Here is a 144,179-nt window from a genome sequence, read left to right as displayed (position 1 = left end):
GTTAGAATGGCAATCATTAAAAAGTGAGTAAATAACAGGTGCTGGAGAGGATGTGGAGAAATAGGAACACTTTTACACTGTTGGTGGGACTGTAAATTAGTTCAACCATTGTGGAAGTCAGTGTGGTGATTCTTCAGGGTTCTAGAACTGGAAATACCATTTGACCCAGCCATTCCATTACTGGGTATATACCCAAAGGAATATAAATCATGCTGCTATAAAGACACAGGCACATGTATGTTTATTGTGGCACTACTCACAATAGCAAAGACTTGGAACCAAGCCAAGTGTCCAACAATGATAGACTAGATTAAGAAAATGTGGCACATATACACCATGGAATATTATGCAGCCATAAAAAATGATGAGTTCATGTCTTTGTAGGGACATGGATGAAGCTGGAAACCATCATTCTCAGCAAACTATCGCAAGGACAAAAAACCAAACACCGCATGTTCTCACTCATAGGTGGGAATTGAACAAAGAGAACACTTGGACACAGGAAGGAGAACATCACACACCAGGGCCTGTTGTGGGGTGGCGGTCGAGGGGAGTGGGGAGGGATAGCATTGGGAGATACACCTAATTTATATGATGAGTTAATGGGTGCAGCACACCAACATGGCACAAGTATACATATGTAACAACCCTGCACATTATGCACATGTACCCTAGAACTTAAAGTATAATAAATATATATATATAAATAATAAAATCTATTAAGACTTAATCTGTGACCTAACATATGGTCCATCCCAGAAAATGTCCCCTGTCCACTTGAGGAGAATGTGTATTTTGTTGTTGGGTAGAATACTCTATATACATCTACTAGATCTAGTTGTTTTATTGTGTAGTTTAAGTCTTCTATTTCCTTACTTATCTTTTGTCTAGTTGCTCTGTTATTGAGAGTGGGATATTGAAGTCTCAATTTCTTCTTTCAATTCTGTACATTTTTGATTCATAAATTTTGATAGTCTGTTATTAGGTGCACAGACATTTATAATTGTTATATCATTTTGCTGTATTGGCCTTTTTATGTATATATAATGTAAGTTTTGTCTCCGGTAATCTTTTTGATATGTCTATTTTCTCCAATATTAGTTATAGTCATCCCAGCTCTCTTCTGGTTACTATTTGCATGAAGGAGCTTTTTCCATCTTTTCATTTTCAATCTGTTTGTCTGGATATAAGGTTAGTTTCTTTAGTCAGCATATATTTGGATCATGTTTCTTTTTTAATCCATTTTGCCTATCTCTGTGTTTTGACTGGAGAATTTCATCCATTTATATTTAAAGTAATTATTGATAAGGAGGGACTTACTTCTGTCACTTTGCTGTTTGTTTCTTATGTGCCTTACAGCTTTTTTATCCCTCATTTTCTGCATTACATCTTCTTTTATGTTTAATCAATTTTTTTGTTGTAAAATATTTAAATTTCTTTTTCATTTCTTTTTGTGTATATTCTATAGCTAATTCTATGTGGTTACCATGGGGATTGCATTTAACACACTAAAGTTATAACACTCTAATTTGAATTTATAACTTTGATGACATACAAATATTATCCTTTATATCTCCATCCACACCCTTCAGTTATTGATGTGACACATCTTTATACATCGTGTGTTCCAAAACATAAACTAATATTTTTCAAATGCACTAGTCTCTTAAATTATGTACCTTTAATTTCAACCTACAAGATTTACTTTAGTATTTCTTGTAGAGCAGGTTTTGTGGGAGCAAAGTCCCTCAGCTTTATTTATCTGTGAATGTCATAATTTCTCCCTCACTTCTGAAGGATAATTTTGACAGGTATAGGATTTTTCATTGACAGGTTTTTTTCTGTTTAGCACTTTGAATATATCAGTCCACTCCCTTCTGGCTTCCAAGGTTTCTGATAAGAAATCTTCTAATATTCTTATGGAGGATCTTTTGTATGTGATTAGTTGCTTCTCTCTCACTGCTTTCAATGTTTTCTTTTTATATTTGTATTTCAATGTTTAATTACAGTATGTATTGGTGTGGGTGTCTGTATTAGTCCATTCTTGCATTGCTATAAAGAAATACCTGAGACTGAGTAATTTATAAAGAAAAGAAGTTTAGACTTCAGCAGGCGGCACAGGAATCATTATGCTGGCATCTGCTTGGCTTCTGGGGAGGCCTCAGGAAACTTACAATCATTGTGGAAGGTGAAGGGGATGCAAGCACAGAGCAGCATGAGAGAGAGTGAGTGGGGAGGTGCAACATGCTTTTAAACAACAAGATCTCACGATAACTCACTCACTATCAGGAGAACAGCACCAAGGGGGTGATGCTAAACAATTCATGAGAAATCTGATCCCATGCTCCAATCACCTCCCACCAGGCCTCACCCCCAACATTGGGGATTACAATTGAACATGAGATTTGGGTGGGGACACAGATTCAAACCATATCAGTGTCTTTGAGTTTATCTTATTCAAAGTTCATTGAGCTTTCGGATGTTTATAATCATGTCTCTCATTAAATTTAGAATGCTTTGGCCACTATTTCTTCAAATATTCTTTCTGTTTTTTATCTTTTTTCTTCTTGGACTCTCACAGTGCATGGATCAGTCCATTTGATGGTGTTTCACAGGTCCCTTACATTCTGTTCACTTTTCTTCAATTTGTTTTATTTCTGTTTCTCAGAGTAGATAACTTCTTTTGTCCTATCTTCAAGATCACAAGCTCCAGAATTTTTTTATGGTTTCTCTTTAGGTTTTCTGTCTCTTTACTGATATTTCCATTTTTGCATACATTGTTTTCTTGACTTTCCTCATGTCTTCCTTTAAATCTTTGAGCATCTTTAAGATGGTTGTTTAAAGTTTTTGGTCCATTCAGAATTAGGTGTTTTTCAGGAACAGTTTCTCTTGGTTCATTGTTTATTTTTTGCTTTTGAATGAGTCTTTCTTTCTTGTTTCTTTGTATGCCTGGTGATTTTTTTGTTGAAAACTGGACATTTGAAAAATGTGGTGACTCTGGATATCAGATTCTCCCCCTTCTCCAAGGTTTTTGGTTTTTGGTTTTGTTTGTCTATTGATTACTGTAGGCTATCTCTGTGCTGAGGATCAGCCTGAGGCATAAACCTAAAATCCTCTCAGGCCTTTTCTGAGCCTCTGCCTTTCCCTGGGCAGGCACTATGACTTTCTGATTTCTCTGTATATGTAGTCACTTTTGGATGTTCTAGTTTTTAATGTATTGTCCCCAAAGAGGAAAAAGACAAAATGAAGGGGAAAAAATGTGCCAGCCACTTAAATGCTCTGGAAATCACTTCAGCTAGAGAAAGAGGGACTTCCAATAATAGAGAGAGGTGCAACAATAGGGGCTTCCTGCCCCCTTTGTTTACATGTCCGTAATCAGAAGCAGCAATCAGCAAACAGGTCCCAAACATTAGGAGGACAGGGCCCTTTTTGCCCCCTCTAGCTCCCTCAAGCTGTGTGCAATCTGCTCCAGGAATATGTGTACAGCTGCCTGCCAGAGGGTTGAGGTAGCTGTTACTGTGCCAAGAACAGAAATGGACCAAAAGAAACTGTAATTTACTTTCTGAGCCTTTCCCTGGAAGTTGCAAGCCTTGAAGATACTCCAGAGTTCCAAAATAGTTACATTAGCCAGATTCTGCCATTGTGATTGTTGTGTAGGTGGGGAGACAGACTCCTGGTGCTTCCTATTCTGCCATTTTCCCAGAATCCTCCTTTCAGGGAACTTTTATTGTTATTTTACATACAATTCTGACAAGATTAAGTATCTGGTATCCAAGCCTATAGTAGATCAGAAGTAGCAATTCAGAAGGAGGAAAGTAAGCTTTAATGAGCAGGCCCACTGCCTCACATATACTTAGTGGTGCCTAAAGCAATGCTCTCCCTGCCTCAGTGTCTGCTGCTTGAGCCATCCCTGCTCCACCGATGGCTACTGCTCTGCTACCCACATACCCCTGCCTGTCCTATTCACTCTAGATCTTTTCTCACTTTGTAGCTGGTTAGAGACATCTGCTTTTCCTAGTTGGTGACCAGCCGTTTCAGAAAAAGGTAACCACAGCAGAGATGTGCTGCAAATGATACAATTCTTCTCCTTCCTCTACTCGTTAATCACCATCTTCTCTTTCTAAACCCGCAGAACACCAACTCTTTCCAGCAGCCCAGGCCCTGCAGTTAAGCCTGAACCACTCTGTCCAATATATATCTTTATACTAAGATAATTTTTCCTTAAAGGCTCAATTGCCTCTTCCTGAAGTTTAATGATTTTTGTTTTGGGGGGAGGTTCTCTCTTTTACATTAAAACTTTCTACACATCGTAAGCCCCATTTGTGAGCTGAATTCTATCTAGTTCATTTACCCTGAGTTTCCGGATCACTGTAAGTTGAGAGAGAAAACTGAACATCTAGCGACAACATTCTAAGGGAGTAAAATTTCTGGAACTTTCTAACACAGTTAGGAAGTCAGTCAGCCAGGATCATGCAGATGACCTCTAGGGGGCAGTACTTCCTAGTTCCACAGGCCAGCCTATCAGAGACTTTGCTCTGGCTTAGCAAAAAATAATCTTACATCATCATTAGCTTCCCACCAAATTAGTGAACATACACAAACACAGGCATGTGTGTACATGCATGCACACATGCACACACACAAATTAACTTTCATATTCAATCCTGGCAATGGTACAGTAAAACTATTGCTTTCAAATATTGATGATGATAGTGGAACGTATTTGAAAAGCAATATAGTATAATGTATCAAAAATTCTAAAAAATATTTGCTGACATAGTAATTCTGTTAACCTATATGTGGTCTCAAAAGATCATCTAAAATGTGGAGACAGATATGTCCTGCATTATTTATAATGTTAAAAATTATAAGAAAATTGGCTGGGTGCAGTGGCTCAAGCCTGTAATCCCAGCACTTTGGGAGGCAGAGGCGGGCAGATCACAAGGTCAGGAGATCGAGACCATCCTGCCTAACACGGTGAAACCCTGTCTCTACTAAAAATACAAAAAAATTAGCTGGGTGTGGTGGTGGGCACCTGTAGTCCCAGCTACTCAGGAGGCTGAGGCAGGAGAATGGCGTGAACCCGGGAGGCAGAGCTTGCAGTGAGCCAAGATTGTGCCACTGCACTCCAGGCTGGGCGACAGAGCGAGACTCTGTCTCAAAAAAAAAAAAAAAACAAAGAAAGAAAATTAAAAGCCAATAATAAAGATATTATACTACCTTTATCCAATGGAATTCTATGTTGATATTAAAATAATTTACATAAAGTCTATGTTACAATATATGCATGGTACAATAGCTACCATTTATTAAATGCTTACTATGTTCCAAGCTGTATGTTAGATATGTATGGATATTACTTCCTTTCTGTCTCACAATAACCCTAGGAAGCAGGGTTTAAGGCTCTCTCTCTCATTTTGTTGTTGCTGGGTTTTTTTGTTGTTGTTTTTTGTTTTTTTTTGAGACAGAGTCTTGCTCTGTCGCCCAGGCTAGAGTGCAGTGGCATAATCTTGGCTCACTGCAACCTCTGCCTCCCCGGTTCAAGCAATTCTCCTGCCTCAGCCTCCTGAGTAGCTGGGATTACAGGTACATGCCACCATGCCTGGCTAATTTTTGTATTTTTTTAGTAGAGACAGGGTCTCACCATGTTGGCCAGGCTGATCTTGAGCTCCTGACCATGTGATCCTCCCTCCTTAGCCTTCCAAAGTGCTGGGATTACAGGATTACAGGCATAAGCCACCACTCCCAGCCTATTTAAGGCTCCCTTAAAGATTCTTCCTTCATGCTCACTTCTCTCTTCCTATCTAGCTAGTCTCATTTTCCACTTGATGAAAAGAGAACTCCTTTTAGAAGCTCATAGCTGACTCCAGAGCCTGGGAGTTTAACCAGTATCCTAAACTGTCTCCTATCTAATATGATATTAAACGGAAAAGCAAAAAGGAATTAGATTACAAAATTATTATACCCACTACAATTTAAACTTGACAGATGTTGCCTTTAGAAAAAATCTTGGAAATGAATACACAGGATTGATGACAGTTGTTTTAGGGTAATGGGATGCTAATTTTTTCAAAATTTTTTTGTAATATAGTTTATTCTTATAAGCTTAAATATTTTAAGCCTCCAAAATGAAAATTTTTGGGTTCTCAAATGATGGATCATTCTTTCCTTGCTCTAAAACATTCATCATGGTCATTGTAATGTTTTCACATTTTAAAAATATGCTAAGCAATTAAAAATGTTTTCCACAACATATATGAAAGTAATGGTGATTAAGCATTGAAGCTTTAGAGCTTAAGGGGAAAAATATTGATAATCTCACAGGAATTAATCAATATAGTGCTGTGTAGGTTTTTATTTTATGTACATTGGCTCACTTGATCTTTCCAATGCCTGAAAGTTAGAACTTCAACCTTCTGAAAGTTGTCCAGAAAGCTAATTCCCTAAAGGCTCAATGAAGTCCCAGCTCTACCATATTTACTGTATTTACTAGCTAGTCTACATGTCCCAGAAAAAAGCCACTGGGGCGCTTTGCCCAACCCCACTTAGCACAGCTGGAAACACAGCTGCAGGATGCAGCTGGCCAAATCTCTCAAATAATCATCACTGAAAAATGCTGAAGAGGAAGGCCCTTTTGAAGATTCCTCCTTTATCACCCCCCCCTTCTGCCTGTTCCTGCAGGCTGGCTTCCCTTTCCCACTTAATAGGAAGAACACTTCTGCTTACTGTTGTTAAACAACTAACAGCTGGTGAAAGAGGAGGCACCTGACTTCTTCCCCGCACTTAAGGCTCTCACAAACGTAAATGCAACTGCAGAAATTTGGGGGACAAATATTGCCCCCACTGGGTAAAATCTCAGCAGAAACTGCAGCTTTTTTTTAAATTTTTGAGACAGAGTTTCACTCTTGTTGCCAAGGCTGGAGTGCAATGGTGCGATCTTGGCTCACTTCAACCTCTGCTTCCAGGGTTCAAGTGATTCTCTGCCTCAGCCTCCTGAGTAGCTGAGACTACCGGTGCATGCCACCATGCCCAGCTAATTTTTTGTATTTTTAGTAGAGATGGGGTTTCACCATGTTAGGATGGTCTCGATCTCCTGACCTCGTGATCCATCAGCCTTGGCCTCCCGAAGTGCTGGGATTACAGGAGTGAGCCACCATGCCTGGCCAAAACAGCAGCTTTAATTCAGACTTAAAACACCTAACAGGGAAAACAAACTCTAAATGCCACTCCTCTTTTTTAAAAGTATGATTTTCTTCTGATTATAAAATTAATGCCTCATGTAGAAAAATGCAAAAATGAAAATGAGTTTAAAGAAACAAAATCACCCTAAGTGCTTTCACCCAGAAATAGCCTCTAATAATATACATATTTTTAAGAATCCTGACCTTTAAAAACTATGTGATTATATGTATTTTTCAAAAACGTACATTTACATGCACTTTTAAATTCTGCCATTTGAGAATCATACTGCATATACCAGTTTCCTAATTTATTTTCAGTTAACATTACTTGGATCTTCCCATTTTATTAACTAAGCTGAAAAATTACATTTTTAATGTGTTATGCATAATATCATAACTTTAGAAACCATTCCCCCTACAGTTTTGTTGTAATATTAGCACCATCTGACTCCTCTTCCTGTATTCCTTAACTCCACTGTATCCTCATGGGCATTTAACACTCTCTGGCTTCGGTGAGAATTAAGCACAGGAAAAGGAAAAGCAGGCCATCTGTGCAGGAAGGTAAAACAAGTGTAAATTAAATGGGGTGTGAAAAAAAGGCACTTATGCTCTTTAAATATGTGCTACTTGAAAGAAATGCTTACCTATGTACAGAACTAATCACTGGACACACAAGCTTCAGGTGAATGATGGGTTCTAAGTGTTCTTTGTTCACAAAGCAAAAGCAATCCTATTTTTCAAAATAAGCTTTATAGCTCCAAAATGAACCAAAGAGATTTTGATCAAATCTTAAACATTTCAAGGACGTTAAGCCAAACACAAAACAAACCTCCACCTCTGGTGATAGTGCCATTCTCCTCCTGGCCGCACTTATCAGCTCAGTTATTTTTGACTCTTTCTATTCATCCAGAGCTGTTTGCTCACACATTGCCATCTCCTTCTCACTGAAGAGTTTTTGTTCTTCCATTTTTTTTTTCTACTTCTCCCACCACTCATCTCCTCCTTGTCTTCATTGGAACACTTGCAGTGGAATAGCATGGTGATAAAGAATGCGGGGTTTGAAGTCATGCTGAGCTTTTGAATTCTGTCTGTGGCAACTTATGCAAATAATTTATCCTCTCTGTCCCTCAGCCTCCAATTTGACAAATGGGGATGATGGTACCTACTTCATAGGACTGTTGTGAGGAGTACATGTGTTACTTTCTGTAATGCACTATTAAAATAGTGCCCAGCACACAGTGAGCACTTGACCAAGATTGCTATTGTTCTTACTGCTGCAGGAGCTCCCTCAATGTTTTCTCTGCTTTCAGGTTCTCAACTCACACACAAGAATAACTATAGTGACCTCTGTTGCCAGCTAATTGCCTCCTGTGTGCCTAAGCTCAATACATGTTTTATTTTTATTCCTTACAACATTCTGTCCACCAGATATTATGCTCCTTTTTACAGATGGGAAAACAGACTTGAAAAAAATTACAATCCATCTTTTACAATTTCATTAAAAAACTGCAACATCCATTTTAGTCACATGATTTCTTTGCTCAAATGTCCCTAAGATATTCTATTAACTGTGCACACCACTCTCACCCACCTTACTTCAGCTTTCCTATCACAGATATTAGGTTAGTGTCTGTTAACTCACTCGCACTGCAACACAACGTAGCCATTCCAAATCTATCTCTCTGCCTTCTCTCCAGTCCTGAGGTTCCTTTTTATTTTGCTCATGCTCCTTCCTTTCCTTATGACCATTTTCTGTCATAAGAAAAGATTTAAATTTTCACCTTCTTCTAGAAGTGCAGTGAAATACTCTGTTCTTGTACTTCTTGGAGTACTTCACTCACATTTAAGTCCCTAATTTAACTATGGATACCTTTTTTAAAAAATCAATGCATGTGGGCAAAGATAAAATGATTGGTATATGTTGGTGGAATTTTCGAACAAGACATTGTGATTTTAAGATTTTTCCAGCCACTGACAGAGAAGCATAGTTTAGATGGCTGAGGTGGTCAAGCTGGCAGTGATGGTTTAAAGCTTCTCAGACTTCAGTGTGCAAAGCAATCACTTAGGGAACTGGCTAAAGTCACTTAGGGAACTGGTTAAAATCGCTTATGGAACTGCTCAAAACATGATTCTGATTCTGCAGGCCTAGAGTGGAGCCTGATGTTCTGCATATCTGATAAAGTCTCAGGTGATGCTGATGCTGTTGATTCTTGAGTAGCAAGGGTTGAGGAGACATTCTCAAGGAAAAAATGGAAAAACTCTAATCGAGAATCATAGAAAAACACTAGCTAATAAAGAGATAAAAAGCAAAAGTAACCTACAAATGACAAATATTTGTCAAGGAATAGAAAGACCCAAAGTTTTAATGGATTTCAGGAATAAATTTGACTGGATGTGCTTTTCATCTTTTATATTAACTTTAGATCCAAATTCTGCACGCCTCTATGCACCTCTCCGTCACATAGGATTTATTATCTGCACCATCTCCTAGCACTTTCTGGTCACTCCTGCATTCCATGTCCACCAGCGCTTTAGAATAATGTTTAAAGGCCTCTAGACATCAGCACTTTTTATACGTAAAAGTGCAAAGAATTTAGGAAGTTGTAATGGGTTGAAGCGGGAGGAAAAGAACAAGATCAGGAGTTAGAATTAGAGATTCTTGGAAGTAAGGTGATGGTCCAGAGAAACATCTTCAAACAAAACCTGGGACCAATGATCTAACAATAGAACAGCCAAAGTGAGCACAGATCATATATTTGAAAATTTAAAGCATGGGACACATCGTCAACACACATATAGAAAATAGTTGAGGAGACTAGAAGTACTTATGCTGAGGAAGAGGGAAAAAAGACAGATTGGCAGGGAAGGAGAGGGGAAGGGCATTGCAGAGAGAATACATGAGAAGCTACCACAAATATGTGGAGTATGTGTCATCTCATGAAATAACTGTTTATTTCCAGCCCAAGGAGCTGGAAGACCATTTATCAGGAAGTGATTATAGGAAATTATCATATGGAGGAATATATTATGAAGAAAACTCCAGCATCCCAGCTTGGATTGCTGTCTTTCTATGATGGTTTCAAGATCTGGCCACTTATTCAGTTGACACCTGCATTGCCACTGGTAAGTCTAGTCTTTTCAGGGACTTTGCAAGCTTCTTGAGAGGTTCAACCCCATAAGTAAATCTCTTTCTCTTTCTTTTTTTTTTTTTAGACAGAGTCTCACTCTGTCACCCAGGCTGGAGTACAGTGGCCTAATCTCGGCTCACTGCAACCTCTGCCTCAAGCGATTCTCATGCCTCAGCCTTCTGAGTAGCTGAGATTACAGGTGCCTGCCACCATGCCCGGCTAATTTTTGTATTTTTATTAGAGACAGGGTTTTGCCGTGTTGACCAGGCTGGTCTGGAACTCCTGACCTCAAGTGATCTGCCTGCCTCAGCCTCAAAATGCTGGGATTACAGGTGTGAGCCACCGCACCCCACCCTCCTTCCTCTTTTTAGTGTGCCCTCTGGCCCATTTCTCCTTTTCTCCACCTAAAAATGTGAAAGTTTCTTGTGGAACAGAAGTCACAGAGACTGACTAGATGTCTGGTGATAACATTTTCTAAGCCAAATATAAGAATCCCTGCTTTGATTTATAATCTGGTAACAGAGTCCACAGCTGATGTGGGCTGTGTCTCCCTAACCCAGCATATGTAACACCAGCCCCTCCAGAGGAGTTGCAGGTAGAGTCGGAATGGTTCCCCTGTTCCGCTTGTTGGAGGCTCTCACCACAATGGGGACAGGAATTGAGGAAAAGCAGAAGGACTGGAGGCAGGGAAGCCATGAAGCAAGCATTGCCCTTCCTCCTCTAAAAAAGGAAAAGTTCCCCTGTGAGTTTTCCTAGTTGAATTGATCAGCAAATACCTTAATCAAAGTTCATACTTTAGCAAGGACTCTTCTGAAATTCACTGAATCCGGGGACTGGACATAGGGGAGGCCCTGGGGTGGCAGTGGCGGGTAGGAGTGGCACAACGAAGGAAATAGGCTGATAAGGGGGGTAAGGAGGGCACCAGGATACTCTGTCCAGAGTTGGCTGTGCCACAGGTTGCCCTTTCCTCTTGTGTTATCTTGCCCATAGATTCTGTTACAGGAGTTATCTCCCTTTCCCTGAGGAAGAGCTGAGGTGGAGAGGATTTTAGTAGGAGAGTAGTGCATTGATGGTCCCCCCAGAGAAGGAACTGTAGCCAATTGGACTATGTGTAGCATGTGTGTGTTTGTGTGTGTGTGTGTGTACATACCAATGTGTGCATGTGTGCCTGAGAGCTTGTGTGTTCTGCAACTTCAACTGATCAGAGGAGCACTTATCTTTAACTACCCACGTGGTAATGATGATGGCTAAGATTCACTTGGCTGTTTCTATATGGTGCTATTCTAGAGGCTTTACATACATTAACTCACTTAATTTTCACAAGGACATTTTGAGCAGGATCCTCTTATAATCCCCACTTTGCAGACAAGAAAACTGATCGACAACGTGGTAAAGTAACTTCCCCAAGATCATGCAGGCAGCATGGGGCAGAGCCTGGGTTTGAACCCAGACTGCCTGATTCGAGTCTGCTTTCTTTATTTAAAAAAATTTTAATTGATATATAATAATTGTACATATTATGGGGTACAAGTGATATTTGGATACATCCATACAATGTGTAATGTTCAAATCAGAGTATTCAGGATATTCATCATCTCCAACATTTATCATTGCTTTGTATAGGGAACATAGAAAATCTCTTCTAGCTATTTTGAAATATACAATAAATTGTTAATTATAGGCACCCTACTGTACTATTGATCAAACTAATGTTGATTACCCATTAATCAATCTCTCTTCATCCCCCTACCCTGACCCTTCCCAACCTGTGGTAACTATCATTCTACTCTCTATCTCCATGAGATCAACTGTTTTAGCTCCCACATATGAGTAAGAACATCTGTTATTTGTCTTTCTGTGCCTGGCTTATTTCAGTTAACATAATGACTCCCAGTTCCATTTATGTTGCCGCAAATAGCAGGATTTCTTTTTTTATGTCTGAATAGTATTCCATTATGTTTATATACCACATTTTCCTTATTTATTCATCTGTTGATCACTTAGGTTGATTCCATATCTTAAGTACTGTGAATAGTGCTGCAGTCAACATAGTGTGCAGGTGTGCTTTTGATATTTCCTTTCTTTTGAATAAATACCCATTAGTGGGCTCGCTGGATCATATGATAGCTCTATTTTCAGTTTTCTGAGAAACTGCCATACTATTTTCCATAATGGCTGTACTAATTTACATTCCCACCAACAGTGGGTAAGTTCTCTTTTCTACATCCTTGCCAGAATTTGTTGATTTTTTTTATAATAGCCATTCTAACTGGGGTGGGATGATATATCATTGTAGTTTAATTTGTATTTCCTTGACGATTAGTTATGTTGATTTTTTTTTTTTTTTTTTTTTTTGGAGATGGAGTCTCGCTCTGTCACCAGGCTGGAGTGCAGTGGCACGACCTCGGCTCACTGCAACCTCTGCCCCCCAGGTTCAAGCGATTCTTCTGCCTCAGCCTCCCAAGTAGCTGGGATTACAGGTGCACACCACCACACCCAGCTAATTTTTGTATTTTTAGTAGAGACAGAGTTTCACCATGTTGGCTAGGATGGTCTAAATCTCCTGACCTCGTGATCCACCTGCCTTGGCCTCCCAGAGTGCTGGGATTACACGCGTGAGCTACTGGTATGTCTTTTTTTGAGAAATATCTATTTATATCCTTTGCTCATGTTTTGATATTGTTTTTTTTCACTGTTAAATTGAATTCCTGTATATTCTGGATATTAGTCCCTTGTCAGATAAATACATTGCAACTATTTTCCCTCATTCTGCAGGTGTCTCTTCACCTGTTAATTGTTGCCTTTGCTTTGCAGAACTTTTTAGTTTAATATAGTCCCATTTGTCTAGTTTTGTTTTTGTTGTCTGTGCTTTTGAGGTCTTAGCCACAACGTCTTTGCTTATACCAATGTCCTAAAACATTTCCCCTATGTTTTCTTCTAGTAGTGTTATAGTTTTGAATCATACACTCAAGTCTATAATTCATTTTGATTTTTTATATGGTAAGAGACAGGAAATTCATTTCCTTTTTTGGCATATCATTGTCCAGTTTTCCCATCACCTTTTATTGAAGAGGGTGTCCTTTCTCCAATGTATGTTCTTGCCTTTGTCAAAAATCAGTTGGAACCTGATCAACAAAGGGAGACTCCATCTATGCAAATAATTTAAAAAATTAGCTGGGCATAGTGGTCCATGCCTGTGGTCCCAGCTAATTGGGAGTCTGAGGCAGAAGTATAAGCTGAGCCTGGAAAGTCAAGGCTGCAGTAAGCCGTGGTCGTGCCACTGCACTTCAGCCTGGACAAGACAGTGAGACCTGGTCTCAAAAATAAATAAATAAATAAGTTGGCTGTTGATATAGTTTAGCTGTGTCCCCATCCAACTCTCATCTTGAATTGTAGCTCCCACATTCCCATGGGAGGGACCCGGTGGGAGGTAACTGAATCATGGGGGCAGATCTTTCCCCACCCTTCATGATTCAATTTGGAGGGAGAAGTTTGGAGGGCTCAGAAGAAACAGGAAAATGTGGAAAAATTTGGAACTTTCTAGAGACTTGTTGAATGGCTTTGCCCAAAATGCTGGTAGTGATATGGACAATAAAGTCCAGGCTGAGGTGGTCTCAGATGGAAATGAGGAACTTTTTGGGAACTGGAGCAAAGGTGACCCTTGTTATGTTTTAGCAAAAAGACTGGTGGCATTTTGCTCCTGCCCTAGAGATTTGTGGAACTTTCATGTTGACAGAGGTGATTTAGGATATCTGGCAGAAAAATTTCTAAGCAGCAAAGCACTCAAGGTGACTTGGGTGCTGTTAAAGGCATTCAGTTTAATAAGGAAAAGAGTGCATAAAAATTCAGAAAATTTGCAGCTTGACAATGTGATAAGAAAGAAAATCCCATTTTCTGAGGAGAAATTCAAGCTGCTGTAGAAATGTGCATAAGTAATGAGAAGCCAAATGTTAATCCCCAAGACAATGGGGAAAATATCTCCAGTGCATGTCAGAGGTCTTCACAGCAGCCCCTCCCATCACAGGCCTGGAGGCCTAGGAGAAAAAAGTGGTTTCATGGGCTGGGAAGGGATCCCATGCTGTGTACAGTCTAGGGACTTGATGCCCCATGTCCCAGCTGCTCCAGCCATGACTAAAAGGGTCAAATACACCTCAGGCCATGGCTTCAGAGGATGTAAGCCCCAGGCCTTGGTAGGTTCCATGTGGTGTTTAGCCACAGAATGTCAATGCACAGAAGTCAAGAATTGGGGTTTGGGAACCTCTGCCCAGATTTCAGAGGATGTATGGAAATGCCTGGATGCCCAGGTAGAAGTTTGCTGCAGGGGCAGGGCCATCATGGAGAACCTCTGCAAGAGCAGTGCAGAAAGGAAATGTTGGATCCACTCCACAGAGTCCCTACTGGGGCACCATCTAGTGGAGCTGTGAGAAGAGGGCCACTTTCCTCCAGAACCCAGAATGGTAGATCCACCAACAGCTTGCACTGTTCACCTGGAAAAGCTGCAGACACTCAATGCTAGCTTGTGATAGCAGCCGGGAGGGAGGCTGTACCCTGCAAAGCCACAGGGGCGGAGCTGCCCAAGACGATGGGAGCCCACCTCTTGCATCAGTGTGACCTGGATGTGAGATATGGAGTCAAAGGAGATCATTTTGGAGCTGTAAGATTTGACTGCCCTGCTGGATTTCAGACTTGCATGGGGCCTGTAGCCCCTTTGTTTTAGCCAATTTCTCCCATTTGGAATGGCTATATTTACCTAATACTTGTACCTCCACTGTTTCTAGAAGATAACCACCTTGCTTTTGATTTTATAGGATTATAGGTGGGAAGGGACTTGCTTTGTCTCAGATGAGACTTTGGATTGTGGGCTTTTGGGTTAATGCTGAAATCAGTTAAGATTTTGGGAGACTGTTGGGAAGGCATGATTGGTTTTGAAATGTGAGGACATGAGATTTGGGAGGGGCCTGGGGCAGAATCATATGATTTGGTTGTGTCCCTACCCACCTCACATCTTGAATTGTAGCTCCCACAATTCCCATGTGTTGTTGGAGGGACCTGGTGGGAGATAATTGAATCATGGGGGTGGGTCTTTCCCCTGTTGTTTTTGTGATAGTGAATAAGTCTCACAAGATTTGATGGTTTCATAAGGGGGAGTTTCCCTGCACAAGCTCTCTCTTTGCCTGCTGCCATCCATGTAAGATGTGACTTGCTCCTCCTTGTTTTCTCCCATGATTGTGAGGCTTCCCCAGCCATGTGGAACTGTAAGTTCATTAAACCTCTTTTTCTTCCCAGTCTCACGCATGTCTTTATCAGCAGCACGAAAACTAATAGAGCTGTCAAAAACATGTGGATTTACATCTGGGTTCTCTACTCTGGGTTCACACATTTATTGATTTGTGTATGTTGAGTCATCTTTGCATCCATGAGATGAATCCTACTTGATCATGGTATATTATCCTTTTGTTGTGCTGTTGGAGTTGGTTTGCTAGTATTCTGTCAAGGATGTTTGCATCTATGCTCATTAGGAATGTTAGCCTGTAGTTTTCTTTTTTTTATTGTATCCTTGTATGGTTTTGGTATCAGAGTAATGCTGGCCCTTAGAATGAGTAAAGAAGAACTCCCTCTTTAGTTTTTTTGTAATGCTTTGAGAAGAATTGGTATTAATTCTTCTTTAAAAGTTCTGCAGGATTCATCAGTGGAGTCATCAGTATTGGGCTTTTATTTATTAGAAGACTTATTACTGATTCAATCTCATTACTCATCATTGTTCTGTTCGTATTCTCTATTTCTTCCTGATTCACCCTTGTTAAATTATATGTATTCAGTAATATATCCATTTCCTCTGAGTTTTCAAGTTTGTTAGCATATAGTTGTTCATAATAGTCTCTGATAATACTTTGTATTTCTCTGGTATCAGTTGTAATGTCTCTTCTTTCATTTCTGATTTTGTTTATTGGTGTTCTCTCCTTTCTTGGTTAGCATAGCTATCAGTTTATCAATTTTGTTTATCTTTTCAGAAAATCAACGTCAAGTTTTCTTAATCTTTTTATCATTGTTTTTTAGTCTCTATTTCATTAAGTTCTCTCTGACTTTTATTATTTATTTTCTTCTACTAATTCTAAGTTTGGATGTTCTTGCTTTTCTGGTTCCTTGGTGTGGATTGTTAGGTTTTTTATTTAAATCTTTCTACATTTTTGATGTAGGCATTTATTGCCATAAAATTATAGCAATAAGCTCTTAGCTGTGCTTTCAGTGGTTATTCAGGAACATGTTGTTTAATTTCTATGTATATGCACAGTTTTCAAAGTTCCTCTTGTTCTTGATTTTTAGCTCTATCCCATTGTAGTCTGAGGAGACACGACATAATTTTTATTTTTAAAAATTTGTTGAGACTTGTTTCATGTTCTAACATATGGTCTATCCTGGAGAATGCTTTATGCACTGATGAGAAGATATGTATTCCGCAACTGTTGGATAAAATGTTCTATAAATGTTTGTTAGGTCCATTTTTTTTTAACTTCAGTGGTACACATGCAGGATGTGCAGGTTTGTTACATAGGTAAATGTTGCCATGGTGGTTTGCTGCACAGATCATCCCATCACCTAGGTATTAAGCCCAATGTCCATTAGCTATTCTTAATGATGCTCTCCCTTCCCCCACCCACCCATCCAACAGGGCCCAGTGTGTGTTTTTCCCCACAATGTGCCCATGTGCTCTCATCATTCAGCTCTCACTTATAAGTGAGAACATGTGGTGTCCGGTTTTCTGTTCCTGTGTTAGTTTGCTGAGGATAATGGCTTCCAGCTCCATTCATGGGCCCATTTGGTTTAAAGTGCAGTTTAAATCCAAAGTTGCTTTGTTGATTTCCTGTCTAAATGAGCTGTCAAATGCTAACAGTGGGATATTGAAGTCCTCAACTATTATTGTATTGGAGCCTATCTCCCTTTTGAACTAATAATATTTTCTTTATATATCATGGTGCTCTAGTGTTGGGTGCATATATATTTAGAATTTTTGTATCCTTTTGCTAATTGATCTATTTAATGCAATATTATGATTCTCTTTGTCACTTTTTATTGTTTTATACTTAAAACCTGTTTTATCTGATGTAAATATATCTACTGCTTGCTTTTGGTTTCCCTTTGTGTGAAGTATTTTTATCCATTCCCTTTACATTCAGTCTATATATGTCTTTACACCTGAAGTAAGTTTCTTGTAAGCAGCATGTAGTCATTTTTTTTTAATCCATTCAGCTGATTTATCTCTTTTAAGTGGGAATTTAATTCATTTTCATTCAAGGTTATTATTTATAGCTGAGGACTTATTTCTGTCATTTTATTAATTGTTTTCTGGTTGTTTTGTGTATCTTTTTTCCCTTTATTTCTCTTGTGTTGTTTATCATTGAAGTTTGGTGATTTTCTGTAGTGGTAACATTTGAATTCTTTCTCTGTCTCATTTGTGTCTCTGTGAGTTTTACACTGCTAGCGAGTTTTATATTTTTGTGTGTTTTCATGAATGTAGATATTGTCCTTCTGCTTCCAGATGTCAGACTCCCTTAACCATTTCTTGTAGGATCGTTCTAGTGGTGATAAATTCCCTCAGTTTTTGCTTATCTGGGAAAGATTTTATTTCACCTTCATTTTTGAAGGACAGCTTTGTTGTCATCACTGACAGCTTTTTTTTCCTTTTGGCACTTATCTTTATTTATTTATTATTATTACACTTTAAGTTCTAGGGTACATGTGCACAACGTGCAGGTTTGTTACACAGGTATACATGAGACATGTTGGTTTGCTGCACCCATTAACTCATGATTTACATTAGGTATTTCTCCTAATGCTGTCCCTCCCCCAGTCCCCCACCCTATGACAAGTCATGTTGTGTGATGTTCCCCACCCTGTGTCCAAGTGTTCTCATTGTTCAGTTCCCACTTATGAGTGAGAACATGTAGTGTTTGGTTTTCTGTCCTTGTGATAGTTAGCTCAGAATGATGGTTTCCAGCTTCATCCATGTCCCTTCAAAGGACATGAACTCATCATTTTTTATGGCTGCATAGTATTCCATGGTGTATATGTGCCACATTTTCTTAATCCAGTCTATCATTGATGGACATTTCAGTTGATTCCAAGTCTTTGCTATTGTGAATAGTGCCTCCATAAACATACGTGTGCATATACCTTTATAGTAGTATGATTTATAATCCTTTAGGTATATACCCAGTAATGGGATTGCTCAGTCAAATGGTACTTCTAGTTCTAGATCCTTGAGGAATCACCACACTGTCTTGCACAATGGTTGAGCTAATCTATACTCCCACCAACAGTGTGAAAGTGTTCCTATTTCTCCACATCCTCTCCAGCACCTGTTGTTTCCTGACTTTTTAATGATCACCATTCTAACTGGCATGAGATGGTATCTCATTGTGGTTTTGATTTGCATTTCTCTGATGGCCAGTGATGATGAGCATTTTTTCATGTGTCTGTTGGCTGCATAAATGTCTTCTTTCAAGAAGTGTCTATTCATATCCTTTGCCCACTTTTTGAAGGGGTTGTTTCTTTCTTGTAAATTTGTTTAAGTTCTTTGTAGATTCTGGATATTAGCCCTTCATCAGATGTGTAGATTGCAAAAGTTTTCTACCATTCTGTAGGTTGCCTGTTCACTCTGATGGCAGTTTCTTTTGCTGTGCAGAAGTTCTTTAGTTTAATTAGATCCCATTTGTCTATTTTGGCTTTTGTTGCCATTGCTTTTGGTGTTTTAGTCATGAAGTCTTTGCTCACGCCTATGTCCTGAATGGTATTGCCTAGGTTTTCTTCTAGGGATTTTATGGTTTTAGGTCTAACATTTAAGTCTTCAATCCATCTTGAATTAATTTTTGTGTAAGGTGTAAGGAAGGGATCCAGATTCAGCTTTCTACAAATGGCTAGACAGTTTTCCCAGCATCATTTATTAAATAGGGAATTCTTTCCCCATTTCTTGTTTTTTTCTGGTTTGTCAAAGATCAGATGGTTGCAAATGTGTGGTGTTATTTCTGAGGCATCTGTTCTGTTCCATTAGTCTATATCTCTTTTGGTACCAGTACCATGCTGTTTTGGTTACTGTAGCCTTGTAGTATAGTTTGAAGTCAGGTAGCATGATGCCTCCAGCTTTGTTCTTTTTGTTTAGGATTGTCTTGGCAATGCGGGCTCTGTTTTGGTTCCATATGAACTTTAAAGCCATTTTTTTCCAATTCTGTGATGAAAGTCATTGGTAGCTTGATGGGGATGGTATTGAATCTATACATTACCTTGGGCACTATGGCCATTTTCACAATATTGATTCTTCTTATCCATGAGCATGGAATGTTCTTCCATTTGTTTGTGTCCTCTTTTATTTCGTTGAGCAGTGGTTTGTAGTTCTCCTTGAAGAGGTCCTTCACATCCCTTGTAAGTTGGATTCCTAGGTATTTTATTCTCTTTGTAGCAATTATGAATGGGAGTTCACTCATGATTTGGCTCTCTGTTTGTCTGTTATTGGTGTATAGGAATGCTTGTGATTTTTGCACATTGATTTTGTATCCTGATACTTTGCTGAAGTTGCTTATCAGCTTAAGGAGATTTTGGGCTGAGATGATAGAGTTTTCTAAATATACAATTATGTCATCTGCAGACAAGGACAATTTTACTTCATCATTTCCTAATTGAATACCCTTTATTCCTTTCTCTTGCCTGATTGCCCTAGCCAGAACTTCCAACATTATGTTGAATAGGAGTGGTAAGAGAGGGCATCCCTATCTTGTGCCAGTTTTCAAAGGGAATGCTTCCAGTTTTTGCCCATTCAGTATGATATTGGCTGTGTGTTTGTCATAAATAGCTCTTATTATTTTGAGATGCGTTCCATCAATACCTAGTTTATTGAAACGTTTTAGCATGCAGGGTTGTTGAATTTTGTCAAATGCCTTTTCTGTGTCTATTGAGATAATCACGCGGTTTTTGTCTTTGGTTCTGTTTATATGCTAGATTACATTTATTGATTTGCATATGTTGAACCAGGCTTGCATCCCAGAGATGTAGTCAATTTGATTGTGGTGGATAAGCTTTGTGATGTGCTGCTGGATTTGGTTTGCCAGTATTTTATTGAGGAATTTTGCATCAGTGTTCATCAGGGATATTGGTCTAAAATTCTCCTTGTTTGTTGTGTCTCTGCCAGGCTTTGGTATCACGATGATGCTGGCCTCATAAAATTCATTAGAGAGGATTTCCTCTTTTTCTATTGATTGGACTATTTTCAGAAGGAATGGTACCAGCTCCTCTTTGTATCTCTGGTAGAATTCAGCTGTGAATCCATCTGGTCTTGGACTTTTTTTGGTTGGTAGGCTACTGGTTATTGACTCAATTTCAGAGCCTGTTATTGGTCTATTCAGAGATTCAACTTCTTCCTGGTTTAGTCTTGTGAGGCTGTATGTGTCCAGGAATTTATTCATTTCTTCTAGATTTTCTAGTTTATTTGTGTAGGGATGTTTATAGTATTCTCTGATGGTAGTTTGTATTTCTGTGGGATTGGTGATGATATCCCCTTTATCATTTTTTATTGCATCTATTTGATTCTTCTCTCTTTTCTTCTTTATTAATCTTGCTAGTGGTTTTACATTTGCTGAGGAGTGCTTTACTTCCAACTATGTGGTCAATTTTAGAATAAGTGCAGTGTGGTGCTGAGAAGAATGTATATTCTGTTGATTTGGGGTGGAGAGTTCTGTAGATGTGTATTAGGTCAGCTTGGTCCAGAGCTGAGTATAAGTCCTGGATATCCTTGTCAATCTTCTGTCTCATTGATTTGTCTAATATTGATAGTGGTGTGTTAAAGTCTCCCATTATTATTGTGTGGGAGTCTAAGTCTCTTTGTAGGTCTCTAAGGACTTGCTCTATGAATCTGGGTGCTCCTGTATTGGGTACATATATATTTAGGATAGTTAGCCCTTCTTGTTTAATTGATCCCTTTACCATTACATAATGGCCTTCTTTGTCTCTTTTGATCTTTGTTCATTTAAAGTCTGTTTTATCAGAGACTAGGATGGCAACCCTTGCTTTTTTTTGCTTTCCATTTGCTTGTTAGATCTTCCTCCATCCCTTTATTTTGAAGTTATGAGATGGGTCTCTTGAATACAGCACACTGATGGGTCTTGAGTCTTTGTCCCAATTGCCAGTCTGTCTTTTAGTCGGGGCATTTAGCCCATTTACATTTAAGGTTAATATTTTTATGTGTGAATTTGATCCTGTCACTATGTTAGCTGGTTATTTTGCTCGTTAGTTGATGCAGTTTCTTCCTAGCATTGATGGTCTTTATAATTTGGCATGTTTTTGCAGTGGGTGTTACTGGTTGTTCCTTTCCATGTTCACAGCTTCCTTCAGGAGCTCTTTTAGGGCAGGCCTGGTGGTGACAAAATCTCTCAGCATTTGCTTATCTGTAAAGGATTTTATTTCTCCTTCACTTATGAAGCTTAGTTTGGCTGGATATAAAATTCTGGGTTGAAAATTCTTTTTTTAAGAATGTTGAATGTTGGCCCCCACTCTCTTCTGGCCTGTAGAGTTTCTGCCAAGAGATCTGCTGTTAGTCTGATGGCCTTCCCATCGTGGGAAACCCAACCTTTCTCTCTGGCCATGCTTAACATTTTTTCTGGGGGGAGGAGCCAAGATGGCCGAATAGGAACAGCTCCGGTCTACAGCTCCCAGCATGAGCGATGCAGAAGACGGGTGATTTCTGCATTTCCATCTGAGGTACCATGTTCATCTCACTAGGGAGTGCCAGACAGTGGGCGCAGGTCAGTGGGTGAGCGCACCGTGTGCCAGCTGAAGCAGGGGCGAGGCATTGCCTCACTCGGGAAGCCCAAAGGGTCAGGGAGTTCCCTTTCCAGGGGTGACAGATGGCACCTGGAAAATCAGGCCACTCCCACCCGAATACTGTGCTTTTCTGATGCGCTTAGGAAACGGTGCACCAGGAGATTATAGCCTGCACCTGGCTCAGGGGGTCCTATGCCCATGGAGTCTTGCTGATTGCTAGCACAGCAGTCTGAGATCAAACAGCAAGGCGGCAGCAAGGCTGGGGGAGGGGTGCCCACCATTGCCCAGGCTCGCTTAGGTAAACAAAGCAGCCAGGAAGCTTGAACTGGGTGAAGGCCACCACAGCTCAAGGAGGCCTGCCTGCCTCTGTAGGCTCCACCTCTGGGGGCAGGGCACAGACAAACAAAAAGACAGCAGTAACCACTGCAGACTTAAGTGTCCCTGTCTGACAGCTTTGAAGAGAGCAGTGGTTCTCCCAGCACGCAGCTGGAGATCTGAGAACGGGCAAATTGCCTCCTCAAGTGGGTCCCTGACCCCTGACCCCTGAGCAGCCTAACTGGGAGGCAACCCCCAGCAGGGGCAGACTGACACTCCACATGGCCGGCCGGGTACTCCAACAGACCTGTAGCTGAGGGTCCTGTCTGTTAGAAGGAAAACTAACAGAAAGGACATCCACACCAAAAACCCATCTGTATATCACCATCATCAAAGACCAAAAGTAGATAAAACCACAAAGATGGGAAAAAGCAGAGCAGAAAAACTGGAAACTCTAAGAAGCAGAGTGCCTCTCCTCCTCCAAAGGAACGCAGTTCCTCACCAGCAACGGAACAAAGCTGGACGGAGAATGACTTTGACGAGCGAGAGAAGAAGGCTTCAGACGATCAAATTACTCCGAGCTATGGGAGGATATTCAAACCAAAGGCAAAGAAGTTGAAAACTTTGAAAAAAAATTAGAGGAATGTATAACTAGAATAACCAATGAAAAGAAGTGCTTAAAGGAGCTGATGGAGCTGAAAACCAAGGCTCAAGAACTACGTGAAGAATGCAGAAGCCTCAGGGGCTGATGCGATCAAATGGAAGAAAGGGTATCAGCCCTGGAAGATGAAATGAATGAAATGAAGTGAGAAGGGAATTTTAGAGAAAAAAGAATAAGAAGAAATGAGCAAAGCCTCCAAGAAATGTGGGACTATGTGAAAAGACCGAATCTACGTCTGATTGCTGTACCTGAAAGTGACAGGGAGAATGGAAACAAGTTGGAAAACACTCTGCAGGATATTATCCAGGAGAACTTCCCCAATCTAGCAAGGCAGGCCAACATTCAAATTCAGAAAATACAGAGAACACCACAAAGATACTCCTCGAGAAGAGCAACTCCAAGACACATAATTGTGAGATTCACCAAAGTTGAAATGAAAGAAAAAATGTTAAGGGCAGCCAGAGAGAAAGGTCAGGTTACCCTCAAAGGGAAGCCCATCAGACTAACAGCGGATCTCTCGGCAGAAACTCCACAAGCCAGAAGAGAGTGGGGGCCAATATTCAACATTCTTAAAGAAAAGAATTTTCAACCCAGAATTTCATATCCAGCCAAACTAAGCTTCATAAGTGAAGGAGAAATAAAATACTTTACAGACAAGCAAATGCTGAGAGATTTTGTCACCACCAGGCCTGCCCTAAAAGAGCTCCTGAAGGAAGCGCTAAACATGGAAAGGCACAACCGGTACCAGCCACTGCAAAATCATGCCACAATGTAAAGACCATAGAGACTAGGAAGAGACTGCATCAACTAACGAGCAAAATAACCAGCTAACATCATAATGACAGGATCAGATTCACACAAAACAATATTAACTTTAAATGTAAATGGACTTAAATGCTCCAGTTAAAAGACACAGACTGGCAAATGGGATAAAGAGTCAAGACCCATCAGTGTGCTGTATTCAGGAAACCCATCTCACGTGCAGAGACACACATAGGCTCAAAATAAAAGGATGGAGGAAGATCTACCAAGCAAACAGAAAACAAAAAAAGGCAGGGGTTGCAATCCTAGTCTCTGATAAAACAGACTTTAAACCAACAAAAATCAAAAGAGACAAAGAAGGCCATTATATAATGGTAAAGGGATTAATTCAACAAGAAGAGCTAACTATCCTAAATATATATGCACCCAATACAGGAGCACCCAGATTCATAAAGCAAGTCCTGAGTGACCTACAAAGAGACTTAGACTCCCACACATTAATACTGGGAGACTTTAACACCCCACTGTCAACATTAGACAGATCAACGAGACAGAAAGTCAACAAGGATACCCAGGAATTGAACTCACCTCTGCACCAAGCAGACCTAATACACATCTACAGAACTCTCCACCCCAAATCAACAGAATATACATTTTTTTCAGCACCACACCACACCTATTCCAAAATTGACCACATACTTGGAAGTAAAGCTCTCCTCAGTAAATGTAAAAGAACAGAAATTATAACAAACTATCTCTCAGATCACAGTGCAATCAAGCTAGAACTCAGGATTCAGAATCTCACTCAAAACCGCTCAACTACATGGAAACTGAACAACCTGCTCCTGAATGACTACTGGGTACATAATGAAATGAAGGCAGAAATAAAGAGGTTCTTTGAAACCAACGAGAACCAAGGCACAACATACCAGAATCTCTGGGATGCATTCAAAGCAGTGTGTAGAGGGAAATTTATAGCACTAAATGCCCATAAGAGAAAGCAGGAAAGATCAAAAATTGACACCCTAACATCACAATTAAAAGAACTAGAAAAGCAAGAGCAAACACATTCAAAAGCTAGCAGAAGGCAAGAAATAACTAAAATCAGAGAAGAACTGAAGGAAATAGAGACACAAAAAACCCTTCAAAAAATTAATGAATCCAGGAGCTGGTTTTTTGAAAGGATCAACAAAATTGATAGACCGCTAGCAAGATTAATAAAGAAGAAAAGAGAGAAGAATCAAATAGATGCAATAAAAAATGATAAAGGGGATATCACCACCGATCCCACAGAAATACAAACTACCATCAGAGAATACTACAAACACCTCTACGCAAATAAACTAGAAAATCTAGAAGAAATGTATCAATTCCTGGGCACATACACCCTCCCAAGACTAAACCAGGAAGAAGTTGAATCTCTGAATAGACCAATAACAGGAGCTGAAATTGTGGCAATAATCAATAGCTTACCAACCAAAAAAATCCAGGACCGGAGGGGTTCACAGCCGAATTCTACCAGAGGTACAAGGAGGAACTGGTACCATTCCTTCTGAAACTATTCCAATTAATAGAAAAAGAGGCCAGCATCATCCTGATACCAAAGCCTGGCAGAGACACAACCAAAAAAGAGAATTTTAGACCAATATCCTTGATGAACACTGATGCAAAAATCCTCAATAAAATACTGGCAAACCGAATCCAGCAGCACATCAAAAAGCTTATCCACCATGATCAAGTGGGCTTCACCCCTGGGATGCAAGGCTGGTTCAATATATGCAAATCAATAAATGTAATCCAGCATATAAACAGAACCAAAAACAAAAACCACATGATTATCTCAATAGATGCAGAAAAGGCCTTTGACAAAATTCAACAACGCTTCATGCTAAAAACTCTCAATAAATTAGGTACTGTTGGGACGTATCTCAAAATAATAAGAGCTATCTATGACAAACCCACAGCCAATATCATACTGAATGGGCAAAAACTGGAAGCATTCCCTTTGAAAACTGGCACAAGACAGGGATGCCCTCTCTCACCACTCCTATTCAACATACTGTTGGAAGTTCTGGCCAGGGCAATTAGGCAGCAGAAGGAAATAAAGGGTATTCAATTTGGAAAAGAGGAAGTCAAATTGTCCCTGTTTGCAGATGACATGATTGTATATCTAGAAAACCCCATTGTCTCAGCCCAAAATCTCCTTAAGCTGATAAGCAACTTCAGCAAAGTCTCAGGATACAAAATCAATGTACAAAAATCACAAGCATTCTTATACACCAATAACAGACAAACAGAGAGCCAAATCATGAGTGAACTCCCATTCACAATTGCTTCAAAGAGAATAAAATACCTAGGAATCCAACTTACAAGGGATGTGAAGGACCTCTTCAAGGAGAACTACAAACCACTGCTCAAGGAAATAAAAGAGGATACAAACAAATGGAAGAACATTCCATCCATGCTCATGGGTAGGAAGAGTCAATATCATGAAAATGGCCATACTGCCCAAGGTAATTTATAGATTCAATGCCATCCCCATCAAGCTACCAATGACTTTCTTCACAGAATTGGAAAAAACTACTTTAAAGTTCATATGGAACCAAAAAAGAGCCCGCATCGCCAAGTCAATCCTAAGCCAAAAGAACAAAGCTGGAGGCATCACACTACCTGACTTCAAACTATACTGCAAGGCTACAGTAACCAAAACAGCATGGTACTGGTACCAAAACAGAGATATAGATCAATGGAACAGAACAGAGCCCTCAGAAATAACGCCACATATCTACAACTATCTGAACTTTGATAAACCTGAGAAAAACAAGAAATGGGGAAAGGATTCCCTATTTAATAAATGGTGCTGGGAAAACTGGCTAGCCATATGTAGAAAGTTGAAACCAGATCCCTTCCTTGCACCTTATACAAAAATCAATTCAAGATGAATTAAAGACTTAAACGTTAGACCTGAAACCATAAAATCCCTAGAAGGAAACCTAGGCATTACCATTCAGGACATAGGCATGGGCAAGGACTTCATGTCTAAAACACCAAAAGCAATGGCAACAAAAGCCAAAATTGACAAATGGGATCTAATTCAACTAAAGAGCTTCTGCACAGCAAAAGAAACTACCATCAGAGTGAACAGGCAACCTACAAAATGGGAGAAAATTTTCGCAACCTATTCATCTGACAAAGGGCTAATATCCAGAATCTACAATGAACTCCAACAAATTTACAAGAAAAAAACAAACAACCCCATCAAAAAGTGGGCGAAGGACATGAACAGACACTTCTCAAAAGAAGACATTTATGCAGCCAAAAAACACATGAAAAAATGCTCACCATCACTGGCCATCAGAGAAATGCAAATCAAAACCACAATGAGATACCATCTCACACCAGTTAGAATGGCAATCATTAAAAAGTCAGGAAACTACAGGTGCTGGAGAGGATGTGGAGAAATAGGAACACTTTTACACTGTTGGTGGGACTGTAAACTGGTTCAACCACTGTGGAAGTCAGTGTGGTGATTCCTCAGGGATCTAGAACTAGAAATTCCATTCGACCCAGCCATCCCATTACTGGATATATACCCAAAGGACTATAAATCATGCTGCTATAAAGACACATGCACAAGTATGTTTATTGCAGCATTATTCACAATAGCAAAGACTTGGAACGAACCCAAATGTCCAACAATGATAGACTGGATTAAGAAAATGTGGCACATATACACCATGGAATACTATGCAGCGATAAAAAATGATGAGTTCATGTGCTTTGTAGGGACATGGATGAATTTGAAAATCATCATTCTCAGTAAACTATCGCAAGAACAAAAAACCAAACACCGCATGTTCTCACTCAGGTGGGAATTGAACAATGAGAACACATGGACACAGGAAGGGGAACATCACACTTTGGGGACTGTTGTGGGGTGGGGGGAGGGGGGAGGGACAGCATTGGGAGATATACCTAATGCTAGATGACGAGTTAGTGGGTGCAGCGCACCAGCATGGCACATGTATACATATGTAACTAACCTGCACATTGCGCACATGTACTATAAAACCTAAAGTATAAAAAAAAAAAAAAAAGAAACACATAGGGAAAATATGTTTGAGACACATTAGACTTTAGTACAGACCAGAGAGGCCTGTCAGTGCAGGCTTCATCTCTTACCAGCTTCTTGCACCCTCTGTTGCTTCCTCCATTCTCCTCTGTATTTCTCCTCCCACTTACCCTTCTTTATTGCCTCTGTGCCTTGCTCTTCCAGCTCCTGAATTATCCTTGTAAGGGCCCTCCCAACCCCCAGGTAAATGAAGAAGGTCAGGCCAGCAGGGGCCAGGACTTTTTGCCTCATGGGTTAGCATATTACTCAGGAAGGTGTTCAATAAACCACAAAATTTATTTTCGAGTTCCGAATTTCAAAACACAATGTGAAATAATTCTTACTGGCACAAATGTCCAAGTGTGATTATTTCACCAGAACAGGTTTTTGTGTTTCATATTGGCATGATTACTTTTAAATATAACTTTCTAAATTTGTTTGCAAATAAAATTGTATGGTTTGTCAAAACAAATAATATTTGATCACCAATTTAAAAGACTTTTGTGATGCATCTGGTGATATGATGGGGGCACATTAAGCCATTAAACTTTGCATTATATTTAAAAAAACAATTTTTTTCCTTCATTTCAACCTTGGTGAATCTGACAATTTTGTGTCTTGTGGTTGCTGTTCTTGAGGACTATCTTTGTGGTGTTCTCTATATTTCCTGAATTTGAATGTTGACCTGCCTTGCTAGTTTGGGGAAGTTCTCCTGAATAATATCCTGAGGAGTGTTTTCCAACTTGGTTCCATTTTCCCTGTCACTTTCAGGTACACCAATCAGACGTAGATTTGGTCTTTTCACATAGTCCATTGTTTCTTGGAGACTTTATTCATTTCTTTTTACTCCTTTTTCTCTAAACATCTCTTCTCACTTTATTTTATTGATTTGATCTTCAATCACTGATACCTTTTCTTCCACTTGATCGAATTGGCTATTGAAGGTTGTGCATGTGTCAAGTAGTTCTTTTGCCATGGTTTTCAGCTCCATCAGCTCATTTAAGGTCTTCTCTACACTGTTTATTCTAGTTAGCCATTCATCTAATGTTTTTTCAAGGTTTTTAGCTTCCTTGCAATGGGTTTGAACTACCTCCTTTAGCTCAGAGAGGTTTGTTATTACCAACTTTCTGAGTCCTACTTCTGTCACCTCATCAAACTCATTCTCTGTCCAGCTTTGTTCCATTGCTGGTGAAGAGCTGCCATCCTTTGGAGGAGAAGAGGAGCTCTGGGTTTTAGACTTTTTAGCTTTTCTGCTCTGGTTTCTCCCCATCTTTGTGGTTTGATCTACCTTTGGTCTTTGATGTTGGTGACCTACAGATGGGGTTTTGGTGTGGATGTCCTTTTTGTTGATGTTGATGCTATTCCTTTCTGTTTGTTAGTTCTCCTTCTAACAGTCAGGTCCCTCAGCTGCAGGCCTGTTGGAGTTTGCTGGAGGTTCTTTCCAGACCGTTTGCCCAGGTGTCACCAGTGGAGGCTGCAGAACAACAAATATTGCAGAACAGAAAATATTGCTTCCTGATCCTTCCTCTGGAAGCTTTGTCCCAGAGGGGCACCCACCTGTATGAAGTGACAGTCGGCCTCTACTGGGAGGTGTCTCCCAGTTAGGCTACACAGAGATCAGGGACCCACTTGAGGAGGCAGTCTGTCTGTTCTCAGAGCTCAAACACCATGCTGGGAGAATCCCTGCTCTCTTCAGAGCTGTCAGACAGGGACGTTTAAGTCTGCAGAAGTTTCTGCTGCCTTTTGTTCAGCTATGCCCTGTCCTCAGATGTGGAATCAACAGAGGCAGCAGGCCTTGCTGAGCTGCGGTGGGCTCCGCCCAGTTTGAGCTTCCCTGGCTGCTTTGTTTACTTACTCAAGCCTCAGCAATGGCAGACACCCCTACCCCTCCCTCCAGGCTGCTGCCTCACAGGTCAATCTCAGACTGCTGTGTTAGCAGTGAGCAAGGCTCCATATGTGTGGGACCTGCCGAGCCAGGTGTGGCATATAATCTCCTGGTGTGCCTTTTGCTAAGACCATTAGAAAAAGCTCAGTATTTGGTGGGAATGTCCCATTTTTCCATGTACAGTCTGTCACAGCTTCCTTTGACTAGGAAAGGGAAATTTCCCGACCCCTTGTGCTTCCCAGGTGAGGTGATGCCCCACCCTGCTTTGGCTTGCTCTCTGTGAGCTGCACCTACTGTCCAAACAGTCCCAATGAGATGAATCAGGTACCTTGAATGGAAACGCAGAAATCACCCTTCTTCTCCGTCAATCACGCTGAGAGCTGCAGACTGGAGCTGTTCCTATTCGGCCATCTTGGAATGGCCTTTCCTTGGCACTTTAATATATCATTCCATTCTCTCCTGGCCTGTGAAGTTTCTGCTGAGAATTTGCTGTTAGTCTGATTGGTATTCCCTTTTCTGTGATTTGACACTTTTTTCTTGCTGTTTTTAAGAGTTCTTTCTTTGTCTTTGACTTTCAACAGTTTGACTATAATGTGCATTTAAAAAGACCTTTTTGAGTTCAATCTGTTTGAGGTTCTTTGACTTTGTTGTGTCTAGATATTTATATCTCTGCAGGACTTGAGAATTTTTCACCTATGATTTTGTTAAATAGGTTTCTGTGCCTTTGTCCATCTCTTTTCTTATGGAACATTACAGTTTGATTATTTGGTCACTTTATGGTGTCCACATGTCACATAGGGTGTCTATGATTTTCCACTCTTTTTCTTTCTTCCTTTCTTCATTTTTTTTGTCTGACTGAGTTATTTCAAAAGATTCGTCTTCAAGTTCAGAAAGTCTTTCTTCAGCTTAATCTAGTCTATTGTTGAGGTTATCCATTGTATTTTTTATTCTATTTATTGAATTCTTTAATTCTAGGATTTCTGTTTTTGTTTTTCTTTTTTTAATGACATCTATCTCTTTGGTGAATTGCTTATTCACATAATGAATTGTTTTTCTGCTTTCTTCATATTATTTATCTGTGTTCTCTGGTATCTCACTGAGCTTCTTTATTATTTAAATTCTGTTTCAGGCATTTCATAAATTTTTGATGGAACCTGCTACTGGAGAATTATTGTGTTTCTCTGAATTTATCATGTTTTGTGGCTTTTCGGGTTGTTTTTTTTTTTTGTACTTACATTGATATCTACTCAATCTGTTATAAGAGTCACCTCTTCTAATTTTTTGGTCTGGCTTTCATAGGTAAATATTTTTTCCTGTAGATGTATCTATAGTGTTGGCTGGGTAGGGCACTTTAGCTTTGATTCTGGGTGGATGCAGCAGTGTAATCTCTGTATGATTTATTTGGCTGTAGACAGCATCATGTGATTTCCTCAGTGGCTTAGGCTACAATTGTTAGTGGAGGCTGTAATGAGGCTTTGCCGGAGATGGGGATACCAAATGGACCTGTCCTAAGACCCCAGTAGTGGTGGAAGTAGGCCAACGTGCCTTTCCTTGAGCTCTCGGGTACAGTTTTAGCTGGTTCTGGGTACAGTTTTAGCTGGTACAGTTTATTGGGCCTCAAGGTTGCTTTTTTGTGTACCAGCAATGACAGGGTTAAGTTGGGTGGGTGGGCAGGTTCTTGGGCCCCTGGACAGTGTGCATGGCATCAGCAATTGCAGTAGTGGTGGCAGGCCAACCCTTAGGCTCCCAGTCAGCATACATTAGCTTCAATGGTGGCAGCAATGGGCTGAGTAGGCCAGTTCTCAGCCCTTGTGGGATGGTGCAGGTGGGTGCAGGTGGTGGTGGTGGCAACATGCTGGGCAGGCCCATCCTCAGGCCCCTGGGATGTGTGTGTGTGTGTGTGTGTGTGTGTGTGTGTGTCTATGTAGTGGTAGTATGCAGGATGTGACAATCCCCATCCCTCTGGACAACATGCTTGTGCAGGTGAGGGTTTGAGTAGTACATGTGGGGTGGGCTTGTCCTCAGGCCCCTGATAATGTGCTCAGGCACGGGCTGTGGTGGGTAGGGTGGAGTGATTTCTAAGCCCCTCAGATAGCATGCTTGGGTGCTGGCAGCAGGCAGTCTGGGCCTGTTATGAGGCCCATTGATGGTGTAGGCACATATCAGAAGTAGCAGGCGGGGTAGGTTGATCCCCGGGCCCCCAGATGCTACACTCAGGGAATGCAGGGAGGTATGTCAGACAGAATCAGCCTGTCCTCAGGCCCCTCAATGGTGCACACAGGGTCAACTGTGGTGGCTGGGTTTGGGCATTCTTCAGGCTCCTCTATGGCATTGCATGCTTGGATGCTGGCAGCAGGCAATCTGGGCCTGTGTTAGGCCCCCAGATGCATGTGTCAGATATGACAGGCAGGGACAGGTTGATCCCTAGGGCCCTGAACACTTAGGCACTGTAGAGGGTAGCACAGAGCAGGGTAAGCCTGTTCTCAGGTATCCCAATGGTGCACATGGGCCTGGCTGTGGTGGACAGAGCAAGGCAATCCCTGGTCACCTAGTGGTGGTGGCAGTGAGCAAGGTAAGCCTGTCTTCAGGCTCCAGGATGGCATTTGGGCAGGTCAGTCCTCAGGCCCACTGCAGGCATGTGCAGGTGCATGGCAGGCCCACTACTGGGGGTGTGGGAGAGCAGAGTTGCTGTCAGTGGCCATGGCCTTAAGCTCTGGGGAGTGCATACTTCAGCTCTTTTTGTCCTGGTGGCAACTTCTGTGGTGTGCTATACTGCCCATTTCTTGGGTGTAGGACACTGTGGGCTAGAGTGCTAGGGACCTGGCCACACTGCTGGGTCCAGCCAGCATTGTGCCACTGCAGCCTTCCAGGCAGACTTGGGAGCAGGTCAGTAGGGCTCCATGAATGCGGAGATGCAGGGATTGTTGGAACCCAGGGCAGGATGCAGTCTTATGGGGGCTGGGCTCTCAAAATGGCATGGTGCTGCAGCTGCTTGGGTTTTTTTTTGTTTGTTTGTTTTTGTTTTTGAGACGAAGTCTAACTCTGTTGTTAAGGCTGGAGTGCAGTGGTGCAATCATGGCTCACTGCAGCCTCGACCCCCCGGGCTCAAGCAATCCTCCCACCTCAGCTTTCCAAATAGCTGGGATTACAGGTGCACACCACCACATCTGGCTAATTTTTGTATTTTTTGTAGAGATGGGGTTTCTCCGTGTTACCCACGCTATTCTCAAACTCCTGGGGTCAACAATCTGCCCACCTCAGCCTCTCAAAGTGCTGGAATTACAGGCATGAGCCACTGCACCTGGCCAGCTGCTTGGGTTTTGAGGGATGTGTGGGACCCAGCACAAACTGTGTCTGGAACAGTGCTGTGGTATGGACGTCAGGCAGTTTCCTACACTAGTCTCAGGGCCTCTGAGGGCTGAGGGGCTTTCCTATGGCTAGCACTGTAGTAGTCCATGGTGGGAATATGGACCACTGGGAGTCTCTCACTTACCCTTTTGCTGCACCGAGGAGCATCTCCTGGCTCCCAGCTGATGCCAGCCGGGCCAGCTGCCTTGCTTCTCTTTCCTTCCATGCCCCAGATGTTCCCTGTCACTTTCCTGATGAATTCCAGTGTTCTCTCATAGACACGCTGTTTGATGTCTGATTATCTACTTGTTGTTTAGGTCCTCCCTTTAGGAGGAGGTGAGTACCTGGTACTTCTATCAGCTATCTAGAAGCTACTCCTCTGTATCAGGTATTTTTAAATGTTGCTCTTTTAACCCTGTAATTCTACTTCCAGAAATTTATCTTATGGACGTAATCAGAGATAGGGACAAAGTATTATACATACTTACACAAAATGAAAATCTGAAATTAATAATTATTATAAAACTGTATGGTAGAATATTTTGTAGTTATTAAAATTTATGTTTTTGAAAAATTTTAATGATATAATAAAATGATCATAATGTAATGTCATATACAAATATGAAATTGGACATGATTCTGAATGTAAAAAAGACATGCATATAAACAAAGTGAACTAAAAATCAACAATGGTAACTGTGGTATATAAATTTATAGATGGTTTTGATTTTCTTCTTTACATTTTGCTGCATATTCCAAGTTTTCTACAGTGAGAATAAATTAATTTTGCGAGTTGGTGTGGGTACTTAAAGACTGAATGGGAAATAAAATTTTGAAACTTATATTATTAACTATTCTTTGGAAAATCTTGGCTCTTAAATAGAAGAAATATAAGAGCCATAGAGAAAAATGTAAAATCAAGGGATATTTCCTCTCTTTCTTTTCTTGTCTCCCCTTTCCTCTCTTCTCCCCATTTCTTTCTTTCCTTTTTAATGAGAGAGGTTTGACTACTTTACAATCAATAGAAACGAGGATGAACAATAAAAGCAAAAAATAAATTAAGGAGGAAGTTTTCAGAGGAGACCTGAATCAGATAAAGAATGTTGCAAAAGGAATTAGCTTGGAATACATTCATTGAATAAATGAACAAATAAACAAATGAAAAAATGCCAAGCTGTAAGATGGTTTTCTAGCATTCTATTCCTTTTCATCACTGAAAAGGAAAGATCAGTGCAGTTCTTTTTTGAGCTAAGTGACAAGATTGAATAAAGAGAAATAATTGTTGACTTCATTATTAAGTTGATTTTGTGAAATGGTTCATTTCTGAACCACAGTGTTATTCCTTAATACTAATTGTTATAAAAATAGCAAGGAGAAACAACAGAACAAATTAACTTGTAACTCTTCTTTTAAAGTACAAAATTTAATTAGACTCCATTTACAAATATTCTTTTCTTTTTTTTTTTTTTGAGACGGAGTCCCGTTTTGTTGCCAGGCTGCAGTGCAGTCGTGCGATTTCAGCTCACTGCAACCTCTGCCTCCCAGGCTCAAACAATTCTCCTGCCTCAGCCTCCCAAGTAGCTGGGATTACAGGCACACGTCACCACACCTGGCTAATTTTTGCATTTTTAGTAGAGACGGGGTTTCACCATGTTGGCCAGGATGGTGTTGATCTCTTGACCTCATGATCTGCCCACCTAGGCCCCCCGAAGAGCTGGGATTACAGGCTTGAGCCACTGCACCTGGCCACAAATGTTCATTTCATACCAAGAAAGTGACTTGGAGAATGCTGGCACTTATCCAGATGATTCTGGAAGCAAAAACCACACTTACTCTTAAGGAAGGTAATCTTTAGGTGATTGGCGTTCTGAATTTTCCAGATAATTTGCATAAATTAGAAAACCGTTAAATGAGGCATGTTACTTTTTAAATACAGACTGAGGTTTCTTTTTTCCTTTAAAAATGACGTTCAATAGGCACTTACTCTTGATGTTTTAAAATTGTAATTTATTCACACGAGATTCCAAAAATAGTTATATTTCCAAATATTGCTATTCACTTGATTTGTGCATATAGCCTACTAAACTTTAAAAATTTAACTAAATGTATATTTGATATTTCATATTTTTTCAATTCTTCCTCCTCTAAGGACTTGAAATTTAAAAAAATATAAAAAAATTAAAGGTATTTAACTGTAAAAATATTCTATTTACTCATTTATTCATTCGACAAATATTTATTGAGCTTCTGTTATGTGCTATGTGCTGGGAAACCATTAAGAACATGGCATCTACCCTTGTGAAACTTGCAGATTAGCGGGGAAGACAGCCTCTGAATAATTTCAATGTAGGGTAACACATAAGCTAGTTTGGGTTTCAGAAATGGCCTTCTGTGAAAGTAATTTCTCATCTGTAGTACAGACATTAGGTGCCCAGAAGTGGATGGAGGGAGTCCATTTAGGAGACTCTTGTGGAAGGCTAAGAAAGGGTTACAAAGTGGACTGCAGGGTGAAAATATTGGAATTTCTGTTTGGGTTACTAGGTTGATGGTGGCCCCCTTCAGCCCATACATCAGATGGCACCCTGTCATTTACAGTAGTCAAGGTGTCTTGAAGAAGACACAAAGGAATACAGTGTTGCCCGCACTGATTTGTTCTCTTTGGCAGATTTCAGTGTATTACAGTTCTGTGTGCTTAGTTGAGGGAATTTATAAATTATATTATGTAGTTTAGTTTGTCTTCCCAAATAGACGAGTAGAGTTAAAAGACTCCTCTAAACTTCAGATTTAAAAAATAATAATAACATGAGCATAAAGAAAGAAGAAAAAGTAGGGCTGACACTTCCAGTCCTATTAAGAGCTCTTTTGTCAGCCATAATGTCAGGTATAGCAATGGCCCTCTAACTGACTGTGGAAAAGAAACTGTCAAAACAAATTCAGAATTATGAAGTAGGTTTCATGGGTTCGCATTCATAATTATTAAGGATGACCCTCATTTAAGTGTACATTTGCAGACTAACAATGAAAAATAAGTAAATCTTTGTAAATTAGTGAACGGGTTTGAGAAATGAATGTCTTGATTTGGGAAGTATAGCCAATAGGGCACTGCCACCACTGGGTCTCTGTGAGGTACCTTTTCAGCTATGACAGCCATTACATGAAAGAATCAAAATAAGCCAGATTTGGAAGTAGACTTGTGAATTGCTGTATCAGAGAGTATTAAACTAAGATTTAAAAAAAGGTATAGTATAGTGAAGCAAATTTCTCTAACATGATAATATCTTAATGACAATTAGGAATATATGTTTAGTAATATGATAAAGTATTGTTATCAAATAAATCAAAAATGTAAAATCTTACCATTTGGATTTTTAATTTTTTGTGAATGCTTTTAATGTATATAATAAATAGGACAGTAATACATATATATTATTGTCAAATACATACATGTACATATTATGTTGGGGAGGTATAATGATGTGGTATAGTTTTAATAAGATGTGTTATCAGTGCCCTTTGAGGGAAACTTCCCCCACAGTGAGCAGTTGGAGGCCCATGCCAGTGAAGGTCGCGAGGATGGAGGAAAGGGAACAGATGTCAGAAATATTTAGGAGATGAAGTGATAGGACTCGTGATATTCCTCTAAAAATGTACACTGGATCATGTCCATCACCTGCTCCTTATTAAAATCCTTAGCATAAACAGAATAGAGTCCAAACAAGGGTCATGTCCTCAGGGAAGTCTTCCTTGATTCTTAGGTCAGAACATGGTCTTCTGTTTCTCTCACAAGAGTCATGCTCCTTTCTGCAGAGCACTTATCCCCACCTGTAACTTGTACATTCACTGGCAAGATCATTTGAGTAATGTCAGTCTCTCACTCTAACTCCAAGCTTCATGAAAGACTAGCAGAAGGCCTGGCACTTAGTAAATGTTACTCAAAAGAGGGAATTAATTAGATGTGAAGAGTGAAGGGGATGAGCCAAAATACCCCCATCCTTCTAGCTTGAGCAACTATGCCCGTGGTAGTGCCATTTCCCAATATGGTGTTTATCGGAAGAGAAGAGGCTTTGAGTTGTGAAAAAAAAAACAAAAACAACAAAAAAAACCAATGATTTCAATTTTAGACATGTTACATTTGAATAAAAAACTTTGAACATTTTATTTTAGGAACACATAAATATGTGTATAAATAACTATAAATATATATCAACAGAAGACTATCAATTCTAAATCTCATTAAATACCCCTTTTGGGATTATGAAATAGCTTCATATGCCTAAAATATAACCAAATAAAGAGTCCTTCAAAATAAGGAACACTGAATATTATGTGGTGTTTCTTATTTTAAGAACAATCATGGACCAGGCGCAGTGGCTCATGCCTGTAATCCCAGCACTTTGGGAGGCCAAAGCGGGTGGATCACCCGAGGTCAGGAGTTCGAGACCAGCCTGACCAATATGGTGAAATCCCCGTCTCTACTAAAATTACAAAAATTAGCCGGGTGTGGTGGTGTACTCCTGTAGTCCCAGCTACTCGGGAGGCTGAGGCAGGAGAATCACTCGAACCCAGGAGACAGAGGTTGCAGTGAGCCGAGATCACGCCACTGCACTCCAGCCTTGGCAACAGAGCAAGACTCTCTCAAAAAAAAAAAAAAAAAAAAAGAACAACCATGTAGAATGCAAGCTTATTTTAGTAAAGCATGTTACTCTACTGAAGTAATAAATAGAATTCTTCCTCCTAAATACTGCCAGCAGAAAAAAAAAATTTTTTTTAATGCTTCTTCCCAAAAGGTACCTTTTCTTTTCTTTTTATTTTTCTTTCTTTCTTTTTTTTTTTTTTTTTTTTTTTTTTTGAGACGGAATTCTGCTCTTGTTGCTCAGGCTGGAGTGCAATGGCATGATCTCGGCTCACCACCACCTCCACCTCCTGAGTTTAAGCGATTCTCCTGCCTCAGCCTCCCAAGTAGCTGGGATTACAGGCATGTGCCACCACACCTGGCTAATTTTGTATTTTTAGTAGAGAAGGGGTTTCTCCATGTTGGTCAGGCTGGTCTTGAACTCCCTACCTCAGGTGATCCGCCCGCCTCAGCCTCCCAAAGTGCTGTGATTACAGGAGTGAGCCACCACGCCTGGCCTCCCAAAAGGTACCTTTTCAACAGAAAAGACAAAAACCATGTTTTTGCCTAGCAAGATCTCAGTATAACACAGTGCGCCCTGAGAGTATGCCTTGAACATCCTGGGATGATCCAGACCTGGTCCTTACCTGAGAGCTCATACTATGCATTTGTGACTTGTTTCAGATATTCCTGTCTTCTGATCTTGTTTTCTCATTTCCAACCTCACTTTGCTTGATGCCTTTCATCACTCTCCTGCTATCGACTTTGTTTCTCTTTGTCTTGGATGAAGATCCTTTTTCCAGCTATATCACCTTTGGATGTCCATTTATAAATGAGAAAGTAAGGATTATCACACAGGATCAGAACTAAGGAACAGTCAGCCCTGTATCCTGTTTCTCAAAGTATCTCTAAGGGCTTATGGAAGTGTTACAGCTGCCCTCAAGTCTAGTCAAATGCATATTTAATTTGGACTGTAAATTTATGGATTTATGTTATACTTGCTTTGGAGAAACATTTTAAACATGCTTTTTACCTTTACTTGACTTATGCCAACGCCTGTGCTTGTAGATCCTGTGTTATTAGGAAACTACTTTGTGCATAATTTTTAGGGTGTAGAGTCCCAGAAGTGACACCAATGGTATCTAAGTTCTTCCTACTTATTGCCAAACTGATTTCCAGTAATAATAATTATTAATGACTGAATACTTAAGATACATTGTTAATTATTTTTAATGCTTTACATGTATTAACATATATTTCACAAAGCCTTATGAAGTAGGTATTATTGTCTATTTCCATTTTAAATATGAAGAAACTGAGGCACAGAGAAGTTAAGTAACTTGACCAAGGTCACAAAGCTAACAGGCTGTAGGAGCCAAGATTAGAACTCAGCAAATCTGGCCCCAGAGCCCACATTCTTAACCCCTAAATTTGCTACCTCACAAAAAGTGGTACCAATTTATATTGCCACCATTAGTAAATACAAATGCTATACTCCATTTTGGAACACTTCTACTTTTTTTTTTTTTTGAGACAGAGTTTCGCTTTTGTTGGCCAGGCTGGAGTGCAATGGCGTGATCTCGGCTCATCGCAACCTCTGCCTCCTGGGTTCAAGCAATTCTCCTGCCTCAGCCTCCTGAGTAGCTGGGATTATAGGCATGCACCCTACATCCAGCTAATTTTGTATTTTTTTAGTAGAGACAGGGTTTCTCCATGTTGGTCAGGCTGGTCTCAAACTCCAGACCTCAGGTGATGCGCCCGCCTCGGCCTCCCAAAGTGCTGGGATTACGGAGATGAGCCACTGCGCCTGGCCCACTTCTACTTCTTAATTAACACATTCTTATAGGTTCAAAACTTATCTTTCTCACCTTAAAGTTAAGATTGAGAGTTGAATTGGAGGCCTAACTCTTCTTTAATACCTTCTCTCTCCTCATTCCCACTGTAGGAGAAATGGGAGTGGAGGTGTGGGCTTAACAGCTGTTTCAGCACGAAGTGAACATAATAGAATACTTTGTGCCTACAAACTTGGACTTTGAAACTTAATTGCCCCATTTTTATTTCTGCAAAGTGTGCAAAATAATAACAGGTACCATTTATTGGACATTTATTATATACTAAGCATTGTGCTTAGGTACTCTGTAGGCATTGAGTCATTTGATCACCAGATGGGTATCTGTATTAGTCCATTCTTGCATTGCTTTATAAATCACCCAGTCTCAGAAACACCTGAGACTGGGTGATTTATAAAGAAAAGAGGTTTAATTGGCTCACAGATCTGCAGGCTGTACAGGAAACATGGGAGCATCTGCTTCTGGGGAGGCCTCAGGGAGCTTTTACTCGTAGCAGAAGCCAAAGCAGGAGCAGGCACTTAACATGGTGAAAGCAGGAGCCGGAGAGTGAAAACAACCAGATCTCCGGAGAACTCACTCACTATCATGAGGAAAGCACACAAAGGGATGGTGCTAAACCATACATCAGAAATCTGCCCCCATGATCCAGTCACCTCCCACCAGGCCCTACTCCAACATTAAGAATTACATTTCGATATGAGATTTGGGTGGGGACACACGTCCAAACTATATCCATATCATTTCCCCCATTTTGCAGCAAGCTAGGGAGTTGCACTCACAGTTGACCTGCAGAATGTTGCATATCAAACAAGTTAGACATTAAACTTCCAGGACTGATTATGTGGTCCTGGGTCTTTAGTTAACTTGAATAAATGTCACAGTATTGCCATACAGTTGCAATTCCTAATAAACTCCACTCCCAGCTCCCCTAACAGATAAAAAATAAATAAGTGACCTTACAAATATGACTCAGGCCAAAATCAGAGACAGTAGACATTTTTAAAGCATCTTGGGTCAGGTATGGTGGTTCAGGCCTGTAATCCTAGCATTTTTGGGAGGCCAAGGCAGGAGGATGGCTTGAGGCCAGGAGGTTGAGACCAGACTAGACAACAAAGTGAGAATCTGTTTCTACAGTAATAATAATAAAGAATAACCAGGCATAGTGGCACGCACCTGTAGTCCCAGCTACTCAGGAAGCTGAGGCAGGAGGATCCCCTGATTCCATTTGAGGCTGCAGTGAGCTATTATGATTGAACCACTGAACTCCAACCTGGGCAACAGAATGAGACCTTGTCTCTAAAATTAATTGACTAATAAGATAATAAAAGATAGTTTTGTTCTGGGATTTTAATTTAACTTCAGTTTAGAATCAGTGGGGGTATTTGACCTCTTGCAAGAACCAATTATCAATCTGGTGAGGTAGAATGTTCATTTCAATGATGGAAGAGGTAACAATTGCCCCTGACACAGTGCTACCCACCAAGGAATGTTAGGGCACACAGTGCCATGTATCTGCAGAAGGCTGACCAACACAATTTGCGAGCTCTTTTAATTGCAAATGTGCTTTTTCTTATGGCTGCTTTACTAACTTCTAGTGTCAAAATATTGTCATCTATGGATGAGATTCAAAGAACATCAAGGATGATAAAAAGGGTTAATCAGGCAAAGAAATGTGAAAGTCAAGGAAAACCAATAATCTTAAAGACCATTTGTTGTTTAGGGTAGACCCTATAAATAGGAATAAAAGACTGCAGAATAAACAATTTATTTTCTAGTGAGATTGGATTTGTTCATCTAACAGCTGCAGTGTTTTCTGTTACAAGTAGGAGATATGCAGGACACTTGTTCTGAGATAATCTTACCAGCTGACTTTCCTACTTTTTCATCATTGTTAAAAATCAGATTTTCCACTGATAGTCCTTCACAGATTTTTAAAAAGCACTATATTCAGAAAATAGTTTTGATCTTATTACCCAAAAATTATTATACAAGAAGACTGCTGGTATCAAACCAGATGTATTTGGAAAGCTTTGAAAACCGGTGCAGGGAAACACACATTCTCTGTAAGCGCACAGCTGGTGGTGGCCCCTTCTGCAGCTGTCCTACTGGGCAACCCAGGTAGGGAGCAAGTGCAACCCGGGTGAGTACAGGGTGAAGCTGGGATGAGAGCAGATGTGGCTTAAGCTCAGGCTGAATCCTCTTTTGGGTATAATTGATTTTTCTTCACAAAGCTGCCCCACCTTCCTGGAACCATACAAAAAAGAGCTATGGGGGCTACAAGAAAACTCTCAGGTGACCTAAAGTTACCCAATTCTACTTTCATAGTACAAATTCCTTCCCTAGTGTCACTTTCAGAGCAAATACAGAATTTTCTCAGTTCCATAGGGCAGCCTGCAATCAAACCTGGTAATGTGTCCTGAATACCTTAATAATATTGGAAATCTGTTCAAATGGGAAAGGTCCACAAATAACATTAGATATTATCAACAAGGCTCTTGGACCTCACAACCCTATTACTGAAAAAACTAACTCCCTGGACTCTACTGAAATAGGGCAGTGGTTCCTATTCAGAGGCAGAGTGGCCCGAGACCCCTTCCACCCACTAACCCTCCAAAGATGGTTATTCCAGAATCAGGGAACATTTTAGATCCAGCCACAGAAAACTGGCTTAGCAGTCAGCTCTGGATGTGCCACTTAGGGCTGTGTGGACTTGGGATAAGTTCCCTAACCTTTGAGTCAGGGATTAGGATAGGCTTCCCTATCAGGAATGTCATGAGAATTAAACAAGAGACCATCTGTGAAGTGTTTAACCTGCTGTTTATCTCTCAGTAAGCACACAGTGAATAGAGGAATCATCTAGACATCCCTGGCCTCAATTTGAGACCACAGCAGCCTCCATGTTGATGTTTACTCTGGTTCTAGTTTGTCAACTAAAATCCAGAGAAGGGCTGAAGATCCTTCTAACTCTAGGCCTAAGAATGTCTGATTGCAAATGGTTGTAGCACCACTGTGAAGACTGAGCACGGATTTTGAATTCAGACCTGAAAGGGAATCACTTCCTCTTCACTAATTACTGTCTTAGGTGAACATGGCCAATTCAACTTTGTACTTGTTTTCTTAAAGAGGATAATACCCAACTGAGGGATTGAAAGCTTTAAATGAGATATTTACATGTAAAGTCCTTAGCACAATAGCTGCCATATCATAGGAGCTCAATTCATAACTATTGAATCCAATTCAAAAAGTGCTAAATAACTGCAATCGTTTTGATATATAGAAACTAGCAAGTAAGTTAAAATTGGAACCAAAAGATAAGCTTGGTTCAGATAATCTTCAAACACCGATGAATACACATTCTGCCTTTAATAAGGTAAATATTCCAACAGGCCTATTAAGCTATGGCTCACAGTCCATCTACTTTACCTATTCAGATTTCTTACCTTATTGATAAGAATTATTTGAGCCAGGCAAGGTGCACACTACTTAAAATCATTAATTTCACACTAAATTAGCTTCCTCTAGTAAGGTAGAAAGAACCAACTTTTTGATGACCTACAGAATATTGCTATGTTGTGTGTACTCTTCTCCCCATTTTGCAAATTTAGAAAACAGGATTAGGACAAAAGTAAAGCAGATGAGGGAAGCAGTAAGTGTCAGAGGAAGAAATTGAATGCAGGTCTGTCTGAGCTAGGCTGCCCATGTGTTTGCCCTTTCTGCTTGCTCTGAAATTTCTGTTTCTCAGTATTTCTCAAGAGCATGCCTTCTAAATAGGATTCTCAGGAAGCCACTGTTGAACTAATAAAGGCCATTTACTGCCATTCGAAGGGAGTAAGAAGTTTAGTCCGTGATGAGTTTCAAATTTGGTTATCATCTTGCTTTTCCAGTGGTGATGAAAAAGCAAAATTCACCCAAATACAATGACTGCTGTCTGCTTGAAACGCTCCAGGTAGTTAATTTTTGAATTATGATTCACCTTCCCTTTCCTGTTTTGATGAACCATGAACAGGAGACTGAACCATCCCTATCAATAAAAAGCTCGCGTTTCCACCCTGCAAAATCGCGCTATAATGACAGTCTAATTGGCTGAGGCGCAGGTGGGATTTCCTGTCGCCATTTTAAGACACAACTCTGCAAGCAAGTGCCCAGCCAGCGGAAGGGGGCTGTGTCTGAAACAAAGAGTAAGCGGGAAAAAAGGGAACCAGGCCCAGTTGCCCCTGCTCCCCTCCATCCCGCTCCCTCGTCCCTCGGACTTGGAGCGTCCCAGCTACGTTAACCTGGACGCGCCAGGTCCTTCAGTCGGAACCACGTGGGGTCTCCAGGCCCTCCAAGAGCTGGCCCCCGCCTCTTTGCGCCTAGGCAGGTGCTTTCTCGGCGCTCAGCAAATCCTTCTGGTTCACCTCACACCCAGTCCCCAAAGCAGACCTCCACAGGGCAGATCTCAGGAAGGGCTGACCAGGTCTGCGGGTGCTGGATCCGGAAGAGGGGAGGTGCCTCCCGCTTCAGGTTAGGGACAAAGGGTTTCTAAAGGTGCCCGAGCTCCCCGCCGCCCCTGCCACTTCGGTCCCCTTCCCGCCAACCGGGGCCATCTGCAGGCTGTGCCCAGGGCCAGCCCTCCGCTCCAACGCTGCCCGTAGTCCCAGGCGCTGCCCGCGGCTCTCCGGGCTGCGCTCGGACCTGCCACTCCCGCGGCCATCCTCATGCTTCGCCCTTCCCACAATGCAACTCCCTCGCTCCTTCGGCCCCGGCGGGGCTCTGGCGTACCCAAAATGCAGGCCCCAGAGGAACGCACAGCCCTCCTGTCCTCCGCCAGTGCCCCTTTAGCCGCCCCACCCCCATCCCTAAGGGCTCTCATTCTCCAGCTGCAGCCGCAGCTGGGTTCCGAACACGCCGCCGGGCCCCGGGAGGGAGAGGGGCAGGTGCCAGAGCGGCGCGCAGCCTCTGCTCCCGGTGCCACCTTCAGTGCGCCGGGCACACGCGCGCCCCTCAACCCCTCCCTCACCCTTTCCCCGTTGCTCAATCTCCGCCAGCCGCGGTCGCTGCATCGTCAGAGAGTTGCAAGAGGGAGGCAGCAAGGCGCGGCCGCCAGCAGTGACACCATGTGACCGGCACGGCTCATTGACACGCAGCTTTGGTTAAAGAGCGGGCGCACAGGAGGGGAGGAGACGGCGCGCGGGACGGGGAGGAATGGCCTGTCCCCGTTAAACCATCACAAGCCATGGTTGCGGAAGGGCCACGCGCCCCCTAGTAGGAGAATGACTCCGATTCGTGACCCTCAGCGCCGGTGCATGTTGATGTAAGTGCGAGGCCGGCGAGCAGAGTGTGAGTGGGGGTTGGTGGTGAGGGGAGATTCTGATGCAATCGGCCCGGAAAGGAGGAGAGCCAGGCGAGCGCGGACTGGGGCAGCCACGCCACTCCGCCTGAAGGTCGCCAGGAGCCTCCGCCCTTCACCTTCCTCGGAAATCCGCCAGGCCACGCCAAGCTCCTTGCCCAGCCCTCACTAACGGGGGCCACCTTTTCCCGGCCTCCGCAGCCAGACCTTGACACAAAGGACACCAAACTGCCGAGAGTAAAAACCCCGGAAGGGCGGACACCTCCACATCGCCTTTTGCCACCTTTCCCTTTATTTCCGGAGGTAAGGTGATTATCCGTTCCCGGGGAGGGCTGGGCGAGCGGCAAGGGGATGTTTAGATGTCGGAGGAGGAGGTAACGTAGAAATCATCTCTGCGGGCGTGAAAGCAGAGAGAGCTCGGCTGTGCCTGATGCTTTCGGATGTTGCTTTTAGGAGAGGAAAAGTCCAGGTCTCCTGTGCTTCCCGAACGCACGCGGCAGCGCGAGGAAGCGCCAGGGCCCCCGAGTTCACCTTTGCGTGGGCTGTGGGTTACTTTTTGGTTTGTTTTCCTGTGGCTTTGGTGTGTTTTCCTGTGGCTGTGGCAGAGTGTGGTACCAGATCTGGTTCCATTTTTACGAGGGCCAGGAACCACGCACGTCTGGAGGGAGAGCGCAGCTGACCCGAGGGCGCGACCGTGTTCTAGGAGTGTTTGAAACCCCGGCCTTTGGGGAAATTTTCCTGTGTCCGCAAGGCCCAGAGGAGATCGTGTGATGTCCCGGGGGTGCTGCGTGCGGCCGGCTGGGTAGCCGCCGGGGACCACCAGTAAACCGGGGCATGTTTGCTGTCCTTCCTGGTGCTCTGCCCCTCTGTAACGCGGGGAAGTAGGAGGGCGCGGGGAGAAATTACTAAAGGATGCTTGCAGTGACTCACTGTCCTTTCCTGCCCTGAAGAGGATTTTCTAAAATGCAGAGGGTGGCAGGGGACAGGGGTAGTGTTTTTTCGAGAGCCGGGATGTGCTGGAGCCAGCGAACAAAAGGCCACCTCTTGCGCGGTCTTGGGCGCAGACTGCTCTCGCTTCCAGTCCCACCTCCTCCCCAACCCCCGGCACCTAGTTCGCGTCCCTAAACATTGCCACAGAGGCCTTTAAACGCGTGGGTCGGTGCCGGGTGGAGAGCGCATCTTCGCCCTTGTGCGAGCCCCTTGCCCCCTAAATTATCCACCTCCCGGCGCGTGGGGTTCCCCAGCACCCACTGGGACCCTGTAGGTTACCCGGCTGCCTGGGCACCGTTTCCCTGCCAAATCGCCTGCCCGAGGTTTGTGCTGAACTGTTGTCAGAGAAGGCACAAGTGCATATGGCAGCAAAAGGAATTTCGCGGTACCCGCGTCACGCCGCTCCCAGTGCCTTTCACAGGCTGCCTTGGGCTGGGGAAGGTGGTGCTACAATTCAGAGTCCTTTGTCTTGCTCTGCGGCGCGGACCCGGGGTTTGTACAAACCCTCGTTCTCTGTTAGAAACCTAACTGCCGCCAGGATCACGTACTTTCTCGGACGAATCCACGGTGATGTGTGTAGCAAAAGTGAAAAAAGACGCCTCTGCTAGAAAACGGTATTCATTTGCGTTTGGAAGGGGTTTTGACCTCTCTGCAGTGGGTTTTTACATTTTTCAATATAAGGGGGAGGAGGAAAATAAATTTATGGTTTGCAGAATGCAGGGCCCAGCGAGGGTGTAATTTGTCACCTTGATAAAAGAAACTGTGCAGCAACTCGTGCTTTTTCTGACGTCAGAAGGACAACGGAAATAAAACCTGAGCTCGGTGCATGGTTGGCCTCATTGTCAAATATCTCATGCCAATTTGGTACTCCCGAAATCTTGCAAAACAGCCAATTCCGGGGTACTGACCTGGTGTGGACCCCCTGGATTTTGGTTCGACCCCAGCCTCAAAATGGCCTTTCTCTTGAGAGTCTCTCGAGTTCTCAGTATGTCGCTGTAAGCAATTGGAAACTGGAATAGTTTGGTTTGAGGTCTTAATCCTGAGGTTTATTCGCTTTTTAAAAAAATGTGGCCAATAAACATTTTCTACAGAGGGCTTACTGTGCGACTGGCAGCAACTAACAAGATTTGTTTCACCTTCTATGAAGCTTCCGTTCTCAGGGGGAAATAGACTATATAAATGTAGGCATATACATTTCAGGTATTCTTTGTGCAATGAAGAAATAAAACAGGATCATGTGATGGGGGAGGATGCTTGAAATAGAGTGACTCACCGAGAGGCCCAGCATGAGGGTATAACATTTGTCCTCAGACCCAAATGATGAAAAGGTATCAGCTATTTCCATAATTGAGGGAAGAAGGCCAGCAGAAGGAACAGGAAGAAGGAACAGCAAGTACTTACTGCACTCTTCTTTGACTGTAATATAATTGAATAGATAGATGAATAGATTTTAAAGGTGTTTTGGATCTTTAAACCTATATGTATGTTGTTTATGTATATTTTTTATGATGCTTCATGAATTAAGGTCATTTAATGAAAGGAGCACCATGTTTCTGACATCTGACTATTGCTACTCTTTTCTTTACTCTGGGTGATGCTTGTGGACAAAAACCGATTTTGCTCATTGTTCCTCTAATGTCCAGCACATAGTACCTGCTTAATAAATACTTGTTGGATTGAGACCTTGATCAGGCCATCTTGTTCATCGCTTTGTGATATTACTGACCATCCTTTCCTTTCTATATCTCATCTGTTCCCCTTCTCCTAAGTTTGAAAATGAGAGGCTTTTTCTTCTCTGCTTCTCCTTCTCTTACTGCCCTTCTCACTTTGAGCAGTGACCAGGCCCTTGAAAATACCCCTCACACTTGTCCTCTTGTCTCCATTTCCACTGCCCTAGTTCAGGTCCCTGTCACCTTACCTAGACTTGGAGACATATGAAACAGATGTAGAGGTGCCTTGAACAATCGAGGGGCAATGGGAGTGGGCGGTGGAGAAAAATGCAAGCACAACATATGGTTAAGAGTGAAACAGCCAGTTACTGAGGTGGAACAGCTTTCCTGTTGGTCTCCTCCATACCAGGTTATGCTCCCCTAATTAAATCTCCATTCTCTCATGAGATTTATATTTCTAAAATTCAGTTCACATTTTGTTAAAGGACCTTGCTTTTAAAAACCTCTGAGGGTTTCCAGTGCACACAAATACAGTCTAAATTCCTTAGCCATACACTTAAGACCCTTCACAATCTGCCTCCTCATCTCTTTCCAATTTTCTTGATATTTTCTTTCTCACAGTTCACCCTATTCCCTCCCTATCGCTTTTCTGCTTCAATATCTGTGTGGATTGGATTCCAGTCCAGAATGCCTACTGAAATCCTGTGTACTTGTGATGGCCTATCCCTGATGCCACTTTTCCACCTCTTGGGAGAAGTGTTCACTGATCACCTCACTGGCATTTTCATAAGTATTTGTTTATCCTTCACGTTTTGGACTGTTGTTACTCCAGATGATGGAAGGTGGTGAATAGGGGCTTAGGCTCTGAGTCAAATATAAATATCAGGCCTCAGCTTACTCACCCAGGAACCTTGGGCAAGGTGTTTGGCATCTCTAAGCCTCAGTTTTTTTCTTTTGCTAAATAGGAATGATGATGCTGGTGGTAGTGTTGGTGGTACCCATTTTATTGAGTTATGGTAAGGATTTAATTAAGATAATGAATGTGAAGTATTTGGTTTAGTGTTGGCATTCCATATGTATTGAATTAAACCAGACTGTCATCTATCAGAGGAGGGAGAGAAAGTTGATCAGTAAAGTTCCCTTTACCTCTGAAATTCTATGACTATGTAGTCTTTTAAAAATATTTTTCTGAAAATATCTTAATGGAAACTACCTGGATCTTTTTAGTCTCTGGCAGAATATACATCTATGAAAGGTGGTGAGGAGGTAGGAGAAGTATGTGCGCATAAGTACTTTGAAGAACGTGTGACAGACTTCGAAAAAGACATCTTGTATGCAAAGGCACACAGAGTAATATAATGGACTGTGGAGACTCAGAAGCCAGAGGCTGGAAGGGAGGATGCAAGATAAAAAGCTACATATTGGGTACAGTGTATACTACTCAGATGACAAGTGCACTAAAGTCTCAGATTTCATCACTTTCAATTCATTTGTATAACCACCAAAAATCACTGATACTCCAAAATCTATTGAAATAAAAAAATTTTAAGTAAAATTAAAAGATTAACTTCAATAACCTAAAAAAGGACACTGACCCTAGATTTAAAATAAGATTTTAAATTTAAAAATATTGTTGTACTTATTTCTGAAAATTGATCACATTTGTTTTCTAGCGATAACCTTACTAATAACAGAGGAGTTCCCCTAACCATGTTACCTTCCCAATCACTGAATTCCTCTACTATTAGTAAGTAACTCTGTTTCAAGTGAGGTTACAGTGTGCCTTGGCAATAACTAGCTGGGTACCCTTGAGCAATTCATTTCACATTTTTATGCCTCATTTTCTCATCTGTCCAATGCTAATAATAGTATCAGTGCTGTGTGCCTCAGAGTTGTGAAGATACAATGAGAGCAGAGCTGAGAAAGTCCTTGAACAAGTTTAAAAAGACTATTCAAGATGATAGTCATCTGGCATTAAGCATGCTGCTAATCTTCAGGGTCAGGTGATGGTTTTAGATTAGTGAGGCTCAGAGCCGACTTCACATTAGACTCATCTAGAGTGTTTTAAAAGCTGTCAGTGCCAAGACTTCATCTCCAGAGATTCAGATTTAGTTGGCCTGGGATGGAGCCCAAATATGGGAACTTAGAAAATATCAGGGGTGATTTTGATATGCATTGGTTTAGATTTAAAGCAAGGAAAACAAAACAAATATCAGAAATTAAATGAGGACCTCCATATGTTGCTTGACAAAGTCTTAGTCTTAGTAGTGTGAAATTATGAGCTTGACTGACTTTTCCCCCTGATTTTACTAAACCAACCATTTGTTGACATCATGGAGCCACAGCCTCAGGTTACAGTTTATAACCTGAATTTTCCCAAGCATAGAAGCCTGTCCAGTGATAAAGCCAGAGCCACATGAAGATTTAATGTGTAGATCTCAGTTTCCTTCTCCTAGGAATGGCGAAGGTTGGAAAAGAAAGTGACAATGGAAAGGAAAAAGAAAGGGATAGGCTATGGACCAAGGTATAGAACAAAGAGGCTCTGAGCAGGAGACAGACAGGGCAGAGCACAGAGAAAACATTGTGTTTGATTTATTGAACCGGTTTTGTTTAGGTTGCAAAATGGTGGCTAGAGAGCCAAATTAAGCTTGTGGGCATATTTTATGTGACTTACACTTTCTTTTAAAATTATTTGAAATTAGTTGCCAACTCTTAAATATCAGAATTTCACTTAGAATTTTGATTTCTGGCATTTATTGAAAAACATAAAAATAAAAAGACTGGGCTTATTCCTCCTACTAGTTGGAGGGAAATAGATGGGACATGTGTTCTCCAGTTCCTTATGCCCAGTCTGCTTTGCCCATTTATCTTACCTACCTGAGCACTAGCTGCTTTTGTTTTAACTTTTATTCTAAATCTGGGGATCTTAACATTGGCTGCACATAAGAATGCTCTCCTCTGGAGAGCATTTAAAATAACCATGCTTGGATCCTGTCCAATACCAGTTAAGTCAGAGACTGTTGTGTGTGTAGTGTCCCCTTATCACTTTTATTTTTTTAAAGCTCCCCAGTTTGTTCCAATGTCCTGTTAGAACTGAGGCCTATTGGCCTACAAAGGCAACTATTCAAGAGATTTGTCTACAAGTCCACCTTCTTATCTTTGGAAGTGATTCATTAAGAAATAGTGTATAGAATCATTAATTCAGAGAACTGGGAGAGGTCTTTGAGAGAGCAGTCATTAATCCAATCTTCTTATTTTAAGGTGAGGAGACAGAGACCCAGAGAGGAGAAAGGAATTGTTCTGAGACAGTAACCATCATCTGATATTGAATTATATAGTCTTTTATTACATTTTGTCGTTTCAAATAAAAGTCTATTTTTAAGATTTCTTTTTATAAATGATCCTCTTTGTATGCACCACTTTGTGATGCTTTAAAGTTCTTATTATTTCTGTTTTTCCTTGAGTATTTTGTTAGAAATCATAACTTAGCTAGGGCTTAAAAACAAACACACAAAACTGTATCCATCTTTTTTAGTACAATAGCAATCCTTGATCAGAAATATCTTTAGAACAAAAAACATATATGCAAATAAAGAGATTTTTCTCAAGGGCTGAAATATTCCAGGCTGTTTTCAACTGCCTGAGTTTTTAGTAATTATACAAATCCATTAATTTTCAATTGACAAGAAATATTTTTAATTTTGTTGGTATTCACACTACTCATATACACTCACTGTTCTAATTAATTAAGATTCAATTCTTTTGGTGTTTTTTTAAAATGTAATGTACAGGCTGTCCTCCTATATCCAGTTACATATTGACTTCATTAACTTTAGAGTTTATTGATATTTTCTGTCTTAAATAAATTGGAATTGTTTCAAAATTTCTGATATAGCTATCTATATCAGATGTTAGTTACCGACATCATAAGCTGGTCATGTTGATGACAGACATTTAAAAGATCATATGGGAACTTGAAGACAAGAGGAATTATGGAGCTATTAAGAGCAGGTTTTGGGATCCTGTTAAGATAGGATGCAATGGGCAATTTGTCCAAGGAAGTTAGCGGTTCATCTCCATGCCCCACAAAGAGAGGGTCTGTACTCATCTCCTGTGAGCTTCCTGTAACACAGGGCTTCTTGCCCTTCATGCTACTGACATTTGGGGCCAGACAACTCTTTGTTGTGTATGGCTGTCCTGTGCATTGTATGATGTTTAGCAGCATCCCTGGTCTTTCTCAACTAGATGTCTGCAGCACTCCCTCACTTATTGCAACCCAAAATGTCTCCAGGCATTGCCAAATACCTCCTGGGGGCAGGGAGAGGGACATAATTGTCCCCAGTTGAGAATCACTTCTTTAATACAACTCCTTCTCTGGACTTTTAGAAATCATGCCAAGAATTCTTAAACATTCCAGGCATAGTGGCTGGGACAGTAATGATAAATACCTTCCATTTATATAGTACTTTACAATATTAAATGTATTTTTACATAAATCTCACATGCCCAGATCAAATGTAAAGGAGATCAGGTGGTAAATTTAATGAAAACTATGAGGTAGGGCTATCCACATTGCTTCATGTTCCCATTTTTGTTTTGTTTTCCATGGGGAGATGGTGTTTGTGATGCTCGCTGAATATATTGTCTACAGGCAGGTGATCATAGCTTTCTTTTTAAATTTAGTCCTCATTTTTATTGTTAACATGTGTTTACTGTCACCATATACTAGACCTTTGAGATGTATGGTCCTTGTCCCCAAGGAATTGAAATTGTAAATAAAAAGATTACTGAAATATGATCACCCTTGCTATAAGTCAGTGAGTAATCTACACAAAACTGCTGTAATAATTCGTCACAGGTAAACAGTCAAACAGGTTCTCAGCTGGGACAATTATGTCCCTCTCCCTCCCCCCAGGAGGTATTTGGCAGTGCCTGGGTTGGTCATTGGAGAAAGGCATCACAGAAGAGTTGGCTTGAATTTTTTAAAAAAGCAAGCAAGCTGGGCTTTGAAAGAAAGATCATACTTAAGTTAGCATAGGCTTCATGGGAAGGTGGAGAGGGTGTGTCCAGGACCAGGGGAATGGTGTGAACAAAGCAGAAAACTGCGTAAGAGTAGACCCATTGCAGGAATGGAAAGTTAGAAGGAATGTAGTGGGAGCATAAATTAAAGAGAAAGCTGTCCGAGGTTCTAGAGATTAGACCTCATCCTGTAGAGGGAACAGTTATGATTGGCAAGGCAGAAAGAGGAATGTGCAAGGCTGTATTTTCAGGAAGAATCTGCCTCTGTAGGTGAGAGAGGGCAAGAAGCAGGAGGTAGTGTGGCGGAGAGTGACTGTGGCAAAGTTCAGGCTGTGAAACTGTAAGGAATAAGGGAAAGGAAAGGGATTTTGTGAAGGAATGTTGGCAGGACTTGGCAACTGATTAGCTAATGAGGTTGTATGAAAGCCATACCCAAGTTTCAAGTCTGACAAGGAGAAAGTGCATTATATCTTTAACAGAAATAGAATGCTGGCATGTGAGGTCAGGTGATGCGTTCTACTTTAGGCATGTGGAATCTGAGGTAATGATAAACATCGTATTGGAGCAGTCCAGAAGGCAGCAGCAGTCTGAAAAGAATTTATGGAAATATTTCTGAGAAGGAAAGAACCTGAGAGATCACCTCTTCCTCCTGCCCTCTCATTTTACAGGTGAAGAAACATGTGACATGTTAAGTGGCATGATCATGATCAAGTTGTATTTATGAGGGAGATCCTATTTCATAATGCAAAGGAATTCTAGTTTTATAAAGTGAAAAAGACTGGGAAGAAAGATCTGAAAGATGCCTTTGTAGAATGAAACCTGACACTACAGCCCTGAAGCCCTAAAAAGGAAAGAATTTGGAATATGTGGAGCAAGAAGAGTCAGGCCCAAAGAGCTACTTCTACACAGAAAGTTGGGAGGAGGAGGGATCTGGCAGAGGAGACCAAGAAGAAGCTCTTGGGAGGATGCAGTGTGGAGTTATTTGGGAGAAGTCAGAAAACAGGAACAATGGTCACAGGAATTTACAACACCCAGGCCAGATGCTGTTCTAAGTGCTGCACATGGACGAAGTCATGGAATCTTTATGACTGTATCAGATGGGTATTGCTTTAAGTCCATTTTACAGATGAGGAAACTAAGGCAAAGAGAAGTTAACCTTCTTGCCTGGGGCTACACAGCTTCTAAGTGGTGGAGCCAGAATTTACTAATCAGGGGAGTGGTGGCAGGAGCAAGTAGTTTAGAGACTGCTAGCAGTAAAGAGAGGGGTGTGGTGATAGTTCAAGGTTCCAGACAGAGTTATGTTCCAGATAAAGAGCTCTGAGAATGATGGATGTCAAGAAGGGAAGGCAGAGAGAGGAAGTAGAGAAACAAGGTCCTAGCAGAGGAGCCAGGACCTTAATGGTTAAACCACTAATGGTTAAACCATTAGTCTTGGGCAAGAAGAGAGTAAAACCACTTATTTTTCTGAGACCACTTACTAGCTTCCCAGGTTTTTCACTACCAAAGGCCATTTTTATTATTCCCCACCTTCCAAGAGCCCCAGATTTTTAAAGATTTTGATGATCGGCTTTAATTTTTCATTTTAATTAAAGTATAAATTATATGCAATGCAGTGTCCAGATATTAAGTATACTGTTTAATGAGTTTTGAGTGTTGACTTTCATATATTAATTCATTTCCCATTTTTATTACTCAAAGGTATATAAAATTGTCAATCAAAATTTTGGATTATCACATCAAGTTAATGAAGTCTTGCTAACAGTATGGATACCTGACCATTTAGTTAACCTGTTCAGCCTGTTTGAGGTCTTTTGAAATATAGATCCATGTTAGTTCTTAGATCCTTATCACTATCATCTATGAACCGTGAGAATCCAAGAACCCCAAGTGGGTAAACAGACACAATCAGTTATGGGACTAGCTGGCCCGGAATTATAGGACCACTGTTGACCTTAGGCTTAACACTTTCTTTCTCCACTTTAAAAATTATATGTATTTAAGGTGTGCAACATGATGTTTTGGTATACATATGCATGGTAAAACGGTTACTAGAGTCAAGAAAATTAATATATCCATCATCTCATGTGGTCACTTCTTTTTTGTGACAAGAGCACCTAAAATCCACTCTTTTAGCAAAAATCCCATATATACAATACAATATTACATGTTGAGCATCCCTAATCCAAAAATCCAAAATCCTGGCTGGGCACAGTGGCTCACGCCTGTAAACCCAGCACTTTGGGAGGTTGAGTTAGGTGGATCATCTGAGGTTAGGAGTTCAAGACCAGCCTGGCCAACATGGTGAAACCCCGTCTCCACTGAAAATATAAAAATTAGTTGGGCATGGTGGCATGTGCCTGTAATTCCAGGTACTTGGGAGGCTGAAGCAGCAGATTCTCTTGAACCTGGGAGGTGGAGGTTGCAGTGAGCAGAGATCTCATCACTACACTCCAGCCTGGGTGACAGAGTGAGATTTCATCTCAATAAATAAATAAACAAACACATTTTAAAAAGTCCAAAACTCACAATGTTCCAAAACTTAAAACTCTGAGCACTGACATGATGCCCAAGTAGAACATTTTATATCTAACCTCCTGTGATAGGTCACGGTCAAAATGCAGTGAAAACTTTGTCTTATGCACAAAATTATTAAAAATATTATGTAAAATTGCCTTTAGGGTATGTTTGTAAGGTGTATATGAAACAAATGAATTTCAAGTTTGCAGTTGGGTCTTGTCCCCAGGATATCTCATAATATGTATGCAAATATTCCAAAATCCAAAAAATCAAAAATCTGAACTACTATCAGAGGCATGTGATCCAGAGCAACTCCATCTTAAATAGGAGCTGAGTAAAATGAGGCTGAGAGCCACTGAGCTGCATTTCCAGATGGTTAAAGCATTCTAAGTCACAGAATGAGATAGGAGGTTAGCACAAAGTACAGGCCGTAAAGACCTTAATCATAAAACAGGTTGCAGTAAAGAAGATGGCTAAAACCCACCAAAACCAAGATGATGATGAGAGTGACCTCTGATTGTCCTCACCGCTACACTCCCACCAGCACCATGACAGCTTCCAAATGCCATGGCAATGTCAGGAAACCTATATGGTCTAAAAATGGGAAGCATGAATAATTCACCCCTTGTTTAGCAAATCATCAAGAAATAACCACAATCAGCAACCAGCAGCCCTCAGAGCTGCTCTATGGAGTAGCCATTCTTTTGTTCTTTTACTTTCTTAATAAACTTGCTTTCACTTTACTCTATGGACTCACCCTGAATTCTTTCTTGTGTGAGATCTAAGAACCTCCTCTTTTGGGGTCTGGATTGGGACCCTTTTCCTGTAACATCTTTCTGGCAACCATGAAGGGGCTATAGTGCAGAAACCCCCAGTAAGTGTTGGGGTCTTGTAACATCTTTCTGGCGACCGTGGAAGTGACTATTGTGAGGAAACACCTGATCCAAAGGCTAACTTTGGGTAAGTGGTGGGGTCCTGTGACATCTTTCTGGCCACTGCAGAAGCAACTAGTGAGGAAACCCCCAATCCAAAAGCTAACTTTGAGTAAGTGGTGGAGTCTGGTAACATTTTTCTGCCAAACCCTGTAGGTACAATACTGAAGAAGCCCCTCAACCCAAAGGCAATAGATTGATCAGCTGACTTGGGGTAAGTGGTGGGGTACCTGGGTAAAGAATGGGATTGGGTTATAGGCCCAACTTAGGAGAGTTAGAGTTTCTCCTAAGACAGAGAGGGTTAAAGCCTCCTCTTGATAAAACAGAAGGACACCCATAGTGGGTTAGAGGCCCAAATTAGGAGGGTTAGAAATCCTTCCAAGATTTAGGGGGTTAGAAGTCCCTCTCAGTAAAGTCCTTCTCATAAAGTCCCTTTCGGCTAAGAATGGGCTCGGTACTATGGCCTGTTAACTGCTATTCTCTTTGGATTAATCTGCCTGGCAGTCTCTGCTGATGGCTGTGGGTGACAGGATTAGGCATGTATAGAATCTTGGGACATGGAATGCTTTTTTCCTCCCTAAAAGGGGAAACTTGAGAGCTGATGAGACTGCTGGAAAAGATCACTTCTTGACTGACAAGTGGCCGCATGAACTTTTCAGTGGTGCTACAATGGGTGGGTCTTTTTCTGGCCTCCCTGAGCATTTCGCCTTCTCCACCCTGCCACAGGCAATGCTTTTCTGTCTCTCCTTTCCGTTTCTTATCTTTTCTGTTACTCGGGGCAACCATCTTACCCAGAGACCACATGTTGAAACTCTTGGTTGGAGGTTGGATTAACAATCATGGGGGCAAGTTTGAGCCTTGCCAGTTTGATATTGGGTGTTAAGCAGAGTGGATAATGTCTATGTTTTGTCACACGTATTTTGTTCTGGCCAGATGGAAAAAGATAATTTTCCTTTGTGTTGAGGCTTGGCCCCCAGGGCTGTGATGCAGCCAGCCAGGTCTCAGGGAGAGGGAACCCAGAAGCCTGGCATGCTGGCCAAAGGGTAAGAATTTCTTACCAGCCAGACTTCTGGTCTCTGTGTGTGTGTGTGTGTGTGTGTGTGTGTGTGTGTGTGTGCAAACTGTATGAGGTTTCCTTCTGGTCAGTCATGTCCTTGGGAGCTTGACCTTGCAATCACGTGGCAGTACTTTCTCTTGGTCCCTGCCATCACAATGGCAGCCCAGGTTTGGGGTTGAATTCCCAGCTTAAGGGATCATCCTTTGTCTTCTATTTGTCTATGTATTTATATGTATTATGTGTGTGTAATATAAAATAATTTTAATTAATTGCTTTAATAATAATGAGCTTAAATCAAATATTTTGTCACATAAGTAAAAAGTGTAATTCCTTTTAGTTCATGTGACTTAAGTAATCTTTGGGGAATAAAAACAGTTTTAAAGATTATTGGTAAAATAAAGACATTTGGTCTAAATTATGCAGGTCAGATATTAAGTTTGCTAAATGCCTTAAGGTCATAAACTGCTACTTTGACTTTTTTTTTTTTTTTTGAGACAGAGCCTCACTGTGTTGCCCAGGCTGGAGTGCAGTGGTGCGATCTCGATTCACTGCAAGCTCTGCCTCCCAGGTTCACGCCATTCTCCTGCCTCAGTCTCCCGAGTAGCTGGGACTACAGGTGCCCGCCACCATGCCCCGCTAATTTTTTGTAGTTTTAGTAGAGACAGGGTTTCACCATGTTAGCCAGGATGGTCTTGATCTCCTGACCTTGTGATCCACCCGCCTCGGCCTCCCAAGTGGTGGGATTACAGGCTTGAGCCACCACACCCAGCCCTTTGACTTTTGAAAATTGTTCAGTTTACCTACTTTGGCGACTTTGGAGCATTAGATTCTAGATAAGGCCAGGGACATGTGGAGTTAGCCATACCCCGTAGCTATGCTGGAAAAAGTCAGCCCTTATCTGCACTTCCGTGTGCTATCCTAGGCTGCACACCTAGTACATAGTTAAAATCCCAAACTTACCAAGGTTTTCATCAAAAGTAAAAGAGTTAGCATTATAACATATAATTAAGACTACTGAAAAAACAGTTCTACATGCAAAGTGTGTAAGAAAAGTGAAATGTGTTTTTGGTGAAAGATTGTAAGAAGGTATGGGAATGTGGATTTTTCTTGCCCAAATTAAAGGATTAAAGAATTGTTTTAAGTTAGATAGAATAAAACTGAAGGTTTAAGCAAGTTATGGAAAGTTTGTAAAAAACTAATCTTGTAAAAAAAGATTCCGTATGTGGATGTTGGGTAAAACTAAAGAGGTATTATTTAGTTTTTCCATAAGTTAGACATTGGAATAAAAGCACAACAGGTTTTTCTTAGAGGAAAAACCTTCTCATGATCTGTATGTTATTAATAATTATAATTGTTACATAAAATTATTGTGTGCACAGAGGTAACCCAAATTTCCTAGTCAATCGTGGCTTTAATAGTGGCTGTCCTAAAAGATTTTGTCGTCCACAGACAATCGTTTTCTTGTTTTAATCCTCTTTAAAAGGTGGTTTTATAATCAACAATAGGACTTTGACAGATGTTCTAAAATGCAAGCTTCTGATAACTTTGGAAATTGTGACATTAGAATAGAAGAAAAAACTTTCAGAACTCTCATAGAGAGGTGATATGTTCATGAATATCAAGGAGAACAGGGGTTAACTAAATTAACCGAAACAATAGAAGACTAAAGTAATCTTTTTGACTTTGCTTAAAATGTTGCTTACCCTTTGTTTTGTTTTTCAGAGTCAAGGAAACTTTTCTTTTGAGCTATTTACAGCTTGTAGCAATTATGTAAAGTATACTCCTCTGAACAAAATTTGGAGCATGTTTGTTTCTCTCTAGCTGATTTCCCCAGAATCTGGAAACTATCTGTGAGTATTCTTAACTTTTAGCAATATAGTTATTTGCATAAGTGCAATAAGAATCTGTTTTCTTTTGTAACAGGACACAATTGGAGAAACTGGTTATTTTACCAAGGCTTTGACTGGAACAGCATGCTTTCCTTTAAGGAATCAAACTTGACTTGTAAAGCCAATCAAATCCCTTTGGGGAATTGGCCTCATACTTGCCTACACAGTCCCTGTACAGGGTTTCTAACCTGTCATAAGAATGTCACTTTCTAACAGGTCCAGGAGTCCCAAGTTATCTTGGGACCTCAAAAGGAGAGAAATTTACCCAACTCATAGGTATTTGAGGGTTCAAACTCATTGCAAGGCTTGGTTCTAAGAAAGTCTTATCTGAGATTCCTTCTATGGAGCAGAGTTCCATCAAAGCGAAATTACAAAATGCTTATGTGAAAAATAATTATTCTTGCTGCACTTTGTACAAAAAATCAGGCCAAGTATAATAAAGCAAATCAGTGTTACTATGATTTGTCTTTAGTAAGAAATGGGAAACTGGAGAGAGAAACTGTGTTTCAAGAATTATGCTACATTTGTTATTAAATTCTAGTCTTATCAGTAGCTTTTAAGTTAGTTGCTGCAATTTAAGCTAACCCTGCTTATTCCTGTGAACCAACCAGTGATCTCTAGCTGCTGCTCAGAAGAAACAAGAGGGATGAGTAATGTAAAAATCTGGATCAATATTCTAATTCTGGACATATTGGAATCATCTAGCAACATCATATCAGCTTGGTTCCAACAGTTGCCCTTATAATTTGGAAAGCCTTATAATTTAGTTTACTTGAGATTTTACTTATTTTGCTTTACTCTTGTGGAATACATTGCTATGGCACTCTGTATAGGACTAAGGATAAGCTTACTCAATGTTTTCTTAAGTTGAACACGTATTAATCTTCCAAATATTACTTTTTGTCAGAACTTAAGAGTCATGAATGTCCCTCACCATACTGATGCTTTCTGACTGAGCTCGTCTCTACCCTGAACACAAGATATTCTCATAGTTAGGTAGGAATACCATCACCCCTGTTCAGCCTGAAGAAGTTAGTAAAGATGGATCTTCATCCTTCTGCAGCCCTTAGGATTAAGGGTTCTCTTATAAAAGGGAGGGGGGAAATGTCAGAGGTATGTGAACCAGAGCAACTCCATCTTAAAGAGGAGCTGAGTAAAATGAGGCTGAGAGCCAATGAGCTGCATTTCCAGATGGTTAAAGCATTCTAAGTCACAGAATGAGATAGGAGGTTAGCAGAAAGTACAGGTCGTAAAGACCTTAATGATAAAACAGGTTGCAGTAAAGAAGCTGGCTAAAACCCACCAAAACCAAGATGGTGATGAGAGTGACCTCTGGTAGTCCTCACTGCTGCACTCCCACCAGTGCCATGACAGTTTACAAATGCCATGGCAACATCTGGAAGTTGCCCTATATGGTCTAAAAAGGGGAGGCATGAATAATCCACTTTGTTTAGCATATCATCAACAAATAACCATAAAAATGGGCAACCAGCAGCCCTTGGGGCTGCTCTGTCTATGGAGTAGCCATTCTTTTATTCCTTTACTTTCTTAATAATCTTGCTTTTGCTTTGCACCATGGGCTTGCCCTGAATTCTTTCTTGCGTGAGATCAAAGAACCCTCTTTTGGGGTCCAGATCAGGATCCCTTTCTTGTAACACCTCTGGTCCCAAATATTTTTGATAAGGAATACTCAAACTGTATTAACTACAGTCCTCATGTTGTACATTTGCTCCCTAGACTTATCCTACACATGTGCAATTTCATATCCTTTGACCTACATCTCCACATTTCTTCCCCAAACTCTTTATAACAACTGTTTCATTCTCTATGTCTGTGTATCAGACTTTTTTTTTTTTTCAAAAAAAGATACCACGTATACATGAGATCATGCAGTATTTTTCTTTCTGTTTCTGGCTTATTTTACTTACCATTATGTCCTCCAGATTCATCCATGTTGTGGCAAATGAGAGGGTCCCCTTCTTTTTTAAGGTTGAATAACATTTTATTTTGTATGTGCCTGTGTTTCTTATCCATTCACATCCATGGGCACTTAGATTGTTTCCATATCTTGGCTATTGTGAATAATGCCGCAATGAACATGGAAAGAACATTTCTATGTGCATAGAAAAACCATGGAAGGCCATACAACAATATGTATACAGTGATCGTCTCTGCTTGCTGAGATAACAGGTGAACTTTTTTCTTTTTGCTGGTTTTATTCCTTTTAAAAAATTGTATTTTCTGACTTTTCTACCAAATCTATATTAGTTAATTCCTTCATGTATTTATTTTTTAATAAATTAATTAGCATTTATTTATTAATAAAGAATGAATATGTATATTTTATTGTACTTCTAGGGTATAATATATATTATAGTTCTAGGGTACATGTGCACAATGTGCAGGTTTGTTACATATGTATACATGTGCCATGTTGGTTTGCTGCACCTATTAATTTGTCATTTACATTGGGTATTTCTCGTAATGCTATCCCTCCCCCAGGCTCCCACCCTGTGACAGGCCCCAGTGTGTGATGATCCCCTCCCTGTGTCCAACTGTTCTCATTGTTCAATTCCACCTATGAGTGAGAACATGCAGTGTTTGATTTTCTGTCCTTGTGATAGTTTGCTGAGGATGATGGTTTCTAGCTTCATTCATGTCCCTTCAAAGGACATGAACTCATCCTTTTTTATGGCTGCATAGTATTCCATGGTGTATGTGTGCCACATTTTCTTGATCCAGTTTATCATTGATGGACATTTGGGTTGGTTCCAAGTCTTTCCTATTGTGAATAGTGCCACAATAAACATACGTGTGCATGTGTCTTTATAGTAGCAAGATTTATAATCCTTTGGGTATATACTCAGTAATGGGATGGCTGGGTCAAATGGTATTTCTAGTTCTAGTTCCTTGAGGAATTTCCGCACTGTCTTCCACAATGGTTGAACTAATTTACACTCCCACCAACAGGGTAAAAGCGTTCCTATTTATCCACATCCTCTCCAGCCTCTGTTGTTTTCTGACTTATTAAATGATGGCCATTCTAACTGGAGTGAGATGGTATCTCATTGTGGTTTTGATTTGCATTTCTCTGATTACCAGTGATAATGAGCATTTTTTTCATGTGTCTGTTGGCTCCATAAATGTCTTTTATGGGAAGTGTCTGTTCATATCCTTTGCCCACTTTTTGCTGGGGTTGTTTGTTTTTTTCTTGAAGATTTATTTAAGTTCTTTCTAGATTCTGGATATGAGCCCTTTGTCAGATGGGTAGATTTTCTCCCATTCTGTAGGTTGCCTGTTCACTCTGATGGTAGTTTCTATTGCTGTGCTGAAGCTCTTTAGTTTAATTAGATCCCATTTGTCTATTTTTGCTTTTGTTGCCATTGCTTTTGGTGTTTTAGTCATGAAGTCCTTGCCCATGCCTATGTCCTTAATGGTATTACCTAGGCTTTCTTCTAGGGTTTTTATGGTTTCAGGTCTAACACTTAGGTCTTTAATCCATCTTGAATTAATTTTTGTATAAGGTGTAAAGAAGGGATCCAGTTTCAGCTTGCTACATATGGCTAGTCAGTTTTCCCAGCACCATTTATTAAATAGGGAATCCTTTCCCCATTTCTTGTTTTTGTCAGGTTTGTCAAAGATCAGATTGTTGTAGATGTGTGGTGTTAATTCTGAGGCGTCTGTTCTGTTCCATTGGTCCATATATCTGTTTTGGTACCAGTACCATGCTGTTTTGATTACTGTAGCCTTGTAGCATAGTTTGAAGTCAGGTAGCGTGATGCCTCCAGCTTTGTTCTTTTTGCTTAGGATTGTCTTGGCAAAGTGGGCTCTTTTTTGGTTCCATATGACCTTTAAAGTAGTTTTTTTCCAATTCTGTGAAGAAAGTCATTGGTAGCTTGATGAGGATGGCATTGAATCTATACATTACCTTAGGCAGTATGGCCATTTACATGATATCAATTCTTCATATCCATGAGCATGGAATGTTCTTCCATTTGTTTGTGTCCTCTTTTATTTCGTTGAGCAGTAGTTTGTAGTTCTCCTTGAAGAGGGCGTTCACATCCCTTGTATGTTGGATTCCTAGGTATTTTCTTCTGTTTGTAGCAATTGTGAATGGGAGTTCACTCATGATTTGGCTCTCTGTTTGTCTGTCTGTTATTGGTGTATAGGAATGCTTGTGATTTTTGCACATTGATTTTGTATCCTGATACTTTGCTGAAGTTGCTTATCAGCTTAAGGACATTTTGGGCTAAGATGAAGGGGTTTTCTAAATATACAATCATGTCATCTGCAAACAGGGACAATTTGACTTTGTCTTTTCCTAATTGAATACCTTTATTTCTTTCTCTTGCCTGATTGCCCTTGCCAGAACTTCCAACACTGTGTTGAATAGGAGTGGTGAGAGAGGGCATCCCTGTCTTGTGCCAGTTTTCAAAGGGAATGCTTCCAGTTTGTGCCCATTCAGTATGATATTGGCTGTGTGTTTGTCATAAATATCTCTTGTTATTTTGAGAAACGTTCCATCAATACCCAGTTTATTGAGAGTTTTTAGCCTGAAGGGCTGTTGAATTTTGTCAAAGGCCTTTTCTGCATCTATTGAGATAATCATGTGGTTTTTGTCATTGGTTCTGTTTATGTGATGGATTACATTTATTGATTTGCATATGTTGAACCAACCTTGCATCCCAGAGATGAAGTCAATTTGATTGTGGTGGATAAGGTTTTTGATGTGCTGCTGGATTTTATTTGCCAGTATTTTATTGAGGATTTTCACATCAGTGTTCATCAGGGATATTGGCCTAAAATTCTCTTTTTTTGTTGTGTGTCTGCCAGGCTTTGGTATCAGGATGATGCTGGCCTCATAAAATGAGTTAGGGAAGATTCCCTCTTTTTCCATTAATTAGAATAGTTTCAGGAGGAATGGTACCAGCTCCTCTTTCTACCTCTGGTAGAATTCGGCTGTGAATCTGTCTGGTCCTGGACTTCTTTTACTTGGTAGGCTATTAATTATTGCCTCAATTTCACAGCCTGTTATTGGTCTATTCAGAGATTCCACTTCTTCCTGGTTTAGTGTTGGGAGGGTGTATGTGCCCAGGAATTCATCCAATTTTCCTAGATTTTTCTAGTTTATCTGTGTAGAGGTGTTTATAGTATTGTCTGATGGTAGTTTGTATTTCTGTGGGATCGGTGGTGATATCCCCTTTATCATTTTTTATTGCGTCTATTTGATTCTTCTCTCTTTTCTTCTTTATTAGTTTTGCTAGTGGTCTATCAATTGTGATAATCTTTTCAAAAAACCAGCTCCTGGATTCATTGATTTTTTGAAGAGTTTTTTTGTATCTCTATCTCCTTCAATTCTGCTCTGATCTTAGTTATTTCTTGCCTTCTGCTAGCTTTTGAATTTGTTTGCTTTTGCTTCTCTAGTTCTTTTAATTGTGATGTTAGGGTGTTGATTCTAGCTCTTTCCTGCTTTCTCTTGTGGACATTTAGTGCTATAAATTTCCCTGTACACAGTGCTTTAAATGTGTCCCAGAGATTCTGGTACGATGTGTCTTTGTTCTCACTGGCTTCAAAGAACGTATTTATTTGTGCCTTCATTTGTGCCTTCATTTTGTTATTTACCCAGTAGTTATTCAGGAGCAAGTTGTTCAGTTTCCTTGTAGTTGTGCGGTTTTGAGTGAGTTTTTTTTTTTTTTTTTTCTTTTGAGGTGGAGTCTGGTTCTATTGCCCAGTCTGGAGTGCAATGGCATGATCTTGGCTCACTGCAAACTCCGCTTCCTGGGTTCAAGCGATTCTCCTGCCTCAGCCTCCCGAGTAGCTGGGACTATAGGCACCTGCCACCGCACCTGGCTAATTTTTTGTATTTTTAGTAGAGACGGGGTTTCAACGTGTTAGCCAGGACGGTCTTGACCTCCTGACCTCATGATCTGCCCGCCTCAGTCTCCCAAAGTGCTGGGATTACAGGCGTGAGCCACTGTGCCCGGCCTTGTGTGAGTTTCTTAATCGTGAATTCTAATTTGATTGCACTGTGGTCTGAGAGACAGTTTGTTGTGATTTCTGTTCTTTTACATTTGCTGAGGAGTGCTTTGCTTCCAACTATGTGGTCAATTTTGGAATAAGTGCGATGTGGTGCTGAGAAGAATGTATATTCTGTTGATTTGGGGTGGAGAGTTCTGTAGATGTCTATTAGGTCCACTTGGTCCAGAGATGAGTTCAAGTCTTGGATATCCTTGTTAACCTTCCGTCTCATTGATCTGTCTAATATTGACAGTGGGTGTTAAAGCCTCCCATTATTATTGTGCGGGAGTCTAAGTCTCTTTGCAGGTCTCTAAGGACTTGCTTTGTGAATCTGGGTACTCCTGCATTGGGTGCATATATATTTAAAGTAGTTCGCTCTTCTTGTTGAATTGATCCCTTTACCATTATGTAATGGCCTTCTTTGTCTCTTTTGATCTTTGTTCATTTAAAGTCTGTTTTATCAGAGACTAGGATTGCAACCCCTACCTTTTTTTGCTTTCCATTTGCTTGGTAGATCTTTCTCCATCCCTATATTTTGAGCTTATGTGTGTCTTTGCACGTGAGATGGGTCTCTTGAATACAGCACACTTATGGGTCTTGAATCTTTATCCAATTTGCCAGTCTGTGTTTTTTAATTGGGGCATTTAGCCCATTTACACGTAAGGTTAATATTGTTATGTGTGAGTTTGATCCTGTCATTATGATGTTAGTTGGTTATTTTGCTTGTTAATTGATGTAGTTTCTTCACGGCATCAATGGTCTTTACAATTTGGCATGTTTTTGCAGCGGCTGGTACTGGTTGTTCCTTTCCATGTTTAGTGCTTCCCTCAGGAGCTCTTGTAAGGCAGACCTAGTGGTGACAAAATCTCTCAGCATTTGCTTGTCTATAAAGGATTTTATTTCTCCTCCACTTATGAAGCTTAGTTTGGCTGGATATGAAATTCTGGGTTGAAAATTCTTTTCTTTCAGAATGTTGAATGTTGGCCCCCACTCTCTTCTGGCCTGTAGAGTTTCTTCCAAGAGATCTGCTGTTAGTCTGATGGACTTCCCTTCGTGGGTAACCCAACCTTTCTCTCTGGCTGCCCTTAACATTTTTTCCTTCATTTCAACCTTGGTGAATCTGACAATTATGTGTCTTGGGGTTGCTGTTCTCAAGGACTGTCTTTGTGGTGTTCTCTGTATTTCCTAAATTTGAGTGTTGGCCTGCCATGCTAAGTTGTGGAAGTTCTCCTGAATAATATCCTGAGAGTGTTTTCTAACTTTGTTTCATTTTCCCTGTCACTTACATGTACACCAGTCAAACATAGATTTGGTCTCTTCACATAGTCCCATATTTCTTGGAGGCTTTGTTCATTTCTTTTTCCTGTTTTTCCTCTAAACTTCTCTTCTCGCTTTATTTCATTAATTTGATCTTCAATCACTGATACCCTTTCTTCCACTTGATCGAATTGGCTATCGAAGCTTGTGCACGTATCGCATAGTTCTCATGCCATGGTTTTCAGCTCCATCAGGTCATTTGCGGTCTTCTCTACACTGTTTATTCTAGTTAGCCATTTGTCTAATGTTTTTTCAGGGTGTTTAGCTTCCTTGTGCTGGGATAGAACATCCTCCTTTAGCTCGGAGATGTTTGTTATTACCGACCTTCTGAAGCCTACTTCTGCAAACTTGTCAAACTCATTCTCCATCCAGCTTTGTTCCATTGCTGGTGAGGAGCTGCCATCCTTTGGAGGAGAAGAGGCGCTCTGGTTTTTAGAATTTTCAGCTTTTCTGCTCTGTTTTTTCCCCATCTTTGTGGTTTTATCTACCTCTGGTCTTTGATGTTGGTGACCTAAAGATGGGGTGTTGGTGTGGATGTCATTTTTGTTATGTTGATGCTATTCCCTGCTGTTTGTTAGTTTTCCTTTTAACAGTCATGTCCCTCAGCTGCAGGTCTGTTGGAATTTGCTGAAGGTTCTTTCCAGACCCTGTTTGCCCAGGTATCACCAGCGGAGGTTGCAAAACAGCAAATATTGCAGAACAGCAAATATTGCTGCCTGATCCTTCCTCTGGAAGCTTCGTCCAAGAGGGGCTCCTGCTTGTATGAGGTGTCAGTCAGCCCCTGCTAAGAGGTGTCTCCCAGTTAGGCTAAATGGGGGTCAGGGACCCACTTGAGGAGGCAGTGTGTCTGTTCTCAGAGCTCAAACATTGTGCTGGGAGAATCGCTGCTCTCTTCAGAGCTGTCAGACAGGGATGTTTAAGTCTGCAGAAGTTTCTGCTGCCTTTTCTTCAGCTATACTCTGCCCCCAGTGGTGGGGTCTATAGAGACAGCAAGCCTTGCTCTGCTGCGGTGGGCTCCACCCAGTTTGAGCTTCCTTGGCTGCTTTGTTTACCTATTCGAGCCTCAGAAATGGTGGACACCCCTTCCGCTGCCAGGCTGCTGCCTGGCAAGTCAATCTCAGACTGTTGCGCTAGCAGTGAGCAAGGTTCTGTGGGTGTGGGACCTGCTGATCCAGGCGTGGGATACGATCTCCTGGTTTGCTGTTTGCTAAGACCTTTGAAAAAGTGCAGTATTTGAGTGGGAGTGTCCTGTTTTTCCATGTACAGTCTGTCACGGCTTCCCTTGGCCTGACAAGGGAAATTCCCAGACCCCTTGTGCTTCCTGAGTGAGGCGACACCCCGCCCTGCTTTGCCTCACCCTCCGTGGGCTGTACCCACTGTCCAACCAGTCCCAATGAGATGAACCAGGTACCTCAGTTGGAAATGCAGAAATCACCTGTCTTATGCTTTGTTCACACTGGGAGCTGCAGAATGGAGCTGTTCCTATTTGGCCCTCTTGGAACAGACCGTGACAGAGATCAAGAAATCATATTTTTTAAAAGATCCACTTCTGTTCTTCAAAATGCTTACAATACAATACTCAATTTAAAAAGTAGGCTAAAAACAATCTAAAATCACCAATGCTAAATTAAAAAAGGGAAGGAAGAGGAACTAGAGCTAGAGAAAGGAAATAAAAATAAAAAAGGAAGAAAAAAAGGAAGAAAAATCTCAACAGTGGCCCATTTGGGGGTGGTAGAATTTCTTTTACAGTATCTGTTCTGAAGATTCTACAGTGAGTATGTGTTACTTTTATTTATTTTTTGAGATGGGGTCTCACGCTGTTACCCAGGCTGGAGCACAGTGGCATGATCACAGCTAAGTGGTCTTGACCTCCCCAGGCTCAGCGCACATGTCTTTATGAGGTGGTGATTTCATTTTCTTTGGGTATATATCCAGAAGTGGGATTACTGTGTCATACGAAACAGTAAAGTTCTACTTTTAATTTTGTTAGGAACCTCCATAAGGTTTTCTATAATGGCGCACCAAACTACCTTCCCTCCGACAGTGTACAAAGATTTCCTTTTCTCCATACCCTTGCCAACACTTGTTGTCTCTTGACTTTTGATAATGGCTGTCCTAAGAGCTGTGAGGTGATAGCTCATTGCAGTATGGATTTGCATTTCGCTGACGGTTAATAATGTTGAGCACCTTTTCACACAATTGTGGACATTTTTATGTATTCTTTGGAGAAATGTCTACTAATACTTTCTCAAAATCACTGACCTAGCTTTTATAATTGATTCTCAGGAGTTGAGCTAGGAGAGGTCTGATTATATGAGTTCTTCACAATAAAAAACCAATGATGATTCATAACAAGTTTTAGAATTAAGTGTATGTGGCAAGACATGTAGTGCTACCCAATTTTTGTTATTTTTTAGTTTTGATAGTCATGCAGTGGTATTGTTTAAGAAGGGAGTTCTCGCCTTTTAGAGATTCTTGCTGAAATATTTACAGATGATAGATATCAAGGACCTGCTGCAAAATAATTCCAGGTGATGGTGGGCATAAAAAAATCCAACAAGAGGCCTGAATTGATAATTGAAGTTGGTATATGGGAGTTCATTATACCATTGTCTACTTTTACATGTGTTTTAAATTTCCAGTAATAAAAAAAATTTTAAGGGAGAAATAAAATTAAGGATATCAGTCAGGGTTTAGTTTCATTTAACAGAGATCTGTTTATGCTAAGGAAAACAGATTTAATACAGGGAATTCAGTGCCTAAAAATTTATTAAAATTACTGGCAGTGCAGGCTCTAGGCTGGGCCTCTAGGAATAATTAACATAACACATTCAACTGGCTTGCTAAGGTTAAATGCTATCTGTGCCTCCTTCAGGAAGTCTGAAAATCAGGAAGCCATTATATCAAGTGCATGCCCCAGGAACACATCACTTGAGCCAAATCTGATGATCAAGAATCATAGCCACAACTGTTGGCTCCAGGGCTACCTGCTGCTGCAGCACCTGCTAGAATGGTACCAGCAAAGTGGATGCCTTGCTCTGGCCACCACCACTCTCTCATTGGTGGAATCTAAATTATATCTAGAAACCTAGCTGCAAGGGAGTGTGGGAAATGTAGTTTTCAACTTTCTATCCTTTATAGAACTGGACTAAAAAGAGGTGGGAACAAATATTGAGTGGACCAATCCGCCACAAAGTGTTAGCGACTAGGCTGCCAGTACTGTCCCCGGTACAAGGAAAGTCTTCCCTCTCCCCCAATCTAATATTACCTATTGTTAGACACAGTTCAAGTCCTATCTCTTTATTAAATTAAGACTTACCTGATCTCTCCTGGCCTCATTGATTTCTCCACCGTTCTACTTTCCTTTCTTCTTTCCTTCCTTGCTTCCTTCCCTCCTTCATGCATGTATGCAGTGTGTAGGTATGTGTGTCTCTGAACCAGACTTATTCTTCATTCTGCCATGTAGTTTAGTCTATATCATGCAAATGTTTTGAGGTACAGTGTCATTTTACATGGGTTGGTCTTGCTTGGTTAAATAGGCTCTAAGTGACTTAAGGCCAGATAAGTTTCTTTGTGTATCCTCTCCTTTGATATATAACACCATGCAGTATAAATAGCAAGATTATGTATTTTACATTGGTACTATTAATAAATTGTACCAATAAGCATAACAAGAAATTGATGCCTTCCTTAAGTACTTCACAAAGTTGTGGTAAGGATCAGAAATGTTCTGTGCTAAATAAATTGTAATTTGTAAGCTATTATAAATGTTGACAGATAGTAATTATGGTTGTGTTAACACCAAGATCTTCACATGATGACCCTAGTCTGCCTTTTAATTAATCGTATAGCCTGAGGATTATTTCTGTCTTTCAGTGAAACTATAGTTCTTTGTTTCTTGAACTCAATCTGCACTTCCCGCCTCTGTGCCATTGACCATGTTCTCCCTCCACTGAGAAGTCTCAGCTCAGGCCCCATCTCCATCTGTCAATCTTCTCTCCACCAAGCAGTCTGAATGTCCAGCAATAACTGGTTAGATGTCAATTTCTGGCAGAGTTAACCAAGTATCAACAGTAGTGGTGTAGACCTGTGCTTACTGACATAACTCAGGATAGGAAGTGATATCTTGTTAAGTGAAAAAAATGTTTTAAAAACTCAATGTTTGGTATAATTTCCATTTTTGTAAATGTGTATATATTTTTTATTTGTGCTCATTCTTTCATTTGACAGATATTTATTGAGTGTCTACTGTGTGCCAGGCACTATATCTATGTGCATAGAAAAACCCTGGAAGGCCATACAACAATATATATAGAGTGATCGTCTCTGCTTGCTGAGATAACAGGTGAATTTTTTTCTTTTTGCTCATTTTATTCCATCTGAAAAATTGTATTTTCTAACTTTTCTACCAAATCTATATTAGTTAATTAATTCATTTATTTATTTTTAATAAATTAGTATTTATTAATAAATGACTAATATTTTTTAAAATAATCACTTCTGTTCTTCAAAATGCTTACAATATAATACTCAATGAAAAAAGTAGGCTAAAAACAATGTAAAATCACCAGTGCTAAACTTAAAAAAGAGAAGGAAGAGGAGCTAGAGCTAGAGAAAGGAAAGGAAAAGAAAAAAGGAAGAAAAATCTTAACAGTGGCCCATTTGGGGGTGGTAGAATTTCTTTTACAATATCTGTTCTAAAGATTCTACAGTGAGTATGTGTTGCTTTTATTTATTTTTTGAGACAGGGTCTCACTCTGTTGCCCAGGCTGGAGCACAGTGGCATGATCACATTTCAGTGGAGCTTTGACCTCCCTAGGCTCAAGTGATCTCCCACCACAGCCTCTCAAGTAGCTGGGACCACAGGCACGTGCTACACACCCAGCTAATGTTTTGTTTTGATTTTTTTGTTGTTTTGTTTTTTTTGTTGTTGTTTGTTTTTTGTAGACGGGATTTTGCTGTGTTGTCTCAAATTTTTGGGCTTAAGTGATCTGCCTGCCTGGGCATCCCAAAGTGTTGAGATTACAAGTGTGAGCCACCATGCCCAGCCATTGTATTACTTTTAGAATTAGGAAAAAAAAATTTCAAGGTCCGATCCAAATGTGACTTTTCTATGAAGCTGCCTGAGATCCCTGCATTTAACATTTTTCAAGCTTTTTCAATCCCTTCATCACTTAGTACTCAATAAATATATGAGAAGTTGAATTGATACTATTTTTTCAAGTGTGGCCTTGGTGATAGGTGTCATTAATTTTGTTAATTTTTCCCTTCAATTTCCATTTTGATTTTCAAGAACAAGTTAGGTTTCAGAGAGGTTATTTAATAATAATAAAAAATTATTCTTTGTGATTAATTTGTACTAGTATTTACATAATATTGACCTAATTTTAGTGGCCAGGACTTCATCTGTTGTTTTCGTTCTTTTGCCTTCTTCTCTGTTTCTTACTAGTTTTACACACGCACACGTGTGCGTGATATGCATACACACACTCACATATATATACATACCTATGTATTTTTAATATGAAAATTTAAACAGTAGACTCAAGATCTATTATTAGTCAATCCTTTCTTACCGCAGAAAATTTGTGTCTGGTGCCCTATTTCCTTCCATTTTGTAGAGAGAAAAGTCTCCTTAACCCAGATTGGAAATGCCATCCACTGAATTAACTTTCTATCAGCCGTGTAATATCACTTCAGTAGCCTGCGATGTAGTCACACAAGAGGGAGTCAGTGTGGCAAGACTTATAGAAATTACCCAGTCTAGCCCATTTGGACAGCTTTCATCAAAGAGGGCCAAGGGGTAAGAGTGGGGCTCAACCATTTTAATTCATTTCAGCTTTTGCAAAATAAGGCAGATGGTAAAACATCACCACTGCATGAAGGTACCAGAAACAATCAGAGATGGGCCAGTCTCTAGCACCACCACTGTGGTTAGAGGAATCAGCCTCAGACCAGGAGTCATGGGGTCAAATCTCCCTGTCCTGGCTCTCCTCCTTCTTGAGGAGGTGCCTTGCCCTGAAGACAAGACAAGGTTCCTAGAACCTGAGATGTTATAAACATGTGTATATTATGGCACATTACAGGACCCTGAAACCAGGGAAGTTTTATTCTAAATAGGAGACTGTGTGCATGAAAAGAATAATGTGTGGCCTGGCTGTGGAAAGAGGAAAAGAGGGGGATACCTGGAAAAGTTATCATTCTAGGGCACTTTCTGTGGGTCTTCAAAATATTAGAAATTAGTAAGATGCCTCTTGAAATACTACTTAGTTGGGCACATTGGGGTTTGACCCTTAACTAGGCTACAGCCATCTTATGGAATTTAGGATCAGACAAAATTCAAAACATTGTCCAAGGGGATTTGCTAATGACATTAAAAAAAAACCCCAGCTCATTGACATTCTGCTTCATTCCATGGTCCCCATCACTTTGCTGAGAGTATCACAGTGAGGCTCCCCATGCATTATACGCCTTGCTTTTGAAGTTGCATTTGCCTCTGTGGCCATCTGCTTTTTAGACAAGATTGGGCACATTCAGGGTGGCATGGCCATAGACAAGCCATCTGCTTTTTAATTCGTGAGGCTGCTGTGCCCCCAAAATTCTTTTTCTCCCTCCCTACTTACTATGGGTGATCCCTCAGAAACTTAAACCACAGTCATCCATATGGGAGAAAATGTGAACTCTGGAAGTTTTTCATTTCTGATGAGTAATATAGTAGCAGTTGGATTAAACCAAATCCTTTGAGTATGAGTTTTTAATTCCCTAATTCCCTGACATAAAGTGATTTCATTGAAGAGATTGATTTAATCTCTTGCAGTTGATGGATACACTACTTGCAAAATTTCAAATCATAAATTTGTTGTTTACTGGTTGACTACCAGGTTGGGTACTTGATCCCAGGATTTGCATTTTTCTTTAAGCTGGGATTGCTAAACCAAAGGTGCTTTTGTGTCTGTGCAGTCTGTATCCAGCTGTATGTGTGCTCTGTGATCTGACACATTAAAATAACTGAATCACTTTCATTTTAAAAGCACTGCTTCAGGCCAGGCGCGGTGGCTCATGCCTGTAATTTGAACACTTTGGGAGCCCGAGGAGGGCTGATCACCTGAGGTCAGGAGATTGAGACCAGCCTGACCAACATGGAGAAACCTGTCTCTATTAAAAATACAAAAATTAGCCGGGCATGGTGGCGCATACCTGTAATCATAGCTACGTGGGAGGGTGAGGCAGGAGAATCGCTTGAACCAGGGAAGCAGAGGTTGCAGTGAGCCGAGACTGTGCCATTGCACTCCAGCCTGGGCAACAAGAGCGAAACTCCATCTCAAAGAACAACAACAACAACACTGCTTCATATCATAAAAGGAGGTCTCTGTTACCTACAGCTAACATGATATTCTTATAAACCTGATCAGTAAGATTATGGGGCATGATTCACTGTATAGTTAAAAATGGAAGGAAATCTATAAAAGGCATAAAATTTAGATACACCTCCATAACTTGATAGACAAAGATTGCTTTAATGCATCTAGTAGCAACATGTAAAAGTTGTATAATCAGTAAATTAACTACTTGTTTATTTGTGGTAATTTAATTTTAACCAGTAGCATTTCATGTTTAGTTATTTTTTTATTTTGCTATATTTTAGGGGTGTCAAGCTTCCATTTTGGTATCTACTTCTAAATACACTCAGAACAGGAGAAATTTGGACTAATTTTCAGACTACAGATACTTTCTAATCATGATGCATTTCAAAAGTGGACTCGAATTAACTGAGTTGCAAAACATGACAGTGCCTGAGGATGATAACATTAGCAATGACTCCAATGATTTCACTGAAGTAGAAAATGGTCAGATAAATAGGTGAGTATTTTTCCACTAACACTCTTATCCAGTGAAAGAAATGGCTCGTGGCTCACACCTGTAATCCCCGCACTTTGGGAGGCCGAGGTGGGTGGATCATTTGAGGTCAGGAATTCAAGACCAGTCTGACCAACATGGTGAAACCCCATCTCTACTAAAAATACAAAAAATTAGCCAGGCATGGTGGTGCATGCCTGTAGTCCCAGCTACTTGGGAGGCTGAGGCAGGAGAATCCCTTGAACCTGGGAGGCGGAGGTTGCAGTGAGCTGAGATCATGCCACTGCACTACAGCCTGGACGACAGAGTGAAACTCTGTCTCGGAAAAAAAAAAAAAAAAAAAAAGTAAAGAAAAAGAAATGGCTTTAAAAATTATTCCGGTTTTTAGTTATTCTGTTGAATTATTCATTACTAAAGTTATGTTCCATTTGAAGATGCAATTTGAATTTCTTATGTGACATCTGTTGGGCATAGTCTGCAATAGCAGATGAAGCAAATAGGAAAGTAATTTATTCATCTTTTAAAATCTTTCAATTGAGACTAATAAAAATGTATGAATACATTGAACCCCAACCAAGCTCTGTGTTATGAATTAAACAGACTACTGGAATTTCACTGCATCCCATATCCAAATGTGTACTACAGTCATCTGTACATATTTTAATCAAGAAATGGTCAAAGTTGCGTTTGCTAATGAATCTGTGTTAAACTACAAGTATGTCATCCTTATAAGCATCATTTGTAGTATGGATTTTAAATAATAATAATGGTTGAGCCCAAATGACTCTGTGAGGAACTATAATAGAGACATGGTATATAAAAGAAAAAGAGAAGGAAAGTGACCACGACTGAGGAGAGAAGCAATGGGGGAGAAGTAGAGGGTCAGGGTAGGAAGAGTGCTGGCCTGGAAGCTCCCAGCCACTAGCTGTGTCCTCAGGCAAGTCCTTCCAACCCTTGGGTCTTTATTGCTTACGTCACAAGAGTAGAACCAAATGTCTTTTTAAAAAAATGATTTCGGGCATTAGACCCACTGATTGTCTAGCCGGCTTAGTAGGAAGCCTCCAGCTTGGGAGTTAGCAGCACAGCCTCCTGAAAGATTAGGAGAAGAGAGTGACATATGCAGGACTGTTAGAACACCTACAATGTTATACTTTGGGAGGGTCAAAAGGAAATTGGGATGGAAGAGGATAAGAACATTATGCCAACTAACCAGGCATCTTTGTAGAAATCATTTCTGATAGTCTACATTCTGATAAAGTATGTGATTAAAAGCCCAGCATAGGATTTAGTTACCATCATTTATTAATACAGATGTTCTCCTTTTTTACTCCTTTAAATGTTCTTAGAGGTTAAGTCCCCAACTCAGACACTTTTCCTCATTATTGTCCAAGTACGGTCAACTGTGCTAGGTGATGTTTCTTACTATGGGACTCAAGTGTACTTCTTTTATCTTTTTTGAGTAATTCTTAATAATAATAACCATTTCTTGAGTGCCAGGTATTTTACATATGCCACCACATATCCTTATAACTGCCATGCACAGCAGGTATTCTGCAAATGAGAAAACTGTAAAATTTCTGTTTACAAATAAGGAAACTAAGGTTCAGAGGAAGAAAATAACTTATCCAAGGGTACACACAGGTCTGTCTAAAATTTGTGTATTTTTACTCTACCTTCCTCCCTCTGGTTATAATGCTTGGGCATTGGTAAAAAGCTAGTCTTTAATAGTTCTATTAAATGCTACCAGGGCCATTTTATGTGCTGTACTCCTGGACAGTTCAGTAGTCCCTGCTGACCTCCACTGAACAGTGGAAGGAATTCTCACCACAAGTAGGACATTGTGGTTTTAGAAAATTATCAAAGCAATCCATTATCAAAGCAATCCAAACCTCAAGGGCCTTAAAGGTGGGAGTCATTTATAATAGTCAGTTTAAAATCTGAACTTGATTTTTAAAAGTGTCACTTACTAAAAATGTCAAGTTTTTAGATGATTACCACTTGCAGTAGATGGGAGAAACATCTATTCTCACCCGCAACTTAGGCACCTTGCCTGGATGAGCTCACTTCCCTATAGGCTCCAACCAGGGCAAGCGTTGGTACAGAGGGAGGTCTGTTGGCTTTTGGTTCTTGTATTGCAAATGCAGTGTGACGATTTTTTTTTCTTTATTTCCCCTCCTTCTCTGACTCAGTTTATGACTCTTGCTTCATTTCTGGCTCTAAGAAAATTAAAAACAACACGTTATAGCATGAAACTAATAAAGAAAAAGACCCTTGCCAATTTTATTGAAGGTCCCTACTGGGTTATCTGGCTTACTGTATTGGCATATTTTAGTAGTCCATGATTCCTGCAAAAACTACACCTAAATACCCCTCATTCTTCCTGTGGCTTTCTCAAATTTGTGGGAGGAAGGTAGGTCCAATTATATGAATCTAAGAAAACCACTTCTCCCCAAACAGTGAACTTTTAGGAAGCTGGAGAAAATGTTGAAAACAAACATTGATGGTGTGTTACTTGGCATCTAGCTGATAGCTCTGCCTGGAAACTTCGCAAATGGATACAATAAGAACCTTTTATTCTTTTAAGTTTGGTTGAAAATAAGGGTAGGGTCATTTGAGCATTCAGACATCTGCCCTTATTCCAGTTCAGTTGTTTTATTTCATGCCCAAATTTGGGGGTTGTAGTCATAGAAACCTATACCTGGAATGGCAATACCTTTTAAAATATCCATCAGACCAGTGCTGCCAATTGGTGTTTTAATGTGTGTATGAAACACTTGGAAACCTTGTTAAATGCAGATTCTGATTCAGTAAGTCTGGGGTGGGGCCTGCAATTCTGATTTCTAGCAAATTCCCAGGTGACGCCCATAACTGCTGGTCCATGAACCAAACTTTGAGTAGAAAGCTCTAGACTCTTCCTCTAAATGTGAACTTCTTGTGAGAAGGGACTGTCTTAATCATCTTTATATTCCTTCTGCCTATCCTAGTGTCTAGGCAGGGTGGACTGCCTATCCTAGTGTCTAGGTAATGTCTACAGGGTGGACATTACAAATTATGTGTTGACTGAGAGAGAGAGTAAAGTACATGGCTTTGGATTTAGACTTGCATTGAATCCTGGCTCTGTCATAGATCTTATTGATCTTGTGCTCTGAGCCTCAATCCCATTCCTTTAAGATGGGGATAATAATAATACCTTTCCTCATGGGATTGTTGGGGAATGTTTAATGCGCTATTATCTGTAGGTTAAGAACATAGGCTCTGCACTTAGCCTGCTTATATTCAAATCCTGCCACAACAGGTTAGTTAGCCCATTTATGCCTAGTGTTCCCTTATTGGAACACTAAGCTTGTGGGACTTATTTATATCCTACTGCTCAAGGTCATTGCCAAGGTCTAATTTTTCGCACAAAAATAATTGCAACCTCTGGCATAAATGGGTTAATAGTAATGTAACTTAGGTCAAGTTACTTAATTTTTCCAAACTGGGGCTAAAAATAATACCAACCACATATAATTATTGTGAAAATAAATGAGGAAATCCATGTAAAGTACTTGGCACAGTTTCTGGCAATAGTAAGCCTCTTAGTATGAGAAAAGTCTATCAGTAAAAATGCAGTCCCCTTTCTTTGGCAAGCACTTCTTTCTTCTCCACCTCAAGAAGCAATGACATTGCTCTAGGTTTTGGATGATTGCTGGTTATTGCCACCTTAAATTTGGTGAAACATTAGTAGATTATTCTAGGTGTATCCAGACAAATATGCATGTATTTTAATATTTATCTGCTATTGTTCTTTCTGTATACTTATTGCTATTATGACCCAGGAACTATTTAACAAAATTTGAGATTATTTCATTAAGATTTGTTTTTAAAAGAATTCGAGGCAACTCTTGTCACTACACCCTGAATCCACTTGTCTTTATACATCTTTTGGAGTTTGTGGGCTAAATTTTTATCACTTGAGAGGACCCTTGAAAAGTTAGACCTCTTCTTCTATGTTTTCTATACCTTAGGGAAGAAGATTCCATAACTTCTTTCTATATTCAATTTTCATGTCAGAAAATTCTTCTCTTTCATTACTCCTGTTACAATTAAAGTCTTTTTTTCCTATTTTCAGTGGAATTTGTCCATCAAATAAGGCTTTGCTTACCTCTCAGTCATCTCTTCTCTTTAGAGTCCTGTTTCTTCAATCCTCCCTTTTCATGTTTTCCAGTCTCTTTGTTACTTGCTTCTTCCCTTTCATTTTATTCTCCTTTTTAATACAATGTTAGCATTTCAGAGAAAGGAGTAGGAAAGGTCATTTAAGTTCAACCACTCATCTCTTTTATGTTATGAATTCTCAGAGGAAACAGTATAATCTAGTAAGAACCTGATTGGTAAGAGATTAAAATAGGAAGATTATCTTTCTGTTGTACAACTCATCCTTAATTAGATTGTTACTGTTGATTTGTTTCTGGTTTTAAATAACAGCTTTCTGTTGCTTGCCTGTCTTCACAATGTACCTCAGTATAACAGCTTACATCATTTTTTAAGGCTTTGTCTGTTCAGGGTCACCCAATCACCCATTGCAGAGTTTGGTTTGTTTTGTTTGTTCACAGAGAAATTGGCTACCTAATGGTTAATTAAATTCTGTTTTATGGGTACAGACACACCCAGTGAGAACTCTTTTTTTAATAATACTTTATCATCCTGAGATAACATGTCAAAGGCACCTTCTTCCATAGCATATTTTAAGTCAATAAAGAGAAATATTATATCAATTATATTGCCAAAGGTCGTGCTTTTTAACAAGCAAGTGCATCTTTTAAATGGTGAGATAACAGAAACTTGTGATAAGCTGCTTGACCTAGTTATTTCGAATGGAATTTTCCATTACAAAAAGTTAGTTTTATATATGTTTTAAATGTATAGAAATTCAAAGCAAACACTTTGGGAGGCTGAGGCGGGTGGATCACGAGGTCAGGAGATCGAGAGCATCCTGGCTAACACGGTGAAACCCCGTCTCTACTAAAAATACAAAAAATTAGCCGGGTGTGGTGGCGGGCGCCTGTGGTCCCAGCTACTCGGGAGGCTGAGGCAGGAGAATGGCGTAAACCCAGGAGGCGAAGCTTGCAGTGAGCTGAGATAGCGCCACTGCAGTCTGGCCTGGGCAAAAGAGCAAGACTCCGTCTCAAAAAAAAAAAAAAAAAAAAAAAGAAAAAAAAAGAAATACAAAGCAAAGATGTAAAGACTTAAAGAGAAGAAAAAGTTGAAACACCATGAAGAGAATAGGGAGGCTTTAAGTACTTCATTCTTATTGAGCTAAATTTCCCTCCAGCTTAAGCTACTCCCTAATTTCTAAACAGAAGATGCATATTCAGCTTATGGAGAGCTCCTCTGAATTGCTAATGTGTGGGTAGGTACATACTAGAAGGAGCTGAGAGACAGCACTGGACAACCACAATTCAAGATGAGTTCAGTGTTGACAGAGTATGGTACAGATAAAGTAATAAGTAGGTCACAGTCCAAAAATTCCAAACCAGAGTGTGGAAGACTTGTGGATGATGAGGGTTTTGAACTGATAGGGAAAGATTGGCTGAGAGGAAGAAAGAGGACCTCCTCAAAGGAAAGTGAATTCCTACTGCCATCTTGTTTTTCGTTCTCTGCTCTCAGAATGCACTGGTCGTATCTCAGCCCTCAGCCCCTCTCAGGAGGAGCAGGGGGAGCTAAGATTGGAACATTGAGGCAAAATCAAATTAAGTAGTACCTGGAATTGCAGGGTGAGGAATTTGTGTTTGAAGCTTATTCAGTGGGGGAGGCAGTGAAGATTTTTGGGAAAACCTATTAAGTCTTGTTGCAGAAAGTAGACTGAAAGAGACAGAATCAAGGAGACACTCTACAAATAATGGGTTTTAATGTGCTATTTAACGGTTACTCATTAAAATAGCTCTGTCAGTCAGTATCATTATTCTCATTATGCAGAAGTTCTGCAGGAAACAGCTGGCAGTCATACAGGGACTTATTCTTTATCTGCTTCAACTGTACAATGTTTGACCTGGCTGAATACCCCCTCATGTCCCAGTGCCTGGATCTCTTTCTTCTCTGCTCACCTATGCTTTGCTACCAACCCAGGGGAGTGTTACCAGGCCTGGAATTTAGATCTTCCATAACAGGCAGTTTATTGGTGTTTTGTTTGGTTTGTTTGAAAATGTTTAGGCTTTTCTATTAATTTAAATATAATGGAAATTCTCTCCGGAAAAGAAGTCCCTCCACAAGAAAGGCAAAGGGAAACTGCTGGATAGACTTAGTAGACTTGAGTTGGTTATGAAAATTAGCCAGATTAGGTCAAGCACAGTGGCTCACACCTGTAATCCCAGTACTTTGGGAAGGCGAGGTTGGAAGAATCACTTGAGACAAAGAGTTCGAGACCAGCCTGGGCAACATAGCAAGACTCCATCCCTACACAATTTTTTTTAAAAGATAAGCTGGGCGTGGTGGGCTTGGGAGTCCCCAAGTAGTCCTCCCAGCTACTTGGGAGGCTGAGGCAGGAGGATTACTTGAGCCTAGGAGCTCCAGGTTACAGTGAGCTATGATTGTGTCACTGCACTCCAGCTTGGGCAACAAAGCAAGAACTTGTCTCTAAAATAATAATAATAATAATAAAATTAGCTTGACGAAATATAGTTGGCTGCCCATATCCTTGGGTTCTGCAACTGCAGATTCAACTCAGGATTGAAAATATTTGAGAAAACAAACACAAATTGACAATACAACAATTTTAAAAATGCAAATTTAAAAATATAGTATAACAACTATTTACCTAGCATTTGTATTAGGTATTATAAGTAGTCTAGAGATGACTTAACGTATACAGGAGAATATGCATAGGTTATATGCAAATTCTATAACTATTTTATGTTAGGGACTTGAGCATCCTTGGGTTTTAGTATCTGAAGAAGAGAGAGGGATATCCTAGAATCAATCCCCTACAAATACCAAGGGACACTGTACAGTCTTTTGACAACAACACTTAAATATTTTGACTCAATTTCATTTTGGAAAGTCCAGTCCCCACGTTTCTTAGGGCAGCCTGTGTGAAAGGGAAGGCTGCTTTACCCTGCCATTCTGCAGCCAGATCTGTAAACTCAGTTCTGTGGAAAGATTCAAAACGTTAAAGACAAAAGAAAAGCCAAACCAGTTATTAGCAGCAATGCTATATACAACCACCAGAGTTTGCCTGCAAATATATTGCTTTTATTATGTCAATCTCTTGCTAAGAACATTCTATATTATTTCTTAGGTTTTTGTCTTTTAGTTTCCTCTGGCTAATCCCAGTCTGTGCTGGTTTTTTCCTTCTCTGGACTCCTTACCTCATCTTAATCTGCACAGCCTGACGTTCCTTCCTATACTGGTGTTAGCTGGTATGGTCTCTCCTTGGCCGAATGTCAGCTCCTGTGTTTCAAGAGACCAAGGTTTTTCTTCCACATCCTTTTGATCCCCAGTAGGTCCTAGCCAAAAGCAGTGTCCGCAGATTGTATAGCTTAAACCAAGTGATGATCCCAGAGTAAGTTTGTAATAAGTGTATTGCCTAACTTTGGTTAGTTTGTTTGAAATAACACAAACTTGGAGAAATAATGCCTGAAAGAACCAGATCCCTTGGATAAAGACGAAAAACGTCAATGAATAAAATCAACATCAATGTTACATATGTTTCATTTAAAAATGTTTTATTGTGAAATATAGCATCATTGAAAAAAGTGTGTGAGGCTGGGTGCGGTGGCTTATGCCTGTAATCCCAACACTTTGGGAGGCCAGCAGTTCAAGACCAGCCTGGCTGGCATAGCAAAACCACGTCTCTACTAAAAATACAAAAATTAGCTGGGCGTGGTGGTGCATAACTGTAATCCCAGCTACTTGGGAGGCTGAGGCACTAGAATCACTTGAGCCTGGGAAGTGGAGATTGTACAACTGCACTGCAGCCTGGGTGACTGAGTGAGACTCTGTCTCAGAAAAAAGTATATTAAAATCTAATGTACAGTTTAAATAGGCATGCATCATTGCTTCATTAAATTAGTCCAGTTCAAGTGGTTTTATATTTATTAATGCAAAATTCACTGTCATCAGTTCTAACCGTAATCAGGTAATTGAATTTCTAGACTAGAAGAGCCAAAAAGCATCCTTAACATATCTTACTAATATATGCAGCAGTTTGCCTATGCATGGACTTTTAATTTCATTTAATTTTTTATTTTTATAGATTTAGGAGGTACAAGTCCATTTGTGTTACACAAATATAGTACATAGTGGTGAAGTTTGGGCTTTTAAAATAGTAAACATTGTACCCATTGGATAGTGTTTCATCCGTTGCCCCCTCCCACCTTCCCCTTCTTTGGAGTCTCCAGTGTCTATTATTTCACTCTCTATGTCCACGTGGACCCATTGTTTAGCTCCCACTTATGAGTAAGAACATTCAGGTTTTGATGTTCTGTTTCTGAGTCATTTCATATAGACCCACATTGCTGCAAAAGACATGATTTTATTATTTTTTATGGTGACATAGTATTCCGTGGTATACATCTACACTATATTTTCTTTATCCAGTCATCTGTTGATGGAAACTTAGTTTGATTCCATGACTTTGCTATGGTGAATAGTACTGTGAAAAATATATGAATGCAGGTATTTTTTTGATATAATAGTTTCCTTTCCTTTGGGTAGATACCCAGTAGCGGGATTGCTAGATGGAATGGTGTTCTATTTTTAGTTCTTTGAGGAATCTTCATACTGTTTTCCATAGAGACTGTCTTAATTTAAGTTCCCACCAATGGTGTATAAGCATTCCTTTTTTTCCACATCCTCGCCAACGTCTGTTGTTGGACTTTTCTTTGACAAAATCATTTGTTGGATAATTTTTTTAAATTGGAAATTTAGGCTATAAAGTTTTGATATTCACCCTGAATATATTTGATGATTCTTAAAGCATTTTAAATTCTTACTTCTGTATATTTGTACATCATTTACTCCATTTAGCCTGGCTGAATTGTTCCCATCTCAAGTCCTATATTCCCCATGGAGAGGACTGTCTAACATCTATTGCTGTTACTCTGTGCCAGGTGCTGGACTGATGCTTAACGTGTGCTCTCTCATTTAAGTCTCCCAGTAACTTGATAAGATAATGTAATAGTGTTAACTTCTGTTTCCCAGATGAGGAAACTAAGGTAGCATGCTCAGGCCCTCAGAGATAGTGAGGATTTGAATTCAAGTTCTAAGTCCCTTGCTTTCTTAAAGCCTTGGCTCTGACCCTCACCATTGACCATATGCCTTGCCTCCCCACCATAATTTCCTAGTCTGAACCCCTGTAGCCTCCTGTTTGCATCATTTATTACCTACCCCCATGTCTCCCCAGTGCCTGTTCCAGTGACTTGCATATAGCAGGTGCTGAAGGAGTGTTTGATGGTGAAACAGTTGTTTTCTTTTCTGCAAGGGAGAGGGACTTTCTATTTAACAATTTTGTAGTCAAAGAACCTAAGCTCAAAAGAAAACTTACCTCTAGTATCCTTTTAAATACCAGGTTTATAGTAGTCTTGATATTATCTAATTTTCCACTTAGGGAAAAACTATACAAAAATTAATTTATGTTGTATATAGTGTTTAAATTTATTATTAAAATGATTCAAAATGTATAGCTGTTTTTGACTTATGGTTGTCTTTCATTTCGTCTCAAGATGAGCACCTGTTATTGGCATTGTTTTGTACTAGGTAGAGTGCAGGATATAAAAATGAATGAGGCAAAGTTCCTGCCCTTGGGGCATTTATAGTTTATTTGGTAAAACGAGAATATAGACAACTCATAATGGCAAAAAAAAAAAAAAAGTGGGGGGAGTTAGTGGTTGAATAGGGCTGTAAACTCTTAGAGAGCTGATTGATAACTGTTCATATATGTTTTGGTGAGTAGTATATCATTTAGTAAAGATGTCAAGCTTCAAATCATTATCATAAGGTTAAATATATTACGCATGTCTTTACAGCAAGTTTATTTCTGATCGTGAAAGTAGAAGAAGTCTCACAAACAGCCATTTGGAAAAAAAGAAGTGTGATGAGTATGTAAGTATCATTATAATGAAGTATGCTTATTTTTTTAATCATATAAATTGGGACAAATCTTTTTAATTCAAGTAGCATAATACCAAAAGCATAACTACCTGTATTCACCAGGATATTCCTCATACCTTATGTATTTTCTCTTGAAATCCATTCAAGGAAATAACTAGATAACTAAGAATGGATTTTCTTGAATTTTACTTCCATATTGGTTCCTGAGAGTGCATTAAAGGCTTTGGCTTGATGAACTTTCTTGGGGATTATTTTGCTTAGTGTCAATGTTGGTTTCTTTGTTCAGATTCCAGGTACAACCTCCTTAGGCATGTCTGTTTTTAACCTAAGCAACGCCATTATGGGCAGTGGGATTTTGGGACTCGCCTTTGCCCTGGCAAACACTGGAATCCTACTTTTTCTGTGAGTATTGACGTGCCGGTACTTTCCATTTTAAAACTGAACTTTTTGTATGTTTCTGTTATTACATAGAAGAAATGTGAAATATTTATAAATAGTTTTTTTTATTAACTTGGCTAAGTTACAAGTACATACTTTGATATTTATTGCCTGAGTGATTTTTCAAAATGTACTTAATGCTTACAACAAAGAGGAAGGAGAAAATATTTTTATTATTCAAGAATACTGAAATAACCATTTGTGAAAAGGATTAAAACATTTGCAAATAACTTTTTTTGGTATTTTTGGAGTCTACCTGTGACTTTAAATCTCAGTTAAAATATTAAGAGGTGTTTAACCCCAGCCAATCACTACTTTGGCCTTTGGATTGCTGTGGAGCGTGTACTACATCAAAGGGCGATTACAAATTTGTTTGTAATAAATATTCAAGAAGCATAGAAATTTTCAGTGTTTTGAAGATGAGAAATTAGCATGTACTTTCCCACTGAGATTCAGTGAAAAGAAAATGGGCAATTTTCTTTTTAAATAACTTTATCTCAAACTGTTGAATGGGACTTTCTGCAAATGTATGGAGGGCTTATTTTTAGTTGGAACAAGATTAAGAGAGATGATAGAATTTGTACTAAGAAAATTCTCGCCCAGCCTGATTCCCTCTCAAATGTCCCACGAGTGTCAGTGGTGAGGTGAGGGAGAAAGCACTTCTCCGAGGATCTTGCCTTTTGTTCCCTGACTTTGAAACTCATGCTTTTCATTGGCCTGGCTAGATAGTCCTTGTTGCCATGTGCTTTTGACAGGAGCATCATTTCCTTAGAAGCAGTGACCGAAATGGTTACTAATCCTACAAACTGTGGATATCCTTTCAAAAAAACGCATCAAAAACTGAGATAAAAGAATATTACTGCCCATTCCATTACTCCAGGAACAGAAATGCCCATCCATGCTGCCCTGTGTTAGGCATTAATATTTTTTGTGTGTGTAAACTAACGTGTCCTTTCTAAAATTAAAAGACTGTGTAAGATGGTGAATTCGATACATTGTCTTCCATATTGTCAGCCTAATTCAGTGAACCTAACTCTAGCCTCCTCTCTTGATCATTCTGATTGCATCTTTCTAAGTTGCCTTTCCACTTGAGCTGAGTGCCAGGTTTTAGGGTAATATGGCAGAATTGGACAACATATTTCTATGGTGATTTTTTTGGGTATATGTGAAATTCTGACTCTCTGAGGATAGTAGACTGCTTGAGGAGCTACACTTCTGGTTTTCAGTGCATTTACATGAGACACCTGAGCGCTACTCCCAACTCCTCTTCTAAATGGCTATGTAGTTTTAAGCAAGTTTCTTAGCCACTCTGAGCTTCAGTTCCTTCCTCTTCAAAACAAGGAAATTGTGCAAGAAAAATTTCAGAACCAGGCAAACCTCCAAAACGCTATGGTTCTGTGACTATTTTCAGTCATTCCAAAGCTGGGAATATGTTCAGTTCAGAATGTGTATTACATTGATTTCTTTTTTTAAAAGTTATTGCAATATATCAAGTTATAAATTAACCTGGTGTAAAAATCAATTCTTTGATGGTTGTAACAACAGTAATTCTTGTATCTCTACAAGAGATACAAGTAGTATGTAGTAGTGCCAGGCATTACTCCAAGTGTTTTATGCAGAATCCTTACAATAACTCTATGAAGTAGCTGCTATCATTAATTTCCTGTTTCACAGATAAGGAAACTGAGGCATAAAGGGTAGCTTTAATTTTGGAATCTTTCTTGATCACCCTTCTGGGGATTTCCTCTACCTCTCTTCTTTGCTAGATCCATTGTTTCCTATATTCCATTTCTTCTTCTTTCTAGATTTACTTATGTGCTGTTACTGCTCAGAAAAGGTGACTGAAAATAAAATTTTTGAGACCTTTATTTCTGAAAAATATTTTTATTCTACTTTTACCTTTGATTGGTAGTTTGGTTGAATATAGAACTTTATACTAGCAATAATTTTCCTTCACAATTTTGAAGGTATTGCTCTATTTCTTTCTAGCTTTTTTCTGTTGTGAAGTCCTATATGCTTCTGATTCCTGATCTTTTATATATAGCCGGGTTTTGTTAATTTTTTTTTTGGAAACTTGTCAAATCTCTTGGTTCCCAATATCCTGCAGTTTGACAATGACGTGCCTTGATGTGGGCCTATTTTCATCAATTGTGTCAGGCATTGGGTGAAATCTTTTCTCTTAGAAATCCATAGCCTTGGCCAGGCGCAGTGGCTCATGCCTATAATCCCAGCACTTTGGGAGGCTGAGGCCGGTGGATCACCTGGCAGTTTGAGACCAGCCTGGCCAGCCTTGCCAACATGGTGAAACCCCGTCTCTACTAAAAATACAAAAAATTAGCTGGGTGTGGGGGCGGGCACCTGTAATCCCAGCTACTCAGGAGGCTGAGGCAGGAGAATCGGTTGAACCCGGGAGGCGGAGGTTGCAGTGAGCCGAGATCATGTCCAGCCTGGGGGACAGAGCAAGCTTCTGTCTCAAAAAAAAAAAAAAAAAAAAAAGGAAATCCATGGCCTTCAGTTTGGGGAATTTTTTTTACATTATTGTGTTGATGAATTCCTATTACCCCCAGTTTTTGGACCTTCTAAACTAGTCCTCTAAGTTTTTTAATCTTTCCTTTATTTTCATTTCTATAATGTTTCACTGTAATTTTTGGGATATGTCCTCAATTTTTCCCCTCCTTATTGAATGTTTTATTTCTGTTACTATTTTTTATTTATAGGAACTTAAAAACTCTAAGAATGTTTCTTTTTAATATTATTTTGGTTCTGTTTCATGATTTCAATATCTTCTCTGAGGATTCTAATGATAGTTTTTTTTCTGCATTATGAAAAATTTAAAACGTGAAGTAGAGAGAATAGTAGAAAAAGATTTTTATGTTTCCTTCCTTCTATGGATGGTTGTTTTAGTCAGTCCCCCACCAAGATTGTCTTGAAGCAAATCTCAACTCTTTTATTATTTCATCCCTAAATATTTTAATATATATCTCTAAAATATAAGGACTCTTTTAACTCAATATGTCGTATCTAGAAACAAGTCAACAACAGTTCCCTAATATCATCAAATATACAATCAGTATTTAAATTGCTTTGATTATGTTATGTTTTTAAACATATGGGTTGTTCAGATCAGTACTCAGATAAGGTTCACACAGTGCAATTGGTTGATATGTATTTTAAGTCTTTTTTAATTTATATTTTCCCATTTCTCTCCTTTTATTCTGTGCCATTTATTTAAGAAACAGGGCCATTTCTGTAAAGTTTTCCACAATCTGGATTTTGCTTTTGTATCCCTGAGGTACAAGCTGATTTTTGTTTGTTTTGGGGTCTTTCACCTTAGACTCTTTGCCCAGATGTCCAGATAGTTCCTCTTTATCTGCTGTCTTCAAGAATGGAGGAAAAACAAGGCTGATTTGAGCCTGGCACACATGAGTGGGGCTTGTTTGCAATAGCGTCACTTAAGATGCTCTCGAGCCCTTTACTTGGGAACCACCAGGGTCATTTGTCTAGGACCCTCTTCTTTGGCTGTTCAGATCACCCAGAGAACAGCTCCCAATCCCCTGTTCTGGGGGCCTGGACCTCACCGCCATCTTTCTGGGAACCAAGTAGGGGGGAAAGGGCTGGAATGATTATCCCAGCAGGCATGTGTTCACTCAGTTCCCAGTTTTCATTAGAGTATGCCTCTTCCCCACAAATTGTGCCTAGTCTCTCACCTAGAAACATATATTGTATATTTTCCAAAGAATATATATTCAGATTGTTGCCAGGATGGGAGAGGACCAACCAGTCAGCTTTATGGAGTAGGACCTGGTCTGGGGAATCTAGCTATTTCTTGAAAAAAGTTCAACAGATCCTCACTATTTTAGCTCACCCCTTCCATTATCCCCAACTTTCAGTCATGCCAGCAGTGCCTTTTAGAGATTCTGTGAGGTAAACTGAGTTGGTCTTGGCTTTTTCCACCGCTGATTTATGGTTCAGGTCTGTCTGCTTTCCAGCTTTAAAAATTTCATTATTGTCTACTATTATGTTTTATCCTAGTAGCTTTACGCCTTAAAAAAAATCTTTTTACTGGGATATCAAGGGAGAGGGAGTAAGTACTTGTATTCAATCTACTATTCCTAGAATTCAATTGATTTTTAACTATACTGGCTCTGGGATAATTGACCTCCTATCTCATGACACTTTAGTGTCTGATTAAAGCAGGGAATTAGAAAAATTTACTTTTGTAGTTGAAGGAAGATTTTTCCTGGATGAAACTATTATAGGTCATTTAGTTATTTGTAAGATTCATGGATAACAAGTGCAACACACCAAGTCTTCAGCTAAATCTCATGAAGGTAGTTGTACAAAGGCTCAAACTTTAAGTTTCTCACTAAACTTAGGACGCTCCTACCTCAGGACAAGGATTTCACTCTGTGACTGTTGTAAAACCAGCTGCTCCTACAGCTGCTCAAAGCCAAGAAGCAGTTGGCAGGATCAAGATATTTCATCTGGTACAAGGCTCCATTCCAGACTCACACTGGCCAACACAGGAAAGGAGTCCAAGACTGTCCAGGCTTCTTTGGACCAGCAGCTGGGAAGGCTCCTTAGTGTCTCCCTGAGGCTGGGTGTGGAGCCTTCTCTGCAGTCATCTGGAAACTTGTTGGTGTGATTTCTTTTTCTTGGATGAGTTTGCAGCTCATTTTTTTTTTTAACCTATCCATAATGGCTGTCATCCCTGTTTAACACACTCTAATTCAGTTAGATTCAGTGAGTCCTGTCCTGTTGTAAGAATGGTGCTGGATTTTGCATTTTTCTGAATTCTGAGGATGCTGGTGGGCACTCTTGATTTATCATAGTTCTGCAGGTATATATCCTCTATGGGGAACAAAGTGGGGCTGGACCCTGAGGCTGCAAGTCAGGGATGTACTGAGGCACAAGTACCTCAGGGTAAAGAGTACTTGTTGAGCTGTTTTCCTGGGAGTAAGGACCCAAATAAAAGGCAATAGATGCTAAAGGAATTTCCTGCCACCGTAACTTCCTCTTTATCTGAGTCTTACCCATAACTCCATCATAGCAGAAGTAGGGATTAGAAATCAATATTGACAAGGAAGAATGGTGGGTTTTGTTTTGTTACGTTTTGTTACATTTTCTGAAGATTTCTATTAAAGGCATACATTTTATAGGAAATTAATCTCTAGAACACATCTCATAGTACTAGGTAAGGGTAAGTATGATGTTTATTGCAATACACAGAATCTGATAAAGCAATAAATGCTTTTTATTTTTTCATAACTTCTTAGCATGTATTATTATTTTTATTTTAATAATGTAGTCCTTAAGTTGAAAACCATAAAAAACAAAAGTAGAATTCACAACACTTCTGAGATATCAGTTTATTATTAACACTGAGTTTGTGAACAATCTCTTTGAAATGTTAATTGTGAAACAAAAGTACAATGTGTATAAAACAATAGTTTAAATTTTATTTGGTTGATTATAATACCAGACCTTTTGGATTCTTGTTTTCCATTTTCTATCTCATTTGTGTTGTGGTTGTGGGAATGAAAAAGATAATTTATCTAAAAACAGACTTTGAAAAGTGGCATGCAAGGAGACTTTTTTTAGTACCAACGCATAGAGCTGCTAGGAATAATAAATGAGTGGGGGGTATGTGTGTGTGTGAATGTGAGAGAGAAAGAGAGATGGAGAGAGTGATAGTACTGCATGGTACATAGTACACCCTGTAGGTATTTGTTAAAATACTACAGTTAGTATTAGGTAGTCACTAAATAATGGCTAACGTTTACTGAACAGTATCTATATATGCTACACTATCTTAATCCCCACCAACAACATTATGAGGTAGGTATTAGCCCCATTTTACAGATAAAGTAACTGAGGCTTCATAACTTACCTGTGATCACACATTAGAAAGTAGGGGAGCCAGCATCCCATCCAGGCTTGCTTGACTCTAGAGCCAGCGTGATCTAAAACACCATACCGCCTTTGGTGATGCCTTCTTCAGACACCAAAGTTGCATTATTACTCTACAACTTGAGAAAAACTTTATTTTTATCAATGGACGCTTGCAAGTTAGTACTTACCTTTTACTTTCCAATATAATGTACCTTTAAAATCACCTTATAAAATCAGCCAGTGTTCCTGAATTATCTTGCTAGTGTTCCACCAATAACCATCCCCTTTACTGTCATGAAAACAGCTTGGCAATATCAAGTGTACCAAACTGTAGACCGAGGATGTCAGGTTCCTGTTCACAACAAGTAAAATGTATGCTTAAAGTATATTGTGAAACCAATAAACCTCTCAGCGGCTTCATATTTGTCATGTGGGTTCCTGCATGTGCAATTTGAGATTTCCCATTGCTTTCAGGAGCCCTTGAACTCCTGAAAGAAGTAACTAAACATTTTGTTATTAAGAATTAAACACCAAGTGATAGCAAAATCAAATAATACCAAGTCTAAGCCTAGGAAACTTGTTAAATAACCATGGTACTTTCATAAAATAGAGTATTAGACTACTACTTAAAAGAGTAAAATAGACTTATATGGGCAGGTGAGGAAAAATCTCCTAGGTTGTAACCGGGAACATCGTGTGTAACACTATGTTACTGTGTAGCATAGTATTATTAATACTGTGTAACATAGTACTATTACATGAATACAAACTGAATATTGGGTGGAAGTGAGCATGGAAGGAGGGTGTGTCTACATGTATACATTATATTGCCCAGAATATTTGGGGAGGGTACACAAGAGAACTCTTGGCAGTGGTTACTTCTGGAGAGTGAGAAAGGGTCTAGAGATGGAGTGGAGATGGAAAGTTTAGACTCTTTAAATTTATTTTTAACCTGCTTTTAGAGGAAAAAAAGCTAGTTGAAAAAATTGTTTTTTTGAAGAACTTAACACCAGTGCAATAAGACTTTTTCCTTTTCCTCTTACCTACTAAAAACTTGAGAGAGAAAATATATTTTTGTTGTAGATAGTTAGACCATGAAGCTAGAATGAGGACTCTGTCAATGCTGTGTTGCCACTTGTTCCAGACTGTATTTTCAACCTCTTTTCCCTTCAGATGACCTCAGCTTCTGCCACACTAACCTTCCCTTTTCTGTAGAGGCTGCCTGCCTTAAAACCGTTACCTTGGTCTTTCCAGCAGCCCACCTGTACCCTGTCTCATCTCTGTCTTCTGAATCCTCATGGTCCTGGAAGGCCTAGATCAGATGTTATCTCCTCCGAAACTGCTTGTCTAATCCTTCCAGGTGGAAGGGAGGTCTCTCTTCCTTTCCTTTTCAGTGTAATTTGTATCTTTCTAATAGTAAGTATCACTTCCATTATTTAGGCATACATTTTACCTTCCGTATTGAACGCTGAGCCCTACAAGGGCAGGATTAATGCCAAATTCTTCCTTGTTGAAATCATCCTCCTCCTGCTAACACGATCTAGAACAGCATTTGCACGTAGCTGCTCCTCAGCAAAGTTTTACTGAAATGAGTGAATGGATATGTAAGAATTAGATTTTGCAAAACCAGAAACAGGCTTTAGGGCAAAACAGTAGCCTTCATTATTGTTGCAAATTTATCAGAGAGGAAAAAGATCAACTGAAAGGTTTAGTTCACCCTCAAACTTTTAGTAGGCTGTGGAGATGTGGTGATAATAATCACAAAGTCAGCATGGGACTGGCTGCTCATTGTCTACTTTCCTAGGAATGCCTCCTTCATTTGAAAATTCAAAATAGTTCTGAGACTGCTAAGAAATACTAGATGAGGTTGGTATTGCAAAAGGGCATTTGTTGTTAAATTGCTATTTGGGAAAAGGGCAGTAATTGTCATTGCCAGTTATAGCAATTACCTTCACTTTGGTGGATTGTTTACTTAATTGTAGGTGAATTCTCTGGCCCTCTCTCCCTCCCTGTCTCTCTGTCTGTCTCTCAATATTTGCCTTTGTGGGCCATTTGTAATTATCCTACCAGCAAAACAATGCACCATTGTATTGTCTATGATCCATGTTTACAAACAAATCAGTAAGTACCCCTTCCAGTAAGGATAAGTCTAAAAATATAAGTGTCTGTGTAAACTGAGATCAGACTACCAGGTCCCTTCTCTCTTTAAATTTAGTGTTTTACAATTGAGCCTACATAAGGAGTAAATAGAAATAGAAGTAAAAGTATAGACTCATCAGCACATTGCCCTAAGTCCTTGCTCGTATATTATGGGAATTTGATCATTATCATCCCATCACAAAAAATAGTCTTCTCATTCTATCGGGAGAATTATATTCTTAACCAACTGCACCAGCATCACTTTCTGATGTCTCCAAATATTTTTCAGCAAATTCTACTAAGTTGCAGTGAGATTGCAGCATACCTTTATACAAACTCGGCCTGCTCTTAAGCTGTCATTGCTTTATTACTTTATATATATGCCAAAATGTCGAATGACACCTACCAAGATAATAATTTTGCTCTCAGTGGCAACGAAGATGGTCTGTGTGCTATTTATCAAGTTATCCCTTATAAATGATAAGTCATCTCCTCCGTGCATTCCTAAGTGAGCAGTTCTTTGCCTCCTTAGGAAATACCACACTGGACCTTGTGATCTAAAGACAGAGCAGTTAAGAGGAAGTCAATAAGGAAACCCCTACTCTTCCGGATGATCCTAGGAGGTCCATCGGACTAGTCACATTCATCTTTCCTCTTGCCAATCAGTTTCTTGTTTTTAGAATTCTTTGAGTTATAGTCACAGTTCCTTAGAAATGATTTGAAGAGAAAATTGTCCTTTGGCTGGCAGCAAAAATCATTGACATCAGAGTCTGTTGTTTGGGAGTAATAACCCGGGAGAGGGAGAAATGGCACATTCAGGCTTGCCAACATTTGAAATACATGGAAAAGGGACAGTGGCAGTGCCATTGAACTCTATTGAAATCCACTGGATTAAGAAGCTTTTCAGAAATAGGGAAATGGGAAAGTGGTTAGTGTTGCACTAACAATGAGTGCCTATTTTGTAAACAGAAATAGTTGGCATGCGTAGGAGATGAGTCCCACCCATTGTTTTTAGAAGTTGAGCAGCTATTGCTAGTTTATGAGTCATCTGTGATGCATCTGATAAAGGGGTTCTAAGAATTCAATTCTCTTAGCCCCAGAAAGGTAGGGTGTGTGTGCATGTGTGTGCGTGTGTGTGTGCACGTGCGCGCATATGCTCTAGAGTGTATACCCTGAGTTCACTCAGTCCTATTTATGCTGAGTTGCATCAGGTGCCTTGGTCCTATCCAAGGACAACAGTGTGATCTCTGTTTTGGTACAGCCTGCAACAGACAACTTAACTATACTGGCTATGGTTTTACAGCGTTATTTACCTCCATGATTGGTAGAATGCCTTCTCTGTTCACTCCTCTGGTTTACAGTAGGCCAGGTGTGTGTTAGCAAAGTAGAGTAGGTTAAGTATGGTGCAAAGAGTTGGATTTTCCAGGTTAGCTTAAACTTTTATTACTCACAGAGTGGTAGTTGGTTTAATTGGAAAACTGCTCCTTTGTGGGCCAGTTAGTTTTGCTTTGTTCTCTGGCCACAGACTTCCCCTTATGTCAGGCACATGATTTCAAAGATCTGCATCTATATCAGGGGTCAGCAAGGGACAGCCTGCAGACCAAAGCCACCCACAGCCTCCTTTTGTGTGGCTGGCTAGGTAAGATTGACTTTTAATTTTATAAAGGACTTTAAAAAAGAAAAGATAGTTACAAAGTGTACATTGTTCCATGAGATCTTTATAACAACCCTGTTAATCATCCCCATTTTATAGATAAAGAAACTGAAACTACCTTTGCAAAATTATAACCAAGGAAATTATGACAGTGAAAGAAATCAGACCTAACCAACTCTATCTTGCTTCTAACCCTTAAGCTGTCCTTGTTCATTCCTGGGCATAGGCCGAACTAACTTTTGGAAGGAATTCAGTTCATGGTTTAACTGAAACAAAACTGGTAACAGCCCTTTTCCAAAAAGACCCCCTTCTTGCCTGGGGTCCAGTCTGCCTTTGCAGGACTAACAAATTAACTACACGATTAGAAATTACAGTTTAGGGGTCATACAGCCTCTGGCTCCAAGAGTCTGAACCTCCCCAAATTGCTCCTTGGGGTAACATCATTATTGTAAAACCTAAGATCAGTGCTTGAGATATTTTGCAGAGCTGTACTCAGTGTATCAGCTGACACCACCCAGACTGGTAATCTCGCCCAACCAGTTCTGCCATCGCACCCAGGAACAGAAGACAGCAAGAAAATCTTACTTCACCCCTCTATGATTTCATATCCAACCTAACCAATCATCACTCCCCACTTCCCAAGCCCCTAGCTGCCAAATTATCTTTAAGAACTCTGATCCCTGAATGCTCTGGGAGACTGATTTGAGTAATAATAAAACTCCGGTCTCCCACACAGCTGACTCTGCGTGACTTACTCTTTCTCCATTGCAGTTCCCCTGTCTCGATAAAGTGGTTCTGTCTAGGCAGCGGGCAAGGTGAACTCATTGGGCGACTACAAAACTAAAATTAACAGAGGCTAAGTAACTTGCCCAAGATGACTGACATCTGTGGAGAGGAGAGCAACAAGTCCGTTGGGTGCTCCTCTTAAACCGCCTATTTCTCCTTAAATGTGCCTTGTTACCACAAAAACAGAATGGGAAAATATGAATGAAACCCCCAATCCACCTTTCTACTGGAACAAAAGTCCCAAATACCCACCGAGAACAGCATATTCCTTTATTTCAACAGTTACATGGGATTTTACTGTCACTCAAGAGTTAACATCTTTAGAGTATGATAAAGAGTAAGGATCTAGGTTTGAGGAGAAGGGAAACGACTTGTCCTTGTGGAGTGGGAAAAGAGGAACGAGGACACATCAAGAGTGTCAAGAGTTATAAATGGAGTGCCCACAAAACCCACAGCCCTCTACCCACTATAGGTTAAAAACAGGAAGCGGTAGTGGTACATGGCTCTCTTTCTCACTGGTACAACATCCTCATTTAAGCTCAGACCTCTCTTTAACTGTTTTACAAAGAACCAACTAAACTAAAATTCTATTTTTACCAGCATACTTCTTTTAGATTCCTCTTTCTTTTTAGGATTATATTAGATACTATTTGAATTGGCCATCAGCAATGCATATTTCTTTTTCTAGACAAAACAAAATACCTAACTGACAGTGAGGCTAGTTTAAGAAAAGCTTTGCACCACAGAGCTTAGATTTACCTACAAGGAAAGAAATAGAAAGAACTGTACAAATAATTGCTCTCCACCTGTTTCCTGCCTGGCCTTTTAAAACCACCCATTTAATTCCCTAATCTAATTTGTAAGCATTATACATGATCACATGCTGCAAGGTCACCATGTGCTGGTCTTCTGACCCTCAGAATTTTGAAATTTGATCAGAATTTAGTGACTAAGAAGTCCACTTTAGGACTGAATAATTATGTTTCTACTCCTTTCTGTAAGTATTTTGTGAGCTCCTTAATCAAACAGGGACTCTATTAATGAGCTTAAGACTTAAACAAATGCAACTCTCCCCTAAAAAGGGGTTAAAATAATAATACTGTCACTTGAAAAGCTCTTTATATTTTTATTGTAAGACTAAGATAACCATTAAACCATTTTGAAAATGCATAAAATAAATGAAATAAAGTATAAAGAAAACACACAAAGTCTCTCTGTTCAGAGTGTTCAGGCTCACCTTAGACAAGCTCCATTAACATTTCAATGTATTTCATTCTAAGATTTTTGTTTGCCGCTTAGGTCTTATTTTTTACAGTGTTATTCCTCTCTGGATGTTTGACTTTGATTGACAATGCAACATGATGGGTAGGGACTTTGGAGTCATACTACCAGGGTTTGAGTGCTCTGACACTAGCTGTGTGACCTTAGACAAAATTCTTAACCTCCTTGTTACCTTATTTACCTTATCTGTAAAATAAGGATAGTAATAGTACTACTCACAAGTGAAGTATTTTAAAAAGTGCTTAGAAAGGGCCTGATATATAATGAATACCCCAACATTTGGTACTATTAATGATGAGTAAAGTGTTTCATTAATTATATTGAATCCCTTAAGGTAAATTAAAGAGCTTGACAAAACCCATTTTCATATAAAAGATCATTTTGAATTTTTCAAAATATTTAACATTTTCATATGAATTCAGGGACTCAGAACACCTTGTCCCTCTTTCTTCGCTTTTGGGCCTGCCTCTTTCCATCTGAGCTCTCATTAAACAAAGGATTTTTTTTTTTTTTTTTGAAATGGCATCTCGCTCTGTCACCCAGGCTGGAGTGCAGTGACATGATCTCAGCTCACTGCAACCTCCGCCTCCCGGGTTCAAGCAATTCTCCTGCCTCAGCCTCCCGAGTAGCTGGGACCACAGGCACACGCCGCTATGCCCGGCTCATTTTTTGTATTTTAGTAGATAATGTAGATACGGGGTTTCACCATGTTATCCAGGCTGGTCGTGGACTCCTGAGCTCAGGCAATCTGCCCACCTTGACCTCCCAAAGTGCTGGGATTACAGGCGTGAGCCACCGTGCCTGGCCAGGATTCTTCTGTGTCTCTTTCCTCACCACTTAAGTCTTCCATTGGCATTGCTTCCCTAGGCCAGAAACCACTATTCCTGTCCTCAAGCCTCACTGAGAGCCTCTGGTCCCTCACTTAAACCTTCTACTCATGCCCTACTTCCTGTTTCCACTGGCTGGCTGTCACACTTGCCTGGAAAACCCCTGAAGCTGAGCTTTCCAACCACATAGACACGGCAACACTAAATTATTGGTCTGCATTCTCAGTTGGGTCCTCCCCACAGTCCAGCCCCTCCATCATTTTCAGCTAATGTTCTAGTCTCTTCAACAGTGTTTTCAAATCTTTATACAGATATTTCCCCTAGAATAACTGGGGGTGGGATGGAGAAGCAGGGAGAGTTGGTGGAGATGAAAGACGAACAGGAAAGTGCAAGGTGAAGATGCAGGAGGGTTGAGACCCTTGAGAAAGGTAGACTGGAAGTAAGAGGTAGAAGAGGGTGAGGGAGAGGCCAGCAATAGCAGAAAGGGGTGGAGAAAGATAGGCTAGCCCAGAACCGATGCATTTCCTATGGTTTGTCTACGTTCCTTGTCCTGGATTTTAAATTTTTCTTGTAAATACTCTGCCTCAACAAGCAGTATGTCTGTAAGTTTTGGAGTGAGGGCTGTGGGTTAACAGGAGACAGTGATAGATCAAAGGAGGACTAGTAATAAAGACCACTTTTACTCCAGCTCAAGGAGTTTTTATATGTACTAGCCTGCTTGTTTAATTGAGAATAGTAAAAGTTTTACACTTCTAACTGGATCTAGAAGAGGAAGAATTACATAATTTAGTAAGCCTCAGATCCCTTTTGGAAGGAGTGAAACATGGGGGAGGGGAGGTTGAAAATAATATTTAAATATATGTCCTGCTGAAGTAAATAATGCTTGAGGTGGGCAGATCACCTGAGGTCAGGAGTTTGAGATCAGACTGGCCAATATGGTGAAACCCGTCTCTACTGAAAAATACAAAAATTAGCTGGGTGTGGTGGCATGCACCTGTAATCCCAGCTACTCAGGAGAGGCAGGAGAATCGCTTGAACCTGGGAGGCAGAGGTTGCAGTGAGCCAAGATTGCACCACTGCACTCTAGCCTGGGTGACAGAGCAAGACTCTGTCTCAAGAAAAAAAATAATGCTTGAGGAAGTCAACCAAAGGAAGTAGATGAGACCTTACTTTTCACACTGGAAGCTAGTCAGCATCCCACAGCAATGAGAATGATTCAGCTGTAAGTGCTATTCTTCACTGCCACCTTACCTGGGTAGCCGTGGGGTCTGTGTTTACAGGTAACTGAGCTGCAGTGTTGGCACAGCACCTCACCACAGACAGTGTGGCAGATGATGCACAGCACAGTGTAGTGAGAAACAGAAAGAACTGGAATGTATACACCACAGGGCCAGAGGTTAGGGCTTTCAGTCTTGCTGCTTCCAGGGAGGTCAGTGGACCAGTAGCAGCAGCAGCATCTGGCAACTTGTTAGAAACGCTGAATCTCAGGTCCCAACCCATCCATTTTAACAAGATCCTAATTTGCACACTCGTTAAAGTTTGAGAATAGCTGCTTTCAACTTTGCAAGGGAGAGTCATGCTAGGGAGGACTGGTAACGGTTCTCTCTTTTTTGGGGAGGAATGGGTCCTGGAGGAGTTGAAAGCACTCAGCTGCAAGGCAGTCCCAAACACCCCCATCTGAGCTATTTCTGGATCTGATGCAGTGACGGCTGCTTTACCTCCACCCCTACCAAAGGTTCTGATGCTGTGTTGGGAGGATGTCATATGATTTGTTGCTGTGTAGCTAGGCTTTTAAAATATAGTCTTATCTCCCTTAAAGTGTCCTGAGGTTGGTTTTTGTTTGTTGGTTGGTTTTTTGTTTGTTTGTTTTGGGGTATACTTTATATACAATAAAATTCCCCAATTTAAAGGGTGAGGTTTGTTAAATTTACCCAAATACAGTTGTGAAATCACCACCACAATCACGGTGTAGAACATTTCAATCACATTAAATGTTTTGGTTTTATTTGTTGTCACAGCTTTCCACTTTATTAGCATATGGTACTTTTAAATATGAAAATAATAACATTATTCATATAATCTTTGGGTAAATTATGGAAGACCAAATAATTACAATTCTGTTAATATGATTCAAAACATTGACAAATAACATTTTTTAAATAGATGTTTAGATGTTCGTTGCTTAAAAGATGAGTCAAAATTTTCTTGCAGCAAAAAGAGTAAATATATCTAGGACCACTGTGAGAAATCTTTTTCTTTTTTTCTTTTTTTGCTCATGCCACTTTGTCTAAGATACTATCAGAAATCTTTTTAAAAATCATGGAAAGCAAGAGTATCCCCAGAGGGTTAGAAATAGGCTAATTTAATCCCAACTTTCAAAAATGGCAAAAAAGTAGATGCCAAGAAATAGTGTAGGGAAAATTATTAAACAGCTTGTTTATGTGCAATGACTGCAGAAAAGATTGCTCTGTAGAAACCAACAGTTTTTCTAAATAGTCACTAAACTAATATCATCTTTTGAGATAAGGTGAGCTAAGTAGATCACGGGACTATCTTCATAGAGGGAGTCTTGATTTTAGTTAAGATATTTGGCATAGTCTCACATAACTTGCCAATGAGGTTCTAATGTTTCTAAATTCACTGATTCTCAGCGAAGACTCTGTTATGTGTGTGTTTGATGTTGAATGTAAATAGGTAAATAGTTGAATTAAACTGTCATGGTCTGTCTTACAGTCTAGTGATGGAGACACATAATAAAGCAATAAAATAAAAAGATTACTCTGGCTGCTGGGTGGAAGATGGATGTGAGGAGACAAGTAAACATGATCACAGTTATCCAGAAATTAAAGACGATGGCTCACACTAGAGTGGAGATGGGAACAAATGCCTATGGATTTGGGATAAATTTTGGAGATAGAAATGATAGGGCACTTGCCAATGAACTAGATATAAAGGATGAGGGAATGGGTGAGAGATAAGGTCGACTTCCAGGCTTCAAGCAGTTGGCTGGACAATGGGCCATTTCCAGATGGTCTTGTTCTATTCAAAGTTGATGCCAGTGACTTGGATGAAGGTACACTTAAGATATGAAGTTAGATGCAGTGGTTAATATATAAGTAAAAAGGATCGACAATTTAAGAAGAGATCATGAGACCTGAAAGATAAAATGTAATGTAAACAAATATAGGACTTGCACTTAGCTTCAAAAACAAACAAAAAAAGTACACAAGATAGAATCAGGAAGACGGCCTAGTAGCATTCACACCAGAAGCTCAAAAAGAATGAAAAGTGTGTGGTTGCCGTAAAAATGAATTCCAAAATAGATTACCTTGAAAGAAGAAAGATGTCTGACTCAGAGAAATTAAAAATCCTATCATGCTTTGCGCTGTTTGGACCAAATCTGATGTTATAGCATTGTGTTCATCTCAGCACACAGCCTTTAAAAAGGATGGTTGAGGAACTGGACCATAACTGAGATGTAAACAGCCCAAACACTTCATCACAAGATGAACAGTTCAAAGAATTAAAGATGTTTGAGTTAAAGAGCACAATCTTAAAATGAGCACCCTCAGGACTGTTAGGTAGGAGAGGTGTTAGATTTCAAGTAGATTCAAATAGGTCCAGAAGATAAAATGAGGACCCAAGGACAGAAGTAGCGACAGTGATTTCAGCTGAGCCTCAGTTCCAAGCACAGAACTTTTCAGAAACAGAATGGGTTGCATAATATGTCCCCTTTTAAAAGACACTTTGCAGACCTGGATGCCTGTGTGTTGGCATGGAGCATAAAGGTTTCCTGTCCTGGATAAAAATCCTGTGCTGGACTAGGTTCTCTCTGAAAGTCTCTCCCTGCTTCAGGAGTCTAGAATTCCAAGTTTCTTCTCAGGAGACTCAAAAATTTACTAGAATGTCCTGCACCACATCTTTCATAATGTTGCTGACTCAAAGACTCTTGAAGGTTCCTGACCATATTATTCGCAATTCTAACTCTCTTGCCACCCCTTCCCCATGACCCATGTACAATTACATGCTCTAGATCTTCTCTCAAAGATCAACGTAAGTCTGAAATATCAATACCTTGGCAGCCCTATTATCAATTGCTGATCTGTAGTCCCCATGTAAGTACACCTTTTTTAGCAACCAGTTTTTGCCCCAGCCATATTAATACTTGTGGTCGGTGGTTAACAATGTTGAAGCTTAAATTATATCCAGATGAAATTTTAAAAAGAAATCACTTGTGTTCCTCTGTGTTAACACAGGAATCCCAGCATGTGTTTCTCTTCCAGGAAACCATAATTATATGTACAAATATCTACCTGGACAATTAGGGGCATAATCATGCTCTAAATAGAAGTGTTCAAACAAGTCAATACCTTCTCTCCAGTTATTCCTCTTTCTTCTTTCTCTTAGATGTCATGGTTTCTGTGTCTCAAGACATTTATGATTTGATTTTTCTAACCCTTTCTAGGTTCTATTAGAGTCAGTTAGACAACATATTCCTTCTTTCTAAGAATCTGAACAAGGAAGTATACTTTTCTAAATTTTAATCCTATTAATGCCAGATTCTTGTATAGGCTAACGTACTCTTAGAATTTTACCTTTACAGTTTGCCTCTTAGTGATCTGATAGAAAAGGGGGTTTTGCTTTATATTAATTTTCAGTCTTGGAAGAGAAGATATACATTTGGGAAAGGACTAAGAAGAGAGTCTTTGCAGATCAGACAGTTAAAGGCAAAAACTATCAGACTTTAAGTACACTGGGGTGCAATGTTATGTCTCTTAAACATGGGAGGGGGTTGTTTTCATCACTGTGGGAGCACCCCATTCTGTTGTGTTTAAGTGGGGGGAAGAAGATAAGTGAACACTACTAAAATCTTCCCTAATCAACACTTTTCTCCTACTTGAAAAGGGGGGATAGCAGTTTATGATGCTCAAAGGGCCAGATGCCACTGAGCATCATCTGCAAAGAGATTCAACGCATAGGTTGGTTAAGACACAACCATGTGCAAGAACCACGTGGTTGCAGGGGCTACTGACTGAGGGAACACAGCAAATGTTTCCTTAGAATGTTTCTTTTGCTAATAAATACCGAGTTCTCCAGGGTTAGGGCCTTTTGTAAATAATTATGTAGATATTCATAATTATCCTCTCCTACTAGGCACATAGATAGTTCCTACAAGGTCATACTCTTTATACATTAGCCTTGGGCCCATGGGAAAATCCCTTTGGTCTCAGCAGAGTAGACCCAACAGGGCACATGGTCACTCCAGAATAGCATCTGGCTCATCCTAAGATGTCACTCATTTTACCCCACTAGGAAGCCTGTGCTCTTCTGTGCCACACGGAAATCCTCTAGGGCCTGTCACATGTTCGTGTAGAAGTGGCTACTTAGTATTGTGTCCCTCAAAACAAGTGAACTCTGCAAGAAACTGAAAGCTTGCTTCTTTGACATAAATATTGCTTATCTTACTTGATGGGAAAAAAAATCATGCCACAATTAGGTCCCATATCTTATTCTGTGGCAGAGCATATCAAATCCTGTTCCATTACATATCTCAGAACTACTGGGTTTGCTAATAAATGCTTGCTGTCCGTTTCTCACACCCCTCAACCTGAAGAGATAATAAGAGACCTACCCTCTTAATCAGTGTATTAGTCCATTTTCATGCTCCTGATAAAGACATTCCTGAGACTGGGTAATTTATAAAGAAAAAGAGGTTTAACAGACTCACAGTTCCACGTGACTGGGGAGGCCTCACAACTATGGCAAAAGGCTAACAGCACATCTTACTTGCCCGCAGATGAGAGAAAATTGAGAGACAAGTGAAAGGGGTTTCCCCTTATAAAAAAACCGTCAGATCTTGTGAGACTTATTCACTACCACAAGAACAGTATGGGAGAACCGCCCCCATTATTCAGTTATCTCCCACGGGGTCCCTCCCACAACACGTGGAAATTATGGGAGTTACAATTCAAGATGAGATTTGGTTGGGGACACAGCCAAACCATATCAATCAGCCTCCTCACTCAAGGATTTTAGGGAAATAAGTATAGATCTGAATGTGCTTCCTTACCAATCATATCTTAACCTAAATTCCTCTTTATTGGCAGATCAGTTGGGCCTTTAACCAAAGTGTTAGGTCTTCTGTTCTTTCTCCTAGTGTTCGTTTTGCCTCTGCTGAGCTTTGCCTCTCTTTTGTTTGCTGTCCAGTTTCTGGCAATTCATCTGTTCTGCTGTTGACCATTCCGTACTCCTGGTTTATCCCCTCATGGCTGCCCCATATGCAGGAGAAATAAAGTGCTGTAGGATCATAGACAGCTGAGGAGCAGTCATTCTGCCTGGGGCCAGGGAAGGCAACTGAGGAGTTGGCATCTGAGCTGGGGCCTAGAGCAGCCTTCAACAGGTGTGCTGGGAGGGGGAAGGGCCAGGAGGATGCAGCCCACGCAGAGCGAACAGCATGATGTGCCAAGTGCCTCTCGACAGCACTTGGTGGAAAAATAATTGCCTTTAATGACTCAAACGTAGAGTCAATTGCAGTAATGTATTGTTCTAGGGATATATTTTCCCACATCAGGAAGTGAGCGGTTTCATATGGGGACTGGATTTTTTTTCTTCTTTTTTAATAAATAGTCTTTATTTTCAATTATCATGTCTGTTTTAACCAAATGTTTCAGAAATCATCTATATAATCTCCCACATCATTTTACTGCACTTTTTCTTGAGAAGGGTTTGATAATGAGCCAGATGTACTAAAACAAAAACATGAGTTCATCATTCAAAAAAGTCTTTTCATTATACTTGATTGTCAAATTTTCTCACTGGTTAGCAAGCAGTGCTTATTCATCTAAGAGGAACCAGGTGCAAAAAAAGTGAATTACATTAGTAGCCCAATATATAGATTTTAAAATAGCCATGAAGTAATAGATGAAAAGAACCCTAGACATCATTTGGCTTGTATCTTTATATTATGGGCAAGGAATCCAGAGATGCGAATGTTAAGCAAGTTGCCCAAAGTCAGGTGGTCATTCTCCTAAGGTCACTGCCAGCCTTTCCCTTCGCCCCTCCCACCCCATTCTCACACTTTCTCACCCGGATGTAACAGAGAGTGCAACATAGACTACAAAAGCCTTCTTTCATAATGTTGTTTTAAAGTCATCTCAACCGAAATGCTCCCAGAGAGCTGTTTGGGCTTTGAATTACATAAAGGATTTGATCTGTTACTCAGATTCTAATGAGCACTTCTTTATTTGGTAGGACATTTTTGTTGAGGATTTTAAAGCAGGGATGACTAATAGGTTCCAAAATTTGGATACTATTAACAAATAGTGTTAACCATACAAATAAACCTTTGCCCTTCTAAACTGTAATGCCAGAATATATTCTTTTCTAGATATTACAATAAGATTTATTTTCTTTGCTTTAGGGTACTTTTGACTTCAGTGACATTGCTGTCTATATATTCAATAAACCTCCTATTGATCTGTTCAAAAGAAACAGGTAAGCTGAGGACATGTTTGATTTTGTTAAAACCAGGGTGAATTATTTTTATGGTGGCATTATGGAACAATGATGTTCTTTCTGTACAGCAATTTGATTATTAAAAAGAAAGACTATTTTGACCTAGAGTGATTGGAAGACCTATGGGAGTATTTATCTAGAGAAACAGTTGCAGCAAAATATAAATTAAATTGTCATGGACAATGAGGAAATAATGTTGTCACTTAAAGTGAACCCTCAGTTATACCTGTTTTTCTAGTTTAAAATGACTTCATTTTAAAAGCTTCAGTTTTTCCTTAGGTCTTTATAAATCCAGAACAAAGATCCCATGTTTTTATATTATAGCTTCCAAAGTTTTAAAAGTAAACAGACCTTTCATTCTCTTGTGTGTATTCCAAGGAGAAAGTGTTACTCCTGAGGCAATGTGGGAGTGAGCAAGCTATGAAGAGACTTCAAGTACTCTGGGCAGTGTAATACCTGAAGTGTTTATTTTCTATTTCTGGGACACTGGATTATGTTTGTAATTCTTTCACTTTTACATTAGCTAAAACCACATTGGCCAACTATTATTGTATATACATGACTCCATTTAACTGGAACATTTTATAATAAATTGAGGAGCTAACCACTGTCTAGTTTAAACACTAGTCTTATGAGAGATTACACAAAGGTTTAATTATAGCCTGTCCCATATTGCTCTCCGTGAACCTTTTGAAAACATGAACTGAACAGTTATAAAGAAATATAAACATTTTTTAAAAAGTGAATGCTTTAGAGTTTTAGTATTTATTGAGATGAGCTAGTCGAACACTTTCAAATTTTGCTACAGACAAATTATGCTTTTGACAGATTAGTCTTCTGCTCTCTTTTGTGAGTTGCATGTATTTGAACTACATTTTATGAATAATTAGATTTTGTATGTCATGGCTATTAAAATGTTTCTAAGCTTGTTATTACATTTAGAACATGGAGGCATTGATGGGTTGTTATTAAGATAATTCCTTGTTAGCCTAATCAGTTCAGGTCATTAATTCAAAAGGAATCTTTTTGTTTCAACCATTAGGATCTGTTTAAATCAAATATGTATTTTAATTGTATATACCAGACCTGAAGAAAAAGATCATAGAAGGAATTTCCCCTTTGTAAGATAGAGGTAGTTAAAAATAAGCGTTATGACCTAATAGGTTAATTGTAATGCTCTGGTAGCCAGCTTGAAAAAGGAGAAATGATGGTTGCGTCTCACTTTCTAAAATGTCAAGAGTTTGTTTTGTAATGAGGATACCTTAACCCCTGAAGGCCAAAATGACTATTTGTGTGAGTTTGAGAAAGGCACATAGTAACTTGGGGAACAGTCAATAGAATGACAAAATCTTGACTATTTTAACTTTCTGAACCCTGTCATTTCTTGTGTTCTTAAATTTGATTTTTAAATAGGCTGCATGGTGTATGAAAAGCTGGGGGAACAAGTCTTTGGCACCACAGGGAAGTTCGTAATCTTTGGAGCCACCTCTCTACAGAACACTGGAGGTAAAAAGAACATGCTTTTCTAATATACATAACTTGAAACTAATTCTGGTGGCTGAGCGGCCACATGAATTTTAACATAATTCAAGCAGTTATCATCCTCATTGCTAAAATGGCACAGAGAAAGTAAAGCGGAGACAGCAGTCACTTATTTAAAGCCACAAATCCTGCTAGAGTAGTTGAAGTTGCCTTTATGTCTTACTGACGGTTGGTCTAAGAACGGGCTGATAACTTTTTATATAGCTTGCAACATAAGCCTTCGTATCTTCTTTCTAAAAATGTTCTCATTTTCCTTCAGCAATGCTGAGCTACCTCTTCATCGTAAAAAACGAACTACCCTCTGCCATAAAGTTTCTAATGGGAAAGGAAGAGACATTTTCGTAAGTTATAGACCAGTTTTTTATGATATAACTAAAATGTTTTTAATTTAAATATGGGCTAATCAAAATTCTTGGTTTATGAATATTGCAGAAAGTTTTTCCTAGGCTGCTTTTTGTTTGTTTGTTTCAACAATAAATTTCTTTGGGGCTATATAAATGAAAAAAGCAGGAGAGCCATTTGAATATGCACATTTGAAAAGTAGATTTGTCTGTCATGCTGTGAGCGGTAGATACTGCATTTTCCCAAAAGCCTGAAATCTTTATCTAGTTTCTGTGAAATAGAACATATATGGAGTATTTTTAACACAAAAGTGGAACATGCAAAAAAAATTAAGACCCTAGCCTCTTGCTTAAAGAAGGGACATAGCATTTTGCGGGCAAAATTTACATGAGCCAACCTCATTAAAGATATAGATAACCCTGGAAAATGTTGCAGCTACATTTGGCACAATTGTGTTTTGACTCCCTCTTGTTTAACAGTTCTTGTCAGTCTTAGTTTCTCTGTTTTCTTTCAAGGGAGAATCGTAGAAGCCAGAGTTTCTAGTGTTCTCAGGATTCAAGGTCAAATCCAAGGGATCAGGGAGAGAGAAATGCCTACCTGTGGTGACTTGTTTCTCACTGATACTAGCCCAGCAAAACAAAAAGGAGCTTTCTCTTTAAATAATTGATAGGACAAATTGTAATCTGACAGAATGAAATGTATGCATTCAGTTTTGAAACCATGTAAATAATTCAAAAGAATGTCACATTTAGACAATGGGAAAAAAAAAACCCAGCAATATTCCCTCTTCCATTACATGGGAGTGAAGCTGTAGTATATAAGTAGTGGCTGGGTTCAAGTGTTTGGATAAGACCTGAATAATGATTTTAAAAATTAATGCATATAGTAAAAATTAATAAAAATACATATCATGAAATTTTACATTGGAGGGGAAAAAAGTCACTTTCTAAAAAAATTTAACCTAATCACTTAAATGCCTTTCAGAGCCTGGTATGTGGATGGCCGCGTTCTGGTGGTGATAGTTACCTTTGGCATAATTCTCCCTCTGTGTCTCTTGAAGAACTTAGGTAAGGACAGATTTTGTTTTTATCATATTCTGCAGTGCCCAAGTGAATCAGAAACTGAATAAAAATGGACAGCGTTGCCCTCTGCTTCCCCTCTGCATGCACTCAAAGATTAAGTGCGTGATAAATTGCAAGTATTAATCAGTCCCAAATTTAATACTGGATAAAAATAATAGTCAGTATGTGACCTCCTCAACAATCCCTCTGCTGAGCTGTGGAGGGGAGAAGGGAGGTTCTGGGGCCAGGACAGACAGGGCTATTTTCAATAGTACAACTTATATGCTACTCTAAGAAAAGTCCAGAAATGGAATTCTCATCATACGAAGTCTTAAATACCCTCATTATTTAGATAAATATATTTTCAAATCTAATATGGAGACAGAAAGCTGCCTAGATTTATACTCACAAGTATTATAAATTTAGAGAGTCTAACCAGCCTCAATTATTTCTCTTCGAAGTGGGAGAGAGAAATCAAAAGTCAGAAACGGTGGATAATCTCCAAGTTGTATCCATTTGGCTTTGATCTACTACTTGTTTTTATGCTTGTATTTGGAGACAAGGATGCCTGATGTTAAGGGAATTTCATACATTGAATAATGTGGCCAGACTGCCATCTAGTCAAAAACCTGCAAAATGTATTTACTTTAATTCTGGGCTAATTCAAACAGAAGTTTGGATAAAAGCTCTCCAAACAATAATTGTGAGCCCCAGTTTTTTGTTTTGGATACAAAACAAAACAACTCTGTAGTTGTTCTGTGAGGTTTATAAATAGATTTTTTTTAACTACTTAATTTTCTGGTTTCTGCATCTGTGTTTTCTGTACCTATAGAGGTAGCTCTTTTCAGTTAAGTAGAGAAAAGCTCTTCCCCAGGGTTGAAAATAATGCAGTCCCAAGAGGCTACTTAACTCTACCTTTCTGGAGGTCATGGTGGCAATTGGAGATCTCCTAGGCATTCTAAGGGGAGATACTGAAGAGCCCCAGATACTCAATTTACCACTAGAAATTCGCTTCATCTACTCTCTCTCATCTGGGGAGAAAAGTATTATAACTGACATTCAGTATGCACACAATAAGTGCATAATAAAGAGCTATTGAGGGGATCAAGGAGTAAATGGATTTGCCCGTAGGACTCCATCAGAGTCCACCAACACAGACTTACAGCAAAAATTGGAAGGCTCTTTTCTGCTGGATTCTGGGAATCTGTGTTCTCTAGTGTGCCAGGGAGAGTTGGAATCAAAACACATAATATAATGTTTTTATTCAGAGCCCAATTTTTTTTTGCCAAATAAAGTAGCACTGTCAAATAATAAATCTTGTATTCACTTGGGCATGTATGTTTATTATTGGATCTCTAAAATATGCTTCAAATAATGCACTGAAATAAGTGAGGAATTTTGAAATAATAACAGTTTATGATGTTTTTCCATTTTTAAAAAATGGAAAAAATGAAATAATTTATTTTTTACTTTTTTTTAAAGGGTATCTTGGCTATACTAGTGGATTTTCCTTGAGCTGTATGGTTTTTTTCCTAATAGTGGTAAGTGCTGACTGAAATGGCTGGTTTGGTTTTGTGATAGTACAATGGCATGTAATAATTATTCATTATTTGGCTTTACTAAAGTCCGTATTGCTTCTGCTATACTTCTTAATACCAGGTTATTTACAAGAAATTTCAAATTCCCTGCATCGTTCCAGAGCTAAATTCAACAATAAGTGCTAATTCAACAAATGCTGACACGTGTACGCCAAAATATGTTACTTTCAATTCGAAGGTAAGTTTCCTGATCCTTTGCAGATGAAACAAGCATTTTTATTAAGGACATTCTATTTCTCATGCTTGTAATTGCACTGGTTTGAACGTATTAGTTCTCAAAAGAACACATGATACCATTGCTTCCAGATTACACATCTATGTAGAGATCCTTGAGAAATATACAAATATTATATTTTACACTCTCTCTTACCATTAAGCATTCTCTGTCAAAATCCCATTCTAGATAATTGTCTCAGCTTTTCCTGTGTAGAGTGCTAGGTGATACTTCAAAAATAGACCCCTTCTTCTGGTGATGACAGAAAGGAATACTGCAGACTTCCTCAGCTTGCACAGTTGAAATTTAGATGCCACCACAAACTGGCACTTAAAAAACTCTCATACTATTAAAATATTGTTGATACAATGGGAAACAGAGGATTATGGAGTCAGTCAGGCTTGGATTTGAATCCTCAGGCAAGTCACCCAACCCCCTTGAGTAAAAATAAGGATTCTATTCTGTATCTTACAAGGTTTTGTTAGAATGTGCCTAGCATAGTGTATCAGCAGAGTTAGGGCATAAGATAGGTTAGTTTTCACTTCTTTTTGCATAGGAAGTTAGATTGAGTTTGAGAGTTTCAAAGAGCCTTATCTAAGAAAACTAAATAGATCGCGATCTTTCTCTTTCTCTCTAATTGTAAGGATATAGCCAAAGTAGTGCAATATGGAACAGATTTTCTTTTCAGAGGGTATCTTTTAAGTCCGATTCCATGCACCTGATGTAGAGCAAAGAGCAGTAAACTAGAGGTGGGAGTGCTGGGCCAGTCGCCTGACCTGTTGGAGGGAGCCAGGAGAACAGCCACAGTCTGCCTACTGCTTGGGATTGCTGTGGGGACCCAGCGAGCTATCCTAGGAAAAGTGCCATGTAACTGGCTCATGCTGTATAAACAGGGGGTGTTGTATACCTGGAGTATATAAAATACACCATAGGTGAGCCAAATCTGAAGTCCCTCTGTGACAAGTGGCTAATGGCTCGAGCTAGATAAGCTCTCTTAGAAAAGCTGCTTCTATTTTAGAGATCAAAACCTTCCTAATAACCGAATAATCCAGGGATTCTGAAGAGCTGTGAGATAAAAAGACAGCTCAGAAATACTGGAGCTGTGTCATTTTTATGGTAAAAGTGTTTTTCCTAATGTCTGTTCTTTTCTCTCAAATAGACCGTGTATGCTTTACCCACCATTGCATTTGCATTTGTCTGCCACCCGTCAGTCCTGCCAATTTACAGTGAGCTTAAAGAGTAAGAAATTTGTTTAATTTTTTATCTTAATCGTTTTACATCCCCTCATTAATAGGCAAGTATGCAATTAAAATAAACAGACTTTTCTAATGAACGTCAGCGGATTCATCACCCAGCTTCAATATTTACTCACATTGTGCCGTTCTTAAACAAGCATTGTATTTTAAGAAACAAGAAAGCAAGAAAAATCAGAAACTTGCAGTATTTTGGGGGGCCATAAACATAAAAAGTAGCCAACCATGTGGGCTTTTTCATTAATTTGGTTTTTCAAATATTGTATCACCGAGGAAAGTTTAAGTATTTGTGTTGCTTTCCATTACGTATGCGTATTTTGCAAGTGGGTGATAATCTTCAGATTTATCTGTAGACTGCTAAATACATCGTCTCTGATTTGCCTGTGGGTTTGGGTGAAAAGGCTAGTAAATCAGACAATAAGAAATCAATGTTAAGACCACAAACTAGGAAAAGAGAATATTGCTGTTCATTTTTAACTATTAAGAAAATTCTATGGATTTATTGATTTATTTTTGATTGCTGGTTTTGAGAAAATTAAGGCCTGCTTATAAACTTCTTCATGTCTCTTTTTAGCCTATGGTTATCAAACATAAACAAAAATAGTTACCATAGCGTATCTTAAAAACTAGAAAAGATAGACAATATCAATATTTATTTCCAGTTTGAAATATCTTTGGCATCTTTTAATAGTTCAGCTTTTAGTTTTAGTTTTTAATTTTCTCAAGCATATGCTTCTCAATTTTTCTTTACTTTTTTTTTTTTTGAGACAGAGTCTCCCTCTGTCACCCAGACTATTGCTATGGTGTGATCTCAGCTCACTGCTGTCTCAACTTCCCAGGGTCAAGCAATCCTCCCACCTCAGCCTCTCAGGTAGCTAGAACTACAGGCACATGCCCCCACACCCAGCTAACTTTTGTATTTTCTGTAGACACAGTTTCACCATGTTGCCCAGGCTGGTCTTGAACTCCTGAGCTCAGGTGATCTGCCTGCCTCAGCCTCCCAAAGTGCTGGGATTATAGGCGTGAGCCGCCGCGCCCGGCCTACTTCTCCGTTTTTCTTGTTTTCCATACTCCCATAGCATCCCGGATTCCTTGTTATGACATAACCAAATGTTATGACTATCTGTGGTCTGTTATTTATTGAATACAAGCCTTGCAGATTAATTGTTTGGGCAGTTAAAGAAACTTAGAGGGTCATCCCAACCCCTGAGTGAACTTGACCTGAGAGATGGAGCCCTTCATCATTCCAGCTGTGATCTTTTGGCCACTTGGTGCGCTGGAGACCTACAGACTTCCAGGTGCATCCCTGAGGCCACCTAATGGGAAAATCAGAACCTAAAACAGCAGCTTTAGAGACAGAACACCTGAGGTCAAGTTCCAGCTCTGCCACGAATCTCCGGAGCTAGGAGAACAGCATTGATTTTTTTCTGCCTTTTTTCCTTTGCCCAGCTAGTGTGGAGATAATATCAAGCACAAATATTAAAAAAATGCTGTCTGCCCTTCTGATGAGAACTCGATATTCTTTTAAAAGAATGGAGAAGAACGCTAACGGGAGTGTAGTCCCATAGATCTCACCCTCAATACCAATTCAGTATAAGAGAGTTTATTTTCAACTGGCATAACTGCTAGGGGTAATTTCAGCTGTTCAGATCTTCCCTAACCTGATAGAAGCAAAGTTAAATTAGTATTCTTCAATGTTAACACTGGCGCTTAAATTCAGTGATATGATTTTTAATTTTTAACATTTATTTGTTTTTAGCCGATCACAGAAAAAAATGCAGATGGTTTCAAACATCTCCTTTTTCGCCATGTTTGTTATGTACTTCTTGACTGCCATTTTTGGCTACTTGACATTCTATGGTAAGTAATTTCTACTGGTACATAAATATAAGTATTTGTAAACAAATTAGTAAAAATTAGTGTTGAAATAACTTTTAACATGAAAGGCAAAGAAAGCAACAAAGCTATCCATTGGTTTTTCTAGTTTTTTCTTCTACTTAAAGCAATGGTGATCTTTACATGTTCATACAGACTGCCAAATAAAATAATTACTAAAACAATATTTATAATTTTTTTCTCCTAACAGTGTCCTTAAAAGAAATTGCATTTTAGAAGCATGCTACCTTTACTGAGGAAGGTTTAAAACTATATCAGAGAAGGCTTTCCTAATTGACACTGCAAATTGGGTCAGATTCCATTAATAGAATGGAGAGACAGAGACAGATGCTGAAAGTGAGAAAGAGCGGAGTGCTACACTCATGACACTCTGAGTTAATTAAAAATGAAACTTCTAATTGTTCACTGGAAGTCGGAGCCTTGCAAAGATCCAAAGGAATGATAGAAAATTTTAAAAAATGAAATCTGAAAAAGGGAACAAGTTTTCATATGTAACTTTTACTGACCTTGAATGAGCAGTTTACCGGCTTTTACTGCTTCTTCATCCTCTCCTATTCAAATTATCCTGAAGCTTTGTTTAACATCTTTCATTATCTTTATAATTGAGGACCCAATTTAAATATACATATGTGTGTATATATGTGTGTGTGTGTATATATATATATATGTATTTCACAATCTTCTCTACTAAATAATAATTCTTTGGGACTTTTTTTCATAAACACAAATGTCTCAAAATTAAACACATTGAAAAATTATTAATTCAGCCTGGAGAAAAAGGCTACTCTGATTATACAGATATTATTATCGTTTTCACTAGCAATAGAGAATAGCATTGTCTAATGAATTCATAAATACCATATTTAATTTTTACATAAAAATGGTGTTGCTAAGGTGCATACAGAGTTGCAGGGCTGGAGTGGGTACAGGGAGAGAGAGGCGGAGAACTTAATGTTAGTTGAAGTCTCACTATTGTCTTGTTGAAGCTATAATTTTTCTTTGTAAATGCATTATTTTTCACATAGAATAGAACACCAAACACTTTTATTACTCTTGGATTAAATAAAAAAGGCTTAGCTATTTTTAAGTGTTTAGTTTTGAAGAGTGGAGGGAAAGTCTAGATTAAGAGCAGCTTCATGTTTCAACTGTATGTTTCATTTTCAAGCCCAGTGTACTCCTAGGTTTAATTTAGTCTAAATTAAGCATTCCCACTCCATGTAGCTTCTTCTAGTGATTACTTTAAATTCCTTTGCCACGTCACATATGCACAGTGGAGCATGTCTTACATAGAGATTTTTCTTTCCAACTTAATTGTTTTAATAGACATTTCAAAACATTGCTTTTCTTGCCCTTTAGTTTACAAATTCTTTGTTGTTCAGAAAAACTGTCATTCAGCTGTATACTTTGTCTCCTTTTAAAACCCTCTTGCTTTTCCCTCATTTTAGACAACGTGCAGTCAGACCTCCTTCACAAATATCAGAGTAAAGATGACATTCTCATCCTGACAGTGCGGCTGGCTGTCATTGTTGCTGTGATCCTCACAGTGCCGGTGTTATTTTTCACGGTGAGTAAGGGCCTCTGTGCAATATGAGAAAAGCTGAGGTCTCGGCTTTCCTTCTGCCTGCAGGAGCCCGTTGCAGAGAAAGCCTGCCCCAGGTAACTTTCCTGGGTTATTGAATCTGCATCTGGGAAAGATCCCAAGACTCGGTTCAGGCTCTTTGAAAAGCAAGTGGCATTCAGTGTGTCAGGGAGCCTCTGATGCAGTGAATCTCCATTCTAATTAATCTGACCCTGTTCTTTACAAAGAAATGACAATAAAATGTTCAAATCTCAGTAGACATGAAGAGAGAATATAAAAAGAACAGAAATGAACACTCAAGTCTTAGATAAACCAAAGACAGAAATTACACCCCCCAACAAGAAAACTCATAAATAAAAATACTTCCCTCTTAAGTCAAGCCCCCATACTTCCAAAACTGTTAAGCTATCTATAAATTCACTAGGCATTACAAAACATTTCATGAATTCGTGTGCACCAATAAATCAGTTACTCTGCGGAGAAATGTCAATGTTGGCATGCTGTAGGCACTTACAGAATCTTTGTTTTCTTTTCTTGCAGGTTCGTTCATCTTTATTTGAACTGGCTAAGAAAACAAAGTTTAATTTATGTCGTCATACCGTGGTTACCTGCATACTCTTGGTTGTTATCAACTTGTTGGTGATCTTCATACCCTCCATGAAGGATATTTTTGGAGTCGTAGGTATGGCTTCATGACTTTCTGCTTGTCATTCTACAGTAGCTGTTTGGAGGGAAATTTTCACAATAGCAATGCTAAACTTTCTCTTTTTTCTTATTTTACAGGAGTTACATCTGCTAACATGCTTATTTTCATTCTTCCTTCATCTCTTTATTTAAAAATCACAGACCAGGATGGAGATAAAGGAACTCAAAGAATTTGGGTATGTCTCTTGCCAGCCACTCTAACTTTTCTGATTAGTTTTCCATTTAAATTTACAAAATAAATAGTCCACCTCTCTATCAAGACTACTTTCAGTTGCCTTGAAAGGAGGCAGAAGCCCTGTAGCTTTGCTGCTTGGGAGATATTTAAAATATCATATCAGAATCTTCTCCCATCCCTCTAAATATCTTTTCTGGTTTTACTCTTTTTTTTGAGATGGAGTCTCACTCTGTCGCCCAGGCTGGAGTGCAGTGGCCCAATCTCAGCTCACTGTAAGCTCTGCCTCCCGGGTTCATGCCATTCTTCTGCCTCAGAGAGTGGCTGGGACTACAGGCGCCCACCACCATGCCTGGCTAATTTTTTTCTTTTTTATTTTTATTTTTTGTATTTTTAGTAGAGATGGGGTTTCACCATGTTAGCCAGGATGGTCTGGATCTCCTGACCTCAAGAGCCGCCCGCCTCGGCCTCCCACAGTGCTGGGATTACAGGCATGAGCCACCGCACCCGGCCCTCTGGTTTTACTGTTATTGTGCCTCAGCTTTTGTTCTGATCCAGGGCATGGCCAGTCAGAAGAATGGACATTCATCCTCCTGTGTCTCTATAGGACAGTGTCTAGTCTTCAGCAAGAGAGGAAGTGACGAGGGACTCACAGATGTTATGCAGTCCACTGTTTCCATATGATTTCTAGTCATGTAACTCTTCCCTACAGCCCAGGGAACATGCAATGCCTTAATTAAAATGTCTGAGTTAGCTTAAATAGTCTTTTTTATTATTTGACAGATATGCTTTAGAACAACAGACCTGGATTCAAAAACTACCTTTCTATATTGGGATTCTTGTTTCCAGGTCTGGTGAAGTTCAAGGGCATCTTGAAGGTGGTGCACTTGGAGACAGTGAGGGAAGCAGGGGTGAAGTGGCTGCTACCTGCGTCCCTTCTGGAGCTCCATTTTGCTTGGTCTTGGAGAAGGCTTCTCAGCTGCCCTCCCAGCTAGTGTAAGCACTGCAATTGTACCTGTTACCTGAGTTAACAGATCCAGATGAGAGGTGTAGGCAGGAGGGTCATCCCTGTGCATTTAGGAAAAGAAGCACTGATGCTAGTAGAGCATCCAGTTCCCCAACATGATCACCCCTGAAGACTTAATTCCCAAATCCTTTCAAGCCTTATCTGTAGGGGCTTAATGAGGACAGAGAGGAAGAAGCAGTCACTGTGGCACAACAGGACAATATATTCAGATTAAATCTGAAAATGGTGGAGGCCTGCTGCCCATGAATTCGGAGCCTCTCCAACCCTGGTCCTATAATGAAACTAGTAGTAGGGTCTGCCAAATGGCATTAGACAAGGGCTCCATCTGTGTAAGGACCACTGGGTGTTAGACTGGACCCGGGATGGTATGCCATGTGCAGCCATGTCAACCCCCAATTTGCTCCTCTCCTTCCTTAGCTCTTTCTCTTCCTCCAGTTTCCAGTCCAGCCCTGCTGGCTCTCAGAATGCATCATCCTTCTCCCTGCAGCACTCTCACTGAACATGCTCAAGCACAAGGAACTTATAATCTTGTGTTCTCTGGATTCTGGATTTAGTAATCTGTATTAGTCTGTTCTCACACTGCTAATAAAGAAATACCTGAGTTTGCTTCCAAGATAGCCAAATAGGAACAGCTGTGGTCTGCAGCTCCCAGCAAGATCGATGTAGAAGACGGGTGATTTCTGCATTTCCAACTGAGGTGCCTGGTTCCTCTCATTGGGACTGGTTGGACAATGGGTGCAGCCCATGGAAGGCGAGCTGAAGCAGGGTGGGGCGTCACCTCACCCAGGAAGCGCAAGGGGTCAGGAGATTTACCTTTCCCAGCCAAGGGAAGCCGTGACAGACTGTAACTGGAGAAACGGTACACTCCTGACCAAATGCTGCACTTTTCCCACAGTCTTAGCAACTGGCAGACCAGGTAATACCCTCCTGTGCCTGGCTCAGTGGGTCCCATGCCAACAGAGCCTTGCTCACTGCTAGTGCAACAGTCTAAGATCGACCTGCAACACTGCAGCTTGATGCAGGGAGAGGCATCCAACATTGCTGAGGCTTGAGTAGCTCACAGTGTAAACAAAGAGGCCCGGAAGCATGAGCTGGGCAGAGCTCACCGCTGCTCAGCAAGGCCTACTGCCTCTATAGATTCCACCTCTGGAGGCAGGGCGTAGCAGAAAAAAAGGCAGCAGACAGCTTTTGCAGACTTAAACGTCCCTGTCTGACGGCTCTGAAGAGATCAATGGTTCTCTCGACATGGCATTCGAGCTCCAAGAACAGACAGACTGCCTCCTCAAGCAGGTCCCTGACCCTCATGTAGCTGGACTGGGAAACACCTCCCATCAGGGGCCGAGAGATATCTCAAACACGCGGGTGCCCCTCTGGGACGAAGCTTCCAGAGGAAGGATCAGGCAGCAATATTTGCTGTTCTGCAGCCTTCGCTGGTGATACCCAGGCAGACAGATTCTGAAGTGGACCTCCAGCAAACTCCAACAAACCTGCAGCTGAGGGGTCTGACTGTGGGAAGGAAAACTAACAAAGAGAAAGCAATAGCATCAACATCAACAAAAAGGACCTCCACACCAAATCCCCATCTATAGGTCACCAACATCAAAGACCAAAGGTAGATAAAATCACAAAGATGGGGAGAGAAACCAGAGCAGAAAAGCTGAAAATTCCAAAAAACAAGCACCTCTGCTCCTCCAAAGGATCACAGCTCCTCGCCAGCAAGGGAGCAAAACTAGACGGAGAATGAGTTTGACAAGTTGACAGAAGTAGGCTTCAGAAGGTTGGTAATAACAAACTTCTCTGGGCTAAAGGAGCATGTTCTAACCCATCGCAAAGAGGCTAAAAACCATGAAAAAAAGGTTAGATGAATGGCTAACTAGAATAACCAGTGTAGAGAAGACCTCAAATGACCTGATGAAGCTGAAAACCACGGCACAAGAACTTCGAGACTCATGCACAAGCTTCAATAGCCGATTCGATCAAGTGGAAAAAAGGATATCAGTGATTAAAGACCAAATTAATGAAATAAAGTGAGAAGACAAGAATACAGAAAAAAGAGTGAAAAGAAAACAAACAAAGCCTCCAAGAAATATGGGACTATGTGAAAAGACCAAATATACGTTTGATTGGTGTTCCTGAAAGTGACGGGGAGAATGGATCCAAGTTAGAAAACACTCTTCAGGATACTATCGAGGAGAACTTCCCCAATCTAGCAAGGCAGGCAACATTCAAATTAAGGAAATACAGAGAACACCACAAAGAATACTCCTCAAGAGGAGCAACCCCAAGACACATAATTGTCAGATTCACCAAGGTTGAAATGAAGGAAAAAATGTTAAGGGCAGCCAGAGAGAGAGGTTGGGTTACCCACAAAGGGAAGCCCATCAGACTAACAGCCGATCTCTCTGCAGAAACCCTACAAGCCAGAAGGGAGTGGGGGCCAATATTCAACATTATGAAAGAAAAGAATTTTCAACCCAGAATCTCCTATCCAGCCAAACTAAGCTTCATAAGTGAAGGAGAAATAAAATACAGACAAGCAAATGCTGAGAGATTTTGTCACCACCAGGCCTGCCTTACAAAAGCTCCTGAAGGAAGCACTAAACATGGAAAGGACCAACCAGTACCAGCCACTGCAAAAACATGCCAAATGGTAAAGACCAGTGACGCTATGAAAAAACTGCATCAATTAACGAGCAAAATAACCAGCTAACGTCATAATGACAGGATCAAATTCAAACATAACAATATTAACTTCAAATGTAAATGGACTAAATGCCCCAATTAAAAGACAGAGAAAGGCAAATTTGATAAAGAGTCAAGAACCATCAGTGTGCTGTATTGAAGAGACCCATCTCATGTGCAAAGATGCACATAGGCTCAAAATAAAAGGATGGAGGAAGATCTACCAAGCAAATGGAAAGCAAAAAAAAAAAAAAAAAGCAGGACTTGCCATCCTAGTCTCTGATAAACCAGACTTTAAACCAACAAAGATCAAAAGAGATAAAGAGGATCACTACATAGTGGTAAAAGGATCAATTCACCAAGAAGACCTAACTATTCTAAATATATATGCACTCAATACAGGAGCACCCAGATCCATAAAGCAAGTCCTTAGAGACCTACAAAGAGACTTAGACTCCCACACAATAATAATGGGAGACTTTAACACCCCACTGTCAATATTAGACAGATCAACGAGACAGAAGGTTATCGAGGATATCCAGCACTTGTACTCGGCTCTGCACCAAGCGGACCTCATAGATATCTACAGAACTCTTCACCCCAAATCAAGACAATATGCATTCTTCTTAGCACCACATTGCACTTATTCTAAAATAGGCCACATAATTGGTAGTAAAACACTCCTTCGCAAATGTAAAAGAACAGAAATCACAACAAACTGTCTCTCAGACACAGTGCAATCAAATTAGAACTCAGGATTACGAAACTCACTCAAAACCACACAACTACATGGAAACTGAACAACCTGCTCCTGAATAACTACTGGGTAAATAACAAAATGAAGGCACAAATAAAGATGTTCTTTGAAACCAATGAGAACCAAGACATAAAGTACCAGAATCTCTGGGACACATTTAAAGCAGTGTGTACAGGAAAATTTATAGCACTAAATGCCTTCAAGAGAAAGCAAGGAAGATCTAAAATCGACACCCTTACATCACAATTAAAAGAACTAGAGAAGCAAGAGCAAACAAATTCAAAAGCTAGCAGAAGGTAAGAGATAACTAAGATCAGAGCGGAATTGAAGGAGATAGAGACACAAAAAACCCTTCAAAAAATCAATGAATCCTGGAGCTGGTTTTTTGAAAAGATCAACAAAATTGATAGACCACTAGCAAGACAAGTAAAGAAGAAAAGAGAGAAGAATCAAATAGATGCAATAAAAAATGATAAAGGGGATATCACCACCGATCCCACAGAAATACAAACTGCATCAGATAATACTATAAACACCTCTATGCAAATAAACTAGAAAATCTAGAAGAAATATATAAATTCCTGGGCACATAAACCCTCCCAAGACTAAACCAGGAAGAAGTTGAATCTCTGAATAGATCAATATCAGGTTCTGAAATTGAGGCAATAAATAATAGCCTACCAACCAAAAAAAGTGCAGGACCAGAAGGAATCACAGCCAAATTCTACCAGAGGTACAAAGAGGAGCTGGTACCATTCTTCCTGTAACTATTTCAATCAGTAGAAAAGAGGGAATCCTCCCTACCTCATTTTATGAGGCTAGCATCATCCTGTTATCAAAGCCTGGTAGAGACACAACAAAAAAGAGAATTTTAGGCCAATATCCCTGAGGAACATTGATTGGAAAATCCTCAGTAAAATACTGGCAAACCAAATCCAGCAGCACATCAAAAAGCTTATCCACCATGATCAAGTCAGCTTCATCCCTGGGATTCAAGGCTGGTTCAACATATGCAAATCAACAAATGTAATCCATCACATAAACAGAACCAATGACAAAAACCACATGATTATCTCAATAGATGCAGAAAAGGCCTTTGACAAAATTCAACAGTGCTTCATGCTAAAAACTCTCAATAAACTAGGTATTGATGGAACATATCTCAAAATAATAAAGAGCTATTTATGACAAACCCACAGCCAATATCATACTGAATGGGCAAAAACTGAAAGCATTCCCTTTGAAAACTGGCACAAGACAAGGATGCCCTCTTTCACCACTCCTATTCAACATAGTGTTGGAAGTTCTGGCTAGGGCAATCAGGCACAAGAAAGAATAAAAAGGGTATTCAATTAGGAGAAGAGGAAGTGAAATTGTCTCTGTTTGCAGATGACCTGATTGTATATTTAGAAAACCCCATTGTCTCAGCCCAAAATCTCCTTAAGCTGATAAGGAATTTCAGCAAAGTCTTAGATACAAAATCAATGTGCAAAAATCACAACCGTTCCTATACACCAATAATAGACAAACAACTGATCATGAGTGAAATCCCATTCACATTTACTCTAAAGAGAATAAAATACCTAGGAAGCCGACTTACAAGGGATGTGAAGGACCTCTTCAAGGAGAACTACAAACCACTGCTCAACGAAGTAAAAGAGGACACAAACAAATGGAAGAACATTCCATGCTCATGGATAGGAAGAATTAATATCGTGAAAATGGCCATACTGCCCAAGGTAATTTATAGATTCAATGCTATCCCCATCAAGCTACCACTGACTTTCTTCACATAATTGGAAAAAACTACTTTAAAGTTCATATGGAACCAAAAAAGAGCTCGCATAGTCAAGACAATCCTATGCAAAAAGAACAAGCTGGAGGCATCATGCTACCCGACTTCAAACTGTACTACAAGGCTACAGTAACGAAAACAGCATGGTACTGGTACCAAAACAGATAATATGGACCAATGGAACAGAACAGAGGCCTCAGAATTAACACCACACATCTATAACCATCTGATCTTTGACAAACCTGACAAAAACAAGAAATGGGGACAGGATTCCCTATTTAATAAATGGTGCTGAGAAAACTGGCTAGCCATATGTAGAAAGCTAGCCATATGTAGAAAACTGGATCCCTTCCTTACACCATATACAAAAATTAACTCAAGATGGGTTAAAGACTTAAAGGTAAGACCTAACACCATAACAACCCTAGAAGAAAACCTAGGCAATACCATTCAGGACATAGGCATGAGCAAAGACTTCATGATTAAAACACAAAAAGCATGGCAACAAAAGCCAAAATAGACAAATGGGATCTCATTCAGCTAAAGAGCTTCTGCACAGCAAAAGAAACTACTATCAGAGTGAACAGGCAACCTACACAATGGGAGAAAATCTTTGCAGTCTACCCATCTGACAAAGGGCTAATATCCAGAATCTACAAAGAACTCAAACAAATTTACAAGAAAAAAAAAAACCCATCAAAAAGTGGGCGAAGGATATGAACAGACACTTCTCAAAAGAAGACATTTATGCAGTCAACAGACACATGAAAAAATGCTCATCATCACTGGTCATCAGAGAAATGCAAATCAAAACCACAGTGAGTTACCATCTCGCACCAGTTAGAATGGCAATCATTAAAAAGTCAGGAGACAACAGATGCTGGAGAGGATGTGGAGAAATAGGAACACTTTTACACTGTTGGTGGGAGTGTAAATTAGTTCAACCATTGTGGAAGACAGTGTGGTGATTCCTTAAGGATCCAGAACTAGAAATACCATTTGACCCAGCAATCCCATTACTGGGTATATACCCAAAGGATTATAAATCATGCTACTATAAAGACACATGCACATGTATGTTTATTGCGGCACTATTCACAATAGCAAAGACTTGGAACCCCAGATGTCCATCGATGATAGACTGGATTAAGAAAATGTGGCACATGTACACCGTGGAATCGTATGCAGCCATAAAAAAAGGATGAGTTCATGTCCTTTGCAGGGACATGGATGAAGCTAGAAACCATCATTCTAAGCAAACTATCACAAGGACAGAAAACCAAACACTGCATGTTTTCACTCATAGGTGGGAGTTGAACAATGAGAACACATGGACACAGGACAGAGAACATCACACACCAGGGCCTGTCGTGGGGTGGGGGGCCCAGGGAGGGATAGCATTAGGAGAAATACCTAATATAAATTGCAAGTTGATGGGTGCAGCAAACCAACATGGCACATGTATACCTATGTAACAAACCTGCACATTGTGCACATGTACCCTAGAACTTAAAGTATAATAATAATTAAAAAAAATACCTGAGACAGGGTAATTTATAAAGGAAAGAGGTTTAATTGACTCACAATTCCACATGACTGGGGAAGCCTCACAATCATAGCAGAAGGCAAACAAGGAGCAAAGTCACATCTTACATGGTGGCAGGCAGAGAGCATGTGCAGGGGAACTCCCCTTTATAAAACCATCAGATCTCATGAGATTTATTCACTACCATGAGCACAGCATGGGAAAGACCCACCCCAAGGATTCAATTACCTCCTACCAGGCAACTCCCATGACATGTGGGAATTATGAGCTAAAATTCAAGATGAGATTTGGGTAGGGACACAGCCAAACCATATCATCATCTGTCCACTTATGGCCTTCATCAGCCCTTCAGGTAACTCAGGTTTTGACACCGGTTTCCTATTTCACTTAATCAAATCTATTTTGCTTTTGTATTTTTTTTTCCACTTTTTCAAACAGAAATGTTTGCTTGCCAGTGATAAGCTAGGTTGGTAGGTAATGAATAACAAAATGACCTGGATATTTTCTAAGGCCTTTTTTTCCCCCTTGGTTGTAATCTTAGTTTGAGAGAAGCCATAAGGATACCCAGTTATTTGTAGAATGGATACATACACTTGAGGTGACCATGAAGTCAAAGAATGGGACATAGAGGACTACTCTGCTTAGCTTGTTTTTTGTTTTTTTTTTTTCCTATTTTCCCATCCTTGCAGAATCAGATTCATAAAATTTTAGAAAGATTCTCACAGTTCAGCCATGGTTGTGACAAACTCTGAATACGAGAGGACACAAAGGGAGAGGAAAAACCGTTCTATTTTTTTTCCCCAGGTACATGTGGAAAATTTTTGCTGCACTGAAAATAACCCTTGCCTTTCTCTTGCTCCAGGCTGCCCTTTTCTTGGGCCTGGGGGTGTTGTTCTCCTTGGTCAGCATTCCCTTGGTCATCTATGACTGGGCCTGCTCATCGAGTAGTGACGAAGGCCACTGAGACCCGCCGAGAAAAAGAAACATCCCTGTTGTCTGCTCAGTCAAGTCCCCACCCATCAGCAATCTCTCACCACTTCTTTTGCAAGTTTACAGAAGCAAACAGAAATGTACAGGATACTTAAAATGGAATAACTCTTTGGTTGCAAAACAGAGACATGGTTCTATAATGCTTCATGTCCCTCCAAGATTTGAGATCAATTTAGGGATCGTGAATTTTTTTTTTTTTCCAAATTTCATACAATCATATTTCCCAGTACTTTTCACAGTCATTTTGTACCCATCTAACTCTGTGTTTTGTGGCTTCCCGGTCTCTTAGAACTTTGAAAACATGATATGCAATCATGTTTATTTATTATACATCCAGATTCTGAAATAATTTTCCTACTGATGTTCAGCTCACACTATCTGTACCTTTTTAGAAGAGAAAAGAATCTTGAATTGTATATATTTATTTTGCTTTACAGAAAAAAATGGTTTCGTAAATAATTTGCCTATTTTGGTTAACATAGCACACAGAGATAATCATCTGAAAATTATAGGGCACTGCCACTGCTGAATCAGAGTATGCCCAATATTTGAGGTGGCTCTGATTTCCTGGCGGCTGAGCTCGGGTAGTCCAGTGGCCTAGCTGGTACCACATCTATTCCCATCCAGAGACATTCTCTGGCAAGTGTTCTCAGCTGAAAAGTGGTTGGGGATGATTCTTACCTTGGTAATTAAATGAAGCTACACATTTGGGTAATCTAGCAAATGAAGTATTGTTTCCCTCTTGGCAACTTGTGTCAGAGTTACTCTGGTCTGAGTCAACTTTCGCTGGGGAAAACCTATGGAACCTACTGCAAAAAGATTGTCCAAAATGCCTAAGAAAATACTCCTCTGATGCGTTTGGCCTTCAACCCCACCTGTCTTGTTGAAGGGAGAAAAATGTTTTAGTACATTATACGCCCAGCAGCTTTTATTCATGTCCACCAGCTAGTTGCACAGAGAATCATGTGTACCTAACTAAGGATGATCTAGGATAAGTAACTCCTGTTTTATATTGAGTACTTTAGGGAAGTCTTTAAAAGACTTGTTTTATATCTATAAATCTAGGTTATTACAAATACAAGATTTTTGTACCTTAAATAAGCCTCATTTATATTTCTTCTTCATTAATTCTCCATCTAGTCTTGTGAAAAAAAAAAAAAAAAAAACCCTAAGAGATAGTCTTTGTGAAGAGCTTCTGACAGAATCACTGAGTACCTTCCTTCCCCCAGATGAGAAAGACAAGGGGGTCTCAGTGTCTGTGCTGTCTCCTCTTCTCTCCCCCAACCAAGGACTGTGCCATTACTGCCCATCTCAACTGTCCATGCAGGAGGACAGAGTTGCCTGGTACTCTTACCCTAGTCCCTCTCCTAAAGGGAGCACGAGGAAACTGAAGAGAATGAAAAAGAAGAGAGTTTGTAGCTGAAAAAGGAATAGGGATAGCAAGGAAACCCAGAACTGCATTCCCCTAAGTTGGGCCATCCCCTGTGATTGAATTGTCCGTAGCTTGCCTATGGTGAGAAATGTGCATGCTCCGTGAGCTGGTCTCTTGAAACAGGACTTATGTTTCCTCTATATTCTGGTTGAATTTTCCAAACACATAAGTTCATTGAGCACAGATTTCTTATCCAGAGATAAATAGAATCTAACTGCAGACTGTTGGCAGAGTTTCCAGGCACTTAGCCATGTTCCCTTCCTGACTCAAATCCCCAAAGGCCTTCACTCTCACTGAGAATCACACTAATGTCCCATAGGTAAGGCAGGCATTGAAGCACCTGTCGTGATCCTCTTGGGGGGAGAATGAAAGGTTATTTCCTGCATTGCATCATCATAGCCTTTAATATAATGCTACAGAATCATATCCACATTAGGTTAGAGTTCAGATATTTGGATATGAATACCTAACCTAGCCATATCCATGGCCATCTCTGTCCTTTTCAGCAATGTTTTCCATATTAGCAACGACAGAAACAGAAGAAGCCAAGATTCAGTCGGTTCTTGGGAGCTTGTCTAGAGCACCAAGTAATGAAATAGCCAGGTAGTGGGATGACCTTACCTTTAAAAATACATAATTTAGTTTGTAAGCTATATTATGCTACTTTCTATTTTCCTTGTTACTTTATAGCAATTCATTTTACACTCACAAAGTCAATTTAGAACCTTATCATTAACTGGGATGTGTAGTGATATTTTTGAGCCTCTGGGTTTCACGTGTCAATACAAGGAATATTTATTTAAAATAGATTTATTTAGAGGAGGCACAGTGTTGTTGATCTGTGTGATACCACACATATTTTTAAAAACCTTTGTGTGTTTATCTAAATTTGTTGTTGACTGAATATAATAGACCCTACCATAATTTGTCAAATATCACTGATAAGTTACATCCTTTGTGTGGGATTAGCTGTAAAGTATACTGCTCTTATTCTTATTCAGAATAGTTAATTGGTAGCCAAAAATACATGTATCACAGATGTTAGGTCAAACTTAAACAGCACAGTCAAGTGCTATGGAAGTTTTTCTGCTAAATTAGTAGATTAAAGAATATTATACCCTAGGCATGGGGAGCAGCACGTTTTCCTTTGATAGGTAGGATCTCTATTCTAGTGAACAGTGCCAGTTTCACACTTTGGATTTAGAACTGTTCTCTAGTTATTGTAATACAGAATACTCTCAATCCCTAATTTACTTAATGTTACTTATTGGAAGTGGGGCTGATGAAATACGCACAGGAGGGAAATCTACTCTGTTTAGGCACAGGCAGCCCCAGTGTATAAGGAGATCATATTCCAAAAGGTTGTCAGTTGGTTGTTTGCAACATGGAATGTATTTTCCTTTAGAGACCACGTTATCCATGGTGGTTAGGCCCCTAGAGCAGCTGGAAAAGATGATCAAACCCATAGGTTAGCTGAAATCGAATAATGTAATAGGTTTGCTAAAGAATCTAACCATCAAATATAATATTGTTTCCAGGGAGGGTGTTTGTTCAGAGTTGCCTGTTAGTAGAATCTGGACTGTCCATCCCAGCCACATCCCACCTACTGGACAGTAGGGGTAGAGATGCCACCAGGCTACGGGTGACCAGAGTGGCCTGAAACATGGTGTCCAGCAAAAAATGGGAAGGAATAAGTCCATGACTGCCGGAGAGCTTGCTGGTAGGAGGAGGGTGAAGGAGGGTGAGGGGGCCTCTCGTGGGTCAGAAACCTCCAGGGACATCCCTCAGCTGGTACCTCTGCTGTTGTCTGGAGGGTTCAGGCTTGGTCTGCCTCCTTCTGTTTGTCTGACTTTTGGCTCCTATGGTTCATCTCCTGCCCTGCCCACCACAGAAAAGGATACTGCTGCAGAGCTTCTCCCATGCACCAGTCATTGAGGCCAGCGCACAGCACTTTTAATGTTTTTAGTGCTAGTAACCATGTTTTAACTCTCCAGGAATCAGCTGGGAGGTTAGAAACAAGAAAAAAGGGGAAAAAAAAGCTCTCCACCCACTTTCCTTTTTTACAGTTACAGACCCTGTTGAGAAAAGCACCCAGATGGGTGATGGTGACAGGGCTTGTGGTGGGACACAGGGTTGTGGTAAGATTCCTCAGTGCTTCGGAGAGCATCTAAGACTGTTACCCTGGAACTGACTGCTTTCTAGAGCTTGATTCATGCCTCTAATCCAGTGGTTCTCAAAGTGTGGCCCCTAGACCAATAGCATCAGCATCATTGGGGACCTTATTAGAATGCAGATTCTCAGCCCCCTCCCAGACTTGGCGAAGTCAGAAGCTGTCAGGGAGGGACTCAGCAAATGATTCTAAAGTACATCAAGTTTGAGAACCACCCTAAGCCAATGAGTCTCCCTTTTACTTCCCATTAGTCCTACCCCACCAGATGATTCCTAGGACTCATGGTGCAAGATACAGGAGCCAGGCTTTAGGGAGGGGAGGAAAGGAGCCTGGCAGCAGGGGTCTCTGCAATGGCAAGACAGTGAGTGAATCCAGCGCTGCCACCTGGTCATCCCCCTCTCGTTGAAAATACCAGTGAGTGCAGGTGCAAATTCCCAAACACAGCCTGCCTGCACTTGGTGTTACCTCGGGCTGAGGCACGATATTTTATTTTTTAAAGCTGTGAGGAAATGAAAGTGAGGCTTTGGTGGGGGTGGGGCAGTTGTGAAAGAAATTAAAATAAAAGACCTTTTGTAAATGCAGACTTAGAAGAAATACTGAATTTGTGTCAGAAGTTCTCCAGTGTTTGTGTTAATCGTGTGGTGATAATCCTGTCCTCCTTTTAAAGCAAATTCTCTACTGAAAGGTCTGCTCTGCTTAAGGAGCTACAAACTGCTCTCAAAAGAATGAAATACTGAGTTCCAATTCAGTGGGGCACAGTGTTGGACTATGGCACATTTAGTTGGAGTTGGGGGGAGGTCAGGAATATAATCAGATATTGGATTTTATACCTTAGAGCAAAACCTATTAGTCTCTCTCAGTTTATCAATTTAAATGGCTTTAGGCATAGAGGGGGTGTAAACTTTAAGAATATAATTCTCCCATTCAAGTTTACAGCAAACATCTAGCCACCTTCAAAACAAAGAAGATACAGACCATCATTTAGCAATACTAATACATGATTTTCCTTGGGGATGGCAGGTTTGAGAATCCTTTAGCAACAGGACATACTTCCCCTAAATTACAGTGAATTATTTGTAACGAGATAAAGCTTTCGGGTACAAACTGAAGGTGGGGTGTCTAAAAACTAAAAACTATCACTAAATCTCAAAGAGAAAGTTCTTGGAAAATATGTAAAGTTCACAAGGTGCAGACATTTTCCTTCTTTAGGCTTTTATCTAAGGAAGGGCTATGAAACTGGGCCCATCTGTGTACAGGCTCAAATTTACATTTTTAAAGGAAGAATCTATGCAGCTGAGGCTTATTGCAGGAAATACTTCATTTGTATGTAAATATTATTGTAAATAAATAGGAGGCTGTATATTTTTGAAGTTGTTGATCCACACTGAAATAGAAGTCTCTAGGATCTGCATATAAACAATAAATGTTTCCTAGATATTAGTGGTTTTGTTTGGGAATTAGAAAAATTTACATTCTCTCCCAGGTAACATAGTTCTCTGAATGTAAACTTGGAACCTGAAACCCTACTTAATTTAGAGAAAGAAATGTCTGAGAAATAGTTCCATTGATTTCTTATGCTGGCATTAAGATCAATTATTTAACAGATAGTCCTCTGAGATACAAATAAGGAATATTTAGACACAAATCCTTGTCATATAGAAACAGATATACCCAAACGACAAATTGTTTCTTCATAATGATCTTCCATTGTTAACACTGATACCACTACACAGTACATATGAAAACAGAAGCTGGGGAGAAGAATGTTTTTTTCACAATTGAATTGCTGCATTTCTCAAACTTTGGGATCCATGAAAGCGGGGAGAGGGAACCTGAATATTAATTATGAGCACAAATTTGAAGGAAGGAAAACAAAGAACCATTATCTAATCAAGCTTTGAAAGTCCTGCATGTTTGCCTTTTATTTTAGTGTTGACGCCAACATAGACTGTCTAAGGTAATTTTTTCTCCAAACACTTGAATCTTGGTCATTGGTATGTAATCCACTCTCTAGAGTCCAGTGTACTTTAGACTTCATCTGAGTCCAGTACATGTACCACACTACTGTTTTGGTAATGTAAAAACCTTGTAAATGAATTTCAGATGGGTGATTTAAGTGAGTCACAAGTCACAAAACTTTGCTATTCATAGTTAATCAAATAGAACTGGGTTTTTTTTTTTTTCAGGGTGTGGTGTAAAGAAAGAAATATAAGAAGTTCTGTTCTATAACTGCTCTGTTAACATAGTTTTTAAACATTAAAAAATATGAACTAAAAATATTTAAAAATTTTGTGTTTGTTATTTTGCAATGCAATACTAAAATGGGGCAGTTGTGTACTATATACACTACTCAGGATTGCTGGAGAAGGGTTGTACATATTTGTCAGTGTTCTAGATCATAGAAGGTTATATATTTAAGCACCCTAACGTAAATATTTTAAAAAATACTTCTGATAGAAATCTATCTGGTCTGAAACATATACCACATTTCTCCATTCTTCATAATCAGAGTAGATTCGCCATAATATTTTTTTAAATTCAAGTTTACCTTTGTAAGTATTAATTTCTGCCCTGTGTTGTTGGAAGGAGTTGAGTCTTCCTCTGCCCACATTGCTGCCACCTATAAAAGAAGAACTTCTATCAACACTTCCATTTCTCGTAACTATTGGGTCAAAGCTAGTGCAGCCTTGTCTTTTCTTTATCCATCACCAGCTCCTCTCCAGCATCTTAGAAAGGCTTTACCAGACCAGCAAGATGGCCAAAGTCTGACATCCAAGTTCTTCTTGTAGACAGGGCTAGCACAGGAATAGCCTGGGTCTTTTACGGTGTGGCTGGGGATGAAGACTCCCTTGATGAACTCCTCTGGCCTGCCCAGGTGACAGCAGTACATTCTGCAGGACCTCGGTGGCACACACGCAAAACTCAAAGTAGAAACCTGGGGCATGGGAGTCCAAGTCATGTTCTCCAATATAAATTCGTTAGGAATAAAGCTGATATTTTTATCCTTACATGCCTCCTATGCCTACTTAATTGATCAAAACCCCAAAGGCAAAGGGTGTGAGTGAGTAATTATCACTTTCAAACTCAAGCAGTAGTAAAAGTTAAAAGACTATTGAGAATCTGAGCAGATTTTGTTCCAAATTGAAAGGACCAGTCCTGCAGTGTCTTTGATATTTCTGGCTTCTTCCTCCTACTCTCCCTCCATGAGTATTTGCTAATACTGTTCCATTCCATCCTTTTTTACACAGAATTGTCAGGGAAGAGTTATTCTCCCCCTTTCCCATGGAATGAACTATGGGCTTGTATTAGTCAGGGCTCTCCAGAGGGACAGAACTAATAGGATATATGTATATATGAAAGAGAGTTTATTAGGGAGAGTTGGCTCACACGATCACAAGGCGAAGTCTCACAATAGGCCGTCTGCAAACTGGGGAAGAAAGAAGCCAGTAGTGGCTCAGTCCGAGTCCAAAAGCCTCAAAAGCAGGTAAGCTGACAGTGCAGCCTTCAGTCTGTGGCCAAAGGCCAGAGAGCCCCCAAAAAACCCCTAGTGTAAGTCCCAGAGTCCAAAAGCTGAAGAACCTAGAGTCTGATGTCCAAGGGCAGGAGGAATAGAAGGAAGCATCCAGCACGGGAGAAAGATGAAAGCCAGAAGACTCAGCAAGCCAGCTTAGCCCATCTTCTTCCACCTGCTTTGTTCTAGCCGTGCTGGCAGCTTATTGGATGGTGCCCACCCACATTGAGGATGGCTCTTCCTCTCCCAGTCCACTGACTCAAATGTCAGTCTCCTCTGGCAATCCCCTTGCAGATGCACCCAGAAACAATACTTTACCAGCTATCTAGGCATCCTTCAGTCCAATCAAGTTGACACCTAATATTAACCATCACGGGGCTTAATGATAACTTTGCAACTCAGAAGTCCTGTTTTCTTACTTTCTAGATTTATAATTGTGTTCTGCCTAGTTTGGAAAGGGTGGATGAGGCCCAAATAACTAGGCCAATTTTTGAATATCGATTTTTAAAAATCTTTTATTAGTTTACATTTTAGACTAATCCAAGTTAGTAGAATAATCTGCTCATTGGGAGAGTCAGTACAACATCAAAATAATCTGCCAAATTATCCAAATGTATTATAAAGCCATAGCACTTAAAACAGAATTGAACTGGGTACAAATAAAGAAATAGATCATATTAGTGAATGCATAAATGATCCAAATAATACCAGAAAGGTGGCCTTTCAAACCAATGGGGAAAAATAAAGGTTACTTAATAAATGATAGGAAAAAATACATAGTTTTTGAAGAAAATGAAACCAGATTTCTATATTACCCCTTATCCTAAAGAGAACTTAGATATATTAAAGACTTTGAATAACACATGGGTAAATATATCTATTTTTATAAGCATGAAACCATGACTTAAATAAAGTATGTGTCAAAAAATTTAGTTAGCTTATTAATTAAGGAACAAGTAATATGTTTAAAAATTGGTCCAAAGGAGAACGCAAAGAACAGATACATATATAAGCAATCAGGAATTCTAAAATGAATTTGCTAATAGATGCAAAACTGGCCTGTCCACATGGGGAAATTAATTGCATCTTAATCAGACAGAATTATTTTGTATGTCTGGACAATAATCATTTCCATCTCTCAGTTTTCTACAATTTAGAGGGTTATAAAGTAGCTCAAAAACCAAAAACAAGGGGGTGCGAGGCAAAATTCTTATAGAATCGGATATCCCAGAAGCAGCATATAATATTTCGTTGAAAGTACACCCATCCAGTAATCTTTTTTGCTTCTTTTAAAGTCTTTCCAATTTCCCTAACAACTTCCCCTTTGTGACTATAAAAATCTCAAAGATTATTCTTGGTCATAAAAAGAATGGTCTCATTAGCCTTGGCCTGATTATTTGCATGGGTGCGGCAAGAGTGTTAATTAACCACATAAGCTTCCTTGAGTTTGCTTTGCAAACCTAGAGCTATGTACTATTGAACAGCTACTGGAGCCATAGAACTGCACTTTTAAAAGTCTCTATGGGTTGAGGGGGAAAAAGTCTCCATCATTTGCTAGCTCAGGGCTAGGAAAGCAAGCCTGAGAGACTCCACCGTATTCACCTATACCATCTATAGATTTAGATGAATTCCTTTCTACTTGAGTTCCCTTAAATTTGCTAAGGTTCATGGCCTGCCAGGAAGTGCTCTTTGTCACCACCCATCATAATAGGATCCTAAAGACCAGTTTAGGTACTAGACCATAGGTTACAACCCTAGAAGGTTGGTACTAAGCCAGGGTTTTGTAAGCATTGGCTACGGAAGTAAAATTAACCTTTGTCCCTTGGAGTTGTTTGACGTACCTGTTAAATGACCATCACCCTCACATATGATCTTCCAAGTAAGGCCATGATGACATTCAATTTTGTCCAGTTATGTACTGGGAAAGAAAAAGATTCTTGTTGAACCTATGCAAATAACTACATTGCTGTCAAAAAGGTAACTCAGTCACAGTGTTTAAACTCGGGGTGGGGGAGAGTTCAGTGAGAAGCAGGAAAAAAATGTTTAGTTTCATTTTACAAAAGCAGAGTCTACTGAATTGTTGTAGACTGAAGATAGCCTAAGAAGAAAGAGAAATATCTTCCTTATATATCCAGCAAATACAGCCTTAAAACAACATCAATACAACCACAATAAAAATTTTCCTCATCAGCTCATTCTGTCCTTCGTAATTGTGTTTTGCTGAATTTTGGATTAGCATTTCTGCATTCAGAAAGCTATGTGCTTCTGCATTGAAAAGACTCCTGTAAATTCATACTCATTACACAGGTACAGACTGAAAATTGTCTAAATATCATCAGCTCAGGGTTTGTACCCAAGAGTCTATTCTTTGAATAGACTTCGATTGTTTAAAGTACTTGGCGCCGTCTTCTTCCATGAGACTCTGAGGCTGTCTTTCTTTGCTGAAGAACCAAATTTTGGCTTGTAGTTAATAGCAGAGACTAAGGCAAGTTTCAGGAAGCAGAAACCTATTTGATAATAAGACCAAAAGGTTGTAGTTAATTTACCTCAGTAACTAATAGTTATCCATTATATCTTAGGTATCCTTATCGATAACCTTGAAGGACCATGTGGTATTCCACTGAAGGGTCACCTAACAATCTGTTTTGCCCATTTCAAAGTCCTTCGCAATTTTTCTGTTGCAATATGTATATCTATATCTTATACAGATAATACCTTGGAGTGCAGAAGACCTTTCTTTTTACAAAACATAGGCGCCACAGAGGAAGTAATTGATCAGTAAATATTTTAAAACTCTGTATGACACACAATAGTGCTAACATGCAAAAAAATCTGAAAATCCAAATGGGATACAAAACTAACATTTGCCACTCACGTGTTGCAATGGGTGGGACCTGCCTCTTCAGTTTGAGGTTCAAATTATTCAAAATATTCCCCTGGCCAAATTTCCAGGATGCCTAACACCTCTTTCCTTCCCACTTCCAAATGGTGCAAGAACCCAGAGGTGTCTGCTTCCAAACTCCAGGCAAAGAGAGAACTGGTGAATGTAATCAGTTCACAGCAGGCTTCCTTCCCACCTCAGTCACTTCTGTCACTGCCACATGATGTCCCTGTTGAACACTGGCCCTGTGCAATCTGTTACATCTGTGTCTGCTGCTGCAGTCATGTCTTCACAGGTCCACAACTCGAGGAGGGCTGAAGCAGCAGAGGAAGGTTGACCCCAGTCCACACAGTGCTATGGTAGCTGTCACTTTAGGAGCCCAAGCAAGGAATGGCTCCTCTGTTTGCCACCAGCTCGCTCCCAATCCATACCCTCCACCATGTCTGGCTAAGGAGGGACTTTTGTTTACAACTGTACACTGTTAAAACCAACCCTCTCACTTTCCCCCAACGCATGGGAGTTGAAACTTGATACTGATTCCAGGTTCTACTCCTGATGTCCTCATGGTGAGTTCCCCTGTAGCGCTCTTAGGACTGTTTCTTGCTCCTTCCACTATTATCTTAATCCGCAAGTGAAGTATGAAAAGTAGCAAAACCCAAAAGGGAAAAAATTGAGTAGGAGACAATATTATTTTCCCAGGAGCTGTCCTGGTACCTCTGCAAATTTGCCTGACTCAATAATTTTTGGTGCAGAAATGTCTGACTTGGGGCACTCATGTTAAACCACAGAAACACTGTCACATCCTTCCTTTGGAGTGGTGCTTGCCTGATTGGCTCGTTTTTAAAAAATCCCCTTTTCAAGAAAATTTGGCTGCTATTCAGAATTTAAGGGCCATTCGACTTTTCTCTTGTTTAAAAGTGACTAATTGTCTTCACAAAGAAGCACCTAGAAGCTCTCAAAGTTTCCCTAAGCAGCCCTTGGCTACATAGCATAAGGCTAATCTCCTTAATAAATCAAGAGCTTCTAAAAGTCACTAAGAAGGAAAAAAATAAGCTGTAGAAAATAAAAAAGGAGCCACCAGGAAAAGAAATACAATAAACACTTGAGATGTGTTCAATCTAACACTCTAACTCGTAAATCAATACATGCAAATTAGAATATCTATATGATACCTTTTTCTTTCTTTTTCATATTGGCAAAGACCAAAATGGTTGCTGTTATAGTTCTGGTAAGGATGTAAGAAACAGGCATTTGTGTATGCAGTTGGTGAGAATGTAAACTGTTGCAACCTTTTTGGAGAGCAATTTGGCAATATCTATGAATGTTGTAAGTGCTCTTTACTTTTGTCCCATCAGTTCTGTGTCTGTGAATTTTTCTAAACTCACAAGAAGGTAGAAGAACATATGAACAATAGAATGTCAGATTCTCGTCTTGTCTGTTTACCTCAGTTCGTATTCCAGCCTCTCTTCTTTTATGTTTCTGTAGTCCTCCTAGCTGTTCCTTCACCACTTCTGTTTTTTCAATAAGCTCTTCAACAGTGCTTATATTTATACTTCCCCTAACTAAACCCAGCCCCAGCCCTGTTTTCCATATTCAAGCTCCCAGTTAGCCCAGCTCTCTACCACAGATAGAAACTAGAGATGATATTTGACCATATGCATCAGAAGATATTAATTGGCAAATCCCTGTTCAACTCTAGTTTGTTTCCACATAGCCAGTTTCAAAATGATAGCGGTAGTTTTATGAAATTTATGAATTTAGGACAGCTTTAAAAAATACTTATGCTAGGGCCCTACCTCAGACCAATTAAATCATAATCTCTAGCGGTATAGTCAGAGATATTTTCAAAATCTTCCAGGGTGGAAGGTGGGAGGAGATAGAGGATCAGGAAAAATAACTAATGGTTTAATACCTGGGTGACAAAATAATCTGTACAACAAACCCACAGGACAAAACTTTACCTATATAACAAACCTGCACATGTACCCCCAAATTTAAAAGTTAAATTAAAAAAATTATTTTAAAAAATTACTCCAAACTTAAGATGAAGAGAGGACATAATATGAAACTGGGAAATTATTTACCAGTCCTAGCCAAGGATTATTTAATTATCTAGAGGAATGTACTTTTGTTTGTTCAGATTTTTATCTGGTAGAGATGCAAATGATTTCTGCCCAGTAGAAAAATAATCTCAAAAGTTTGTATCTAACTTAACAATCTTGTTATATTATTCTATTATTTCTATATGCCTATAAACATCCAGTTCTTCAAAATGCTCTGAGTTTTGTTTTTTTTTTTTTCTTTGAGACAGGGTCTCACTCTGTCACCCAGGCTGGAGTGCAGTGGCTAGAACACGGCTAACAGCAGGCCTGACTTTCCGGGCTCAAGTGATCCACCTCAGCCTCTTCAGTGGCTGGGACCACAGGCACACACCACCAGACCTGGCTAATTTTTTTTTTTGGTAAGGATGGGGTCTTACTAACTTACAAGAAGGTATAAGAACAAGTGATCCTCCTGCCTCTGCCTCCCAAAGTGCTGGAATTACAGGTGCAAACCACCACACCTGGCCGCAAAATGTTCTTTTAACCAGTTTTACCATCCTACTTCAGATTGCCTGTGTGTGGCCTTTGTCTTATTATTTTTGTTAAGAATACTATCAGCCAGGCACAGTGGCTCATGCTTGTAATATCAGCAGGAGGATCACTTAAGCCCAGGAGTTTGAGACCTGCCTGGGCAAAAAAGTGAGATCCTGCCCCTACAAAAAAATATATTCTTTAATTAGCCGGGCATGGTGGTATGCACCTATGGTCCCAGCTACACCGGAGGCCAAGGCAGGAGGATGGCTTGAGCCCAGAATGTTGAAGTTGCAGTGAGCTGTATTCACATCAGTGCACTACAGCCTGGGTGACAGAGTGAGACTCTGTCTCTTAAAAAAAGGAAAAAAAAAAATACTATTCATAGGATGTGAAATTCTCATCTCTGTTGTGATATTTGATGTCATACTTGCTGCCCCCATGGTATTTATTATCTTTGATCATCAGCTTTTTATTTTATTCATGATATGGGTACCCTGGACATAGAGTAATTTTTTGATATATTCTTGATGGGCAAAAAATGTCTTATATGAAGATAAACATTGCAATTCCAATTTTCGGAAACAATAGGCAGGCCAAACAGAACGTGTCTGAGAGCAGGACAGGCCCCTGACAACCACCAGTTGGTGACTTTTTCTTCAGTCAGTCACACTGGAAGCAAATTAGATCTGTATGAACAGCTCAGTAGTTGGAGATAGGGCATCAGAAAAGATGTTATATACCATCCCTACTTTTTGAAAGGATAGCTCTTCTAAGTAGTTTAGAAGCAGTCCTTTCTGCCTGGGGAAGCCACTTGCTTTTACTTTTCAAACATCAAAGTTATTTGAGATAAAGGTTTATTTTCCTGTGGAATATGGATGGTTTGGAACAGCATGAAGGAAAAAGTTAGATCTACTTTCCATTCATAGTTTTCAAAGACTCTTTTGACTGTCAAACGATGTCTTTATTCCTGGATCTGTTCCCTGAGAGATTTTCAGTGGAGCCCCCTATGTGATGTACATGCCGGGTATTTAGCATTTCCCCCCTTACTTAACCCGTGACTGACAGGTGTAAATGGCACAGCAGCCCCGCCACTGATGGGGACCGTGTGGAGATGTGTTTGCGTATCTGCACTGCTCTCCCATGGGATGGAGCCAGTTTCCCTTGGGTTTTGCTGGATACTGCATCCTTCCTTGCGCGGCTCCTTCCCTTCCTAGCCTCATTCCCTGACCCTCTGTGAATTCTTCTTGGGAACACTTTCTAATAAATCACTTTCACATACATTCTGTCTTGGGATTTGCTTCTGGGAAACCCAACCTAATACGTTAAGTGTGCCTCAGCCCACAGTATCTATAGGTTATATTTAAAATAATCATTTCCCCCCTGTTGTTTTGATCTTTCTTTAAAAAGTAAAATAAAATCCTGGTTATGTTTTTTGTCTTTTTTTTTCTTTTTTAGTATGGGGTTGGGGCAGTCCTTAGCTAAGTCTTGTGGACCTTCTTCCCCTTGTTCAATATCAAACATATAGATAATGCTCCTTTTGGAATAAAATTCCCCTACCAATCTCCCAAGGTTCTTTCTCTGAATGACGTAACCATATAAACCATGTAAACAGCATATTATGTCTGCAGTGTCTGTTCACCTGGGACCTAGCATGGGATTTCCAAACTGTTCTCAGGAACACCCCATAGTTCCCCTCTCAGACTTCTCTGAAAACTCTTGCAGACCACATCCTCTTTTCAAATAATGCTCTCAGGGGACACTCACTGCATTGTTTGTGTGTGCTGTGTGAAATGAATGGCAAATACTTTACTACCTTCCCATTTGAAATGACCGACTAAATAATCGATTCTTCAAGTAGTAGGTCAGTAAGTCATATCATGTGATTGTTCACAATTCCTCCGAGGCTCCACGACTTCCCATATCACTCAGAGAAAAAGCCGAAGCCCTTCCCCAGATGGTCTTCCCATGATCTCTTCCTCCCACATCCTGAAACCCCCCACCCTGGCCACCACCACCAAAACTGGCCTTGTTCCTGGAACATAACAAACAGACTCTGACCTCAGGGCCTGTGCATTTACTGTTCTCTCTGCTGTCATCCTCTTCTCACGCCCTGTATAACTTATTCTCACTGCCCTCAGGTCTCTTCTCAGGTGTCGCCTTCTCACTAAGACACTCTCAGAGCATTTCATAACAAATAATAACTTACCTACCCATCCCACTCATAGTTCACTCCCTATATCCTTTCTCTTGCTTTATTATTATTATTTTTTTAGTCAACTCTTGTCTTCATCTGAAATGCTTTAGTTTGTTTAGTTATTTGTTTATAGTCTATGCCTACCTAGAATGTAAACTCTATGAGGGCAGCGTTTATTTTGTTCACTGCTGTCTCTCAGCACCTGAAACAGGGTAGGTGTTCAAATAAATATTTGACTGAATAAATAAATGAAACTGTTTACACTAAGTCACATTTCATCTTTAAAGTGGAATAATTAGACACAGGATTCAACATCATGTTTCCAGATTTATTTTTCTTTCTCTTTACAATTGTTTAATTTAATTTAAAAATATATTTCTTCCTAGGGGTTCCAAAAATTATAGGTTCCTCCTTGCAAGATGTCAAATATTACAGAGCTGTATTAAGAAATGACTAATAACCTTCTCTCTTATTATCCCACCCACTGAAAAAATATAAATTAATACCCTTTTCCCCAGTGCTCGCATAGCAATACATATCTACCTAGAGACACATAGATGTAGGGCCGGATTTGTTTGTTTGTCTTTAGAATATTAGACTGATACTAAATATCAGGAATATGACTTTCAGCATGGTGGTTACACAAACGGATTCTAGAGTCAGACTGGTTGGATTCAAATGTATTGGATCAGCAATCTCAGACATGTTATTTGATGCCTGGTTTTGCCTTTGTAAAATGGAAGTAATAAGAGAAGCTTTCCATAAAATTGCTGTGAGAAGTAAATGACATTCATTAAAACAACAGCAACAACTTAGAATGGTACACATCACGTTTAAGCATAAGTAAATTATCTGATTCTTTTCCCACTTAATAGATTTCAGATATGCCTCTGAAACAGTACCTACAGATTTAATTCACTCTAGGAATACTTGCATAGCATTCCCTGGTATGGATAAACCAGGGATATAATTTTTTTTCAATTTTTTTTCAATCTCTCCTGTATTGAGAGACATACAGATTTTTATAGTTTTAACCAGTACACACAGTGCTGCAACAAATATCCTTACCGTAGGTGCTTGTAAATTGCTGCATTGTTTCTCTAAATATCCCAAAATATCTCATAAAATCCTAAGAGTGAGATTGTTTTGGGGATTCAAAAGGTCTGTGCTTATTTAACTTCAATAGAAATTATCAAATTACTTTTTAAAACTATTAGTAATAATCCACAAATCCACAAATAATAAATATTTGCCCCTTTTCCTGCACCCTCACCAGTACTAAATGCTGAGACACTTTTAAAGTTTTGCTTAGTGATGACAAAAACATGGAATTTTGTTTTCATTTTATTTTAAAATTTTAAACCATGACTGATCATTGTTTCATGTGTTTACTGGCAATTCTCATTTCCTTTCCTGTGAAATGTCTCTTCAAGTTCTTTATCCATAGTTCAGTAGGGTTGTCTTTTTTTTTTTACTCAATTTGTATAAGAGGAACAAAGGAACACTTGTTTTTTGTTGTTCGTTGAATTTTTGTTTTTTGAGATGGGGTCTCACTCTGTCATCCAGGCTGGAGTGCAGTGGAGCAATCATAACTCACTGCAGCCTCAGGCTCCTGGGCTCAAGCAATCCTCCTGCCTCAGCCTCCCGAGTAGCTGGGACCACAGGCACATACCACCATTCCTGGCAAGAACACTTGTTTATTATTTGTGTTACGAAATATTTTTCCCAGTCTACTGTGTTTGGTTTTAGACTTCATAACATCTCTTGTATCCTTTTATTTCATGTTTTCATGTAGTCAAATTTATCTATTCTTATTTTAAGGTTTGGGGTTTTCTGTATTTCTTGTTTTTGTAAAGAAATTCTTAGTATCAAGTAATAAGAATATCTTCCTAAAATTTAATCTAATTAGTTTATTATCTTGTTTATAATATTTAAGATCTTCAATCCATCTGAAAAATATTTTTGTATGTATATGAGGTGAGGGCATAACTTTTCTTATAGATGGATGGATAATTAAGTCAGCACCATTTATTATATAAGGCACTCTTTGCCTGTTTATTGATGAAGTTTTCAAGTATATTTCGATTTGTTTCTTGGCTTCCTCTTCTAGCCTTCTTACTAATTTTTCTAGTCCTGTGCTAACACTGTCTGAATTACAGTCATTTTATATGATGTTTCAATAATTGATATAGCAAGGCTCTTTCAACCCTTCTTTTAAAAAATTATTGGTCACTTTTAAATGTATAATCTTCTTTCTTGGTGCTAAAATAATTTTGCGCAAGTTTTGAAAGCCTTTTTGGACGTAGCTAGACACTGAAATACATTAACCTTTTTTATTTAGGAAAAAGAGACGTTTATCTTACATTGAGTCTTCTTCCCATCTAAAACATGGCATGTCTCTCAATTTATGTAGATGCTATTTTGTATCTTTCAGAAAGAATTTAGTCTGCTTCATATAGATCCTATACCTTTCTTTTAAGATTTATTCCTGAGAATTGTGTCGTTTTTGTCACAATTATAAACTGAATATTTTTCTCCTTCTCCATTTCTAACTGATTACCAGCAGACTCTAGATTCTTTATGTTATTATGCCAGGTAGAAGAAGCATCTTACTTATTTCCAGCCTTGTCAACTTATCACTGACATTCTTTTTTCCTTTAAAATTTGCCATTATTCTAGCTCTAAACACTTACAGTAAGTTTGAAAATCTATATCTGCTTTATATTATGTGCTTTATATATAACTCATGTGATTTTCCCTTGCAAGAAAGTTTAACAGAGGGCTGGGCGCAGTGGCTCATGTTTGTAATCCCAGCACTTTGGGAGGCCAAGGCAGGTGGATCACTTGAAGTCAGGAGTTCAAGACCAGTCTGGACAACATGGCGAAACTGGTCTATACTAAAAAATACAAAAATTAGCCAGGCCTGGTGGCACGTGACTATAATCCCAACTATTCGGGAGGCTGAGGCACAGGAATAGCTTGAACCCAGGAGGCAGAGGTTGCAGTGAGCCAGTAAGTTGATATGGCACCACTGCCCTCCAGCCTGGGTGACAGAGCAAGACTGTGTCTCAAAAAAAAAAAAAAAAAAAAATTAAAAGTACTTAGGTTTTATCTATGAACCAAAAAGGTATTTTACAAATATTTATGAGAAAAAACTAAGAATTCAGGCTTTGGAGTTGGACATAGGATTACTTTACATCACACAATGTGGTTAAAAAGACTATTGTGCGACCAGCACCTGCCACTTTGCTGTGACCATTTATAGATTCTCCTTCAGTAGTATTTTCTTAACTCAGCCCCCTAATTCAAGCCATAATGGCCTCAGCAGCAAGAGAAGATGGGAAGGTAAAGAGATTCAGCATGAGGACTGATTCTTGGGGGAGGCCATCCAGCTGCCAGTTGAGGGGAGGTTCAGGAGGCCTATAGGAACTGTCATACCAGCTTCAGGGGTGATGGCCTTCTGTTGGAGTTACTGATTCCAAAAGGAAAGTGACTAGGCTCTTTTTAGTGGTGAAACTGCAAAAGAAAGTAAGAAGCAATTCCTAGGTCAGGATGACAAGCATTGGCCAGGAATCTTTTCCAAAGACAGCAGGTCCACAGTCAACCATACTGTACCTCAGGGCAAGTCTCCAATCCTAGAAGGGACAAGAGTACTCAACAAGGTACTGATTGGAACTTAGAAACCAAGGCTGAGGCAAAAGCCAGTGCCACCAGCTGAGGCACGAAACAGGTACAGCAACAGCAGGGTCTGATAACAAGGTGGTCTGGGAGTAACTCCTGGGCACAAAGGCTGCCAGTATGCCATCAGATCCTGGGTCTGGCCTCTTAGTTCCTTGACCTCCCCTCCTTCAGTGACTTTGTCCTCTATGCTAGTCACTCACTTGCATCATAATATCTAGACTTTGTCGTCACCAACAATTGCAACTCCTCCATAATCTCAGTTCCACATATCCCACTTTCTGACCACCACTTCCTGTCTGTATAGCTTACTCTTTCTGTTACCTGAATGCCAGCTCTCATTCATTTTCACCAGATGACAAGTTCTCTGCATTCTAACTGCCCCTTATACTTTTCTGTCCTTTTTACTTCTTTATCCAGCTTAAATTCCACAAACAATTATTACACAAGGGTATCTTGTTTTATTATACTTCCTTTTATTGCACTTGGCAGATAGTGCATTTTTTACATATTGAAGATTTGTGGCAACTCTGCCTTGAGCAAGGCTATCAGCACCATTTTTTCAACAGCATATGTTCACTTAGTGTCTGTGTCACATTTTGGTAATTCTTGTACTATTTCATACTTTTCCAATATTATTACATCTGTTACCATGACCTCTTATTACTGATCTTTAATGTTACTATTGTAATTGTTTTGGGACACCACAAACTGCACCCTTATGAGACAGTGTACTTAATTGATTAATGTGCGTGTTTTGACTGTTCTACTAACTAGCTGTTCCCATTTCTCTCCCTCCCCTCAGGCCTCCCTCTTCCCTGAGACCCAACAATACTGAAATTAGGCCAATTAGTAACCCAACCTCTAAGTGTTCAAGTGAAAGGAAGAGTTGTGTGTCTCTCCCTTCAACCCAGTTAGAATTGATTAAGCTCGGTGAGGAAGGCATGTTGACAGCCAAGATAGGCTGAAAGCTAGGCTTCTTGCACCAAACAGTTAGCCAAGTTGTGAATGCAAAGGAATTGTTCTTGAAGGAAATTTAAAGTGCTACCCCAGTGAACACACAAATGATGAGTGAAACAGCCTCATTGCTGGTAGAGAGACAGTTTTAGTGGTCTGGATAGATCAAACCAGTCATCACATTCTCTTAAGCCAAAGCCTAATCCAGAGAAATGCCCCAACTCTCTCTAATTCTATGAAGTCTGAGATAGGTGAGGAAGATGTGGAAGAAAAGTCTGAAGGTATCAGAGGTTGGGTCATGAGGTTTAAGGGAAAAAGTCATCTCCCTACAATAAAAGAGCAAGGTGAAACAGCAAGTGCTGATGGAGAAGCTGCAGCAAGTTATCCAGAAGACCTAGTTAAGATCACTGATGAAAGAGGCTATGCTAAAAACATATTTTCAGTGTTGACCAAACAGCCTTCTATTGGAAGAAGATGCCATCTGAGACTTTCATAGCTAGAGAGGAGAAGTCAATGCCTGACTTCAAAGCTTCAAAGGACAGGCCAACTCTCTTGTTAGAGGCTAACACAGCTGGTGACTTTAAGTTGAAGCCAATGTTCATTGACCATTCTGAAAATATGAGGGCCCTTAAGAATTATGCTAAATCTACTCTGCCTATGCTCTATAAATGGAACAACAAAGCCTGGATGACAGCACTTTTGTTTACAGCTTGGTTCACTGAATATTTTTAAGCTCACTGTTGAGAC

At 39.8% G+C, this 144,179-nt stretch overlaps 1 protein-coding gene and 2 long non-coding RNA genes across 17 annotated transcripts; 1 reads left to right on the top strand and 2 right to left on the bottom strand.

Annotated features, from left to right (window-relative positions):
* Window positions 1–34,642: 34,642 nt before the first annotated feature.
* Window positions 34,643–44,419, bottom strand: LOC134759497 (uncharacterized). Its single transcript, XR_010135757.1, has 2 exons — window positions 38,459–44,419; window positions 34,643–37,261 (listed from the first exon to the last, which is right to left on the bottom strand). It is a non-coding gene; the product is annotated as an uncharacterized LOC134759497 (long non-coding RNA).
* Window positions 44,420–44,500: 81 nt separating this feature from the next.
* Window positions 44,501–129,922, top strand: SLC38A1 (solute carrier family 38 member 1). Of its 15 annotated transcripts, XM_063711612.1 has the most exons (20): window positions 44,705–45,293; window positions 58,898–59,025; window positions 59,972–60,060; window positions 61,119–61,254; window positions 70,630–70,744; window positions 74,045–74,259; window positions 84,258–84,333; window positions 84,629–84,744; window positions 104,780–104,853; window positions 106,288–106,380; window positions 106,676–106,757; window positions 107,743–107,825; window positions 109,302–109,360; window positions 109,479–109,595; window positions 110,791–110,870; window positions 112,644–112,744; window positions 114,226–114,344; window positions 114,900–115,041; window positions 115,143–115,240; window positions 123,906–129,922. In XM_063711612.1, the coding sequence occupies exons 6-20, from the start codon at window positions 74,138–74,140 to the stop codon at window positions 124,005–124,007; spliced, it is 1,464 nt and encodes a 487-aa protein (XP_063567682.1). In that variant the 5' UTR covers window positions 44,705–45,293; window positions 58,898–59,025; window positions 59,972–60,060; window positions 61,119–61,254; window positions 70,630–70,744; window positions 74,045–74,137; the 3' UTR covers window positions 124,008–129,922.
* Window positions 129,923–130,152: 230 nt separating this feature from the next.
* On the bottom strand, window positions 130,153–135,548 carry LOC129049114 (uncharacterized). The gene is made up of 3 exons (XR_008511915.1): window positions 135,471–135,548; window positions 132,988–133,064; window positions 130,153–130,255 (listed from the first exon to the last, which is right to left on the bottom strand). It is a non-coding gene; the product is annotated as an uncharacterized LOC129049114 (long non-coding RNA).
* Window positions 135,549–144,179: the final 8,631 nt, after the last annotated feature.

This window comes from Pongo abelii, chromosome 10, assembly GCF_028885655.2.
Source record: "Pongo abelii isolate AG06213 chromosome 10, NHGRI_mPonAbe1-v2.0_pri, whole genome shotgun sequence".
NCBI classification, from domain to species: Eukaryota; Metazoa; Chordata; class Mammalia; order Primates; family Hominidae; genus Pongo; species Pongo abelii.
Note: the sequence above shows the minus strand (reverse complement) of the source record. Positions and strands in the feature narration are given on the sequence as shown.

Coding starts and splice junctions, on each gene's coding strand:
- SLC38A1 (XM_024256287.3), top strand. CDS start 74,138: ATGATGCATTTCAAAAGTGGACTCGAATTAACTGAGTTGCAAAACATG. Junction 84,334..84,628: donor AAAAGAAGTGTGATGAGTAT/GTAAGTATCATT, acceptor TTCTTTGTTCAG/ATTCCAGGTACAACCTCCTT. Junction 106,758..107,742: donor GGAAAGGAAGAGACATTTTC/GTAAGTTATAGA, acceptor AATGCCTTTCAG/AGCCTGGTATGTGGATGGCC.